The sequence below is a fragment of the Halichoerus grypus genome, chromosome 8 (genome assembly GCF_964656455.1).
Source record: "Halichoerus grypus chromosome 8, mHalGry1.hap1.1, whole genome shotgun sequence".
In the NCBI taxonomy this organism is placed as follows: Eukaryota; Metazoa; Chordata; class Mammalia; order Carnivora; family Phocidae; genus Halichoerus; species Halichoerus grypus.
In genome coordinates this window covers 103,719,407-103,863,585 of record NC_135719.1, presented here as the reverse complement: position 1 = coordinate 103,863,585, position 144,179 = coordinate 103,719,407, and positions in this window count along the sequence as shown.

Below are 144,179 nucleotides of genomic sequence, written 5' to 3'. Positions count from 1 at the left end.
AAAGGAAGAGAGAGAAGCCAATACCTGGTTACTACTCTGGGCAAGTGGGGTTTATTCCCACTGGGGGCATTCTGAGAAATTGCACGGGCCCACCTCAGAACTGTCCCAGAGGGGAGCAGGGAGGCTGAGATGGTTATCTACCACTTCCTGTCCCCTGTTGGTTGGGGATTTGAGGATCTATTTCATGTATTTCCAGGCTGAGCCTGCTTGATGTCCCCTCTGGAGAAAGCCTGCAGGTGGAGAGGTGGAGACACACAGGTGTATAAAGTGGGAAGCTGTCAGCTTGTTGCAAACCACTAACTTCAGTAACTTAAGTAGGACAAGGGGATCTGGGGTTAGGCATTAACAATATTCATCCCACCATAATTTGGTTTCAGGAACATGCTGTGGATATCTGCCCACCCAAGGTATACTGAATGGTTCAGTAGCTTGGCTGTATTTTAATTAGGGGAGCAGGCTGCCTGGATTCACCTTGGTTTGCTGGCGTAGCCATTTTGAAACTGATTCAAGCAGGTCAGTCTTTTGTGTTTGGGTTACTGATGGAAAAGAAGATGTATGTTCTGAGCAGTGCTCTTTATCTCTTCTCCTGAAATTGTTTCAGAGAATGGCAGTGACTTCCTAATTATTAGTGTCAGTTCTTAATCTCTTTTACCTCCTTGGGGCTGCTGGCACTGTTGCCCATGCCATCTCTTTCTCTTCCTCTTCTCCTCCTCTTCCTCCTCCTTCAAGAACTTTACTGTGTGGTTTCTGGGTAAAGGATGACGGTTGAAGTGAGATGGGATTTCAGCCAGAACACAGGCTTCTAGGGGGATCTTGTAATCTATCTTTTTTTTTTTTTTTTTTCAAGTTTTTGTTTAAATTCTAGTTAGTTAACATATATGGTAAAATTAGTTTTAGGTGCAGAATTTGGCGATTCATCGCTTACATATAACACCCAGTGCTCATCACAAGTGCCCTCCTTAATCCCCATCACTCATTTAGCCCATCCCCCCACCCACCTCTCTCCATCAACTCTGTTTGTTCTCTGTGGCTAAGAGTCTCTTATAGTTTGTTTCCTTCTCTCTCTTTATTCCCCCTTCCCATATGTTCATCTGTTTTGGTTCTTAAATTCCACATATGAGTGAGATCATACAGTATATTTGTCTTTCTTTGACTGACTTATTTTACTTAGCATAATACACTCTAGCTTCATCTGTGTCATTGCAAATGGGAAGATTTCATTCTTTCTGATGGCTGAGTAATATTCCATTGTATATATACCACATCTTCTTTATCCATTCATCAGTTGATGGACATTTAGGCTCTTTCCATAGTTTGGCTATTGTTGATAATGCTGCTATAAACATTGGGGTGCATGTACCCTTTTGAATCATTATTTTTGTATCCTTTGGGTAAATACCTAAGTGGTGTAATCACTGGGTTGTAGGGTAGTTCTATTTTTAACCTTTTGAGGAACCTCCATACTGTTTTCCAGAGTGGCTGCACCAGTTTGCATTCCCACCAACAGTGTAAGAGGGTTCCTTTTTCTCCACATCCTCGTCAACATCTGTTGTTTCCTGTGTTGTTAATTTTGGCCATGTTGACAGGTGTAAGGTGGTCTCTCATTGTGGCTTTGATTTTTATTTCCCTGATGATGAGTGATATTGAGCATCTTTTCATGTGTCTGTTAGCCATCTGTACGTCTTCTTGGGAAAAATGTCTGTTCATGTCTTCTGCCTATTTCTTAGCTGGATTATTCATTTTTTGGGTGTTGAATTTGATAAGTTCTTTATAGATTTTGGATAGTAACTCTTTATCAGATATGCCATTTGCAAATATCTTCTTCCATTCCTTAGGTTGTCTTTTAGTTTTGTTGATTGTTTCCTTCACTGTGCAGAAGACTTTTATCTTGATGAAGTCTCAATAATTCATTTTTGCTTTTGTTTCTCTTGCCACTGGATACATGTCTAGTAAGAAGTTGCTCCAGCCGAGGTTAAAGAGGTTGCTGCCTTTGTTCTCCTCTAGGATTTTGATGGTTTCCTGTCTCACATTTAGGTCTTTTAACCATTTTGAGTGTATTTTTGTGTATGGTATAAGAAAGTAGTCCAGTTTCATTCTTTTGCATATTGCTGTCCAATTTTCCCAACACCATTTGTTGAAGAGACTGTCTTTTCTCCATTGGATATTTTTTCCGGTTTTGTTGAAGATTAGTTGACCATATGGTTGTGGGTCCATTTCTGGGTTTTCTATTCTGTTCCATTGATCTATGTGTCTGTTTTTGTGCCAGTACCATACTGTCTTGATGACTATAGCTGTGTAATATAGTTTGAAGTCTGGAATTGTGATGCCTCCAGCTTTGCTTTTCTTTTTCAACATTGCTTTGGCTATTTGGGGTCTTTTGTGGTTCCATACAAACTTTAGGATTGTTTGTTCTAGCTCTGTCAGAAATGCTGGTTTTATTTTGATAGGCATTGCATTAAATGTGTAGATTGCTTTGGGTAGTATAGACATTGAAAAAATATTTTTATTCTAATCCATGAGCATGGAACGTTTTTCCATTTCTTTCTGTCTTCTTCAATTTCTTTTGTAAGTGTTCTATAGTTTTCAGAGTACAGATCTTTTACCTCTTTGGTTAGGTTTACTCCTAGGTATCTTATGGTTTTTGGTACAGTTGTAAATGGGGTCTATTCCTTGATTTCTTTTTCTGCTGCTTCATTATTGGTGTATAGAAATCCAACAGATATCTGTATGTTGATTTTTTATCCTGTGACTTTGTTGAATTCGTGTATCAGTTCTAGTAATTTTTCTGGTGGAGTCTTTTGGGTTTTCTACATAGACTATCATGTTGTCTGTGAATAGTGAAAGTTTGACTTCTTCTTTGACAAGTTGGATGCCTTATTTTTCTTTTTGTTGTCTGATTGCTGAGGCTAGGACTTCCAGTACTATGTGAAATAACAATTGTGAGAGTGGACATCCTTGTCTTTTTTCCTGACTCTAGAGGAAAAGCTCTCAGTTTTTGCCCATTGAGGATGATATTAGCTGTGGGTCTTTCATATATGACCTTTATGATGTTGAGGTATATTCCCATTATCCCTACCTTGTTGAGAGTTTTTATCAGGAATGGATGCTGTAGGGATACTTGGGTAGCTCAGTTGGTTAAGTGTCTGCCTTTGGCTCAGGTCATGATTCCAGGGTCCTGGGATTGAGTCTCCCATTGGGCTCCTTGCTCAGCAGGGAGCCTGCTTCTCCCTCTGCCTGCTGCTCCCCCCGCTTGTGCTCTCTCTCTCTGACAAATAAATAAATAAATAAATAAAATCCTTAAAAATATTTAAAAAAAAGAATGGATGCTGTATTTTGTCAAATGCTTTTTCTGCATCTATTGAGAGGATCTTACGGTTCTTATCCTTTCTTTTACAATATGGTGTAATTCTTTTAATGTACTATTAGATTTGATTTGCTAGTATCTTGTTGAGAATTTTTGCATCCATGTTTATCAGGGATAGGATCTTGTAATCTATCTTGAGTTCATAGTACATATGGCAAACTTGGGACAACTTTAGACAGAAAGAAGGGTTATTTTATTAACATCTGACTCTTTTCCCTGAGAAAACACATTACAGATAATGCAGCTTGGATTGCTTTCTGCAAAGTATGGTTGGTGATGTTCATGGGACCAGGATGGAATTTTACCTGCTTCTGCAGCTAATCAGAGCCTGACCTCAGAAGCAGTGTAACCTCATTTGGCAGCAGAGAGCAGACACTAGCTGAATGAAGCAGACTTCCATGGCTATTTTGGAAAGATCATAGGTATACAGCAGGAATGGCTACATCCAAAAGAGTGGAAGCTTTTATATAGAAACTTAGTAAGGGATTGGAGTATCAAATCAGATGCTATAAAAATCTTATTAGAGGAAATCTGAATTTGCACAAAATTGTATTTCCCACGAAAAGAAACTTTTAAAAGGAAACTTGAACTTTATAGTTCAACAGGCTATTTGCTACCAGAAGTTCTGTAGAATTTTAGCAGCAACATTAATTTTAGCTGATTATCTTTTCTTTTTCACACTGAGCTTTGATATTTAGTCTGTCTGCTTTCTGAAAAAGGAATACAGAGCACCATGAAAAATAAAAAGCATTTTAGGTCTATATTATATTAGATGGGCTGCTTAGTGGAACAGACCACACACCCAGATGCCTACTGAAGTTTCTGGTTTATTTAGCCAAGAGTTCATAAAATTCATGGAAGCTTCATGGGCATGCTGAGTAGAGCAGATGCTATCTATTCTGGGCAGCTTTCCTGGGACTCTAAAGTCCCAATGTAAGAGATAATGGTTGGTTGGCCTGGGGTGGTAGCAGCAGGGGAGGAGAGAAAAATAGTTTGGGGATATAATTTGGAACCAGAATAAGTAGAACTTGTCGATAGATTAGATGTGAAGATAGAGGGAAAGAAATCAAGGATGGCTTTTGGTTTTTGACTTGGGCAACAGAGACAGGGCAGATTAGGAGAGGAGTGTCCCTATTCCTGCCTGATCAGTGTTGTATCTAGACATTCAAGCACTTCCATGATATATTCTCAACCTGTTTTTGAGGCTGAATGCCTAGTCCCAGACAAACAGGATTTTTTCCTATTTGTTGAACATGCTTTCAGCATACTTCAGGGTCTTTATTTATACAGTTTCCTCAGCTTAGAATGCTTTTTTCTTCTCCTCCTCACTAAAATCCTACCTGTCCGTCAAATGATGTATCATATGCCAGATACCTTTGTAAACAGTAAAGGGTTCTACAAATCTTAACCACTATTGTAGGTAATCCAGTTCATAGACAATTTTCTTTATTAAGCCATCTTTTATTATACTCAGTTGGAAACTTTCTCCCTGCTTTGAAGTACTGAGCACTTTGTTAGGATCATGCATCTGATAGTTATTTTAGAGGAATTGCTATTTGTATACATAGTCTTACTCTGTTATTATAAGTTCCTTGAAGATGTGACTTCATGTCTTTAAAAAAAGTAAAAAAAAAGTGTATACAATATAAATGTGTGCCTTAACAAATTATTTTAAAATGAACACCTGTGTAACTCCCACACAGGTCAAGAAATAGATGAATGGGGTTGATAATATAATCAAGTGGCTTTGTACAAATAATTTGAATCAGTATATTTCCTCAAACCTTTAAATTTTTATCTAAATTTTTTAGGTTTTATTTTTTATTTAAATTCCTTTATTTAAATTTTATTGCTTTATTTAAATCCATTTACTTAAATTCTTCATGTTTTATATCCTAAAGGTGTTCCTTGTATACTGAACTTGTGTTCTTCAAAATTTCTCTACTGAATAATTTTTATCACACAATTTAATTTTATAAATTGGATTATAGTTAAATCAAAGTTAAATTCTTCTTCTGACCAAGATAGAGTTATAGGAATTAGATGCACCTACTAACCAAAACAAATCAAACTCCAAACAAATTAAGTAGAAGAAAAGGACATTATAACAGTTATTATAACTGTACTTCATATGTTCAAGAACTTAGAGGTAAGATTGAGCTTGTTAAGTAGAGACATGGAAGATATTTAAAAAATACCTAAATTGGACTTAAAGAGATAAAAACTTGATAAGACTTACAGCAGAATAAACACTGTAGAAGAAAAGTTTAGTGAACTTGAAGACAAAGTAATGTAAACTATCCAAAGTGAAATCCATCCATAAAAAAGTCTAAAAAAAAAAAGAGAGTATTAGTGAACTAGTGGTTCAACTTCAATTGGCCAAATATATATGTAACTGAAGTTCTTGCAAAACAAATATTTGAAGAACTAATGAAAAAATGTCAAATTTATGAAGGCCATAAACCCACAGGTCTAAGAAGCTCAATAAACTCCAAATACAAAGAAAACTATATCACAGCATATCAAAACAGATGTTTTAAAACCGGTGATAAAAAGAAAATCATAAAAGCAGCCAGAGGGGAAAAACTGCATTTCATAAAAATAAAGATAAGAGTGGCAGCTGATTCCCTGTAGGAAACTGCACAAGCCAGAGGACAGAGGAGCAACATCTTCAAATTGTGGAAAGACAAGCAATAAGAACAAACAAACAAACAAACAAAAACAAAGTAAAACAGAAACGATTCAAATTAGAAATCCATAATAACAAAAGATCTTTTTTTAGTTTAGTTTTTTAATTTTTTATTTTTTTTAAATTTTATTATGTTATGTTAGTCACCATACAATACATCATTGGTTTTTGATGTGGTGATCCACGATCCATTGTTTTCGTATAACACCCAGTGCTCCATGCAGTACGTGCCCTCCTTAATACCCATCACCGGGCTAACCAATCCCCCCTCCCCCTCCCCTTTAAAACCCTGTTTGTTTCTCAGAGTCCATAGTCTCTCATGGTTCATCTCTCCCTCCAATTCCCCCCCCACCCATTTTCCTCTTCCTTCTCCTAATGTCCTCCATGCTATTCCTTATGTTCCACAAATAAGTGAAACCATATGATAATTGACTTTCTCTGCTTGACTTATTTCACTTAGCATAATCTCCTCCAGTCCCATCCATGTTGATGTAAAAGTTGGGTATTCATCCTTTCTGATGGCTGAGTAATACACCATTGTATATATGGACCACATCTTCTTTATCCATTCATCTGTTGAAGGGCATCTCGGCTCTTTCCACAGTTTGGCTATTGCGGACATTGTTGTTATGAACATTGGGGTGCATATGGCCCCTCTTTTCACTACATCTGTGTCTTTGGGATAAATACCCAGGAGTGCAATTGCTGGGTCATAAGGTAGCTCTATTTTTAAATTTTTGAGGAACCTCCACACTGTTTTCCAAAGTGGCTGTACCAACTTGCATTCCCACCAACAGTGTAAGAGGGTTCCCCTTTCTCCACAACCTCTCCAACATTTGTTGTTTCTTTCCCTTTCCATTTTTGCCATTCTAACTGGTGTAAGGTGGTATCTCAATGTGGTTTTGATTTGAATTTCCCTGATGGCTAATGATGATGAACATTTTTTCATGTGTCTGTTAGCCATTTGTATGTCTTCTTTGGAGAAGTGTCTTTTCATATCTTCTGCACACTTTTTGACTTGATTATTTGCTTTTTGGATGTTGAGTTTGAGACGTTCTTTATAGATCTTGGATACCAGCCCTTTATCTGTAGTGTCATTTGCAAATATCTTCTCCCATTCTGTGGGTTGCCTCTTTGTTTTGTTGACTGTTTCCTTTGCTGTGCAGAAGCTTTTTATCTTGATGAAGTCCCAAAAGTTCATTTTTGCTTTTGTTTCACTAGCTTTTGGAGATGTATCTTGAAAGAAGTTGCTGTGGGCAATGTCAAAGAGGTTACTGCATATGTTCTCCTCTAGGATTTTGATGGATTCCTGTCTCACATTGAGGTCTTTCATCCACTTTGAGTTTATCTTTGTGTATGGTGTTAGAGAATGGTCGAGTTTCATTCTTCTGCATGTGGCTGTCCAATTTTCCCAGCACCATTTATTGAAGAGACTGTCTTTTTTCCATTGCATGTTTTTTCCTGCTTTGTCAAAGATTATTTGACCATAGAGTTGAGGGTCCATTTCTGGAGTCTCTATTCTGTTCCATTGGTCTATATGTCTGCTTTTGTGCCAGTACCATGCTGTCTTGGTGATCACTGCTTTGTAATATAGCTTGAAATCGGGCAACGTGATGCCCCCAGCTTTGTTTTTCTTTTTCAACATTTCCTTGGCGATTCAGGGTCTTTTCTGATTCCATATAAATTTTAGGATTGTTTGTTCCAGCACTTTGAAAAATGTCATTGGAATTTTGATCAGGATGGCGTTGAAGGTATAGATTGTTCTGGGTAGCATAGACATTTTAACAATGTTTATTCTTCCGATCCATGAGCATGGAATATTTTTCCACCTTTTTGTGTCTTCTTCAATTTCTTTCATGAGTGTTCTGTAGTTCCTAGAGTATAGATCCTTTACCTCTTTGGTTAGGTTTATTCCGAGGTATCTTATGGTTTTTGGTGCTATTGTAAATGGAATCGTTTCTCTAATTTCTCTTTCTACAGTTGCATTGTTAGTGTATAAGAAAGCAACTGATTTCTGTACATTGGTTTTGTATCCTGCCACATTACTGAATTGCTGTATGAGTTCTAGTAATTTGGGGGTGGAGTCTTTTGGATTTTCCACATAAAGTATCATGTCATCTGCAAAATGAGAGAGTTTGACTTCTTCTTTGCCAATTTGAATACCTTTTATTTCTTTTTGTTGTCAGATTGCTGTTGCTAGGATTTCTAGTACTATGTTGAACAATAGTGGTGAGAGTGGGCATCCTTGACGTGTTCCTGATCTTAAGGGAAAGGCTCTCAGCTTTTCCCCATTGAGGATGATATTCGCTGTGGGTTTTTTTCATAGATGGATTTTAGGAACTTGAGGAATGTTCCCTCTATCCCTATACTCTGAAGAGTTTTAATCAGGAAAGGATGCTGTATTTTGTCAAATGCTTTTTCTGCATCAATTGAGAGGACCATATGGTTCTTCTCTCTCCTCTTATTAATGTGTTCTATCACATTGATTGATTTGCAAATGTTGAACCACCCTTGCATCCCGGGGATAAATCCCACTTGGTCATGGTGGATGATCCTTTTAATGTATTGTTGGATCCTATTACCTAGGATTTTGTTGAGGATTTTGGAATCCATATTCATCAGGGATATCAGTCTGAAATTCTCCTTTTTGATGGGGTCTTTGCCTGGTTTGGGGATTAAGGTACTGCTGGCCTCATAGAATGAGTTTGGAAGTTTTCCTTCTGTTTCTATTTTTTGAAACAGCTTCAGGAGAATAGGTATTATTTCTTCTTTGAATGTTTGGTAGAATTCCCCAGGGAATCCATCAGGCCCTGGACTCTTGTTTTTTGGGAGGTTTTTGATCACTGCCTCAATCTCGTTACGGGTTATTGGCCTATTCAGGTTGTCAATTTCTTCCTGTTTCAGTCTTGGCAGCTTATAGGTTTCCAGGAAGGCCTCCACTTCATCCAGATTCCTCAGTTTATTGGCATATAGTTGTTGATAATAATTTCTAATAATTGTTTCTATTTCCTTGGTGTTAGTCATGATCTCTCCCCTTTCATTCATAATTTTATTAATTTGGGTCCTTTCTCTTTTCTTTTGGATAAGTCTGGCCAGTGGTTTATCGATCTTATTAATTCTTTCAAAGAACCAGCTTCTAGTTTCGTTGATCTGATCTACTGTGTTTCTGGTTTCTAATTCATTGATCTCTGCTCTAATCTTAATTATTTCTCTTCTAATGTGTGGCCTAGGCATCATTTGTTGCTTTTTCTCTAGTTCTTTAAGGTGTAGAGTTAGTTGGTGAATTTGGGATTTTTCTATTTTTTTGAGTGAGGCTTGGATGGCTATGTATTTCCCCCTTAGGACCGCCTTTGCAGTATCCCATAGGTTTTGGACCGATGTGTTTTTGTTCTCATTGATTTCCATGAATTGTTTAAGTTCTTCTTTGATTTTCTGGTTGACCCAAACATTCTTGAGCAGAGTGGTCTTTAGCTTCCAAGTGTTTGAATTTCTGCCAAATTTTTTCTTGTGATTGAGTTCCAGTTTTAGAGCATTGTGGTCTGAGAATATGCAGAGAATAATCTCAATCTTTTGGTATCGGTTGAGACCTGATTTGTGACCCAGTATGTGGTCTATTCTGGAGAAAGTTCCATGTGCGCTTGAGGAGAATGAGTATTCTGTTGTTTTAGGGTGGAATGTTCTGTAAATATCTATGAGCTCCATCTGGTCCAATGTATCATTCAAAGCTCTTGTTTCTTTGTTGATTTTCTGCTTAGATGATGTGTCCATTGCTGAGAATGGAGTATTGAGGTCTCCTACAATTAATGTATTGTTATCAATATGACTCTTTATTTTGGTTAACAGTTGGCTTGTGTAGATGGCTGCTCCCATGTTAGGGGCATAGATATTTACAATTGTTAGGTCTTCTTGTTGGATAGACCCTTTAAGAATGATATAGTGTCCTTCTGTGTCTCTAATTACAGACTTTAGTTTAAAATCTAATTTGTCTGATATAAGAATTGCTACCCCAGCTTTCCTTTGAGGTCCGCTGGCATGGAAGATGGATCTCCATCCCTTCACTTTCAATCTGGATGTATCTTTAGGTTCAAAATGAGTCTCTTGTAGACAGCATATGGATGGGTCCTGTCTTTTTATCCAATCTGCAACCCTGTGCCGTTTTATGGGAGCATTTAGGCCATTCACGTTGAGAGTGATTATTGAAAGATATGAATTAATTGTCATCATGTTGCGTGTGAAGACATTGTTTTTATAGATTGTCCCTGTAAATTTCTGTTGTATATCACTCTTGGGGTCTTTCTCCTTTTATAGAACTCCCCTTAATATTTCTTGCAGGGCCGGCTTAGTGGTCACATATTCTTTCAGTTTCTGCCGGTTGTGGAAGCTCTGCATCTCTCCATCCATTCTAAATGAAAGCCTTGCTGGATAAAGTATTCTTGGCTGCATGTTCTTCTCATTTAGTACACTGAATATGTCTTGCCAGGCCTTTCTGGCTTGCCAGGTCTTTGTGGATAGGTCTGATGTTATTCTGATGTTCCTCCCTCTGTACGTAAGGAATCTCTTCCCCCTAACTGCCCTTAAGATGGTTTCCTTGGTTCTAAGATTTGCAAGTTTTACTATTACATGCCGGGGTGTTGGCCTGTTTTCCTTGATCTTGGGAGGGGTCCCCTCTGCCTCTAGGATGCGAATGTTTGTTTCATTCCCCAGATTAGGGAAGTTCTCAGCTACGATTTGCTCAAATACATCTTCTAGTCCTCTCTCTCTCTCCACTCCCTCTGGGATTCCAATTATTCTGACATTGGAAAGTTTCATGGTGTCACTTATTTCTCTGATTCTATTTTCATGGATTCTGAGTTGTTTTTCCCTGGCCTCCTCTTTTCCCTTTTTATCTATTATATTGTCTTCCAGGCCGCTTATTCGCTCTTCTGACTCAGTTTCCCTAGCTGTTAGATTATCTAGATTGGATTGGATCTCATTGATAGCATTTTTAAGTTCTGCCAATTCACATTTTATTTCTGCCCTTAGAGACTCTATGTTGCCATTAATTGATTTCTCCATTCTCGCCATTGTCTTCACAATTGCTAGCCTGAATTCCATCTCCGACATCTTGGTTATATCTGCATCCATTTGTAAATCTGCAGCATAAGTCATAATCTCTGAGTCTTTTCTATTTTGGGGGCTCCTCCTCCTAGTCATTCTGTTGATGGGTGTTTGAGGGAATGTATAGAGTCCAAATTATTGACCAGAACCCAAGCAAGATGCACCTGTTTTCTTGGGACCTTAGGGTTCCTGGCCTCTTGTTTTCCCAGCCTGTCTTCTGCGGGAGGGGCCTGCCGCACTGTTACTCCGGCAACCCTGTTCGGGCGGAGTTGCCCTGCCCCCCTGTGGTGGGGGATGGGCTCAGCGGGAATAAGTTTTTGGGGCTTTTGTTCTCTGGCGCCTTTCCCTGGCAGCTTTCCACATCTCTTCCGTGAGTCAGAGCAGAAGAGACGGTTTCCAACCCTCTGCCTCAGAGCAGAGAGACCGCAGTCTGTTCTTCAGTGAGCTCTCCAGGCCACACTGTCTCCGTTTCTGTCCGTGCTGCTATAAACTGCAGTGCCCTGGGTTGTGCGCCCCTCTGTAGCGCCCCCGGTCCTGCCTCCAGGTCGGGGCACGTCTCTGCCCTTTGTGCTTCTAAAACCGCCAGCCGCTCCCAGTTCTTGTGCTGGCGGCCCCACCGTTCCGGGTTTCCACCCCAGGGGCTGCCCTAGAGTCCTTCCCCGCTGCTACCGGTCTGCGAGTCTGTGCCCGTCCGCAGTGCGCGAGGCTGTCACTCACCGGTGGTGTAGGATCCCCACGGCCTGGCACCTCCCGCTGCCCACGGCTCCCCGCTTTGTACCTCAAAACCAACCGCCTGCGATATTCTGTTTGTAGAGATCCAGATCTTCTTACATCTCAGGCTGGTTTCGTGGGTGCTCAGAGTGGTCTGGTAGATATCCAGCTCAATTCCGGGGACCAGTTGAAATAGGGTCCCCTACTCCTCTGCCATCTTTCCCCCCCCAGTTTCAGCAAAATATCTTTTAAAAGATGAAGATGAAATAAAGATTTTTTCAGACATACAAAAGTGAAAGAAGGAATTATTCGCCAGTGGACCCGCCCTATGAGAGACATTAAAGGAAGTTCTTCAGACAGAAGGAAAATGATTCCAGATGGAAACCAGGATCTACATAAAGATATGAAGAACACCAGAAATTATTAACTATGTGAATAGAAATAAAAGACATTTACAAATATTTAATTCTCTTTGAAAGATAATTGACTGTTTAAAGCAAAACATAATGATGTATTCTGGGAATTATAATGTAAATGTGTGATATCAATAACAAAAAGCTTTCCTCATCTGCTGGTTTCTGCATTTGCCCATGGAATTTAGAGAAATACAACATGACTATTTTGACCTTTTGGAAATACTTTTGAATAACTGAACACTACACAACATTTTATGAAACTGAAAAATGCCATTTATTTATGACATGATCTGCTGTAAGCAGTAACGGATAACAGGTAAGAATTTTGTCATCATGAAATACGTTATATTTGAAAACAGCAAGAAATGGAAATAGCATGGGTTTTAGAATTAGCTTTGGAATGGGAGTCTCAAACGCCACCGTTGATTGTGCGGTTTTTGTCAGTAGTTTACAAAGTTATGTTCTGAGCCAAAGACTTGTTGACACATTATATAATTATATATTTATTTCTCTAAAATAGAGGTTTCGTTGAGGGCAAGCAGGGGCTTGCAGGCTTGGTTTTGTTCATTGGTATTCTCTAACTTTGAAAGCGTATCTGGCATGTAGTAGGGGCTCAAATATTTGGTGAGTGAATGAATAAATGTGGGTGAATATATAATGACAGCAGAATTTTATTCTAAGCAGTACTTAAACTACTTTTGTGTCAGAAATCTCGTTTTAAAAGATTTATTTATTTGTTTTTAGAGAGAGAGGGAGAGAGAGAGAGAGAGACTGCAAGCAGGGGGGAGGGGAAGAAGGAGAGGGAAAGAGAGAATCTGGAGCAGACTCCCCACTGAGTAGGGAGCCCCACATGGGGCTTGATCTCATGACTCTGACTTCACGACCTGAGCTGAAACCAAGAATCAGAGGCTTAACTGACTGAGACACCCAGGCGCCCCTGTGTCAGAAATCTTTTTTCTTAAAAAAAGATTTATTTATTTATTTATTTGAGAGAGAGAGAGAGAGAAAGAGAGCATGCAAGTGAGGGGAGGGGCAGAGGGAGAGGGAGAGCAAGAATCTCAAGCAGACTCCCTGCTGAGCTTGGGCTGGAGGCAGGGCTCCATCTCATAACCATGAGATCATGACCTGATCAGAAATCACGCGTCAGAAGCTTAACTGACTGAACCACTGTCAGAAAAGTAAAGAAATGATGAAAGGTATGATGGATCCTCTTCCTAGGAAAATTCTCTCTCTCTCTCTCACCCACACACACACCCACACACACACACACACGCACGCACACACACACAATGTTGCCTACAACAGGAAGAGATTGATGGACTCCTAAGCTTGACCATGGACTCCAAGGCTAATAATCTCTACTGCAAAGGTAATTAAGGGCCTTTGGTTTGTTAAGGAAGTAGTTCTCAAGTAGAGGTAATCATCAGAATCATGATTAGACATTTCACACTGTGCATGGCACTTGATAAATACTCAATGATTCTAATTATTATTATTACCTGTGGAGCTTCTGAACTAAAATGTCCAGGTTGCACCTTGTCTAGATTCAGAATCCACAGGGCAGTGTTCCAGGCATGTGTTTATTTTTTACAAAGATCTACAGATGATTATGATATGTGACTCTGAGACACTGGTCCAGGTGAACAGTGAATGGGGTCATTTGGCCATTGTTCTCAAAGGCCCTGTTGAAGGAGGGAAAATAATTATTGTACTTATTTAAATTTAAACTTGAATATATAACTGAGAGTCACTGTTAATGCTTTTGGAGTAATAGATGTGACTTTAATGACAATTAAGGTAAATTGTTTGATAAACAATTAGATAAAAATGCTGAATTTCAATGGAGAAAGTGGAGAGGAAGAAAAAGTAGAGGACCAAAATGCCATGTGAATAAAAGACAAGCCCCCTAAGAGCAAAAGAGCAATAGCAGTGATGCTAAGTGACTTAACATTATAGTGATTTTATTTTTTAAGACTGATCTCTACTATTAGTGTGACCATTGATGAGTCATCTTGCATGTTTTTGGACCTTTAATTTTGAGGAGACAATAGATAGGCATGTTGATGAGATGCTCTAAAAGTTTAGTAAATAGACTGATATATTGGTTGCTTAGAAAGCTAGGGCCCATAAGGAAATGTGTAGACATTTAAATTATTTAAGATGAGAAATAGTCTGGGGTGCCTGGGTGGCTCAGTCGTTAAGTGTCTGCCTTCGGCTCAGGTCATTGTCCGAGGGTCCTGGGATCGAGCCCCACATCAGGCTCCCTGCTTGGCGGGAGGCCTGCTTCTCCCTCTCCTACTCCCCCTGCTTCTGTTCCCTCTCTTGCTATGTCTCTATCTGTCAAATAAATAAATAAAATCTTAAAAAAAAAAAAAAGATGAGAAATAGTCTGTTACCTATCTTCTAAGTCTATAACAAAATCGCCATAAGAGAAATTTAGGGTAGTCACAGGAAGAAATTTCTGATAGTTTTAAAACACTTGATTAATATTTAAGAGTAGATTAGGTAAGGTTCACTTACTCTACCAGTAAAATAAAACTTGTGTCCTCCACTGTCAAAGGTTTCAATTTCGCTTTAGACAGATTAAAATTCCCCTATGAGGTTCTAAGGTGGGTAGGTGAAGCTATTTGGCTGACTGCTTATTTTTTCAGGTAGAGTGAGAAGGGTTTTGGCCTATAATCTTCCCATGACAGAGCTGGTGACAGGGCCAGCCTTCCATGATCAGAGTTGTTGTGTGTGAGCACTTATCTTCCTAGTGAGGCTATCTTAGCTATAAGTTTAAGTGCTCATGTTATACTGGCCGTATAATATGATTGTAGGGAGGGCAGATCACCCTAATGTTTTATTTAGAGGGTCATGCTTTGAATAAACCACTTAGAAAAATAATTTAAGTGGATATACCCTCCTCGACTCAGTTTAAGAAAGTCTTCTGTTTCTAATTTAAATAATTAATGTGTTCTATTTTTATTAGTTAGGGAAAAATACAATGTAAACTGTGAGACAGTAGTGAGTGAATTTTATTTTTTGCAGAATCAGTTCAGTATGGTGGTTTCTCAATTGGGTTCCCTAGAAGCAGAACTTGAGATGGGGCCTTAGTAAATCAAATGACTTATTGGGGAGAGGGGAAAGGTGTTCTCTATAGAAAGGGAGGGAGAAAAGTAGGATAAGGCAGGGGAAAAAAGATAAGCAGGAATATGGTGATCTCAGGTATGTACCATTTCACTCTGAATCCACAGGGAAACCTGGAATGTAAATTGTGCTATAGTGTTGATCCCATCTTGAGGCACATTCTATCCAGTCATTGGCCAAGATCTACCTCCTGGCAGTGGGGCGTGAGGCCTCCTGGGTGAGGCATTCCCATTTGAAAGAGGGCTATTCTCCCAGAAGGAAGCAGAGTTGTTATCACTCAATACTCCAGGGCAGTGGGGAGGAGTACCAATAGCATCCACTCAGCTATACCCCTTGCATGGCTCAAGTCATTTTGCTTCTCATACTAAGTTTGCTACATTCAGTCACAATTTAAGATTTTGGGTGTTCACAATTTCTGGGATAACTTACAAGAGAAAGGTTAGTGGGATGAATAGACCTCCACTGCTTGTAAAGGGCATTTTGGTCTAAAGGGCAGTTTGTCCCAATGTCATGACTGATACTCATAATTTTCCTCCCCTTTCATCCTTACCAAACTCCCCTTCTCTTTGGTGAACACTTCTGCAGGTCTAAGTGGCTTGCTTGGTGAATTAACCCAGACCCCATTCCTTGAGAGTCTAAACCCTTGACTCCATGTCCTTATCAGTCCATGGTTGCTGTGATCTGTCCATTTACAGTTCCTTTTTTTTTTTTTTAAGATTTTATTTATTTATTTGAGATAGAGAGTGGGAGAGCATGAGCGGGGGCAGTGAGAGGGACAAGCAGACTCCTCACTGAGTAGGGAGCCCTGTGCAGGCTTGATCCCGGACTCCGGGATCATGACCTGAGCCGAAGGCAGATGCTTACCCAGGTGCCCCTCCATTTACAGTTCTGATTGGGCATGGGAACAGCCGGATATGTCCACTAGACTACTTTAGTGACTAACACATTTTTTTCAAACCCTTATTATGTTGTTGCAGCAGCCCTGCCTCCTGATGAGGACTCCTGCAATTTCTCTGCAAATGTAACTCTTTTGCTTGCTGCTGGTCTACTCTGAGCAACACAAAGTGATCAGGCAGCAGCTGTAGCTTTCAGTTTAGTGGGACTCTCTCTTTTTCCCCTGGTGGAAGGGTTTTAACACTCTAAAAACCAGGACCTCTTGACTCCCAAAGCCTAAAGTGGGGGTAGAGAAGCAAACATTCCTGCAGTGGGTCCCTAGGAATGTTTATGAGCAGTCTCTCCTCTATTCTATTACTAGGTTACTGAACCTACATATTCCAGCTTCTGAAGCATGACACCATTGGTTTAAGGTATGCTGTGTCTTGAAGAATAATGCTCTATCTCTCCAGGGTGTTATCTCCAAGCTGGCACATCAGCCTAAAGGTTGAACTTAACTACAAAGTTGCTGAGGTGATACGGGTAGATGACCGTGGGATCTACAGGGCGCTATTGTATCTCAGAGCATTCAGAAGTTGCCAGCCCAATGGGGTGATGAAACAGCCTTTTGAAGGCAGAGCTGATGTGCGAGCTTATTGGTATCCCAAGGCATTTTATGGGTCATTGAAGAGCCGCTGAGGCACTGTGAGCAGTAAAGGCAAACCCATCCCTGGGGTTTGTATCATTTCCAGCCTGAAACATGGCCACCTCCAGGATGGAAGGGGTCTGATGTAATCAGTTTGCCACCAAGTGACTTGGTAAGAAGGATGGTACCATCTTAGGGGCTCACTGTTTGTTTCTATGGCTGGTAGGTCAGATATTTCTCAGCAGCAGTAGCTAGATCAGCTTTGGTCAGAGGGATCCCAAACTGTGGGTCCAGGGGTGGCCTCCAAAGTAATTACTGGGTGCATGAGAACCTTGTGTACATGCTAGGGTGGCTGAAGACAGAATCTGGCTGACATCCATAGGCTGAGTCATCCTGTCTACTTGGTTGTTTGGTACATTTTCTGAAGTGTGTTCTCTGGTGGGCATTAATGTGTGATTCAGAGATCCTCACGTTTGTGCCCACTCCTATGGGTCCATTGACTCACCTCTCCCCAGGACCTCCTTGTCCCCTCTTCCACTCTTGCTGAGTCCAGGCCCCTGACCAACCACCTGTGTGTCTATGTATATTCTTACCTCAGGCCCCTTTTCTCTCCACACAAAATAGGCGGCTGGGTGTTGTACGCACTGGGAGAACTTCCCCTTCCCCGTCTTTCGGGTCTACCTGAGTGGGGCTGCAGTGTGGTGCAGTCCCTGCTTGCTTGCACTCACCTACCGAGCTGAACTACCTGTGACTCAAGACTGGAAATTTCCATCCTCCATCAGCTGGTCATTGGGGAACCCCCAAGAGGTGAGGGCAAGACATCAGAGCAAGCAGTGGTAGGCGACACGGGGTTCTGGGACACTTGCTAGTAGTGCAGCCTCTTTGTGACCTATGGGTCAGCTTGAGCCTGATCGTAGATGTACCACTTCCTTTTATTATGCATTGTTGCTGTGCCCACTGGACCATATGTTAAGTTGAATAAAGATTTGAAGGAAGTGATGGAGGAAGCCACATGGATATCCAGGAGAGAATAATTGTGCTGTGAAAAAGCAACGGAGAGACTCTTTATACTGATATGGGAAAGATCCACAAGACAGTTAAGTAAGCGCTTGTGAGTAAGCAAGGAGTAAATAGAAACTGTTTAAAACTGCTAAATGAGGAACTAGGCATAATTTACCATTTAGGTATGTGGTAAAAACCACCAAAGGAACTAAAAGCAGAAACTGATAAAAGTGAGTTTATCTGAGAAGAGGGATCGATAGGTCAGAAAAGGGCCAGGAACTGCTACTTTTCATTTTGTAACTTTCTGTACTGTTTTGGTTTTAGGTTGATACCCGCCCCCAGCCCCCCACCTTTTTCTTTTTACTGTCAGCATGCAGCAAGAAGAAAGAGTAACAGGGACTGAGGGAGAGAGCAGCAGGAGATGAGATAGTTTTGGAGAATGTTCCAGGTCAGGAGACTGCTAGGCTTTTCTGATGCTCATGTTGCACTTACTGGGCTTGACCCTTGATTTCAGATTGGCTATTCTTCCAGATGTCCCATCATGGCAGTTAGGATCCATGGTGGCCCCTCGTGTCTCCTTCCCAATCCAGCCCCCACACAGTAGCGTGGATGTTAGCAGATGTATGGCTCAGTGCACACGCTTCCATCGAAGTGCTCTGTTGGGAGAAAATATGATCATGCCTTTACGGATGCTTTTATGGTACCTGGGGAAGTGCAGAAGTGTTGCACACTATAGTATACTGCAGGAATGTGAAAGGGGCACCCCAGTTATTCACATATAAAGCATTGTCCACATGAAGGTATTTGAACCTGTTTCTGCCCAGGATGCCTTTTCCTGCAGCCTTGCTAGGCTGGCTCCCTCTGGTCCTTTAGGCCTCGGCCTTCCATGACACTAAGCAAACGTATGCTGGCTATTTCCCTTCCTCCTGCTTGCTAGGCTCTCTCAGCTCCTTACCGCGTTCATTGCATCTCTAGTCACACTTTTTATTTCTTAGTTTTTTGTCCACGTCCCCCAGTAGAATCTAAGCTTCACTTCACATTTTTCATTTACTGAATATCTGTTGAACGTCGAATGGGAACTTGAACAAATGACTTATTTTTCTGGTCTTTCCTTTACTTCTCAGTGAAATGCAAGAATTTAAAAGCATCGGAAACATTTGTATTGAATGATTAACTGCTGAAGTTTTTCTGCATTACCTGTATATATATTTGATACAATTCATTCATGACAGCCAATGCTTTAAGAGATCCACAAGAAATGTGTTCTAAAAAGATTTGAAACAGTGAAACTCAAGCAATTTAAAGAGTTGGTAGAAGGAACGAATTTCACGCGTGGTTGAAAATGTATACATGTACGCATTAGGATTAGATCTGGCTGAGAGGGACAGTAAACCCCAAATAACAACAGCTTGAACAAGATGGAAATTTATTTAATTTTCACATGCACGTCCGAAGGTAAGTGCTTCAGGGCCTTTGCTGCATGATTTCAGACATCCAGGCTTCTTAAGTCTTATTTCTCTGCTATGTATTTGGCCTCTCTTCTGAAGGCCGTCTCATGCTCCAAGACAGAGCTCCTGTTCCAGCCATCACGTTTGTCCTCTGCCAGCAGGAAGGAGAAAGGGAAAGTGGAAGGTCATGCTTCATTCCTTTAAGGACCCTTCCTGGAAGTTGCATCTAACATTTTATCGTGCAGAATTTAAGTGGTCTTGATACACCTATCTTCAATGGTGGCTGGGAAATGAGGTCTTTATTCTGGGCTGCCAGGTACTCAACTAAAAATGAGGGTCATTATTACTATAAAAGAAGTGTAGAATGGTTTTTGAAGGACAACTAATTGTATGTGCCTTATGGATGCCTACAGTTATCTTTTTAGTAGTGTCCTTTGCTTTTTAGCCAACAAGTTTTGGGTACATTGGAAATTCTTTCTGGCTACTGTGCTACATACAGAGTGAATTCTGTAAGAAGGCTGAAATTTCCATATGTACCTTGTGGTGTTGCTTTCCTATAAGCCCTGTGATTTTATTTTACAGCTTGTTTCACATTGTGTTTGACAATACACATTGTAGATGTAATATCCATCGAAGTACAGTTGAACCATTTTTAGCCTTGGCATTTAACATTCTACAAAAGATTGTTTTTCTGCGTATTTGCAAGGTTAGGAATGCTAATCAGGGGAGGCTTATACTTCCTCCTCAACAATTGTTTTGTTTTTATTATAAAAATCATATTACGACTTCACTTTCTATAGCAAACTACAGTTGCTATGTTACCTCAAACTCACTCTTCTTGTGCTATTAAAATAAGAATGAAAATAACTTACCTTAATTGTATTTCTCTACAAATTGCTTTATTGTAGCAAGTTAACTATGGCTTCTAACAGTACACTTCACTATCATTGGAAAAATTTAAACACTCTGAAGTAATTACAGTGTGCCTTTGTAAGGAGTAATGAATGATGTCTTGGTTACTGAGAACAGCTTTCACTTCTTATAATGGTAATCTAAGATAGCCAGTAATTTCCAACTTGTGGTACATGACTCCCAAAGAGCTGTGACCTAGGGATTCTAAAATGAGTGGAGTTTGTAAAAGCATATTTATGGGGCACTTGGGTGGTACAGTAGATGAAGCCCTGACTCTTGGTTTCAGCTCAAGTTGTGATCCCAGGGTTATGATCTCAGGGTCATGAGATCGAGCCCCACATTGGGCTCAGCGCTCAGCGTGGAGTCTGTTTAAGTTTCTCTCCCCCCCCACCCGCCCTTCATTCTGCGTGCGCTGTCTCTCTCTCTCTCAAATAAGTAAATTAAAAAAAAAAAAAGCATATTTACCAGGATAGCGTTTTCCAAATATCTATGTTGGTACCCTAATTTTAAAATACGAACAATGAAAAATAAAGCACAAAAAAATATTTCATTGGTTGGTAAGGATACTTGGGAGGTAGTATCTTTTTTCCTATTACTGATTCTCATGGGGAAGCTTGAGCTTTCAGATTTGTAAAGGAGGAATGACCTAAGGGTTTAAAAAGGGACTAAACTAGTCTTTGGTTATCTTGGTGTTGATTAAAAAATTACTCATCCCTGTTAGAGTTTTTCTGTACTATCCAAAAACCAAATGCTTTTTTTCAAGTTTTAGTCTTACCTATGTCTTCTAGAGTGGTGTTCTTCGTGGTTGCCTACTTATATGTCATCAGCTTTTGGAATTGACTGTGGTAACGGTGTAAGTTATGTACTGTCTATGGAAGAGGCTCCCCTGTATAAAGAGCTTTTCCTTAGGACGGGGCTTCTAAAACATGCCTTTCCTGCCATCTTCATGACTTTCCTGTCACCTGTACTATTATTTACTAACCATTTTTCTTTAAATACACTCCCTTTTTAAAAACTTTAAATTCATTTTAAAAAGAAACATTATATTATTACTACAAGTAAAAGCCAGTTTCAAGTGTCACAAATAGGAGATAATTATAATAATAAATAAAATGCAAAAAAATACTCTTCACCCTGCACTGTCATTAAATAAAAAACAAGGACAAACAATAACATCAAGTTAAAAAATGGAATTGATTTACAAAACATATATCTAAAAGTAAGTTCCTTGAGGAGAAGAATGGAATTTTTTGAGCAGTCAATAGTAAGGGAATAGTAGATTTAACGTCATCTCATTTCAAACAAAGTTGAAGTTTAGTTTGTAATTTTTGATTTTGGTGTCACTTATCACTGAGATTTTCACTCACAGGTGTATATGGTTAGAAAGAACCAAGCATAATTTTTGCATTTTCTGATAAAATTATGTATGCTGATATGTACAGGAGCTCATGTTTGAAAATGTAGGGAAATATGGTTCTGTGAGGATCCATGTTAGAGAGCTAGACCATCATCATCAGTAATGCTTCTGAGCAGTTACAAAAGTCAGTTACTAAAGATTTGAAACATTCATGCCAATGCCAGGGCATAGTGCCCTGTTCATTCTACGTAAGACAGGTGATTGCCAGTCATAACAACCATCGTCTCTTCCTAAGCCACAAGATCCTTGGGTGTGTTGTACTAGTTACATTTTTTTCCTAAGGTGCATTAACATAAACACCTAATTATAAAAAAATGTTTCCTGGTGTAACTCATAACACAACAGATGCCCACCTCATCGTATCACCCACAAGGGAAGAGGTCCATGTACATTTGACTCAGGTAGCGATCTGCTAGAGAGTTGTTAAGGAACTGTTAAAAAAATTTCATTTCACCAAGGTCTTTACTTCCATGTTTTTTTGCATGAGAAATTTCAGAGAATGGTATGTGTTTTAGAACATTTCAGAAAAAAATGCTGGACCCTTTCCCTAATATATTTCTTCTAAACCTCATTTATCCTAAATGCAGAGTCAGATATCAGATCATTGATATTTGATAAGACAGTGGAAGTAATTCCTAGAAGTATCTGGGAGACTCTGTCATTGGATATTAATTTTTATACAAATTAACCACTGGTAACCTACAATTAAGAACCTACCAGATTTCCTAGGGTGTTATCAGTCTTCTGAGGGCTCAAAAAAAGCTTCAAACCTCTCCATTTTACAGCTCATAGTAGCTCTTAGTATAAAAACAGGAGTTTTGAAACTCTAAAGTTTAGAAATGAGAAACCCTTCCTGAACTCTCTTAAGATCTTGTAAGAAATCACTTGGCTTTGTCATTTCTATCAATAAATGACTTTTCAGTGAGCATGTTTAAAATACAGAATCAAAATCTAAAAGCTAGAAGGCACTGGCTTAATAGATTTCATGTTTGGAAGTATTTTTGTCTGGAAAGAGTCTCATTTTTTTTTTTTTTAACCAGCAAAATATATATTGGAACCAGTCTCCAAAGATTTCTTTGAGGTCCATAATTCGTATAATGTTAAGACTTGGAGATGTAAGCTATTTCCACTGCCAATTCCTCCAATGGATGAGGGGACAGAAATGATTAAAGATACTTGTCTTATATTTACCAGTTAGGGATTTAAAAATGCTTTCTCAGATGAATTCAACAATCACTTATAGGGGGTGATACTTACTAGTATCACCTGGGCTTTGCCCTAGAGCTGTTCACTGCCATGAGGGAGGCAAGCATTTACATAATGCAAACCAAATTATGGTGAGTGATCTATAGCTATTTAAAATGGGAAATGTGGGAAAGAGGAGGCAGTGATTAATTCTTGGTGAGGGGACAGCTTTAGAGAAGTAATATTTAAGTGGAACTTTTAAAAATAAAGAGTTTGCCTGATGGAAAATGAAAGTCATTTTAGGTAGAAGGACCTGCTCAAGCAAAAACATGGTGACTTGATCTGAGATGGATGAATCACCTGTGGGGTTGGAGGTGGGTGGTGTTAGGAGTGAGGGGAAGAGGAATCCTGTGTGTCTTGGAATCACTTGGGAAGGCCTTTGAATTCCACCCTGGGGAGTTTGGATAGTATTTTGTAGAAAGAAATTGAATGGTGGAATGATACTATTTAAAAAATAGTCTCTGGGAGAAACTTGGAAGGTAGTGGAATTGGAAGCAGAAAAAAATACTGAGGAGCTTCTGCAGTTTTCTGAGTGAGAGCTGATAATGAGCTAGTGTGGGGAAATGAAGAGGAGATAGACATGAGAGACAGACTGAATACGGGTCAGTAGGACTTAGCTATTGATGGACACGTAAAGAAGTAATTGTAGTTTGGTGCTATTAGTCTTATAATAAAAGCACATACAGTGTACTGTAAAAGGTCAGAGAAGGCTTCACAGATCTGAGGAGTTTCAAGAAAAGTAGAGGTTCAGAGTTCCTGGGTGGCTCATTTGGTTGGGTGTCTGACTTGATTTTGGCTTGGGTCATGATCCCAGGGTTGTGGGATCGAGCCCTACATTGGGCTCCATGCTCAGCATGGAGTTGGCTTGAGATTCTCTCTCTCCCTCTCTCTTTGCCCCTCCCCCCGCTTGCATTCTCTCTCTCAATAAAGAAATAAAGAAATAAAGAAAATCTTAAAAAGAAAGAGAAAACTAGAGGTTCATCAGGTATAAAGACCTTACAAGCAGAAGAAACAGAATGACATGATATGGTTGATCTGGCAACCACATGTCAGGGGTTCTCAATTGGGTTCCACATTAGAATTACTTGGGAGGCTTTTATTTTTTTTATTACTTTTTTTCTAATATTTAGTTTTATTTTATTTTATTTTTTTATTTAACATATAATGTATTATTTGTTTCAAGGGTACAGGTCTGTGATTCATTGGTTTTACACAATTCACAGTGCTCACCATGGCACATACCCTCCCCAGTGTCCATCACCCAACTACCCCATCCCTCCCACCCTCCTCCAGCAACCCTCAGTTTGTTTCCTGAGATTAAGAGTCTCTTATGGTTTGTCTCCCTCTCTGGTTTCTTCTTGTTTCATTTTCCCTTCCTTTCCCCTATGGTCCTCTGTCTTGTTTCTCAAATTCTTCATATCAGTGAGATCATATGATAACTGTCTTTCTCTGATTGACTTATTTCGCTTAGCATAATACCCTCTAGTTCCATCCACATTGTTGCAAATGGCACGATTTCATTTTTTTTTGATGGCTGCGTAATATTCCATTGTATTTATATATACCACATCTTCCTTATCCGTTCTTCTGTTGATGGATATCTAGGCTCTTTCCATAGTTTCGCTATTGTGGACATTGCTGCTATAAACATTGGGGTGCATGTGCCCCTTTGGATCACTACATTTGTATCTTTGGGGTAAATACCTAGTAGAGCAATTGCTGGGTCGTAGGGTAGCTCTATTTTCAACTTTTTGAGGAACCTCCATACTCTTTTCTAGAGTGGCTGCACCAGCTTGCATTCCCACCAACAGTGTAAGATTGTTCCTCTTTCTCTGCATCCTTGCCAACATCTGCTGTTTCCTGACTTGTTCATTTTAGCCATTCTTACTGGTGTGAGGTGTTATCTCATTGAGGTTTTGATTTGTATTTCCCTGATGCCTAGTGATGTTGGGGACTTTTTCATAGTCTGTTGGCCATTTGGATGTCTTTGCAGAAATGTCTGTTCATGTCTTTTGCCCATTTTTTGACTGGATTATTTGTTTTTTGGGTGTTGAGTTTGAGAAGTTCTTTATAGATTTTGGATACTAGCCCTTTATCTGATATGTTATTTGCAAATATCTTCTCCCATTCTGTCGGTTGTCTTTTGGTTTCGTTGACTGTTTGCTTTGCTGTGCAAAACCTTTTTATCTTGATGAAGTCCCAATAGTTCCGTTTTGCTTTTGTTTCCCTTGCCTTTGGAGATGTTTCTAAGAAGTTGTTGCGGCTGAGGTCGAAGAGGTTGCTGCCTGCGTTCTCCTCAAGGATTTTGATGGATTCCTGTCTCACATTGAGGTCTTTCATCCATTTGGAGTCTATTTTTGTGTGTGGTGTAAGGAAATGGTCCAGTTTCATTCTTCTGCATGTGGCTGTTCAATTTTCCATAACACCATTTGAAGAGACATTTTTCCATTGGACATTCTTTCCCGCTTTGTTGAAGATTAGCTGACCGTAGAGTTGAGCATCAATTTCTGGGCTCTCTATTCTGTTCCACTGATCTATGTGTCTGTTTTTGTGCCAGTACCATACTGTCTTGATGATGACAGCTTTGTAATAGAATTTAAAGTCTGGCATTGTGATGCCACCAGCTTTGCTTTTCTTTTTCAATATTCCTCTGGCTATTTGGGGTCTTTTCCTTTTTTAAAAAATTTTTTATTGTTATGTTAATCACCATACATTACATCATTAGTTTTTGATGTAGTGTTCCATGATTCATTGTTTGTGCATAACACCCAGTGCTCCATGCAGAACGTGCCGTCTTTAATACCCATCACCAGGCTAACCCATCCTCCCACCCCCCTCCCCTCTAGAACCCTGTTTGTTTTTCAGAGTCTATCGTCTCTCATGGTTTGTCTCCCCCTCTGATTTTCCCCCCTTCATTCTTCCCCTCCTGCTATCTTCTTTTTTTTTTTTTTTCTTAACATATATTGCATTATTTGTTTCAGAGGTACAGATCTGAGATTCAACAGTCTTGCACAATTCACAGCACTCACCATAGCACATACCCTCCCCAATGTCTATCACCCAGCCACCCCATACCTCTCCCCCACCACTCCAGCAACCCTCAGTTTGTTTCCTGAGATTAAGAATTCCTCATATCAATGAGGTCGTATGATACATGTCTTTCCCTGTTTGACTTATTTCGCTCAGCATAACACCCTCCAGTTCTATCCACGTCGTTGCAAATGGCAAGATCTCATTCCTTTTGATGGCTGCATAATATTCCATTGTATATATATACCACATCTTCTTTATCCATTCATCTGTTGATGGACATCTTGGCTCTTTCCACAGTTTGGCTATTGTGGACATTGCTGCTATAAACATCAGGGTGCACATACCCCTTCAGATCCCTACATTTGTATCCTTGGTGTAAATACCCAGTAGTGCAATTGCTGGATCGTATGGTAGCTCTATTTTCAACTTTTTGAGGAACCTCCATACTGTTTTCCAGAGTGGTTGCACCACCTTGCATTCCCACCAGCAGTGTAGGAAGGTTCCCCTTTCTCCGCATCCCTGCCAACATCTGTCGTTTCCTGACTTGTTAATTTTAGCCATTCTGACTGGTGTGAGGTGGTATCTCATTGAGGTTTTGATTTGGATTTCCCTGATGCTGAGCGATGTTGAGCACTTTTTCATATGTCTGTTGGCCATTTGGATGTCTTCTTTGGAAAAATGTCTGTTCATGTCTTATGCCCATTTCTTTCTTTCTTTTTTTTTTTTAAAGATTTTATTTATTTATTTGAGAGAGAGAGTACATGAGAGGGGGGAGGGTCGGGAGGGTCAGAGGGAGAAGCAGACTCCCTGCCGAGCAGGGAGCCTGATGCGGGACTTGATCCAGGGACTCCAGGATCATGACCTGAGCCGAAGGCAGTCGCTTAACCAACTGAGCCACCCAGGCGCCCGTCTTATGCCCATTTCTTGATTGGATTCTTTGTTCTTTGGGTGTTGAGTTTGATAAGTTCTTTATAGATTTTGGATACTAGCCCTTTATCTGATATGTCATTTGCAAATATCTTCTCCCATTCTGTCGGTTGTCTTTTGGTTTTGTTGACTGTTTCTTTTGCTGTGCAAAAGCTTTTTATCTTGATGAAGTCCCAATAGTTCATTTTTGCTCTTGCTTCCCTTGCCTTTGGCGATGTTTCTAGGAAGAAGTTGCTGCAACTGAGGTCGAAGAGGTTGCTGCCTGTGTTCTCCTTTAGGATTTTGATGGACTCCTGTCTCACGTTTAGGTCTTTCATCCATTTTGAGTCTATTTTTGTGTGTGGTGTAAGGAAATGGTCCATTTTCATTTTTCTGCATGTGGCTGTCCAATTTTGCCAACACCATTTGTTGAAGAGACTGTCTTTTTTCCATTGGACATTCTTTCCTGCGTTGTCAAAGATTAGTTGACCATAGAGTTGAGGGTCCATTTCTGGGCTCTCTGTTCTTTTTTTTTTTTTTTTTTTTTAATATTTTATTTATTTATTTGAGAGAGACTGAGATAGTGAGAGAGAGCTCGAGCAGGAAGGGGGGGAGAAGCAGGCTTCCCGCGGAGCAGGGAGCCCGATGCGGGGCTCGATCCCAGGACCCCGGGATCATGACCTGAGCCGAAAGCAGAGGCTTAACCATCTGTCTGGGCTCTCTGTTCTGTTCCATTGATCTATCTGTCTGTTTTTGTGCCAGTACCATACTGTCTTGATGATGACAACTTTGTAATAGAGCTGGAAGTCTGGAATTGTGATGCCCCCAGCTTTGCTTTTCTTTTTCAACATTCCTCTGGCTATTCGGGGTCTTTTCTGGTTCCATACAAATTTTAGGATTATTTGTTCCATTTCCTTGAAAAAAGTGGATGGTATTTTGATGGGGATTGCATTGACTGTGTAGATTGCTCTAGGTAGCATTGACATCTTCACAATATTTGTTCTTCCAGTCCATGAGCATGGAACATTTTTCCATTTCTTTGTGTCTTCCTCAGTTTCTTTCATGAGTATTTTATAGTTTTCTGAGTACAGATTCTTTGCCTCTTTGGTTAGATTTATTCCTAGGTATCTTACGGTTTTGGGTGCAATTGTAAATGGGATTGACTCCTTAATTTCTCTTTCTTCTGTCTTGTTGTTGGTGTATAGGAATGCCACTGATTTCTGTGCATTGATTTTATATCCTGCCACTTTACTGAATTCCTGTATGAGTTCTAGCAGTTTTGGGGTGGAGTCTTCTGGGTTTTCCACATAAAGTATCATATTATCTGCAAAGAATGAGAGTTTGATTTCTTTGCTGATTTGGATGCCTTTTATTTCTTTTTGTTGTCTGACTGCTGTGGCTAGGACTTCTAATACTATGTTGAATAGCAGTGGTGATAGTGGACATCCCTGCCACGTTCCTGACCTTAGGGGGAAAGCTCTCAGTTTTTCCCCATTGAGAATGATATTTGCTGTGGGGTTTTCATAGATGGCTTTTATGATATTGAGGTATGTACCCTCTATCCCTATACTCTGAAGAGTTTTGATCAAGAAAGGATGCTGTACTTTGTCAAATGCTTTTTCTGCATCTATTGAGAGGATCATATGATTCTTATTCTTTCTTTTGTTAATGTATTGTATCACGTTGATTGATTTGCAGATGTTGAACCAACCTTGCAGCCCAGGGATAAATCCCACTTGGTTGTGGTGAATAATCCTTTTAATGTACTGTTGGATCCTATTGGCTAGTATTTTGGTGAGAATTTTTGCATCCGTGTTCATCGAGGATATTGGTCTGTAATTCTCCTTTTTGATGGGGTCTTTGTCTGGTTTGGGGATCAAGGTAATGGTGGCCTCATAAAACGAGTTTGGAAGTTTTCCTTCCATTTCTATTTTTTGGAACAGTTTCAGAAGAATAGATATTAATTCTTCTTGAAATGTTTGGTAGAGTTCCCCTGGGAAGCCATCTGGCCCTGGGCTTTTGTTTCTTGGGAGATTTTTGATGACTGCTTCAATTTCCTTAGTGGTTATAAGTCTGTTCAGGTTTTCTATTTCTTCCTGGTTCAGTTTTGGTAGTTGATACATCTCTAGGAATGCATCCATTTCTTCCAGGTTATCTAATTTGCTGGCATAGAGTTGCTCATAATATGTTCTTATAATTGTTTGTATTTCTTTGGTGTTGGTTGTGATCTTTCCTCTTTCATTCATGATTTTGTTGATTTGGGTCCTTTCTCTGTTCTTTTTGATAAGTCTGGCCAGGGGTTTATCAATCTTGTTAATTCTTTCAAAGAACCAGCTCCTAGTTTCATTGATCTGTTCTACTGTTCTTTTGGTTTCTATTTCATTGATTTCTGCTCTGATCTTTATTATTTCTCTTCTCCTGCTGGGTTTAGGCTTTATTTGCTGTTTTTCCTCTAGCTCCTTTAGGTGTAGGGTTAGGTTGTGTATTTGAGACCTTTCTTGTTTCTTGAGAAAGGCTTGTATTGCTATATACTTTCCTCTTAGGACTGCCTTTGCTGCATCCCAAAGATTTTGAACAGTTGTGTTTTCATTCTTCATTAGTTTCCATGAATTTTTTAAATTCTTTAATTTCCTGGTTGACCCATTCATTCTTTAGTGAAGAATGCTCTTTAGCCTCCATGTATTTGAGTTCTTTCCAACTTTCCTCTTGTGATTGAGTTCAAGTTTCAAAGCACTGTGGTCTGAAAATAGGCAGGGAATGATCCCAATTTTTTGGTACCAGTTGAGACCTGATTTGTGACCTAGGATGTGATCTATTCTGGAGAATATTCCATGGGCACTAGAGAAGAATGTGTATTCTGTTGCTTTAGGATGAAATCCTCTGAATATATCTGTGAAGTCCATCTGGTCCAGTATGTCATTTAAAATCTTTATTTCCTTGTTGATCTTTTGCTTAGATAATCTGTCCATTTCAGTGAGGGGGCTGTTAAAGTCCACTTGGGAGGCTTTTAAAAATCTATGAATACTTAAGGGCCACCCCCAGAGAGTCAGATTTATTTAGTCTGTTATTAAGCTTAATCATATATGTTATATTTTAATATAATATGTATATATTTTAACATGCAGCTGGCATTACTGTCCACTGGCATAAGCAGTTTGTTGTGGTTGGAGTGTAGTGTGTGTAGAAGAGTGGAGGTAGATGAAGTCAGAGGTTGGCTTTTAGATTCCATACTAAGGTGTCATTGTTTTCTAAACTGGGACTCTTGTAAGAATAAAGGAGGCAGTTAGTAATTTTAATTAATCTGGGACAGTAAGCATATACCGGGACTGTCGCAGGGAAATGTGGATGTAAGGATGTTTAAGTAGGAATAATTTATGATTAAATGTCATGTTTTTGAACTATTTTGGCTGCAACCATGTAAGGAAGGGATTGGAAAGAGGAAGACTGCAATCAGGGAGACTGGTTGGGAAAGGAGTATAATCATCCAGATGAGTGAGCTGGCAGCACTAATGAAAGACTGGGCCATGGCATGAGGGCAAGGAAGACTTTATTCAAAGCTACTGTGATAGGGGTAGAGAGAGCAGAACCCACTCTGAACTCCACTTCCCCAAAACAAAGTGTCGGAGGATTCCTAAGAGCTGGGGTGGGAGGGAGAACTCAGGTCATTTGTGTTTACTGACTGTCTTTACCCAAAGAAAAAGCAAGATCCCCTGTATCTTTGTGCCAGGTGGTAATTCTGTAACTTGGAGCAAGGAGCTAGCTGAAGTTAGGCTCCTCCCCTCCTGCAGATAGTGGGAGGTAGGGGTACTCTTTTTGATGATTACATTTCAAAGAGAGTGTTCCCAGGTCCTGGAGAAAGACCATCCTAGATTGTAAAACTGGCAAGAAGTTTTTAGAGATTTACATTCATCTCAAAGGGGCACAGAAAGAGTGTACGATACTGTTTTCTGAAGGAAATGTTCTAAGAAAGGGGGATCATGACCTTGAGTCAGGAAGAAACCTGATGTCAAGCTATATTATAAAGCTGTGATCACCAAGACAGCATGGTATTGGCACAAAAACAGACATTTAGACCAATGGAACAGATTAGAGACTCCAGAAATGGACCCTCCACTCTGTGGTCAACCAATCTGTGACAAATCAGGAAAATATATCCAATGGAGAAAAGACAGTCCCTTTAATAAGTGGTGCTGGGAAAATTGGACAGCTACATATAGAAAATAAAACTGGACCATTCTCTTACACCATACACAAAGATAAACTCTAAATGGATGAAAGACCTCAATGTGAGACAGGAATCCATCAAAATCCTAGAGGAGAACATAGGCAGTAACCTCTTTGACATCAGCCACAGCAACTTCTTTCAAAACACATCTCCAGAGGCAAGGGAAACAAAAGCAAAAATTAGCATTTGGTACTTCATCAAGATAAAAAGCTTCTGCACAGCAAAGGAAACGGTCAACAAAACTAAGAGGCAACCCACAGAATGGGAGAAGATATTTGCAAATGACATTACAGATAAAGGGCTGGTATCCAAGATCTATAAAGAACTTCTCAAACTCAACACCCAAAAAACAAATAATCCAGTCAAAAAATGGGCAGAAGACATGAACAGACACTTCTCCAAAAAAGAGTTACAAATGGCTAACAGACACATGAAAAAATGTTCAACATCACTAGCCATCAGGGAAATACAAATCAAAAGCATATTGAGATACCACCTTACACCAGTCAGAATGGCAAAAATTAACAAAACAGGAAACAACAAATGTTGGTGAGGATGTGGAGAAAGGGGAACCGTCTTACACTGTTTGTGGGAATGCAAGCTGGTACAGCCGTTCTGAAAAACAGTATGGAGTTTCCTCAAGATGTTAAAAGTAGAGCTACCCTACGACCCAGCAGTTGCACTACTAGGTATTTACCCCAAAGATACAGGCATAGTGAAGAGAAGGGGCACATGCACCCTAATGTTCATAGCAGCAATGTCCACAATAGCCAAACTGTAGAGGGAGCTGAGATGCCCTTCAACAGACAAATGGATAAAGAAGATGTGGTCCATATATACAATGGAATATTATTCAGCCATCAGAAAAGATGAATACCCACCATTTGCATCAACATGGATGGAACTGGAGGGGATTATGCTAAGTGAAATAAGTCAGGCAGAGAAAGACAATTATCATATGGTTTCACTCATATGTGGAACATAAGGAATAGCATGGGGGACCATCGGGGAATGGAGGGAAAACTGAATGGGAAGAAATCAGAGAGGGAGATGAACCATGAGTTCGGGGAAACAAACTGAAGGTTTCAGAGGGGAGGAGTGTAGGGGGATGGGATAACCGGGTAATGGGTATTAAGGAGGACAGGGGTTGTGATGAGCACTGGGTGTTATATGCAATTAATGAATCATTGAACACTATGTCAAAAACTCATGATGTACTATACAGTGGCTAACTGAACATAAAAGAAAAAAAAAAAAGGGAAGAAACCTGCCTAAGGGTTAGTCCAACAGAGCGGAATGTTATGGCGGTCCTGGCAGTAGAGGGGAAGGGAAGAGTTGATGATGATTCTTTGGTTTCTGGTTTTGGTCCTCTGTGGATGTTGATGCCATTTACTACTATAGATAACAGAGGAAGAATAGAAGTTGGTAGAAAAGATAAATTAAGCTTTGGAGAAACTGAGTTTGGGGTGCTTGTGGGATAACCAAGTTGAATTGGATGTTTGGGTCTTTGACCCAGGAAAAGTGTGGATTGGAAGGTAGGTTTGAGAGTGGTGGACATATAGGACCAATGGCAGCTTTTGTCTTAGCTCAAAACTCGCACTGTACTTCCCTACCCCCCCAGGTGAGGGAGGATCTATGTGGATTAAATGGAATTTTTGTGAGACAGTAAGATGCACCTAGTAAGTGCCCAGCATGCTTGGTTAGTTCAATTATCATGGTTAGCAAGAAGTTAACATAAGTCAGAATAGGAGAATCAAATGGTCAACTGGTGAGAGTTACTGTAAAACTTTGTTATTGTATTCTAGTGGTTGTGACCTCTTAGCGACAAGAGGTTATTTACCAGAAATTCAATTAGCAAACAAACAAAAACAAACAAAAAGCAAAGACTTAGAGTTCTCCAGAGTTCATTTTCTGGATTTTTGCAACACAATGTTGCAGTCAGTAGAGGATTCAGAATCTCCCTGAAAGGGCAAGAGAAAAGAAAAACCTCAAGTGAAACCCAAACCCAAAGTAGTTTGTTTTTGGACTTAATAGTGAAAGATGGAAAATCACACCAGTCAGTCTGTTCCTTTTGACCCAATTCCTACCTATGTCTCCTAGGGCTTTAAGGTCTGTTTCTGTGTGTGTGTGTGTGTGTTTAAGTAGGTTCCACGCCCAGTGTGGGGCTTGAATTCATGACCAAGAGATCAAGAGTGAAATGCTCTACCAGCTGAGTCAGCCATGTGCCCCAAGGTCTGTTTCTTTGATGGAAAAAATTTAATGATGCAAATGGGAAAAAGGATGCAAGCCCTGATGACATCCTCCCCTGTGTGTTCACAGAGCTACACTCGCAGGTGGGGAACCTGGAGCTGTGACTTCATGATAGGAATTTCTTTGAAAGATGGGGACCATGGATATTTTTGCACTTCTTGTGTTAGGATTGGACAAGAGTAGTAGAGAGCTGACTTTAGTTGTGACAGCCCACTGGTCTCCTTTGTCCAGTAGTAGCTGTTTCTGATATTTAAATGGTGAGGGATGGAAATGTGTGAACGGTCAAACTCTAACCTGCCCTTGATTGACTTCAGGGGCTGATGACGACAAGGACGTGAGTTCTTACTACTTGGAATTTGGCATTGGAGTTTGTTTACAGCTAATGAAACTTTCCTGTTATTAAGACTCACGTTTAGATCGGTGTTCCAAGAATTCTCCAAAGGCTGTTCACATGCATTTTGAAGAGCCCTTTCAACATCAGATGGCTCTATCAACTGAATGAGAAAGGGAACATGATTCAAAGGGAAAAAAAAAACCATAGGCTTTTTCTGAGGTAAACCACGGAGAGAGCTCTAGGTTGGAAAATTGCTTTCACTTAAGCTCATTATGGGACAAAGACTATAGGGTTCTTATCTTCTCTGTATGTACTGGGGTCCTTGAAAAAGGTGGTTTTTTTCCTGGCCCTGAAAAATTCTTAATGTCTTTTGGATTTTCAGTGTATTTTAGTGGCTGTGCCCTTTCTGAAACAAGTGGTTGACAAGGTTTGTTTTCTTAGAATCAGTGAACAAACAAACAAAAGCAAAGAGGCTGAGTTCTCCTGGGGCCATTTTCTGAACTTTGCAAGCCAATGGCAGATCAGCCGGGAATAGTGTATTTCCTGGAAAAGTCAGAAACAGGAAAAACCCCAAATAAAATCCCCCGGAAAGAAAAAACTTTGCCCTGTGGAAGATGCTGCCCAATTTCACTAGGAGAGGAGTAACAGCTGGTGCTTAGCTGAGGGGGAAAGCAGGCTGAGCTGGATCTCTGCTGAGGGGGGTCTGTTGGAAGGAAGCCCTCAGATATCAACATGGTGTATTATCCTTTGCAGACAAAACAATACATTTTAAATGAATAGTAATCAGTGTGAAGATTCCATATTGTAAGTTGACACATGCAAGCACAAACCTAACAGTTCAGTTGGCCATGCTCCCTGTCTCAGGTGATGATGGGAACCAGCAGAATACAGACAGGGGGAGGGAGAGGAGGCTGGGAGGGGAGGTAGGGAAGGGGAGAGAGGCGGTGAAGAGATGGTGTTGCTGTCTGATCCCCACTAGGCGCTCTCCAGGCAGCTGTGGTAGGTGAAGAAACTAATAGTCAAATATCAGCCCTTTTTGGAAGGTAGAGTCTATTTTAAAACAACTGACTCAAGGGGGATGGCTTTGATGTTGAGCTAGAGTGCCTGAGCCTGACTTGGAGCTTCAATAGTTGTTTTCTTTTAAAAGAAAATGATGCAGTTTATGTTTACCATCACGCTAAGTAGAAGTCCTGTTAACTGAGGTCTAAGTAAAATTGTTCAAAAAAGGAAAGCCATAAAAAAAAAAAAAAAGAAAGGAAAAAGGAAAGCCATTTCCAGGCCGTCTTTCACTTTGCTCCACAGCTGACCCCCACTGATTTTGAGTTCAGTATCATTTTGTTATTAGACTCCAAAATCTGACCTCAAGGGACCCTTTAATGTGTGGATTTTCTAGGTACACCTTACCTCGAGTGGCTGGGTCAATCTCCTAAGAGCCAGTTCTTTGTTCCTTGAGTTTCTAAATACCAGAAATCTGTATACCTCTTTAAGGAAGGTTGACAATGTAATTTGGAAGTTCACCGCAAATGATCAGTTATACAGAATGGATTTCTAAGGGAGGGTTTTTTTTTTTTTTCTTTCTGTTCTTGACTCATTCTATATTTTCTAATTTGTGTCTTAAGGAATACGAGCATGTATGGGATAGTAATAGATGCTCCATAGAAGAGAGTTCTATAGACAAATCGGTTTGAGACTGTCTGGCTAAACAAAGCCACCTGGTTGTGTGTGTGTGCGCACATGAGCTTAAACCGCAGGACAGGTCAGAGCGTTGTCTTGTCAATATGTGTTGGACTCTTGAGGGAGAGAGGGATGCAGTACTTTCCAATTTGATTTGACCATGGAGCTGCTGAGGAACTCAGTTTGGAAAATTGTATTTTGGATAGATGGATCTTTTTTTCTTATGGTTTTTACAGAAAAATTACTATAATACAACTTCCCATGACCTTAGGTTGTTTGTATTTGTAATATTGCCAATGTTTTGAATAGAAGGAAAGAATCTGTAAAAATGCTAGAGATTTTTTTTTTCCAGGTGGCTCCAAGGACAGGAAAGAAGTACACTACTTTTCTAACACTTTGTGTAAATGTTATGCTTCATATTGCCATTATATAGGTTGGTTTATACTTTACCATTTCTAGCCTAAGTTCTTAAATTCTAACTTTCCTCTTATCCTCAGTGGCAATGATAACAATTGCACTGTTAAAAATTCAACCAAGATGTATTTTTTCATTAAAAATGATTTATTTTTCATTGCAGAAAATATGGAAAAAGCATAAAAAAGAAAATAAAAGAAATAAAACTTACCTGATATAACCACTGTTGACATTCTGCATAAGTCAGAGCTGCTAACAGTGGTTTTATTTCCATTTTTTTGAGTTAGAGTTTCTACATAAAAAAATGGGTGATTTTTCACAAACACACATATTTCTGTCTGAAATATTTCTAGCTTCTTCTGAAATCTGGAACATTGGCATCATGTGACCTGCATTCTGGCACGTCAGGGCTCGGGGCTGAGTAGGCACTGCTCTCCTTAGGAAAGAAAACGCTGCTTGGTTTATCTGCCTGTACCCTGAGATATTTGGGTTTGAAACTCCAGTTATAAGGTCTTCTCATCTTTTCCTGCTTGGATAATGTTTAATTTTAGAAAGGGAGTTATCCTTTTGTATTCAAGTATAAGCTTTTTCCTCTTAAAATTTTATTAACATTTTCCCATGCCATCAGATGTTCTTTATCATTGCTTTTGTCTGCATGATATTCAATTACATGGATAGGCCATACTTTTTTTTAAGATTTTATTTATTTATTTGCGAGAGAGAGAGAGAGAGAGAAGAGAGAACCAGCAGAGGGAGGGGGAGGGGCAGAGGGAGAAGCAGACTCCCTGTTGAGCAGGGAGCTGGACTCGGGGCTTGATCCCAGGACCCTGGGATCATGACCCGAGCCAAAGGCAGATGCTTAACTGACTGAGCCACTCAGGCGCCTGGGATATGCCATACTTTATATAACCAACCCCCTACTCTACTGGGCTTTTATGTAATTCCTGGTTTATTTTATTAAATATACAACACGGGGAATAAACACCCTGTTAGCAAAATCTGTGCACATGTTCATGATTGTTTCTTTAGGATAAAGTCATACACTTGGAATTGTTGAGTCAAAAAATATAAGTATTTTAAACACTTTTGGGACTCATCACTTAAATATGCTCAACTAGCCTTCCACTTATTTGGCAATGAAGTGATCTCTTCAGATCTCTAAGAGATTAATATTTGTTTCCAGGGGTGTGACTCTGAGCAGTGTTTCCCACACTTTAGCACAGACCCTTTTATCTTGTACCTACCAATAGCTCATGACAAAGTAATATTCTGTGGAGGGGAACCTGAGAAATTCAAGTTGAATTGGCAGTTGCGAGGAAGTGCTAAAAGGTGGAGGGCCTGGTAACACAAGCCGTATTTCCATCACAGTTCTGTTTAGCTGTCAACTAGGCTTCATGCTTAACTCTCATATATTAGGAATCCCTATTCAAAGAATAGTCTTTTAGAAAAGGCTCCAAATTTTGCAGGGCAGGGGCTATTTTTATCCACTCTCATAAGTATCAGCATCCTCTGTCCTTTCTTTCTTTCCCAACTCCCTCTTCCCCTCAGTGCTGCCCTGATCACCTCTGACTGTTTTTCTGCTGATATAGGAAGAAAAAAGTAGCCATTTCATTTCTTTTTAGAATGAATGGAAACAAACTGACAAATAAATGGACTCCCTGCAGAAATTTGAGCAAAACAGCATGTTTTTGCAGTATGGAGCCAGCAGCAGTGTGGTCTGGAGAGCTGGGGATGAAGTTGGAGAGGGAGATGGAAGGTTATCTGAGAAGCCTCCGAAGGGGTGTGATCTCTGGCCTTGTGAAGAGATGCAGGGGGACGAGCCTGAAGAAGAGAGGAAGGACTTAGGGCGTGCCAAAGTGGCTCAGGTGGAAGACAAGGGGAGTCTGAGTGGTGAGGTCTTGAACTTGAGCTGCGGTGGTAGAGATGGAGAAGGATGTGTGGTAAACTTGGAGAGGGAGGAGAGAGCCCTGAGGACGACTTTTCAAGGAACTTGGTCATCAGCAGGATATGAATTTATGTCTATGTATAACTTTCTAGACCTTTTATATCCAAATACATTTTATATAAAGAGTCAAAAAATTTGAAATAAACATATTTAGGGTTAAGAAGGTCTTAAAATTTTTTCAAAGTTAAAATAGCATCATTTTTAAAATTGAGGTATAATTGACATACATTATATTAGTTTCAGGTGTACAATGTAATGATTCAATGTATATATTGCAAAACGATCACTACAATAAATCTAGTTAACATCTGTCACCATACATGCCTACAGGATGTTTTTTCTTGTAATGAGAACTTCTAAGATCTACTCTCTTAGCAACTCAAACATGCAATACAGTGTTAATAACTAGAGTTTCCACCCTGCACATTACATCCCTAGGACTTATTTATTTTGTAACTGAAAATTTGTACCTTTCGACCTCCTTGACCCATTTTACGCCTCCCCCCCCCCCGGCAACCACCAATCTAAAACAGCTTCATTGTTAATTAAAAATTTAGCCAATATGGAAAAGACGTGAATGAAAATACTTAAAAAATCACCTTTAGTCTCAGCATGTCAGTTATTTTCAACATTTTGTGTATATTCTTTCAGGACTTCTGAGCTAATTTCTTATTAAACTATGAATGAGTCCAGGAGTCAATGCTTTGGCGGTTATGCCCTGTGATCTCATTTGCGGCAAATATAGTTTCCTTTATGTGACAACTCCCCTCCTCCCAAAAAAAACTATTAATGAGTCCTTATTTAATTTTCACTTTTATTTACTTTATTCATACAATTAGAAATTTCATTGCATTCTCACTCTTTTCTCTTGAGCTTAAAAGTTCTTTCCACACCCGGAAGAAGATGACTGGTGGACTCTTGCTTTTGAATGTTATGTCAGTGGTGCTAACTGGGGCCTCTCTGCTTTTAACCAGGCTGGCTGCTAACCTATTCACTAAAAACAAATGCATTAAGTCTCTTTCTTCATGTTTTAGTCTTTTTTTTTTTTCTTTTAAAGATTTTATTTATTTGAGAGAGAGAGAGCACGCGCGTGACCGAGTGTGCCGGGGGAGGGAGAGGGAGAGAGAGAATCTCAAGCAGACTCCTCTAGGAGCCTGATGGGGGGTGGAGGAGCAGAGGGAGAGGGACAAGGCAGACTCCCCACTGAGTGCAGAGCTGACCACGTGGGGCTTGAGCCCAGGACCCTGAGATCATGACCTGAGCCTAAATCAAGAATTGGCTGCTTAACTGACTGAGACACCCAAGTGTTCTGTTTTAGTCTTGCCACTATGAACCTAAAGAAGTGAGTTGGTGTTTCTTAAGGGGAGGGAAGAGGAGGGAGAAGAGGAGAGTGGGGAAGGAAGAGGGTGGAGGGTTCCCTAGGAAACCAACCTTGACATGGAGATTTGCAAGCAGATCTGTTTATTGAGGAGTGAGCCTGGGGATAGCCCCAGTGAGAGAGTAAAGAAAAAACTCTTGGGCAGAAGGAGAAGTTGAAGTAGCATGGCGATGAAAGCCTAAGGAGAAGTAACCTGGGATCTAGGCAGCTCCCTTTAGCAGTGGGCGGTTCCTGAAGACTCAGCTGTGAGTGGTCAGAATGCCTGCCACCTGGGACAAAATGAGCATTTTTGTTCCAGGAGGGGAGATCTGGTGGTGCACCAGAGTACCCATCGAATTCCACGTCCCATGCCACTTGCATCCATTTGCTTCATATAATAAATTTTCTCCTTCTGAGCTCAGCTCTTTTAAGATTCGCTGTGGTTCTTTTTTCCTGGGGAAACTTACAAGTGAAAGGTCAGTGATGTAAACAACAACCTCTATTGCTGCCGTCGGTCTCAGGGCTGCTACTGGTACCATCATCTCTCTCTAGGTTCCTCTCCTTCTCAGTGCTTTTGCTGGTGTAGGTGGCTGACCTGGCGGGGTGACCTAGACCTTCATCCCAAGGGGGTCTGAGCCCCTGGTCACTATGCCCTTCTAAGGTCATGGTGGCTGTACTTGTTCATTTACTGTCAAAAATGAACAAGAGAGGACCCAGACACCCCTGTGGACCACCTGGGTGCTGACTAATTCTTCCCTGTCCCTGTTGTCCTCCAGCACCCATACCTCATCCTTCTCATCTGGTGATTGACAGGGGTCCATCACCCCTGTTGGGATGACAGCTTCCTTTCCTTGCCTGCTGGTCTCTTGGCAGAAGGAACCTAAAACTGAGTGGCAGCTATAGCTTACAGGTTAATGTAACTTTTGATGTGTCCTCTGGTGGAAATATTCTCCCTCAAACCTGTGGGACCCAGAGTTCCAGGCATGGGAAGCACAAATTTCACAAACGGTTCCTGGAAATTATGGTGAGAGGGGTCACTCCTACTTCTTTCCTTTGAGTCCCATACTCTTATTTTCTACTTGATGGGGAAACAGCATCATATAATTGGGGTTGATTTAGGGTAATAGTGCTTCCTTGAGGATGGCACCCCATGTTCTCCAGGTATCATCTCATGGCTGGCACCTCAGCTGTGTTTTCAATGACCATTCCATTGTTCTGTCATGCCAGCAGCTTCTAAGACACGGCAGTGTGCGATACTGTAAAGTAGGCTCTTTGGCCCAATGCGACAGAATGTGGGATCCCATGTCAGTGGCTCAACCATTCTGTGCATCCCTTACATATGCTCAAACGGGGGTGCTGGTTAAGGTCCTGCAGGTGGCAGTGGGAAGCCCATACTTAGAATAAGTATTAGTTCCAGTCATGATGGTTCCCTGCTCCTTCTAGCATGGGTGGTTCCAATGTCATAGACTACTCATTTTTTGCTCATCTGATAAAATTAACATGCTACCACTGATATAGTGGACTAATGTGACGTTTTGAATGTCATACCTAAATGGTAAAGGTTCTTTGAGTCTATCATGACTGAGAGTGGGAATTAGCTTAGCTCTGAGGCAAGATGGTAAAGGTATATTATTGTCCATCCCACGTAAATACAAAATGTTTCTGATCCTTCTCAGTAGGGATGGAAAAAAATTTGCATTGGCCTCGTCTCTGTATATAAGGTACTTGAGGTCTTGTTGATCTGCTCTAATAATGATACCATGTCTGACACAACAAGCTGCAACTAGGGCCACAGTTGAGTTTGGTTGAGTTTACAGTAGTCCCCTGTCATCCTCCATGATTCATTCAGTTCTTGTAAAGGCCAATTAATGAACAAATGGGCATATGATAAAAGTGATGACCCCTGCCCCCTTTAGGGCTTTAAGGTGCACTAGATCTTCACCATTCCTTCCACACTATTCTACTTACTTTCATTTTACTATCTTAACCAATTTGGGGAGTGCAGCTCAGAAGGTCCCTCTTGGCCTCCCACATTATGACAGCTCTTACCGCAGAGGGTACTCCTCCCCCAAACAAAAAACAATGTACTGGAGAGTCTGTCAACTATTATGTTTATGTTTTGGGGGGACCAGAGAAATGACCACTGGGTAGGTCCCTGGATCCAATGACTTCATTGTGAGGTGGACTTGGAATAAAACTATTTATGATCTGACCCCCTTCCATTGCTATTCTAATGGTGGGGCCATTATGATGTTTCTGGTCTCTAAGTGTCAATGTCAACTTGGAGCTCGTGTCCAGCAGTCTTCAAAATGTCTTGGTATTTCCTTTTAGCCAATGTATGGTTACCTGAGTAAATGATCATTGGTCCATTTGGCAATGGACTGGGGTAATTATCACCATAGACATTTACGTTGGTGGCTCAGGGCCTTTCCTCCTGGGGACCCAGTCTATCTTTCAGTCAATGGGTTCTGGGTTTGAAAAACAGGCTCATGTCCAGAAATTAGACAAGGGATCATAAATTTTGAATAGGGAAGTTTCCCTCATCCTCTAGATTATCTGTTCTTGATTTAGAAAAAAATTCATAGATGAGAAATACCCTCATTGTCCATTAGCTGCCTTGTGCCTGTGGACACTGTGTTCTATCAACCATTATTTTCTGTATCTTATTAGTTTACCCACTTCTCTGAGTCCTTTGATCTCTTTCCTATCATCTAGCAATTCTGGAAGTTCTGTGTCACTTAGTTTGGGCCATCAATTTTTCCAGGATCCAAGAGCTAGATCAGCAGCAGTCTTGTCCCATTTCCTAGGTCCCTTGCAAGGGTGTTAAATCCTATATCCGATTTACAGGTTTATGTTTCATCCCCCAATCTCTCCCATTCAAGCTCCCTCTGGATCTGGCCGCATACATATGCTCCTGGATCCTGCTGGTAAATGTTGACTAGTTCCTGTAGCTTCTTCAGGGTATGGTGATTTTCCTTCTAATAGGCCCAGTATTTTCTGGCTAGGTTATATTTTGACTTGTTCTTAGTTACTGGTCTTAGTTACTGATGAGGAAGGGAGGTACTGCAGGTAGATTAGGGAGCATGGGGCTCATGCTGTCCTGCGAGGTAGAGGTCTCTGCATTAATTGCAAACAAGGGGGAAATTCTAGTCTCCAACATAGGGGAATGGGACACTTCTGTAGGGGGGTTTGGGTTTTAAGGTTTTAAAGTGCATTAGCATAGATGTCTACATCCCAATTTTTAGGAATCTTCCCAGCCAGAACTCTGATCTTGACAAGTAGACTTGACAAGCAAGATAGGGTTGAAGTCTTGCTTGACCTCTTCTCTCCTTGTAATTAGGTACTGAGACTAATTCTTAGCTTTTTATAGATCTTTTGGCTGCAGGAGATGAAAATATTTTTATATGCTATCACCTAGGACCTTTGATTTTCATAATTCACTTTGAGTTAGTGATTAATTACCCTCAGCTTTTCGTTGTCTTTCTCCAGTACATTGATAGTACCCAGCAATAACCATCTGATTCCATTGCCCTTAAAATTACTACTTCTCAAATGAAATTATACACCTATCAGTGCATTTCCTTCCACCAGTATTCCATCCTCCATCCTCATTCACTACCAGTGAAGATTTTAACAATTGCACTCCTACCGAATGCCAGGGGCAGAGATGGAATCTTTATTGGCAGCCAGTCCACAGGTGGACAAGCTTCAAAGTCCTATTTTAGATTCTGCTTTCTCAGTTGCTCCTGGCACCAAGTGTCTTTGGTCAGGTTTCCTGGGAAACATTCTGAGAAAGAGATTTAGATGCAGAAAGTTCATTGGGAAGTGGTCTTAGGAACACTACTCGAGAGGAAGTGAAGGAAGCAAGTTTGGGCGGAGAGAGAAGACAAGCCACATCGTCACAGCAAAGGCCTTGGCCAGTCTCATAGGGGACATCTGGTACAGAATGGCCCTTCAGAGTAGTTCCAAATGGAGGCAAGGGAGCCAGGTCATTGCACCCCTGCATCAGCCAATCGTTGGACGTGAGCCATTAAAGGAGAAGGTGTAAGCTTGGAAGGGGTCATTTCCTTGGGTGATGGGCAATGTCCAGGGAGGAACTCAGAACTATGAGCTATCAGCAGCCATCACTCTTGGTGGCTGAGGGAATTCATACCTTGATCTTGACAAGGGAACAGGGCAGCACACCACAATGTCCACCTCAGTGTGGTCTGAGATTGCTACTTCGATGTCTAATAGACATCACAGGCTTAACATAGCTAAAGCACAGTCCTCGTGTTTTTTTCTTTTTGGGCCTGTTTTTCAGAGTTTCTTCTTTATAAATATTTTTATAATGGATCTCTGAGGTCCAGATCATAGCTTTTGGTTTATTTCTTTCCTGCCTTGACCCTCATCTGTATGCCAGCAAGTCATCGCAGCAAAATTCCAAAAATATGTTTTGAGTCCATTCACCTCTCTACATCTTTACTGCTGCTACCCTAGTCAAGCCACTATCATCTCTTCCCTGTTCTACTGCAAGTAAACTGTCCTTGCTGATATTCTCGCCTTCTGCAATTCATTTTTCACATGGCAACCACAGTCATTTCTTAAAGATGCAAATAAGATCACATCACACTTTTACTTATATATTTCAGGACTTAACTTTGCATTTAGAAACAATCTAGCCTCTTTGCCGTGGTTTACAAGGCCCAGTGTTATTTGGCTCCTTCCAATGACAGTCATTATTATGGCCTACCTAATTGTCCTTTCCTCCCCTTCTTACCAACAGAATTTTGATTTTTTGGGGGATGTCAATATCCCCAGCTGATGGGACAAGACTAATCCAAGCCAATTATGACAAGTCCTTCCTTTCCCAGCCTACTTCACTGCTGGATGGGTGAGTAGGGGGTGTTTATGAACTACTTCAGGCCAATAATACCAAATTGAATTTTGTTAGAGGATTTCTGAGAAGGTTTTTTTTTCCCCTTTCCCATTTCTTGTTGAAGGAGATAAAGGAGATGAAGGGCACTGGCCCTTGCCCATTTTTTCTGCCATGAACGTAGACATAATGTCTGGAACCACCACAGCCATCTTGTGACCATGAGGAAAAGACCTAGAGAATCACAGAGGGTGTTGACTTTGTATTTATTGGCCCCTGAACCAGTCTCTTCTTGTTATCACTCAAACACTAAGCTCTTTTCCACCTCACAGCCAGGCCTATGCACTTACTCTCCCCATGCCTGCAATTCTTTTCTCCCATATCTTCACATGGCTGGCTCATCATCATCCCAGTCTCAGTTTGCCAACTCTGTGAGGTCTTCTCTGAGCACCCAATCTGAAGTAGCACTTGTGACTCCTGCCCAGGTGCTCTATCATGGTATATATATATATATATATATATATATATATATATTTTTTTTTTTTTTAATGTTTTATTTATTCATGAGAGTCAGAGAGAGAGAGAGATAGAGAGAGGCAGCGGCAGAGGGAGAAGCAGGCTCCCCGCTGAGCAGGGAGCCTGATGCGGGACTCGATCCCAGGACCCTGGGATCATGACCTGAGCCGAAGGCAGAGGCTTAACCATCTGAGCCACCCAGGCGCCCCCATGGTATATATATTTAAAATATATAAAACACTTCGAATGTGAAAATACCTTGTCGATTAATTGACTACTTTTAAATAATCTGTCTCTCTCCACTAGAATGTAAGTGTCATGAGAGTGGGGATGGTTTCTAGCTCATTCAATGCTGTTATCTCCAACCCTTAGACTAGGGCCTGGCATACAGCAGGCGCTAATGAATGTTTGTTGAGTAAATGCCTCCAAATGTGAGCTGTGTTTGGCCATTCTCTTAACCTTTCTGAGCTTCATAGTTTTTTTTTTTTTTTCATTTTAAATAGAGATCATAAATAGTACCATTTAGATGCACCACACTCTGCCATGAACGTCAAATGAGATATTGTGTGTGGAGGGACGTGGGAGCAGAAGGCACCGGACAGCATGCTGTGAGACTTTTGAGTGATACCTGCCCTTGCTCATCCCTGAGTGTCTGTGCCATAGGCATTGCAAATTTCCCTCTTTTATTAGACTCTTGTATATGCAGAAGAGAGTTATGAGCTTAGGAAGCTGGGAAAGTAAAATCAAAGGACTTGATTGCAATGTTTATTACAGAGACACCTGGGAGCACTCTGGTTGCTGTGTTTGAATGTGGCATTACTTGGTCTGGGGACTACAGAGTGGATGAATTTGAATATAGTGTACCTAGGGTAAAGTCAACATACAGGTAGTTGCTAGCAGAGTGGAATGATAAAGGTGTGATTATCTGAGGAAAGTAACTGGGGATTTAAAAATCAGACTCATCATGATAATAAAGTCAGAAATTGGGCTTTATTGAAAGAAGAAAAAAAAAAACCAGCAAGAGGAATTAGGGAAGGATGTCATTGAGTTGGTAGAAACAAGTATATGGAGATATTTTTGGTGGCTGTTTACAGAGGTCATGATAGGGGAAAATTAAGAAAATCAGGGAGATTATTTCTTGATAATTTAAAAGCAAAAGTAGACCGGGCAACATCTCTCTCACCATTGTTTGCAACAAAATACAAACGCTTAATAAGGAGGACAAAAATTTAATTATTAGCCAAAGATGAGCTGATGGAAATTCTAAGATGGAAGAAGGAAACAGAAAAAAAAAAAGTTCTCTGATAACAGTCCTCACTTATTGGAGAGGTGACATGTTACAGTGGAAGGAACCAGAACTCCATTTGAGTAATGATTAGTTCATTCACTAACATTGGTTATCTTCTACATCTAGATGTTGCTGGGTGCCGAGAGTACAACATGGTCACTACCCTAGAGAATAACTACAGAGGAGGCACCGGGCAAGTCGGCAAACAACTGTAATAGAGTGTGATAATGCCGGGAGCTTTGAAACCACAGAGAATGTGTTGGGATTATGTACTGGAGGAAGTGATGTCTAAGCTGAGACAGCATGGGTGCCATGTTGGTTCATGCCACAGGGCCTTTGTACCACCTGTTTCCTCTGCCTGGAGTGCTATCCCCAACCTCTGCGTCATTGACTCCTTGATATTCAGTTAAAAGATCACTTACTCAGAGAGGTCTTCCTTGACCAGCCAATTTAAAGTAGTCTTACAGATAATTTCTACCCAATCACTCTTTTATTTCATTCACAGCATTTATCATTCTTTGGTATTTTCTGGTATTTTTATTGTTTGTCTCCCTATTAGAATATTTGCTCCATGAGAGCCTGAACCTCGTTGGCCTTGTTCATCACTGTATTCTCAGTGCTTAGGACAGGGCCTTCCTCAGAAGAGGTGCCTAACAAATGTTTGTTGAGTAAATAAATAAGTGATAGTAGCAGTTGGAGGAGAGAAGGAGGGGACCAAAAAGAGAGGAAGAAAGTGTTCTGGTGTGAGTTCTACTTGATTCCTAAGTCCCTACCAGGGTTTGTTGAAGAAATTGGCTCATTTCTCCTCAGGGGACCCTCCTTTGCCTGTGGAAGGGGTTGGCTCTTCTGTACTAATGGACTTACAGTTCTGCTGTCTATTTCAGAAATGCCATCTTAACTCTTTGTTGGCACACTTCCCTGTGTTCCAGCTCTGCAACAGAGGTTTTAGTTTCCAGATTTTCTTGGCCCCTTCAATGGAATTTAGGGAATGAGAGGTCCATCTGTGAGCTCAAGTCACTATATTGAATTTGAAAGTCTGAAGGGCAATTTTTTTTCCATTTTTAAAATTTAAATTCAATTAATTAACATATAATGTATTATTGGTTTCAGAGGTAGAGGTCAGTGATTTATCAGTCTTATATAATACCCAGTGCTCATTACATCACGTGCCCTCCTTAATGTCCATCACCAGTGACCCCATCCCCCCAACTCCCTCCCCTCCAGCAACCCTCAGTTTGTTTCCTATGAGTAAGAGTCTCTTATGGTTGGTTTGTCTCCCTCTCTGGTTTCATCTTGTTTTATTTTTTCCACTCTTCCCCTATGATCCTCTGCCTTGTTTCTTAAATTTCACACATCAGTGAGATCATATGATAATTGTCTGTCTCTGATCGACTTATTTCACTTAGCTTAATACTCTCTAGTTCCATCCACGTCATTGAAAATGGCAAGATTTCAATTGCTTCTTGGCCTTTTGGCTAAGATCAAGTGAAAATGGCAAGATTTTGTTTTTTTGATGGCTGAGTACTATTCCATTGTATATATATGTATATATACACCACATCTTCTTTATCCATTCATCTTTGATGGACATCTGGGCTTTTTCCATAGTTTGGCTATTGTGGACATTGCTGCTATAAACATCGGGGCGCATGTGCCCCTTTGGATCACTACATTTGTATCTTTGGGGTAAATACCCAGTAGTGCAATTGCTGGGTTGTAGGGTAGCTCTATTTTCAACTATTTGAGGAACCTCCATACTATTTTCCAGGGTGGCTGCACCAGCTTGCATTCCCACCAACAGTGTAAGATTGTTCCCCTTTCTCTGCATCCTTGCCAACAACTGCTGTTTCCTGACTTGTTAATTTTAGCCATTCTGACTAAGCCATTGTGGTTTTGATTTGTATTTCCTTGATACCGAGTGGTGTTGAGCATTTTTTCACGTGGCTGTTGGCCATTTGGATGTCTTCTTTGGAGAAATGTCTGTTCATGTCTTCTACTCATTTCTTGATTGGATTATTTGTTCTTTGGGTGTTGAGTTTGATAAGTTCTTTATAGATTTTGGATACTAGCCCTGAAGGGCAATTTTACTCTTAAATTTGAACACAGGTTATTTTTCCCCATGGACTTTCTGGTATGTGTTCGGAAAAGGAAACATACTTCAAACTATCCTGAGAAATGCAGAATTAGGAGGAAAAAATTGCTGTAAAAGCAGTTAAAATTCATCTCACACATGTTGCATCTAACACACCCAAATGTTTGGGATTAAGCTGATTAGCACTGCCTTCTGTGATGGTGGGTAATCAAGTCCAAAATGTGTGTTGCCACCACGGAGCTGGCCTGATGGGGACTTAGTATTAAGCTCTCTTTCAGACCTCATGGTCCCTGAGGAGTTCAAAATACTAGGAACTGTAGTAAAATTAGGCAAGGAAGAAGCTGTTCATGAATGATCTCTTGGAGCAGCTGCATGCTGGTGGACTCACCAGGCTCTAGAATTGGATTTTCAGGTTCAGAAAAGTAATTCTATTGCTTCTTTGTTGGGAGGTAGCCAAGCTTTCATGGTTATGATTTATCCACCTGAATTTTCTGCCTAGGGTATTCCCTTCTGGAAAGAAGGTTTGCTTAGGAGACCACATGCTTCATAGACAGAGGAATAGAGCATAATGTAACTTCAATTTTAGAATAAATTTATATGGAAGAATGAATAAAAGTCCAAGAAAAGCTAAGTCTACTTTGAAAAGAGGAGGAGAATTGGAGAGGGATTCACCCGATTAGAAATTAAAGCATATTGCAAAGCCAGAATAATAAAAACAGTAAGATTCTGGTGCACAAACAGAGAAGCAGACCTAATGGAATAGGACAGAGAATTTCAAGAAGCTCCAGGTGTATACAGAGGCTAGGTTTTTGATGAAGATGCCACTACAGATAAGTGGCAGAAGGAAAGTGTGAAGAGGTTTAAAGTTCTTCCTTCCTTTCTTCTGTCCACTTTCTATTTGAATTACTTTACTTCGCTCTTTTCATTCTGCCCTCTGATGCAGTAAGAAGTGTGGTCCCCTGTTCTGGAGGAGCCTCACCCCGCTTTCTTACCTTAGGAGGCCAGTGGAAATGAAGGAAAGGAGATAGTATTCAGATGACTGGGACCTAGTTCTGATCTAATCCAGAGTTACAGGAGACTAGAGAAGGATTTATGGGTAAAATCCTAATTAGAATAATCCAAATGTAACTGAGCCTCTTTGGGGGAGCCCATGCCCTGGCTCATATCCTTTTTGAGGCATTTCAACAACAGAAACAATCCTAACCCAATACTCAGAACAAACACCAGGCATTGAGATGTTTTTACTGAAGGCTTTAGCGGGAGACAGGGAAGAGGATTTTCCTGGCTTTGAAATTCCTTATTAACATCTCTGTTCTCAGCTTTGCCTTGTTTCACCTCTCTTCTGATTCCCACTCCATCTCCAGAATCTTTCCATTCCTGTAACGACTTCCACTCCTCCTCTTTGCTTGCACACTTCTCTCAGAAAATCCAAAGAAAGCTCCCTCCTGGGATGGCAGAAGGGAATTGCCCATAGCTAGTAATTTATTTTCCCTTTGCCTCGAATTTACTCTGCGGGTATTCCATCCTTTCTTGCTTTAGGAAAATTATAGGTGGCTATCCCAGATTTATGGCTAGCACTTTTGGGGGGCACAGCTACAATTAATTTTGGTTATAAAGACTGGTGTGTGTCCCTTCCTAGATGTTGCAGTGTGCCTCCCATCTTGGGCTTTTATCTTATCCTGCACATTCCTCACGGACGATTTCTGGTGTTAATGACCTTCAGTAGTGGGTCTTCTGTTACTTTTGTGGAGAAGGGGCTTATTCAAAACCCGGGTAGGAAGAGAGACTAGAATAATGACTTTTTCTTGCTTCACGAACTTTTAAATATTCATTTTATATTTGTTTGATGGAAATGGTAGGAGGTCTCCCTTTTGTGTGCTTAAGATAGAAAACAAAATTTCAGCAGAGGACAGAAAAAAACTTTATTTGGGAAGTATGGGAATGGGTAGGAGCGTGTTTTTGATTCCAAGTCTTATTACCTGGCAAAAACAATGCTATATCTCTTAAGGACATCAAGTGGGTATTCTATACAGGAAGTCTCCACTCTTGTCCTGTCCTTTCTTATCTGACTGTCACTGACTCGGGAGTCATTGTCAATACACTAGTGCTTGAAAATAATCTGTGGGTGGAGAACTGGGGGGTGAGAAGGGGAAGAAGGAGCGGCAGAGGGGAAGTGACCAACTGTTCTCCTAGTTCTCAGGAAGGAATTTTCTAGTTAATGTTAGTTAATCCTCCAACCCCCATTATTTTACCTGGTAATTCAGCCTGAAATCCTACCAGTCAGAACTCATTTGGGTAAATAAACACCTGTTAAAAAACATGTAGTGTTTGTGGAAAGCCTACATAATGTTCTCACAGGTGGAATTAATCTTTCTCCTCTATACGTCTGTGTTGATTACTTCTTACTGTGTAACAAACCACACCGAATTTAGTGGTTTGAGAGCACCAGTCATTTTATTTGCTCATGATTCTGTGGGCCAGCAATTTGGGCTGGTACCAGATGGTTGGTTCTCCTGCTGGTCTGTCTTTTGGTCACCTGGGTCTCTGTGGTTATCTAGGGGTTTCAGTTGGAATGGCTCATCTCTGCTATATGGGGACATACCTTCCAGCAGGCTAGCCTGACCTTCCTTACAAGGTAACACTGCCTTCTAAGAGAGCTAGAGCTGAATCTTCAAGGCCTCTTGACACAATAGCTCAGATATCACACCATGTCATTTCTGTTGCATTCTATTGGTCAACATGAGTCACAGGTCAGCCAAAATCCAAGGAGTGAAATCATAGACTCCACCTCTTGATGAGAGGATCTACAAGGTCTCATTCCCAAGGAGGCATGCCTATAGGAAGGGGAAAAATTGTTGTGGCCATCTATGCAGAGAATCTACCACAGCTTCTATGGCATACAGACTTTGTCTCTAGGCTTCCAGAAAGCAGGAATTCTTACTTAATCATCTGGCACTACAGGGACTAGGGCCTTTAGTCATTGGTTGAACTGAATTCACATGTAGAGGGAAGCCAAAAGCTAAGTGTCTGGACATAAGGCCCAGTCAGGGGACTTGAGGATAGATTCAAAGGCTAGAAGCCTTAACCTTATTGGGACATCTGCTGAGACAACTGCCTCTGGACATCCGTGGAAAGCAGTGAGGATCAGTGGGGAGTAAGGGTCAGGGCTGAAGCTAGGTACCAGGAAATGGGTAGCAGTGGAGTTCAGTGGAGAAGCCTGAGAAGGGGTGTCAGGATCTGGGATAAGTTGATGTAGCGCCATCTGGGTGTGCCTGTGGAGCTCAGGAGCTCAGGACTGTGGATCCCAGGGGTCTTTCAGCTGTGGCTTGAAGAGGAGTGGTAGATAAAAGCCTGGTTGCATTTACAATTCCCCAGAATAGGGTAGGGTTCTGCTAACTATTGCAGCAGGATCGAGGTCCTTGAAAGAGCCCCTGAAGCTCTGCTACTCACCTGCTTTGTTATTCCCTTCACTCCTCGCCTCTACAGTTCTGGCTCAGACAGTTAAAATCCCACCTCCTCTGTAAAATCTCCCTTGACCTCACTTCTGCCCACAGTGACTGCACACTCCTCTCTCTCTTAAAGCATCCAATGTCTATTCAACTTGTAACACTTCTCTTTCTGCCATGTATTATTAATTTTCTTTCAGATATTTTTTCTAAATGTAAATGACTAGCTTTTTGAGAATAGAGATTGTATCTTATATTTTCCTCTGTTGTTTCCTTAAAACCATGACCTCCACATAGTAAAGGCTCGATAAGCATTTCTTGTTTGGTGTATAAATTAGTTTTTGTTGCATAATAACTCTTCAAAATTATTGGTCTAGAAACCCATGTTTGTTAGCTCACAATACAGTGGATTGACACAGGGATTGAGCTCAGCCAGTTCTTTTGCAGTCAGCTGTTGGATGAGCTGGTGGCTGGGAGTTCTGAGATGGCTCCCCTCATGTGTCTTTCAGTTGTCAGATTATCAGCCGGTCTAACTAACTGCACTTCTCTGCCACATGGTTCCTAATCCTCCAGAAGGCTTGCTTGGGTTTACTCACATGCCAGACTCAGGATTCAAAGCATAGCAAGCAAGAAGGAAAGCCCTAAGGAGCAGTGGTTTTTGTCTCTGCTGTGTCATGTTTGCTAATGTCCTGTTTGTCATGGTGAGTCACATGGCCAAGCCCAGATTTGTAGAGTGGAGAAGAGTCTGCCTCTTAATGGGACTACCTGTACAGTCACATTGCAAAGCAACATAACTGAGATGGATAGAATTCCTGGCCACTATTACAATCAACCCATAGCCTGCCTTTTGGATGTCAGTTATCCACATTTCCCTTAAATGCAAAATATTGCCAACTCAGGACCCCAGAAGTCTCATCCTAATTATGGCACCAAGCTTGAAGTCTAGGATTCTGTGATCTGTGTGAGGTCCAGATAGGCTTCTTGTGTGGGGAGCTTCTTGATCTAAGGATCTATGAACTGAAAAGACAAGGTTATATAGCCCCTTGTGAGATAGGGCCAGGATAACCACATTAAAAATGTCAGTTCAAAAAGGCAAAAAACAGGAATCACAGAGAACTTGTTAGTGCACGGCTGAAATCCAGCCGAACACATGTGCCATACATGATTCTGTTTGGGATCAGGGGCTGGTCCTTGATCAGGGCTGAGTTCTGCTCCCTGAGAGTGGCTCCCTCGTCCACTATATAGTCTATTCTATAAGAAATGGCTGACATTTGCAGGTGAGTAACTTTTCCACCCTGCTTCTTTCTTCTTGAAATCTGGAGGCCTGGAGACTTCTCTTCATTTTTAAGTGTCTCAGTCTATTTTAGTCCAAGCTGGAATTACTTTTATCAGATAAAAACTATCTGTGGGTTTTATGAAGAATCTGATTCAGATCTACTCCATTCAATAGGTGTCTCACTTACCATTCTGAGCTAGGCCTCTTTCTTCTTTTTTTTTTCAAATGTGAGAAAACACTTTATTTTGCAAGGTTTTCATTCTCCTTTCATCAACCAAGAGGTCTCCTCAGCTCTTCTGAGGCTTTTTGAAAATGGGAGGCCTTCAGTCAGAATTCCTCAAGCACTGCTGGGATTCAGTAGGTCATAGGCCTCTTTCTTCTAAGGGAGCCTTGCCTGGCTGCAGTGGGACAATAACTTTACTGAAAGCACTTGGCATAACAGAGAGCCCATCAGCCACTGCTTACAGTCTTCCAGAGATATTAACAAATGAGCTTGCAAGGTCTCCTTAATTGATCTTTGTCCTGAGGTTGTTTCTGACTTTAAGAATCTTTGAGGGACTGGAAATGAGAAGCTAATGTATTGTCCAATCCAGCAGGTTTTGGCTTCTTTCTGTAGCTCTGAATTCTGCTTGCAAATGCTCTTCCTTTAGTTCCGCCCTTTTCCCCCATATCTTATCATAATCAGATAAAATAAGTCAATTGGCCCTTTAAAAAAAATATTTATTTATTTTAGAGAGGTGGGGGGGTGCAGAGGGAGAGGAAGAGAATCCCAAGCAGACTCTGTGCTGAGCGCGGAGCCTGACTCGGGGCTCGATCTCACGACCCTAAGATCAGGGTCTGAGCTGAAACCAAGAGTCAGAGGCTCAACTGACTGAGCCACCCAGGTGCCCCTGCCCCCAATTGACACTTTTGATGTTCTGCCTGGAAATCATCTTGCTAAGGTCTACACTTTCATTATGCTTATTTTCTATCTTCTAAGTTATCATACATGATAATTTTGCCAGTTGTTTCTTTATTAAATAACATGGGGTGCCATTTTTCCAGCCTGTGATAGCAGGTTCTTCATTGCTTTCTTAGCCTCTGCTAACGGTTTGCTTGCCATTTTTTAGAGTTGCCTAAACTTTTTTTTTTTTTTGGTTGCTTTTCCAGATTCTGCCTGTTACCTGGCTGAAAAGGCAATGCTACATATTTAGATTTTGTTGTATTAGCACTCTAATTCTGGGATCAATTTCTCTCTCAGTTGGCTTTTGTTTTGTGACAAATCACCCACAAATTTCGGGGCTTAAAACAAGAAACGATCATTTCTCACAATCTGTGGGTAAGTTGGATGGTTCTTCTGGTTTGGGCTGGCCAGGCTAGGCTGGGAGGTCCAGCATGGCCTCGCTCACTCACATGTCTGGCAGTTGCCTAGATGTCCGTGGGGTGAAGGGAGCTGACTTGGCTAAGTGTCTTTCATCATCCACAGACTGGCCTGAGCTTCTTATATTGTGGTGGTTGCAGTTTCCTAAAAGTAGCCAGGAAAGAAAGCTCGTTTTGATTCTCTGCTTGTATCATGTTTGTGATTATCCTGTTGGCCAAAGCAAGTCAAAGGGCCAAGCCACATCAGTGTGGAATGTGGATACCCAAGGGCATAGATAGGAAGGGGAATTATTGCAGCCATTTTTGCAAACAATCTATTGTATTTGGTATGGACAGTATCCCTTTTAGGATTTTAATTTTTGTTCATGTGTGTTCCATTCCACAGAAGGAAGTTCCCAAGAAACAGCATATGACGTTTTATATTTATATTTTCCAGTACTGCCCAAATCAATGTGTGCATACAGTATTCATGAACAATAGAAATTTCTTATCTGCACAGGTGATGAGATAAACACTGTGAGATTAAACAAATATTTCTTTTCCAAAATTTCATAAAGATCTTATTTGTGAGGAATTGCACATATTTAAAACTGTATTTATTTTTAAAATTCAAGTATAGTTAACATATAGTGTTATTAGTTTCAGGTATACAATATAGTGATTCAACCATTGTAAACATTACTCAGTGCTCATCATAAGTATAGTCTTAATGCCCTTCTTTCACTCATCCTCCCACCTCCCTTTTTGTAACCACCAGTTGGTTCTCTATATTTAAGTCTGTTTTTTTTTTGTCTCTTTTCTCTTTGTTCATTTGTTTCTTGAATTCCACATGAGTGAAATCATATGGTATTTGTCTTTCTCTGACTGACTTATTTCAGTTAGCATTATACACTGTAGTTCCATCCATATTGTTATAAATGTCAAGATTTCATTCTCTGTTATGGCTGAGTAATATTCCATTGTGTGTATATCTATATCTCTCTATCTCACATCTTCTTTATCCATTCCTCTATTAATGGACACTTGGGCTGCTTCCATATCCTGGCTATGCTATGCTGCAATAATCATAGGGGTGCATATATCTTTTTGAATTAGTGTTTTCATTTTCTTTGCATAAATAACCAGTAGTGGAATTACTGGATCTTATGGTAATTCTATTTTTAATTTTTTGAGGAATCTCTGTACTGTTTTCTATAGGGGCTACACTAGCTTGCATTCCCACCAACTGTGCACAGGATTCCTTTTTCTCCACATCCTCACCAACACTTGTTGTTCTTGTGTTTTTGATTTTGGCCATTTTGACAGATATGAAGTGATATCTCACTGTAGTTTTGATTTGCATTTCTCTGATGATTAGAGATGATGTTGAGCATCTTTTCATTGTCTGTGGGCCATGTGTATGTCTTCTTTGGAAAAATGTCTATTCATGTCTTCTGCTCATTTTTAATGGGATTATTTGTTTTTTTGGTGTTGAGTTGTAGAAGTTCTTTATGTATAAGTTCTTTATATATTTTGGATATTAACCAATTATCTGATATATCATTTGCAAATATCTTCTTCCACTTGGTGAGTTATCTTTTTGTTTTGTTGTTGGTTTCCTTCATTGGAATTGTACACAATTCTTTGAAAGCATTCCAGTGATATTTAGTTAACATGAACACTTATTTTTTTGGTTTAATACCAAGAAATTTAAAAGATGCTTTCACATCTACTGCTTTGTGGTATTAACAATTATAGCTCTGACTACTTAAAAAACCAAAAGAACTTGAGGTCTTCCAAGTTTTATATTGATAGTGCCCCATTAAGAATCTGCAAAGAAGAAACTTGTAATGGTGATATCTAAATAAATTAAAAAAAGCAGCAGCACAAGGTGGTTGAAGAGAAATGGAAAGCAATAAGAAAGCAATTATGCAAAAAATATAGTCTGGTAAGGAGAAAGTAAATCAGAAGAGTTACTTAAAAAAATCAGCCTTGGGCAATGTGATGGATAATTTTATGTGTCAATTTGATTGGGTCACAGGTACTCAGACATTGGTCAAGCATGATTTTGGGTGTGTCTGCGAGAGTGTTTCTGGATGAGATTAAATTTGAATCAGTAAACACAGTAAAGTTTAGTGCCCGCCTTATGTGAGTGGGCCTCATCCAATCAAAGGCCTGAATAGAACAAAAAAGCTGATGCTCCCAAGGGCAAGAGGCAACTCCTCCTGCTTGTTTGAGCTGGGACATTAGTTCTTTCCTGCCTTTGGTCTCTAATTGAAACCTTGGCTGTTTCTGTGTCTCAAGCCTGCCAGCATTCAGACTGGAATACACCACTGGGTCTCCGGGGTCTCCAGCTTGCTGACTGCTTATCTTGGGACTTGTCAGCCTCCATAATCAAGTGAGTCAACCCCTTATAATAAATTTCTTTCACACACACACACACACACACACACACACTCTCTTTCTTGGTTCTGTTTCTCTGGAGAACCCTAATACAGGCTAGAAGGTTAACTGCAAAGAAAACACAAAATAGAAAGAGATTTCAGTTTATGATGAAGATGTATTTTAATGGAGAAATTGGCACATGCTAGAGAGAAAGTGTCTCTACCACCTTGTCCAAGGCTCTTCTCCAGAATTATTGAGAGGAAGACAAGAATAAAAGTGTAGTAGCCACCATTGGGTTCAGTGTTTTCTATGCCAGTCAGTTATACAGGTGGATAGAGTAGAAGAACACACACCAGGTTGATTGGAAGAGGCTTGACAGGACCCAGACCAACAGGGGGAAGGCAGGCAATAATGCAGCAGGCAGCCGTGGAGCCTAGCAGGAGGACGGTAGGGAGGTGGCTGCAGGGAAGAGAATACATTATATTCAGGATCAGCTTCTGCAGAAATGGGAGTTGGCAGAAAAGCCCTAAATATTTCAAACACAATATTAACTACTCTGGAAGGCAGGCTAACTCTTGGGTTTGAAGAAATTAGTAGATAAAGCAAGAGTAGAATTAGGAGTTCTCTTTTAAAGGTGCCTTAGGGGTGGATATTAGCTCAAAAATAGTAGCTTAAATGTTTCAGTGTCACTAATGTACAAATTAGAAAGTGCCTTGAAAAATAGGAAATAATTACAAAACCCATTAGAGTTTTACAGTGGTTGTGGGAAAAATAGTAGAAATAACCTTTCCAGATTTAATGAGGGAGTCCATTTAAAGGCAAGTTTTGATACAGTGAGCATGCATTTATGGCAGAGGGATATTTTGCTTAATTATCCTGTTCATGGAGAGTATTTGTGCCTCATATATAAGATGAATATAGGTGGGCTATATGGATTACTTCCTTTTATAAGATGTTCAAATAAAGAAAGTTGGAGGACAATGATAATGAGAATTTTAAAAGAATTTATGAAGCAGAATGGAGTTTGGAATTCTTATAATTAAAAATTGTATAAGACATTCATAAATATTATAGAAGACTTGGAAATTAGGGGAAAAAAAAATCACTGACAGTCCCAAAGCCTCAACTACAATCACTATTACTGTTTTGGTGTGTTTTCTTTCTTGTATTTAAATGTATTTTAAGCACAGTGTTAGTTGAAGTCAGTGTACATTTTTCAACTGGCTCTTGTCATTCAACATTTTATTATAAACATGTGACAAAAACTGTAATTTAAAAATGTTTAGCATGCTTTTTTCTTTTTGCTTTAATGGGTACCAACTTTTGTCCCTAACTTCCCCAGACACACAAAAGTCTGAGGTTGCTACTGAATAAATGCCAAGCTCCAAGCCAGAAGTCAGATGCTTGCTGGCTGCTTGCTCCATGTCTGTTTCACTGGTCTCCTTTGCTAACAGAATCCTGATTTTATCTCAGTATTTTCATCCCCTACATGGTTTGGGAGAGTGGCCCAATCTGTGGCTTAAGAGTCAACATTGGTCTGGCTGATAAGATGTGAGGATGGAGAAGCTTTCCCTGCTCTTAAGAAGACACCAGAAGAGATGTTCTTTTACACCATGTCCAGGGTTGTGCCTGTGGATGGGAGAACCAAGTTATGAAAAGAACCTAGGATAATATTGATGAGCACTAAATCAACTAACTCTGAAACCTCTGGGCTTCTTTACTTTTTTGAGCACATTTGAGTTGGGTTTTTTATATTCAAGGATAAGGGATGCTAACTGAAAGACCAAGGTCATATTTTGTTTTGACATTCAAAATAGGATCATGCAATGAGGTCAAGAATGTTACAAGACAGACTTGAGAGATTTAATAAGTCTCTAGTTCCCCTCCTTCTCTCTGTCTTCCCCCACGCCCCCCTCCCCCACCCCACCAGCATATTCACCACTGATTCTGGAAGATGTAACTCGCAGTGTTCTCTTATTATGTAGTGGAGATACCCCTGTCAATCCCCAACACTTAACTGGGAAATAGAGAAAAAGGTATATCTGAGGGATGGTAAAGGAAAATCCCAACCTTTCTGGGCTCAGGGGAGTGTGGGATAGTGGGAGGGTGAGGAGGGGAGAAAAGGGGGCTAAAGTCTAAAGAGAGAGAGAGCAGGGGAGGTGGGGTGGGGGAAGAGATAGAAATAGAGAGGGAGAAAGGGAGTGTGAGAACAGAGCATTCGGATATGAATTTCCTGAACTCCTTTTCCTAATCTAAACTCAGAGCAGTAGTACATTCTTCTGGCTAATTCTGAACAGAAAGAAAGGGATTATTGCCTCATTTCTCATTGACCACAGTTAGAGAGAAAAGTAATACAAGATGTTCCAGAAAAGGGTAGGGAGCTGAGATTAGTTTTTTGGGTGAGTATTTCCTGTGCAGCACAGCTGCTACACCAGGAGCCAGGGGGCTTGCTCCAGCCCCACTCAAAGCAGAGGCAGGGATGGATGGAGGCCAGTGGTCTGGGTGGGGACCTGGCTGAGGCTCAGAGTTCTTTGGGAATGACTTCTAAAATGAGGCCGGGTTATCCAGAGAGCCTAACTCACCGGAACAAGAGACCAGACCACATGTTACAGCAGCTGTGGATCTCATCTGTGAATGCAAATGGGGCACTCTGTAGATCAGAGGATGCCAGCCAGAAAATAGTTAAGATCCAGCAAAGGCTAGGGGTCCTGTTCTCTACCCTCAATACACCATATACCCTTGTTCATTCTCTTATGAAGGGAAACAGGCTTGCTGAGTGGATAAGCAATTTTATCCAAGGAAGTCTGAATAAAACCCGAAGGGAATATCATTATTATTATTAAATAATTAGATTGGACAAAATCTCAAATTGAGCAGAACTGAAAAAAGTTATCTTTTCCCCCCATTTAGGATGACCAAATTCATTACACACAATAAGGATGTTGCATTTTCTTTGTATTTCAAAACTAAAGTGTGAGTTAAATTATATATTTTTGTGTTTCAGCATAGTCTTTATAATAACAGCTTATAACAGAGGTCAATTGTTCATTGATTTACAGTTTATGATTTAGTTTAATGACTCCCAAGCATTGTACATTTAGCTTAATATAAATAACACTGTGACAAACATCTTTGAGCATAGAGAGTCCTCTGCATTTTGGATTATTTCTTGAATTAGATTTCTGCATTGGGTTTGCTAATTCCCACAAAATGATCATTTTATTTTAATGCCAAATTATTCTCCAAAAAAGCAATTCTTTTTTTTTTAAGGGAATGAGAAAGAGAGAGCCAGCACGTGTGCATGTGCAAGCGGGGGTGGGAGTGGGGTGGGGGAGGGGCAGAGGGAGAGGAAGAGAGAATCCCAAGCAGGCTCCTCACCCAGAGCAGAACCTGATGAGGGGCTCAATCACATGACCCTGAGATCATGACCTGAGCTGAAATCAAGAGTCGGATACTTAACCAACTGAACACCCCCAGGTGCCCTCAAAAAAAAACAATTCTGATTTTCATGGTCACTAGCACCAGAATATCAGTTACAGTTTCACTCTGGCATTTAATATTGTTAAATATCTTTTTCTACGACAGTAAGTGAAAAACATTTGTCTTGTTTTCAATTTGTATTTCTTTGGTTATTAGGTCAATGGGGTAATTTTTAAAAAAATTCATTTTCAGCCATAATTATTTAATGGTTATAATTTATTTCCTTATATACAGTATCAAAAATTTCTTACCTTTGGAAAGCCAAAATGAAAAAAATGCATTCACTATGAAGTCAGCAGTTTAGTAGATTCACACTCAGTACTCTGGGCTGGTTGGGGGACATTAAGAAGAATGGCAAATGGACAGAGCTGTTCCGAAGCTCATGGCGCAGCTGTTTTAGCAGTGCTCACTTGGTGCTGAGCCCCATCCACAAACTGTAGGACATTTCTACCTTGTGCTGTACTCATAGCCTGGCACCGTATTCTCATGTCCAAGTTTCTGGCTACAACCTAGATGAAGGACATTTCATAAAACAAACAAACAGTATAGTCTCCCAGTCTTGAAAATCATCCAACAGCCAATATTGTAAAGTTTCATGGCTTTGATCTCTTTTCCTTTGCTTGTTTGCCCTCCATGAATGTGTCCCAGCAGGTGTGGGCTGCTTATCTGACCTGCTCGGTGGGTGTGCAGCTTCCTGCTCTTCTCATCACACTGCCCCACACTGTGTGTGAGGTTGCTCTGCCATCTTCCAGAGTCTAACCACCCTGATTTGGAAGTCAGCATCTGAGGATACTACAGAAGGGTCAGAAGGATGACGGAGACCTCTCCCTAACCCCATCATCCTTCTCAACTTTCCACAAATAGTGTAACGTGACCTGTCCCCACTTATGTTGGTGATCCTTGGTTCACTCTCATTGGACATTTTGGAGAAAAGGAAAATTGCTGTCAGTGCTTGCCATCTGAAGAGCCCACCTCCAGCTGCTCCTGGAATAGACCTGCCTTGGGGAGGGGCATCCGTTTCTCCAGGTAGTCGGTCCTAAAGGCTGAGATCAGAGGTCAAAGTTTCTGTCTAGTCAAGCTGAGCTACACATATGAATATGGAAGTTCATCTGATTTTTTAAATTGAGGTATAACTGACAATAATGTTTTATTAGTTTTAGGTATACAATATAATGATTCGACATTTGTATGTATTGTGAAATGATCAGCACAATAAATCCAGTTACCATTGTACTTATGAAATTTTTTTCTTGTGATGAGAAATTTTAAGATCTACTCTCTTAGCAGCTTCCAAATATGCAGTACAGTATTATTAACTATAGTCTCCATGGTGTATATTATATCCCCATGACTTATTTATTTTATGACTGGAAGTTTGTACCTTTTGACCCTTCACTCCTTCACCCATTTTGGCCCCCCCCCACACACCTTGCCTCACCTCTGGGCAACCACCAATTTGTTCTTTGTATCTATGAGCTTGGTTTTGTTGTGTTGTTTTATTTTTTTTTATTTTTTATTTTTTTAGGATTCCACATATAAGTGAGATTATATGGTATTTGCCTTTCTCTGACTTATTTCACTTAGAAAAGTACATCTGATTTTTAAAAATATTATAAACAATCTTACAATATTAAGGAAGAATTCGACAATAGAGGAAAAAGAACTTTTATCTCACCAAACAAAGCTATTTTATTTTATTTTTTTTCAAGAGAGAGCACACAAGAAAAGTAGGGAGAGGCAGAGGGAGAAGCAGACTCCCTGCTGAGCAGGGAGCCCAACACAGGGATTGATCCCAGGACCCTGAGATCATGACCTGAGCCAAAGGAAGACACTTAACTGACTGAGCCACCAAGGTGCCCCACAAAGCTATTTTAATTAGTGTATCCAAGTCTTTTTTTTGGCCAACTTTTGCCAAGTTGAATTATAAGGTATGCACAACCTTGCAGTTTGCATTTTTGCTTACATGTCTCTAGAAACAAGCTTCCAGGTTGTTACATAGTGTCACGTAGATGTTGACTTCACAAAATAAGAATGGTGACTCCATGTGCCTTGCCAGTGATTGGCCTGGAGGTGCTCAGGTGACCCAGCTGTGGCCAATATAGTGTGAGAGGGATCTTCTGGGTATCCTTCTAGGGAAGATGAGATGTAGAGGAAGAACCAGTCCTTCTGCTGGACACTGTTGTGTTTGAAAGTGTCATTACCACGAGCCCAAGTACAAAACCGGCAAACACACTCAAGATGGCAGGTATTCATTCAGCATTGCTCTGTGGAAGATTTGTTGCTGTGAGTAAAATGAGCACCCCATAGTCCCTGCTTTCCAGAATGCTATGATTGACTGGGGAAGACAGAGTCTCAATAATTATAATATAAAGCCAATGTGATGCTTCTTCTAGTGCTTAATTATTGACCTGTGCACGTAAATAAAATCTCCAATGCTTTACCAGTTAGCAGTTCTAGGTTTGAGCCACTTCTCCATGACCTGATCTGGTTACCACAATGAGGAGGTTGGACCATGTGGGCTCTAAAGCTCTTCTAATTATTAATAAAATTATATTTTATATCTTTCCCAGACTGAGTAATAATAACCTGGTATGTGAACAATTGAACGAATGACTCTCTAGAGGGTTTTTTTTTTTGTTTGCATTTTGAGAATGTCAAAAAATCATATGAATGTAAAACAATACGATGAGAGAAAAAACATAAAGTGCATAGATGTTGGGTAGGCAGGAGAAAGGTGGAAATGAATAGCAGTGAATTAGATATACTTCACAAATTAGTACAACAAAAACAAGCCAATTCTATTTTGGATTGTAAAAATAAAATAGAAAAATTACAGAATGGGAAAATTATATATCCAGGAATAGATATGAATGGGAGGGTGGCCTGACCACCAACTTTAGGCCCCTGAGAGGCACAGAGCTAATTGATCATCTTCTTCTTTGTCTTGTGTCTGTTCCCTGCCTTCCGTTTAGCAGGTCACTGGCACTGATTGGATGGTGAGTCAGAACAAATAAAAGGAAACCTCTTTTCATTCTGTGTTCTCAGCACATAGATTTATTGCCCCTGTATTTTGGCAACAAACATAGAACCCAGACTGAAAATGACAAGTTTACAAGCAAAGCAGGATCTGCAGTTTGACACATACTCCAGAATAATGAAATTTCCTTCTTGGAAACCAGCTGTTACCCTGGAGGTTAAAACCTAGAACTCTCCCTGTGCACCCTATTCGGCTGGCTAGATCCACACTTTAGATGTATAAACATGGCTAATATTGATGTTGACATGCCAGGAGTTTCAGATCTTTTGATGTATTCATTGTTGCAAGATGACCACAATTTGCCCGACCTTGCTTGGAAAACATGGCATTCCTCTAATTACTTATTGATAATTTATTAGAAGAAACGAAATGACTCAGACACTCACTATAAAAGTAGACACAGAAGGAAGATAATTTAAACTTATGTTGGAAGACAGTCTCCCATCTGTGGCACTTCTCAAGTCAGATACTACTCTGTGCTAAAGTGTATTTCTTCAGTGGAAAGTTTGGAAGTTGATGACTGACTTTTGGGAGCTTTTTTAAATGATGAACCCTAACCACAACCCTGATGCTGGTCTCTGGAAAATTGGAGGCTTTTTCCCTCTGCAGAGGTGTGAGAATGTTTAAGTCTCTCAGGTCACATCTTATGGACCAGTTATATTGGAGCTTCTGCTATGATGGGGTTATGGGCAAGTCTGAGCACTCATCTGGATTGGAAACATGAAGACAGACTGAATTTAAGTCATTGGGTGTGATTAGAAGTGACCAAAATGACAACATTCGAAGTACCCATGCAGAAAGTATCTCAATGTGTTGCAACTGCTGTATATTTTCAAACTGCCTTGAAAAAGTTATTTTTTCATTTAAAGAAAGAAAATGCAAAGTATGTGAAATAAAACAAACAAACAAAAAAGCCAAAAAGTGGCTACTCAGAAAAATAATGCTTCAAGTCCTCCCAAAAAATAGCCCTCTAAATTGTGGCTACTTTTTGTGACACAGTATTTTGTTTGGTCCTTGTGTTCACTAAAAACCAAAATAACGCAAACCCTCTAATTATAAAAACAATTCATGCCTGTATAAAATTTGTGTGACACAAATACATAATGAAAGAAAGAAAAAGCTTCACAATCGTACCCTCAGAGATAATCACTATTATTATTCTGCTGTGTATTCCTTCATGACTTATTATGTATTCCTTTAACACATTGTTTTTCAACATATATGTTTATTTACTTTGTTTTATCTTTTTTTCAACCTTTATTTCTGTTTCACTCTTCTTTTTAATGGCTGAAACTATTTCATTGTAGGTGGTCTGCAAATTTTGTAACGCATGAAAATGCATGTGAAGGGGGGAGGAAAAGATAGCAGAGGAGTAGGAGACCCTGTTCCAACCAGTCCCCAGAATTGAGCTGGATATCCACCAGACCACTCTGAACACCCATGAAATCAGCCTGAGATGTAAGAAGATATATCTGGATCTTTACAAACAGAATATCACAGGTGGTTGGTTTTGAGGTATGAAGCAGGGAGCCCTGATTCCCCGGGCAGATATCCGAAGATAAACAGAATGGGGGGGATCCTACACCAACGGTGAGTGGTAGCCTCCCACGCTGGGGATGGGGCACAGACTCACAGACCAGTAGCAATGGGCAAAGGACTTTAGGGCAGCCCTCCAGACTGAAACCCAGAGTGGTGGGGCCGCATGTCCGAACTGGGGGCGGCTGGCAGTTTTAGAAGCACAAAGGGCAGAGACCTGCCCTGACCTGGAGGTGAGGACTGGAAGCGCTGCTGAGGGGTGCACAACCCACGATGCTGCAGTTTATAGCAGCACAGACAGAAACGGAGATAGTGTGGCCTGGAGTGCTCACTGAAGAACAGACTGTGATCTCTCTGCTCTGAGGCAGAGGGTTGGAAATGATCTCTTCTGCTCTGACTCTTGGAAGAGACACAGAAAGCCACCAGGGAAAGCTGCCAGAGAACAAAAGCCCCTGAAAACCGGTTTTCACTGAGCACCCTCCCCCACAGGGGGCAGGGCAACTCTGCCTAAACAGGGTTGCCTGAGTAACAGTGCAGCAGGCCCCTCCCCCAGAAGACAGGCTGCGAGAACAAGAGACCAACAACCCTAAGGTCCCAAGAAAACAGCTGCATCTTGCTTGGGTTGTGGTCAATAATTTGGACTCTGTACATTTCCTCAACCTCCCATCAACAGAATGACTAGGAGGAGGAACCCCCAAAATAGGAAAGACTCAGAGACTGTGACTTCTGCCACAGATTTACAAATGGATACAGATATAACCAAGATGTTGGAAATGGAATTCAGGGTAGCAGTTGTGAAGACAATAGCTAGAATGGAGAAATCAGTTAATGGCAACATAGAGTCTCTAAGGGCAGAAATAAAAGGTGAATTGGCAGAACTTAAAAATGCTATCAATGAGATCCAGTCTAATCTAGATAATCTAACAGCTAGGGTAAGCAAGGCAGAAGAATGAATTAGTGATCTAGAAGACCAATTGATAGAAAAGAAGGAAAAAGAGGAAGCCAGGGAGAAAAACTCAAAATCCATGAAAATAGAATCAGAGAAATAAGTGACACCATGAAACTTTCCAATGTCAGAATTACTGGGATCCCTGAGGGGGTGGAGAGGGAGAGAGGACTAGAAGATATAATTGAGCAAATTGTAGCTGAGAACTTCCCTAATCTGGGGAATGAAACAAACATTCCTGTCCTAGAGGCAGAGAGGATCCCTCCCAAGATCAAGGAAAACAGGCCAACACCCCGGCATGTAATAGTAAAACTTGCAAATCTTAGAACCAAGGAAACCATCTTAAGGGCAGTTAGGGGGAAGAGATTCCTTACGTACAGAGGGAGGAACATCAGAATAACGTCAGACCTATCCACAGAGACCTGGCAAGCCAAAAAGGCCTGGCAAGACATATTCAGGGTACTAAATGAGAAGAACATGCAGCCAAGAATACTTTATCCAGCAAGGCTTTCATTTAGAATGGATGGAGAGATGCAGAGCTTCCAAGACTGGCAGAAACTGAAAGAATATGTGACCACTAAGCTGGCCCTGCAAGAAATATTAAGGGGGGTTCTATAAAAGGAGAAAGACCCCAAGACTGATATAGAACAGAAATTTACAGAGACAATTTTTAGAAACAAGGACTTCACAGGCAACATGAAGACAATAAATTAATATCTTTCAATAATCACTCTCAATGTGAACAGCCTAAATGCTTCCATAAAATGGCACAGGGTTGCAGATTGGATAAAAAGACAGGACCCATCCATATGCTGTCTACAAGAGACTCATTTTGAACCTAAAGATACATCCAGACTGAAAGTGAAGGGATGGAAATCCATCTTCCATGCCAACAGACCTCAAAAGGAAGCTGGGGTAGCAATTCTTATATCAGACAAATTAGATTTTAAACTAAAGACTGTAGTTAGAGACACAGAAGGACACTATATCATTCTTAAAGGGTCTATCCAACAAGAAGATCTAACAATTGTAAATATCTATGCCCCTAACACGGGAGCAGCCATCTATATAAGCCAACTGTTAACCAAAATAAAGAGTCATATTGATAACAATACATTAATTGTAGGAGACCTCAATACTCCATTCTCAGCAATGGACACATCATCTAAGCAGAAAATCAACAAAGAAATAAGAGCTTTGAATGACACACTGGGCCAGATGGACCCTATAGATATATACAGAACATTCCATCCTCAAACAACAGAACTCATTCTTCTTGAGTGCACATGGAACTTTCTCCAGAATAGACCACATACTGGGTCACAAATCAGGTCTCAACTGATACAAAAAGATTGAGATTATTCCCTGCATATTCTCAGACCACAATGCTCTAAAACTGGAACTCAATCACAAGAAAAAATTTGGCAGAAATTCAAACACTTGGAAGCTAAAGACCACTCTGCTCAAGAATGTTTGGGTCAACCAGGAAATCAAAGAAGAACTTAAACAATTCATGGAAGCCAATGAGAATGAAAACACATCAGTCCAAAACCTATGGGATACTGCAAAGGCGGTCCTAAGGGGGAAATACATAGCCATCCAAGCCTCACTCAAAAAAATAGAAAAATCCCGAATTCACCATCTAACTCTACACCTTAAAGAACTAGAGAAAAAGTAACAAACGATGCCTAAGCCACGCATTAGAAGAGAAATAATTAAGATTAGAGCAGAGATCAATGAATTAGAAACCAGAAACACAGTAGATCAGATCAACGAAACTAGAAGCTGGTTCTTTGAAAGAATTAATAAGATCGATAAACCACTGGCCAGACTTATCCAAAAGAAAAGAGAAAGGACCCAAATTAATAAAATTATGAATGAAAGGGGAGAGATCGCGACTAACACCAAGGAAATAGAAATAATTATTAGAAATTATTATCAACAACTATATGCCAATAAACTGAGCAACCTGGAAGAAATCGTTGCCTTCCTGGAAACCTATAAACTGCCAAGACTGAAACAGGAGGAAATTGACAACCTGAATAGGCCAATAACCAGTAACGAGATTGAAGCAGTGATCAAAAACCTCCCAAAAAACCAGAGTCCAGGGCCTGATGGATTCCCTGGGGGATTCTACCAAACATTCAAAGAAGAAACAATACCTATTCTCCTGAAGCTGTTTCAAAAAATAGAAACAGAAGGAAAGCTTCCAGACTCATTCTATAAAGCCAGCATTACCTTAATCCCCAAACCAGGCAAAGACCCCATCAAAAAGGAGAATTTCAGACCGATATCCCTGATGAATATGGATTCCAAAATCCTCAACAAAATCCTAGCTAATAGGATCCAACAGTACATTAAAAGGATCATCCACCATGACCAAGTGGGATTTATCCCTGGGATGCAAGGGTGGTTCAACATTTGCAAATCAATCAATGTGATAGAACACATTAATAAGAGGAGAGAGAAGAACCATATGGTCCTCTCAATTGATGCAGAAAAGGCATTTGACAAAATACAGCATCCTTTCCTGATTAAAACTCTTCAGAGCATAGGGATAGAGGGAACATTCCTCAAGTTCCTAAAATCCATCTATGAAAAACCCACAGCGAATATCATCTATGAAAAACCCACAGTGAAAAGCTGAGAGCCTTTCCCTTAAGATCAGAAACACGTCAAGGATGCCCATTCTCACCACTATTGTTCAACATAGTACTACAAGTCCCAACAACAGCAATCAGACAACAAAAAGAAATAAAAGGTATTCAAATGTCAAAGGAGAAGTCAAACTCTCTCTCTTCACAGATGACATATTTTATGTGGAAAATCCAAAAGACTCCACCCCCAAATTACTAGAACTCATACAGCAATTCAGTAATGTGGCAGGATACAAAACCAATGTACAGAAATCAGTTGCTTTCTTATACACTAACAATGCAACTGTAGAAAAATTAGAGAAACGATTCCATTTACAATAGCACCAAAAACCATAAGATACCTTGGAATAAACCTAACCAAAGAGGTAAAGGATCTATACTCTAGGAACTACAGAACACTCATGACAGAAATTGAAGAAGACACAAAAAGATGGAAAAACATTCCATGCTCATGGATCTGAAGAATAAACATTGTTAAAATGTCTATGCTACTCAGAACAATCTATACCTTCAACGCCATCCCGATCAAAATTCCAATGACATATTTCAAAGTGCTGGAACAAACAATCCTAAAATTTGTATGGAATCAGAAAAGACCCCGAATCGCCAAGGAAATGTTGAAAAAGAAAAACAAAGCTGGGGGCATCACGTTGCCTGATTTCAAGCTATATTACAAAGCTGTGATCACCAAGACAGCATGGTACTGGCACAAAAACAGACATATAGACCAATGGAACAGAATAGAGAGCCCAGATATGGACCCTCAAGTCTATGGTCAAATAATCTTCAACAAAGCTGGAAAAAATATGTAATGGAAAAAAGAGAGTGTCTTCAATAAATGGTGCTGGGAAAATTGGGCAGCTATATACAGAAAAATGAAACTTGACCATTCTCTAACACCATACACAAAGATAAACTCAAAATGGATGAAAGACCTTAATGTGAGACAGGAATCCATCAAAATCCTAGAGGAGAACATAGTTAGTAACCTCTTCAACATTGGCCACTGCAACTTCTTTCAAGATACATCTCCAAAGGCTAGTGAAACAAAAGCAAAAATGAACTTTTGGGACTTTATCAAGATAAAAAGCTTCTGCACAGCAAAGGAAACAGTCAACAAAACAAAGAGGCAACCCACAGAATGGGAGAAGATATTTGCAAATGACACTACAGATAAAGGGCTGGTATCCAAGATCTATAAAGAACGTCTCAAACTCAACATCCAAAAAGCAAATAATCAAGTCAAAAAGTGTGCAGAAGATATGAAAAGACACTTCTCCAAAGAAGACATACAAATGGCTAACAGACACATGAAAAAATGTTCATCATCATTAGCCATCAGGGAAATTCAAATCAAAACCACATTGAGATACCACCTTACACCAGTTAGAATGGCAAAAATGGAAAGGGAAAGAAACAACAAATGTTGGAGAGGTTGTGGAGAAAGGGGAACCCTCTTACACTGTTGGTGGGAATGCAAGTTGGTACAGCCACTTTGGAAAACAGTTTGGAAGTGCCTCAAAAAATTAAAAATAGAGCTACCCTATGACCCAGCAATGGCACTCCTGGGTATTTACCTCAAAGACACAGATGTAGTGAAAAGAAGGGCCATATGCACTCCAGTGTTCATAGCAGCAATGTCTGCAATAAACTGTGGAAAGAGCCAAGATGCTTTTCAACAGATGAATGGATAAAGAAGATGTGGTCCATATATACAATGGAATATTACTCCGCCATCAGAAAGGATGAATATCCAACTTTTACATCAAGAAGGTTGGACTGGAGGAGATTATACTAAGTGAAATAAGTGGAGCAGAGAAAGTCAATTATCATATGGTTTCACTTATTTGTGGAACATACGGAATAGCATAGAGGACATTAAGATAAGGAAGGGAAAAATGAAGGGGGAGAAATCGGAGGGGGAGACGAACCATGAGAGACTATGGACTCCGAGAAACAAACTGAGGGTTTTAGAGAGGAGAGGGGTGGGGGGATGGGTTAGCCCAGTGATGGGTATTAAGGAGGGCACGTACTGCTTAGAGCATTGGGTGCTATATGAAAACAATGAATCATGGATCACTACATCAAAAACTAATGATGTATTGTATGGTGACTAACATAACATAATATAATAAAATAAAATTAAAAAAGAAAATGCATGTGTGTGTGTGTGTGTGTGTGTGTGTTAGGATAAAACAGATGAGAGAATTTATGGAAATAATGAAGGTAAATTCATACTTCTTGAAAGAGTAGTCTACAAGCAATATCTATTTTCTCACTGCCCTTTGTGTTCCATTCCGGGTTTTTGTTGGCATTGCCTGCCAAGTCAACGACTGTTGGCAGCACCAATAAAAAGTTTTTCTATGTTCCTAATGCCCTCCACCTAAGTTGCTTGAGCCTTCCTTCTTGTAGCATTCTCATCTCTTGGTTTCTGTGACACGATCATCCTCTCCTGATTCTCTTCTTTCCTAACTAGGCTCTCTGCTCTAGACAACCTCTACTGGAGTTCCTCAGGGCTGAATCCTGGACCCTTCTCATGTCTATACTCTCTCCCTTGGTTGATCTGATCCTTCCCATGATTTTAAGTACTATCTCCATACTGATGATTCTAAGTTTTTATCTGTAGTTGGACATTTCTTTTGGGTTCAGGACTCCTATCTAACTGCCTTCTTTTTTTTTTTTTAAAGATTTTATTTATTTATTTGACAGAGACACAGCGAGAGAGGGAACACAAGCAGGGGGAGTGGGAGAGGGAGAAGTAGGCTTCCCGCTGAGCAGGGAGCCCGATGAGGGGCTCGATCCCAGGACCCTGGGATCATGACCTGAGCTGAAGGCAGACGCTTAACGACTGAGCCACCCAGGCGCCCCCTAACTGCCTTCTTGACATCTCCCATTTGATGGTTCACATGCATCTTAAACTTTGCATCACCACGGAGCTCTTGAGTTTCCTCTCCAAACTTGTCCCTATTCAGTCTTCTCCATCCTGGCAACTGGTTCCCCTATCCACCTAGTCACTAGAGAAGAAACCTGGTGGTCAGTTTTGACTCCTCCCTCAAAAAAATGTCTCGGAACCCTCTAGTTCTCTCTTCTTGTGCCAACCCCACGTTGGTGTCAGCCACCATTCTCTCTCTCCTGGACTATTGCTATCACACTCTTTTCGTCCTTTATATTCCACTCTTGACTCTATTCTATTCTAACTGTAGCAGTCAGAGTTAAAGCATGAATCAAGTCATTGTGCTGCCAACAATCCATCAGAAGCTTCTCAGTGTTACGAAGAATACAGTCAAGCTCCTTACCATGACATACAGCTGCTGGGGTCATATATTCTTTACACTTGAATTGTGGTGTTAGCGTCATAAATTTACATTGTGAAAACACACTGCTTTAGCCCAAACTGTGATATCAAGAGGTAACCTATTTCCATGTCAGCTTTCTGTGCTCACGTATATGTGTATCATAATGGCTCGTGTTTTTGGCTTGTGCATTTTTAAGAAGTTTGCACTGGGGAGAGGTGCATTTTCTAGTCATCTTCAAGAGGACATCTTGATCCTGTACTTCACAATCACCAACCTAAAGTCATTATCACACTGGAAAAGTGTGAAAAGCATGTGCACTCCAAAGGTAATAATGTTCTTGAAGCTTTCTTTACAGAATCATTTCTCAAATGTGTACAAATCCCTTTGTGCTGGCATGGAGAGTTCTTTTAGCATCTCTACTCAGGTTTCAGAGGAAAACTCATTAATTAGGACTTTTTCAGACAAATTCCCTTGCTGACAGGGAAAACTGCTGACACATTGCTGAGATGATTCTAAAGTTCAAACCTTGTGTGTGAATGTGTGTGTGTGTGTGGGAGAGGGGAGGAGAGAGACAGAGAGATAGAGAGATAGAGATATATATATAGAGAGATCCCTTTGAAGCCAAAATTTTCATTCCCAAGTTTATAATGTTTCACTTTTGTTGATTTTATGTCTGTGTCTCCAACCAGATTGAAAAAATTTTGAGGACAGGATAATATCATGGTGTATTATTTTTTCTCCTTCCCTCTCTCCCTCCCTCCCTGATCTACTTTACCCGCTGTCCTCCATGAGATCCACCTTGAGATAAGGAGAACTCAAGGGACTTGGATGGGGAACCCTTCTTGACAAAGGACCACATGTTGAAATGGGGGAATGCTGAAATGTGCGGATGGTATTCATTTTCATGAGGCACTGTTATGTAACAATCACATACAACAAGAAAGAATCATAAAGTTGATGTATGATTCCTATGGACATATGACTTATTTTATAGGTTATTGCCATTCTGTAATGTTATTTGTGACACTGATGAAATGCACTTTATTATAGCTTACATATTCTAGATAAGTAACATATTATTCATTCTTATATTAGTGAGAGATAGGGCAGTATTCCACTCACCTTCAAAAGATGAAACAGATTGATAGTAGTGAGGTAATTTTTGTGTAAGAAGGACTTCTTATTTAAGGATCACAACCATGAGTCTCCTCAGTTGAAGGACCATACGGTTACCCAAATCCTCACGCCAGCTTTCCTTTTGTTCTGGAACATGGACAAGAAGCTGTTACTATGATAGTGTGGAAACAGAAGAGAATTCTAACTTTGTCATTGACTTCTCATGCACTTAACATTTTCATAACAATTTCTCCAAAGTCCACAGAAAAAATGCTGAAATGTGAATACTCTGAATGAGTCATGTTGTACTCAAGGGAATGAAGTTATCTTATTTTTGTGGGCTATTGAACCCAAGCATTTGATTTATTTCCTGTCATCTGTTTTATAGACTGTATATTGGAGTGAGTAAGGGGTGAGTGAATTTTCATAACACTCCAGACTTGGAAAGAACATTACGGATTGTCTCCAATACTAGAATTCCCAGGATACTATTCCTGACAGTTGAACTTGAGTTGTATTTTGCACATTTTCAGCAATGAATTGACTCATCACTTTGGTCTATTCAGTTTTCAAAAAGTTTGAATTGTTAGAAAGTTCTTTTCCTTCTTTTTCTCCTTCTCTTTCTCTGTTTCTTTCTTCTTCTGTTGTAAATGAAAATCCGACTTACACTTTCACCCTCTGTTCCTCCAAAGCTATATGGAATGATCCAGATTTTTCTTCCACACATTAGCCCTTTCTGTGATTGACACCAGCTCTCTTGCTAGCCCCAGGGAGCCTGGTGTCCGGGATAATCACTCCAGTTTCATCAATCATTCCTCAATGACAGATTTCTTGGACCTTCACTCTCTTGGGAACCCTCCTCCGAATGAGCTTTGGTTTATAAGTGTCACTCTCAACTCTTGGAATCCAACTGCAAGGTAGTGCTGTAGACAGTGGGCTATGCCTTCCAAGTCCTAAGCACTATCTTCTACTAACTAGTAATTTGAACTATTAGACACTCTACTTCCACCAAATTTACATATGCATCACTCACATCATATTATGGATTCATATTGTGCTGGCACCTGAAACCCATTGGTCTTTTTCTTAAAAATAACTCTATCCTTACAACAGGTATAGACTATTGTTATTGTAGGGACTTTCAAAAAATACAGGTAAGGAATCAGAAGTCACCTAAGTAAGTCCTTCATACTTTAAAAATGTATGTATTTAAGTACACGCACACACACAAATTTGTATGTTTTCTAAAAGTGAATACTAGACATATCACTTTATAATCTCCTCTTTCAACTTTTTTATGTCTTAAAAAATCTTAACATGCTAGTAAATATGAAATTACTTGATTATATTTAATACCTTTATAGTATTCCATTGTGCAGATAAACCGTGGTTTATTGAACCATTTCCCTACTGATGGTTATTTAAGTTGTTAATTTTTTTCCATAATAATGCTGTGATGAATACTCTTATATACATATTTGCATATTTATTTGATAGATTCTTGGCTGGAGAATTGCAAAATCTGAATATGAACCACTCCAGAAAATGTTGCCCAATCTGTGCATCCTCTAGCAGCACCCAGATCCGGCTCCTTCTGATTGATCCTGATGATAATGAGGGTGGTTGGGAGCCAAGTGTACTATAGGAACTTGGAAATATGGAAATGGGGAGAATATGCTGGACAAATGCTCAGGTAAGTTGTTGTTGTTGGTGGTGGGGTGTGTGTGTGTGTGTGTGTGTGTGTGTGTGTGTATGTGTGTGTGTGTGTATGTCTGGCAGATTTCCATGCACATGGAAATAGGCAAACACCCAACTAAGTGTGTGCAACTGAGGGAAGGTTATGTACCAGGGTTTAGGGGAGGATGGAGAAGGAGGACAGAACTGGTGATGCCATGTGAGCTACACGGATGGAAATCACTTTGAGGGGATTCTTTTAGGTGCGGGCAAGAATCCTGCAGGATCTGGTTCGTGCACCTGGAGTCCTCGGTCAGTTTTGCACTACAGGGAAAAAGAGCATTTCTGATGCTGACATCTCTGCTCACTTCCCTGTGTTGTTCCCGTGGCTCCAACACCACAACTACTGGCCATCCAATTGCCACTCCTCGCTAGGCCATTTCCTGGCCTGCCTAGCTGGATTTCCTGCTGAAACCTAGTGTCCTATTTTCACATTCCCGCCTCCTGGAGTTCTGCAGGTAACCTTACCTTCTTCGTGTGCTTTTGTATTTTTTAAAATGCAATGTTCTTTTTAAAATGTCCTTTTTAAAATTAGATTTATGTCTCTGGGAACAAGAACTATCTTTCTCTTGTCATTTTCCAGAAATTAACATGGTGTCTGTATCACAGATTTCCTGGGATATTCCTAATGATTTGAGAAACAAATAATTAAATATGACTTACTAAAATTTTTTTTTTGTAAATATTTTTGTGTCAATCGATTAAAAAAAAAAGGAAAAACCCTTTTTCAAGTTTTCCAACTGGCAGTTGTTTGTCAGGCTAAGGAAAACACAATCAGAGCTTGTCCTTCTTTAGTTTGGCAGCCCTCAGTAGCATCCCATCACTCTCAGGGCCAAGTGCACACTGCTCGGTGCCCTCTTCAGTCCCATGTCCCAGTGAACCCAGCTTTATTCCTTATGCACAGTTAGTCCACACCCTCTTTATCTCTGATACGCACCTTGTCAGTTTTCCCTCTGCACCTCTGCTCCTTTCCTCTGTCTGGATGCTCTGCTTCTCTTTCTCTACCTGTGAATTATTACTTGACCTTCAAGATTGGGTTTCAAGCATCACCTCCTCCAGGAAGTCTTTCCTGACTTTTCCCTTACTCCACAGCCAAATGGACCAAATGGACCAAATGGACCAGGGCCTCTGGTGAGATGGAAATGAGCACACACTCCTCTGGTTTGCCATGGCTGTGTGGTCTCCCTCTCTCCACCATAATAATAAAACCATGGTAAGAAAAGCCACCAGTAGGTACAGTGAATATTCATTAGAAGAAGAGCCACGCATGGTTTTGCTAGCTCCATCCAGAGGTAAGGTCTGGGAAGGAATTTTGGAGGGGCTTAAGCCGTGGACAAATGAAATCCTGAGGTAAGGAGTTTGGTTTGATGTGTAAAAATACCCTGCCAGATTTAGCCGTGGTCAGTGTAGCCAATAAACTGAATGTGTCTGCCCACGTTGCCTCACCTACCCTGTCTGATGCCCCTGTGCCTGGTGGGGAAGCTGGAGGGAGAGGGGCAGTGGGTCAGCAACACGAGGCTGACAGTGAGGTGCACCAGACCCTCCCAGAGGACTGGGGATCGTGGAGGGCCAGCTGAGAACAGAATGGAACCACCTCACATGGATTCCAACTGTCTCTGTTCCTACATATGTCACTATCACTGCCCCTACAGGCATCTTTCCCAGGACTTCTTCCTTGAGTTCTGCCAGTTTGCTGGACCCCATGCCGATTTACTCTCTGTTTATTCTCTACATCTGGACATTCAGATCTTCACACCTTTCTCACCCTTTTGAGCTTGCCAGTGAAAAGCTCAGAATTCCATTTTTTTTAGTAAATACCCAGTAGTGGAGTTATTGGATCATAGGGTAATTCTATTTTTAATGTTTTGAGGGCCCTCCCTACTGCTTTCCACAGTGGCTGCACCGGTTTGCATTCCCACCAACAGTGCACTGAATAATGTATAGAATTGTTGAATCACTCCATTGTACACCTGTCACTCACAGAACACTGTATGGTAATTATACTGGAATTACGAAAAATCAAAAAAATTAAAAAAAAAAGGCTCAAAATGCCCCTCAGTCTAGGACTAGAGTCCTACATTTGCAACACCAGAAAAGTTAATTAAAAATCGTTCCCAAACGAAGGAGTTTGTTTTCTTGTTAACCTATGCAGCCACTTCAGAAGCAACTATAGTAATTTATTTCTGAAAGCAAACTTTTTTTCCCTGGGCCCACTAAGTGTGGAGAGAAATGGAAGAGGACTTGGAGAAAGAAACTTGGTCTCTGAGTCAGAAGACATGGGTTTAAAAATGCCCATATAGGATGCCTGGATGGCTCAGTTGTTAAGTGTCTGCCTTTGGCTCAGGTCATGATCCCAGGGTCCTGGGATCGAGCCCCTCATTGGGCTCCGTGTTCCATAGGAGGCCTGCTTCTCCCTCTCCCATTCCCCCTGCTTGTGTTCCCTCTCTTGCTGTGTCTCTCTGTCAAGTAAATAAATAACATCTTTAAAAAAATTGCCCATTTAACTGGTTGCCCCTGGGACCTGAGGCATGCCCCTGAATTGTTCTAAGCTCCAGTTTCCTTATGCTGGTTATAAAATAAGGGTATTAATAACGGTTGTTATGAGGACTAAAGAAAAGAATGCATGTTAAGGTGACCAGGACAGGGACTGGCTCAGAGCAGGTGCTGAAAAATATAGTCTTTTTTTCTTTAAAGATACTTCTAATTTCTTAAAAAAATTTTTTTTATTGGGGGCACCTGGGTGGCTCAGTCGTTAAGCGTCTGCCTTCGGCTCAGGTCATGATCCCAGGGTCCTGGGATCGAGCCCCGCATCGGGCTCCCCGCTCGGCGGGAAGCCTGCTTCTCCCTCTCCCACTCCCCCTGTTTGTGTTCTCTCTCTCGCTGTTTCTCTCTGTCAAATAAATAAATAAAATCTTTAAAAAAAAAAAAATTTTTTTTTATTGTGTTCAATTAGCCAGCACATAGTACATAATTAGTTTTTGATGTAGTGTTCAACGATTCATTAGTCGTGCATAACAATGGAATATTACTCAGCCATCACAAAGGATGAATACCCACCATTTGCATTTGCATCGACATGGATGGAACTGGAGATACTTCTAATCTCTATGATATTAGTCACTGTTGTGGCAATGGTCTTATTTATCTTTCTCCTCCTTTGGGTCTCATAGTCTCACACCCCAGCCAACACTTTGCATTATCCAACTTTCTAAATTTTGGCAGCTCACTGTTGTAAAGCTACATTTCATTGTTGCTTAAGTTTTTATTTCTCTGATTATTCATGGATTTGAGTGCCTATTCATGTGGTTGCTAGTCATCTGGGGTTTCCTTTAATGTAAATTGCATTTTGTAATCTTTTGCCTGTTTTTCCCTTGAGATTGCTGTCTTCTTATTTTGGATTTAGGAGTTATTAATCCAGAACTGGTAAGGCTTCATAAATATCTTCTCCCACTCTGCCAGTGCTCTGTTAATCTTGTCCACGATATCTGCTGTTGAAATGAAAAGCTTGATTTTGAGGAAGCCTAATTAGTCAATATTTTGCCTATTGGTTTTTCTTTTTGTAGTTTGTTGAAGAAGTCCTTTCCCATCCTTAAGTCATGACGTTATTCTATATTTTCTTCTACTAGCCTTTTAAAAAAATTTATTTATTTATTTATTTATTTATTTATTTATTTGAGAGAGAGAGAGCGCGCGTGAGCACAAGTGGGGGGAGGGGCAGAGGCAGAGGGAAAAGCAGGCTCCCCGCTGAGCAGGGAGCCTGATGTGGGGCTGATCCCAGGACCCTGAGATCATGGCCTGAGCTGAAGGCAGACGCTTAACTGACTGAGCCACCCAGGTGCCCCTTCTACTAGCCTCTATAGTATTTAGTTAATTGTTATGGAATGAATGTTTGTGCTCTCCTCTCCCCCATTTATAAATTGAAATCCTAATCCCCAATGTGATCATATTTGGAGGTGGAGCCTCTGGGAGGTAATTAGGCCATGAGGCTGGAGTCCTGATGAATGGGATGGGTGCCATTATAAGAAGAGACCGGAGAGAGCTTGCTCTCTATTCTTTACCCCTGGAGGATACAACAAAAAGATGGCCATCTGCAAACCAGGGGGCAAGTCCTTACCAAACCCTGGATCCACCACCGTCTTGGTCTTGGACTTCCCAGCCTCCAGAAATGTGAGAAGTAAATGTTTGTTGTTTAAGTCACCAAGTCTGTGGCATTCTGTTGTAGCAGCTTGAACTAAGACAATAATCCATCACGGTAGACTTCATGTCGGGCTTTGTATATAGTACTGGGCAGGGATCCAGTTTTATTTTCCTCCTTATTATCTTTGTTTTTCTAGAACTTAATTGGTACTCAGTAGTGTTCAGTAAAATGCTGAATGAAGAAGTGGGGTTTTTCTCAGGGAAAAGAAGTGTGTGTTGTGAGGTGTGAGTGTGTAGTGTGTGGGGTATGTGTGCACACATGTGTGAGTGAGTGTGTGTGTGTGTAAATCTTGTGAAGGATATTTCCCTTCTATTGAGGAAAACCATGATTAGAACTGATGGGCAGAATCCCTCCTCGCACAGATCAAATGTTGACCTATGGTCTGTGTGGGGGAGGGTGGAGAGAAATAGGAGGATAGATTTAAGAAAACACTGCTATATTGATTGCAATTTACTCAAATTTTCTCTTTTCAATTTAGTTTTATTTGAATCAGGATGTCATAGAGTTGAGGGTGATTTTAAAAATACCTAACAGCTGGTACTGCACAGGCACTGACCAATCAGAATGAATGCTTTTAATATGTCATACTGGGGTATTCTGGCTGAATATTAACCATGGAAACAGTAGCTGGTGGATATTATTAAATGATAACATATATAAAAGTGCTTTGTGAGCTAAAGATTTACACAAATTCTAGGCAATACTATTATTAGCTCTACTTGGCCCCTTAGAAATGCAATTAAAAAAATCCTTATTTTTCTATGTAATATAGATTCTGATTGCTACATGTCTGTGAACCAGTGGTTTAAAGAAGTCAGTTGATTAAAAAAAATTCTCTTTGACTTTCCTGAAAAATTCTCTGCCTCTCAGAGTGACCTGACATCAGGGTCAACCGGTGCCAGAGAATGTCACCTGTTTTTTGACCTTCTTGAAGTTTTAGTTTTGGAAAGTTTGAGGGCACTTTTGTGGCTTTCCAGTGTGATTTAGAAATGTTTTTCCTATTTGCAGCTAGATTTAGGGAAACTGATTCCAGTAGATGGAGCTCTTTCTCAATGTTTGTTCCGTTTTCACCAAGGTGGGGACGTGCTTTTCACCTTTCTTTTCTGCAGTGGCTTAGTCTTAACTTAGTACAGATACTTACAACAGCGTCTGAAATCAGCATGAAATGTAGGTTATGTGTTTCTGCAAGTGAGCTTTGTCCTAAGATGTTTACTGCAACAGCCATGGTTAATTTCTTTCTGAGATCTGATCAAACACTCTAGTTTGCCCCACCTTTGATTATCTTCATCAAAGACCTCAAATACCCACCTTTTTACTGTGAAGCTGTGTCCAGTTCCAAGATCAAATACTACATCTTTTGATCTGAATTCTAGTCATGCATATCAATGACTTGGCTTTTGTGTTGTATGGTCTTTGTTGCTGCATGTCTTCTGTATATTAACGATTTTGAATGTGGGCCTTAAAAGCTACAGACATATTTAATAATAAATATGCAGATAGCAAGAGAGTTCTTTCTGGTCTGGATAATCCATTTAGTGCCATATTTACAGGTCTCTCTATCAACTTGGAATTACGCATGGGAAACAGAATTAAAAAGAAGTGTCTAGAGATCGTCACTTTAGAGGCAATAGGCTGAATTGTAAAATGGACATCCATGAAATAATGAGCCAATTCCAGAGCTTAGCAGGATTTTAAGTTTTTGGAAAAAGTTAGCAATGTATTTACTTTAGGTAATATCATCTGATCTCTATATTATGGAGTATAGATAGCTTGGACTAATTCATTAGTAAACATTAAAAAAATTCAAAGCCTTCATATGGAAATCTGTAGAAAAGCTATGATACTGTTCCTTCAGTGAGGCTTCGGAGGTTTTGTGCAAGAATAAAATAAAAATGTAGCTGGAGTGTTCAGTAGCTGTGCCCATTGGTGTGAGAGCAGAAAACACAACACATTCTTTTTTCATTTGTCTTGTCTTCTTCCTCCCCTTTTCTGTTGTTTGCCTTATGGGCAATACGGAAAGCACATCTAAAGTATGTGGTATTTTTCTATTATTAGCCTTGAAGCATGAGGAGTAGACAGGAGCAATGCAATAGTGGGGTGTAGTGGACCAGGTACATCAGGTTGTTTTCTAAGATGGCAAAGAGATGTTTAATGAGATTGGGGATAAGGAGGAGTAGCTCCTGCTATGATTCACTGAAGTTTCTAGGTATTAGGCAGGAAGACTGGAGACTACCCCCATTTCATTGCTACTGTCCACTCTTCATGCTTCAAGGCTAATAGTATGAAATATGAATAAACTTAATTAAACAAATAGTTACTAGGCTCTCAGTAAACAACATTAGTAGCAAGACACAGGCATCTGAATAGACATGGATTTTGCTTTTAGGAAGAATACACACAAATGAAGAATTATAATTGTGACATGTTGTGATAAGTCATAAGGAAGCCACGTATATACATATACATACATGTGTATATGTGTGTATGTATATATATATATATATATAGTGGAAATCATTCATTTTTCTAACTCTTGGTTTTCTCACGTGCTTTCCCCCAAGCATGTGAGAAAACATCTGCTATATTCTAATCAATACATCAGAGACTTTTCACATGTTTTTCAAATAATTTAATCTCCACAATAAACTATGAGGAAGATATTGTTATCTATAGTTTACAGATGAGGATTGGAACAGTTAGAGAAGCAATGTCCTGTTGACCACATTTTATTACCTGGAATATTCTTTTCCAGTTTCCCATACTGGGACCTAGAGAGTCAGAGACTAGAGGCTTGAGTTAATATACTCAAAATATAGCAGGAACTGCCCCAAATTTTGGGTCTCTAATGCCCATGAAATTATTTAATGTAAAATTATCCTTTTCTTTCAGTAAATTTTTCAGAAGGTCTTCAATAAACATATTGGAAGATCAGTGATCTCCCATTTCCTCTTGGGTACTGCAAGGATGCCATTGCACTGGGGTGGCAGGGAGGACTGCAAAAATCTCTCAGGAAAAAGTTTCTCCTCCTTTTCTGCTTAGCCTGAAACTGCCGCATGCGGGGACAGTGCTGTGTGCGGGAGTCCCAGCTGAGGGGCCTGCCGGGTGATTCACTGGATTTGTTCTCAGTGCCAACCACTCAGTGGCCAGTGCCGGTGGCCCTCCTCCATCATGGCTCCTTTGGAAACCTCTGTGGGTGATAACAGCAGCTCCTCCTCCCATCCCCCATCTCTTTCAACGTCACATTGGTGGCTTGTCAGGCAGCCTTCGTATTTTAGTGGAGGGCATATTTCACCGGTGGAGGACAGTTCACAACATCTTCAGTGTTGAGTTCCTCAGGGGGCAGATCTGTGAAGGAAGATGAGCTCACCGGGGAGGGGACCCTGGGTAACAGATCCACCCTGAGGTTTCCTTCCAGCAGTTTTGAACGTCTGAGGCAAAGCATAGACTCCTTGGTTCAGAGTGAGCTCATATGCTCCCTGTGGGCTGCTTTATGAAGTGCTTATGATTTCCTCCAGGCAATGTCTGAATGGTGATTTCTCTTCATATGTCTCCTCAGCAGGTCATAAAACCTGGAAATAGCTCTAGAAAAATCTCATTTCTCCAAACTGGGTCCATAGAACTAAGCTTCAGCAGAGTCACTGGGTTGGGTGGGTGGAAGTGGTCACTTTCTGATTCCTGGTGTGACTTCTGAGGTGGCTGCTCTCACTGCCTTAGGGAACAAGAATGGAAAATAGCCTTCCTCCGGCGCAACTCTGGTTTTTCTTCCTGTCTCTTCTCTCCCTCACTCACCAGCTCGATGGCTTCTTCTTAGGGATTTACTTGTAGTGCCTTTGTTCAGTCTTCCTCCTCGTCATTCTTGGGGAGGGTCTTCATTTTCTGTCTCCGTTTAGCTGAGGAAGTTCATTTTCACGTCGCTGTTTTCTTACATAGTATGACTAGAACCCACTGAGTGGATAGTAGGTAATTATTTAACCATTTCATGTTGAGAACTATCTAATTATAGGGGCGCCTGGGTGGTGCAGTCGGTTGAGCATGGGACTCTTGGTTTCTGCTCAGGTGGTGATTCATGGTCCTGAGATTGAGCCCCATGTTGGGCTCCCTGCTTAGCATGAGTTTGCTTAGGTTTTTCTCTCCCTCTCCCTCTGCCCCGCCACCTCCCCCAAATGAATAAATAAATCTTAAAAAAAAAAAAAAAAGAACTATTTAACTATATAACTATTTCATGTTTGGAAGCCCCACAAAGTGAAAATTGGCAGTTTCACACAGTGTTAGCTGTAATCCCTATGTAATTAGACTTTGCGTATCCCAAATGAACAGGTAGTTTTGTGTGGTGTTGCGAAGAATGGCATTTGCCCTGAGGTAATACTACTGCTCAACTTCTATAGGCCATTAAAGCCTGGGACTCTTCATGAGGCAGAGAGTCCTCACGCATACAATCTTTCAACGAGCCTCATGAGCCTAAGGCTCTGTGGCTCCAGAACTTGCTATCCAAATTTAATTTTAAATTAATATTCAAATCAAAGAGGTATGTGCATCTGTCATGAAGCAGGAGACAGACCGTAAGAGAGGAAGTGTTGTTTATTTGAATTCTGTTTGAGAAAAGGTGACTCCAGTGGGTTCAACTGTATTCACACACTTGGTCAATCTTACAATTAAGTGCCCTCATTGGTTAGGTAGAAAAAATTAGTACCCTCAGGGAGCGTTGGGAAGAACCCAATGCAGACCTCTCCTCTGTTGGTGCCAGTTTTTAAAGCCTTGTGTTTTATTAACAATTAATGGGATTTTAGCATTCTGCTGCTTAATATATCCTGGATTGTTTTAAAATAAAAATAGTGTTTAAGTTACCCACTTAGGACAATTGATACTTCACGTGTTACATTTATTGTTGAGGTCTGTGTTATGACCTCGAGGGCATTATGTTAGTGAGATAAATCAGACAGAGACAAATACTGTATGGTTTCACTTCTATGTAGAATAAAGAAAAAGATCTGAGCTCATAGATACAGAGAACAGATTGGTGGTTGCTGGAGGAGGGGGGGCGTGAGGGGTGGACAAAATGGGTGCAGGGGGTCAAAAGGTACAATCTTCCAGTTACAATAAAAGGCATGGGGGTGTCATGTAGAGCATGGTGACTATAGTTGATAATACTGTGTTGCATATTTGAAGGTCGCTAAGAGAGTAGATCTTAAAAGTTCTCATCACAAGAAAAAATTTTTTTCATAACTATGTATGGTAATGGATGTTAACTAGACTTATATGGTGATCATTTCACAGTGTTTACAAATACTGAATCATTACATTGTATATCTGAAACTAGTATAATGTTATATGTCAGTTCTACCTCTATTAAAAAAATGGACAGGGCTGAGCAGAGAGGCAGAGCTAGGTGGCATTTTTCCTCTCTTTGCACTTGACTTGCTGTGTTCATGCACATAATTTGCAGGGAGCACTGGCCCCGTACACGACACAACACAGCCACAAATACAGTTAGCTTCACTTGCAAGATCCTAGAGTAGTGCATTTGGGGATTAGTTTCTACTTGTTACCTTTCCTAGAGCCAAAATCAGGGACAATTAATAAATGTTTCCTGGTGACTGTTGAGACACAGATCGTACCTCACACTGAATATGTTTTGTAAAAAAAAAATGAGTGCTTTTCATGCATTCAGTCTTCACTTATGAGCAAGTGACCAAGTGTCTATGGGTTCATGTTCCCTAAGAGTGGTAAAAATCCTCTGTCATCTGATGCAAGTCAAAGATGAGGATGAGCATAAGAGTAGGAAATTTTTAAAATGCATTACATCCATTTCCACAATTAAATCATTAATGGACCTCAGAAGTCTTTAATAAAATAAACATTCCATCATTGTTAAAAGTCAGTGAAAATAAAAGATTAATGGGACCTTTGAGTTCTGCTGCATAATATATCTTGGAATGTTTTAAAATAAAATATAGTGCTTAAGTTCCCACCTATGATAATCTACACTCCACGTGTTCATGTTCATCTTGGGGTTTTGCACATTCCTTGGCACACCAGGCACACAAACACAATTTGAGGGTGTAACTCTGGGCCAGTCCCAGGCTGCAGGTTTTGGTCTAATCCTCTGGATGAGTATTCTTCATGGTTTCTAAGACCCACTCAGCTCAACTTCTTACCTACCGTTGGACTATATGAAAACAGTACTTCTCCGGTTCCTGAATCATCTACTCTGGTCCTTCTCAAAACTTACTCACTGACTTGCTCTCATTGCTGCTGCCTTTTGTTAGTTATTTGTCTTCCTGGTTAGGTCCTTGCCTCTGTGTACCCTCCTGGGATTAGGATGGCTTCCCAAGCTTGGTCTTTCCACTTCTCTCCTTGACCTGTCTCAGTCTTTCCTTGGTATACCATTCCTTGGCCACCTAAGCAGTCCATCCCTTCTCCCAGGATACTCGATAAAAACATACCCTCCTCCCGGTAATGGCTCCTCCAGATTGGCTAATGCCCCATGACGAGGGCCCAGGGTGGGTCCTGTTCTCTCAACAAGGAAGTGGACACAGAGGACAAGAATGTGTAGTTGGGTAATGCTTTTTCGCCATTGTTTCTTTCATTATGTCCTGGAGCATTGAACTAGACCAACTTTTCTATCATTTTTCCAATTAGAATACTGTTCTCAACCAAACGTCAGTCTGCAATAGTTTTAAATTACCATGCATGATTCACAGTGATTTAATATGCACAAAATTCCTGCCATCTTAATATGATCTGAAATAGGAAGTTGATTGGGAGTCATTTCATGAGTGGAGAAGAACAATTTAAAATTGTTAGAACATTTCACATATCTGAGCACTTAGTTTGGAATGGTTTGGTGCTTGCTTAATATAGAAGAATCTGAAATTGCTGGGCAATGAAATTTCAATCAGGGGCTCTGTATCTGAGGGGAACTCTCCAACAGATAGGCAGTGAGTTTCCTCACCACTCTCTCCCTTTGGGAAAACTCTGGCCTTCCCTTTCACCTTGTCTAGGTGTTTTTGCACGTTTCCAGCTAACATTTAACTAGGCTTAGACATGCAAAAAACTCCGACGTGCTCCAGTCTCCCTATTTCATACCTCAATTCCCTCTGTATTTTCAGTTCTTCTGAAACAGAAAAGGTCATAGCCTACAACAGTTGATGAAAACAAACTCCATTTCCCAAACTACCGAATAATTATTTATTTCTCTGGAAATGTAAGCCTTCTCTTGGTAGTATGTCAAGGATCAGTAGTATGAGATTGTTTACCTGATACCTGGGAATCCAAGTGTGGGCAAGTAGGGGAGATTGTCTTCAGCTTGCAAGTCACTAAACATTTTGATATCAGTTTATTTTAAGTTTATCTCATTGAATTGAAGATTTCCACTTAGCTCTAAGCTGTGTGAAAAGTAGATTCCATTAGACTTGAAAACTAAGGGGCTTGCTTGTTTCTCAGTAGCCTTTGAGAAAGAAATCCTGATTGAAAAACAAAGTTACCCCGTTGGCAGCTTATCTCTCTCTGGTATGTTAAGATATACATAAGTCCCTGGTGGAGGTCTTACTTACTATCTTTGGTAAAATGGTAAAATAGGTATGGATACTTTTAAGGTGCCTCTGTCCCCTCTTCTTTTTCTTCCTTTCCAATTTTGATGATCCCTTTCAAACAGTTTCCACTACACCAACATAGTGTCTTTGTTCTTCAAATGACACATTTCCCATCTTCTCTGTCCTTTGAAATGTCATTTCAGTCTTTCTTTTTAAACACAGGGTGGTCTTCTTTCATCTCTGTCGAAATATTTGGTTCAACACTCACCTTCTGGGGATTTTGATTCCTGTTAATGCATTGATAGTAGTAATGGGTTCATTGATAGCCTGTTCCAGGCCACATGCTTATTTCACTTTTTAAAAAATAAAAGGCGTACAGTGGGATGATTTAATATACCTATACATTATGAAATAATTAGCACAATCAAGGTAATTAATGCATTCATCACCTCACACAGTTATCATTTTTTTGTGTAGTGAAAATACTTAAGATAGCCTGTCTTAGCAAACTTCAAGTATGCAATACAGTATTACTAACCGGAGTCACCATGCTGTACATTAGATTGCTAGAACTTACTGATCTCATAACTGAAGGTTTGGACCTGTTGCCTAACATCTCCTTCCATGCACCGACCCCCATCCCCAGCCCCTGGTAACCTCTATTCTACTTTCAGGTTTGAGTTCAACTTTTTTAGATTTCACATATCAGTGAGATCATGCAGTATTTGTCTTTCTGTGTCTGGTTTATTTCACTTAGCATGATGCCCTCCAGCTTCTTCCATGTTGATACAGCCATTAGGAGAAACAGTGTGGAGGTTCCTCAAAAAATTAATATGACTCAGCAATCCTACTTATGGGTATGTATCTAAAGGAAATGACATCAGTATCCCAAAGAGATATTAAGATACCTGTACTCCCACGTTCATTGTAGCCTTATTCACAATAGCCAAGATATGGACACAATCTCAGTGTCCATTGACAGATGAATGCATAATGAAAATGTGACATATATATATAATATCGAATATATATATATGGAATATTATTCAGCCACAAAAAAGGAAATCCTGTTGTTTGCCACATGTTATTTTTAACAGCCGTTTAGAGATAAGGGATTAATGCCCAGGAGTTATTCTGACATAGTGAATATTTCAGCCTCAGAGTAGTTAGAAGGATATTTTTGAGTCGATAGTCTTTTCTTGTCCCTTCCAAGGCCTTTGAGAATACTTTTATCTTTTACCATTGACCTCAAATAAATCCTGCAGGGACAACTGATGTTTCTCCTATGTTTACTGAAGGACAAATCTCAGAGTACATTTTACTTGTAAGAAATGCATAATAGGGCAGGCATGCATTGTTTATTAACTTGGTTCAAAGGCAATTTAAGAAAGCTCAAGTCTGGTTAAATGATACAGAAATTATGTTTCTGGAGAAAAGATCTCAGTTCATTAATTTTTAAAATCTTTGCCCCTCCCCCATCTTTTAATATGCAATGCTTTTTGTTATTCTATTATTTATTTATTTTTCCAAAAAGCTGCTTTGAAGTCTCTGAATTTTCCTCTTGGGTACATTTCATTCCTATTTCAGTCCCTCAACACTATTATTCAAATGTTCAGCATTTAGAAGCGCTCAATATCTTTCCTGGGATTATAACTTTTATTCCCGATTATCTGATAAATGCAAATCAAATATTTATCATGTGATTGTGATTAAAATATATAACCCCCAAAGATATTTATATTAAAGCAACCCTTCCTAAAAGATATTCTTGTGTTTTTTAACTGTTATTGGACAATAATGAAATATTCTCTCTCTCTCTCTTCCCCCCTTTATATATATATATATATACACACTATAGAGAGATTTTATATATATATATTTATATTTTTTAGTGATTTCCCATTAAATCTCAGGAAGCTATCTATGTACATCAAGATTTTCTCATTTTAGTGTTAAAGAGATTTTTAAAGGATTTGAGGCAAAGTAACCTGCCTGGATCTCACTGTGAATTAGGAAGGGTGATGTGTCCCTGACGATACTTCTCATTTTGAACCACATGCAGAGACTACATTTAATGGTCCTCGAAATGAGCTCGCATGGGCGCAAGCAGTGGCTACACAGTTAAAGTGAAGTGAAATGTTTGTATTATTCAAGTTAAAAGACATTCCATCAATGGGAAAGAATTTCAGGGATGTATCTGTTCGGATTAGTTATAGCATGTTTATCTGGTATTCGAGAAGCTGCTCTGGGAGGATGGGGAGACCCAGAGGTTCAGATGTTTCGAGGGTGTGATACCAGGAGGTGTCTTGGCTTTATGTGGGAGAGGAAAGCTTCTGGGGGCTCTTTGAGGAAGCAAAGGTGAGTGCATTCAAGTTCAGGTGAAGCTGTGGAGAAAACCAAGGATGAGAATGGATGTTAAAAGGAAGGGATTTAGGGGCAATTGTGGTGCGTGGTTGCTTGAAAGAAGGGAAGAGAAGTGTGCTTGGAGTCAAGGAGGAGTTTGAGGCTCTGAAGCACAGGGAGGGCCCTATTTCTGTGCTAGGCATTCCGCATCAGGCCTCCACTTAATCTCACAGCATCCCTATGAGGCCCGTGTTACTGCCCCAATTTACATGTGGGGACACTGGGATATGAAGGAGGAGAGGTTATAAGCTGCTCAACGTCACACAGTGAGGATATTTCAGAGCTAGCATTCTGGCCCGGGTTTTAAAGGCCCTGCTCTGTAGCCCATGGTTTTAAATCCATGATTCTGCTGATTCATAGTGCAAAGGTATGGGAGAGGTTTCTTTTCTTTAATTTGATCACTTCTCCAAAGGATGCATTTCTCCCTTACCAACTTATCCCTTGGGACGTTCACACATAGTGGCCAGGTCTCCTTATCTAGAGGCTGTTCATGGGGCTCTTTCCTGATTTCTTTTCATTATAATGCAGGTTTTAGCCCTCCTGATTCGTGTTGCTCCTCATCTAGATTTGAGGGAGAGGAGTCACCAGGCTGTCGGCAGCCCCAGCTGGGCAGACCCTCTGGGAGGCTTCCAGAGAGAGAAGGCGTCAGCAGCAAGAGCTGCTGTTTTCCCAGAGGTACAGGGAAGGTTGAGCGAGAAGACCCAGCATGTGCCATCCTGTGACCAGCGGTGACTTCTCCTGCAGCTGCTGCTTCCTGCTCGGGGTGGGAGCCATGAAAAGCCAGCTTGCACCTGCAGCCCTTGACAGGGGGAGGCTCTCTGCGAGGCGAGGGTAGCCAGGGCAGCATCTGCCAAGCTGTCCAGATCCAGCAGGGTGCAGAGAGCTGCGGGCTCTCCACTGCTGCCGGTGTCCTGCTGTTAGAGCTCCCCAGAGAGGGAAGGATGGGGAGAGAGCAGCTGATGTCCTAACCAACTCTGGCATTGTAGTTTCTCTGCTTGGGAGACCGTTTGGAAGAGGTCACTAGGGGATGGACGCATTTAGGCTGGACGTGCGCTCCCAGGTGAGATGGTTATGGTGCTGCAGCTGCTACCATGTATGTGATCGTGGGCAGCTGCTCTCTCCAAGTGCTAACTCGGTGAACTCTGGTCTTCGTGACTATAGGGCTCGGGGGGGGGGGGGCGGTGCAGAGGGCTCAGAGACTGACCCTTCCTGTATGCATAGTGTCCAGTCATTGTCAGGCACATGCAGGAGTCAGGGAGACTAGTAAATATTTGCTGAATGAATGAAACAGTAGTGAATGGCAAACACTATTCATTGCGATTTATTAGGGAGTGTTTTTTTTTTTTTTATTATGGTATGTTAGTCACCATACATTACATCATTAGTTTTTGATGTACTGTTCCATGATTCATTGTTTGCATATAACACCCAGTGCTCCATGCAGAACGTGCCCTCGAGTGAGAGACAGAGAGAGAGAAAGACAGAGAGAGTGAGCAAGTGAGTGGACAAGCCCGGGGAGGGAGAAGCAGACTCCCCGCTGAGCAGGGAGCCCAACATGGGACTCAATCCCAGGTCCCTGGGATCATGACCTGAGCCAAAGGCAGGCACTCAACTGATTGAGCCACCCAGGTGCCCCATTTAGGAAGTGTTCTTGAAAAAAAAAATCTGGAAAGAGAATGGTGGGGAAATTGGACAAGGAAAAGAAGGAAACCAAGTTTACAAAAGTAAACAAGGTCCCACAGAGGCTGACTTTGCCTCAGTCCCCCAGAAGAGCTCTCCAGATAGCATGGGTCATACCTCAGAGCTGCCCAGATCAGGCGTGAGGTCACTGGGGTATTTATACCCTGTATCATCCGGCATGGATTGAGAGCCGCCTCCAGGGCATCAGTCCCCATGTTCTCCTGCTCTCGTGGTGTGGGTGTGTGACGGTAGTACTATTCCCACAGCCCGAGGGCTATCTGCTGATAGAGAGACACATGTGCTGGTTACTGGGAGTGAGTATACTAGGGCTTGGTGTACAAGAAAGCCTCCATACTTCAAGTGTGGCTCATGGATTAGCAGCACCAGCAAAAGCACCACCCAGGAGCGTGTTCAAAATGCAGAGCTGGAGCCCTACCCTGGACATATGAAATTATAGGATACAATATAACAAGGTCCCCCAGGCAGTTTGTAAAAGCCCAATAAAATGTGAGAAGGGCTGTGACAAAGGGGTCTGAGACACTGGGTGTAGCGCTGACGTTGTCTGTTACAGGGCAAGACAGCAAGTCTCTAAATTTTGAGAAACTCCCTACCACTTTTTTCCTAAGGGGAGAAAATGTGCTCAACATGTGGGTCCTTCCAGGGGTACCAGTTGCAGAAAAGGGGTTGAGGACTTAAAAACAGACAAATAAGTAAACAAGTAAGCAAACAACAGTAACAACACAATTCGTATCCTTGAATTGCAGTCACCAGGAAATCAGTGTTTGGGTCTTTAGGAAACAGAGTGCTAATATAGCAACTTTTGTGTAGACTGTGAACTCTACAAAGGTGAACCCATTCAATCTTTACAATAACCTCGAGGCGGGTGCTTTTATAATTACTTCCATTTTACGGATAAGAAAATAAAAATACCAAGAAGTAACTTGGTCTTGTTACCTAGCATGTGGTGGTACTTGGAATCAAATTTAGGTCTTCTGGCCCTAAAGTCTGGTTCTTGGCCTCTATTCTATACCATCCCTTGGAGGAGAGTGGGGGCTGACAAGGACTTCTAGAATCCTTAAAGTCATATACACTAGTAACCTTGACTGCCTATGCACAAAGTCAGCCTTGAATTTTCCTGTATATTCCCTTCAAATGGCTTAATTTCAGGAGGTATTGCTGGACCTTTAAATATTCTCAAAGTTTCTAAGAGGCCAACTCATTCAAGGCTAAGGCGGCATAATGTAGTTGCTGTCGCAGACTCTGTGTTAGACCTGGAGGTCAGGTTCACGTTTCATCGGGTCAGATGCTTGCAGTGGCTGATGTAGGCACCAGTGACCTGGCTCCAAGCCTTGGAAGCTCCCAGAGGCAGAGAGGTGGCCTCCTTCCTCCTCCCCCCTCTTTCCAGAACTCAGACACAGCTCCCCCACCTTGACCCCCAGACGCATAGCCTGCTGTGCAGATATTCTTCAAAACACCGTGGGTAAGCGTCCCTGAGTATGTTGGCATGAGCAATTTCCACATGAGCCAAACTGGCTTACAGCTGGCCTGTGTGGCTGTGAGCCTAACACGGAAAGTAAAGGTAAGGGGAATGAGGCCCTGCAGTGAGGGTGTCACCATGGTTTAATTAAGGGTAGCTAGAGGAGGAATTTCTTCAAAAACATGCCATGAGTGTCTAAGGGATTTTTGAAGTGGCAGTTCATTTGCAGCATAAGGAAGAATGATTTCATTCCATTGAGCAAACAGGCAGGGAGATAAAGAACATTGGTGACTTTTAATTTCACTTTTAGAAGATTATGGAAAGCAGTATGGTAATGATTCCTGAGAGGCAGCAGGAACCAGTAGACTCATTGTTAATGCCAGAAACTTTTGCTTATATTTAAATCTTATTATTTGTCTCTCTTCTTCCATTGATGAGTTGTGCAGTCTTGATCCATTGCCTCCAGTTCCACCATGAGGATGATGGAATGATTTCATTTCTTGGGGATCTGGTGATTCACGGAGGTTCATCTAGGGAAGAAACTAGAGAGTGTTCCTTCATCAACATTTTCTGAGCCCTTGCCAAGATGGTGGGATGTGGCCATTGGTCTTGAGGCACTCCCAACTCAGGCTTGTCAGCCTGTTTGAGGAAAGAGAGCAAACTTTTTTTTTTTTCAAGAAACATACCAACCTGGCCCAGAGGTTTCTTTACTGACAAACACTGGGAAAGTGGACAGGAGATTGTAACAAATACCCTCTTTCACACATAAGAGATTCCATCATTGGGCCATTCTTCCTTTTTTTTTTTAAACATTTTTTAAAAAGATTTTATTTATTTATTTGAAAGAGAGTGAGAGAACACAAGCTGGGGGAGCAGCAGAGACAGAGGGAGAAGCAGGCTCCCCGCTGAGCAGAGAGCCTGATGTGGGACTTGATCCCAGGACCCTGGGATCATGACCTGAGCCGAAGGCAGACGCTTAACCAACTGAGCCATCCACATTTCCCTGGGCCATTCTTCCTTATCCAAGAATCCTAACAGACTCCTAGAGCCCACATCCACTCCCAGTACAGTTTTCTAGAGGTGAAGTCATCACCAGTACATCAGTGATGTGTCTTGAATTTCTCCCCACAGCAAAATAATTAGATATGTCAGAATTCAAAGATGTATCTTGATGGTCATGTCTACACCTCAAACAGCTTGGTACTGTGATTGGTTATTTTCTTTTTTATTATTTTTATTTTTTTCATCATAAGTGTATTCTTTAATCCCCATTATCCCTTTCACCCATCCTCCCACTCATCTCCCCTCTGGTAACCATCAGTGTTCTCTATAGTTGAGAGTCTGTTTCTTAGTTTTTTTTTTTTTCCCTCTCTCTCTCTTTCTCTCTTCCTTTGAGAGCAAACTAACTTTAATAGTTTATTTAAGAAAATACTTTCTTTCAATTAGGTTTTTGCTGCTTGGCTGAAGTGTCCACACTGTTGCTGGAAATCTCTGTTTTCTTTTCTCATGGTGCTGCACGGTGTACATCTCCTTTAGATGCCATGAAAACTCCTGTGGTGCTTCTAACCCCTCTCTTTGAATGGGGAGGGGAGTTTCTACTGTCCACTTGTCTTTCTGTGAGTTGGACTGCTCTCAGTCCTTTTTTCCTGTCTCCTGGACGGGAAGGGAAGAGTAAGGGCTTTGATTTTACAGCTCTTTTCTTTCCCAAGGACATGCTGAGAAGGGTATTGCTCCTAGTTTTCCTCAATTCCCATGCTGCTTGTTGGAGAATACTGCTGTGACTTCATGTATGCTTGGGTGCTTGGCTTTGTAGGCATTTTCTTGTAATGAATGATGCCCCTCACCATCCCCCCTCCCACTCCCATTCATTGGTAAGAGTGAGTGGACCTGTCCTACAAATTCCTGAGGCCTTTTGGCTGTGGCCTCTCCATCTCTTCTTTCCTGTATCACTCAAAGTCCAACCTGGAAAACAGAAACCATTCTAAATATTTAAAATAAAGTGAATTTAATGCTAGGAAATGATTATTATGGGTTGGGGAGGAGATGGGTAATCAAGTAGAGGATAGTAGGTATTCTAGAGATGAGAAACAATAAGAAGCTGTACTACCCCTACCTAGAGGGACAGAAGGTAGTGTTATTAGAGCCCGTGGGTTAAGGTCACCCACAGCTGTATGTAGCTATATGTACAGCATGAGCTGGGGTCAAGGAGGAAGCATAGCATCTGCTGGAGATGCTACCTAAGATAGACAGAGTGGGAGAAATACTCTGGCTTCTCCATTCTTCCTGCCTTCCAGTCTCTTATTAGTGCTCCTGTTGGGCAAATCCAGTTGGAAACCTGTTGATGAGAGAACATGGGAAACAGCCTGCAGGGGCTGATCCATCCGCATGAGAACAGAGCAGAGGAGGGCTGGGAAGAATTTAGGAGCAAGGGGCCCCAGGGCTGGAACCCCCTATGGTAAATACCAACATGGGTCTTATCATAGGGTCTCTCCAAAGTCACTAAGCAGTTCTAGCCCTCTGGATTAGGTGCATGCTTGGTTTTATGTGTTTGGGAACTCAACATAAATGTCTGTGTGAGATCTTCCTGGTTGCTTATTTTGAGGAGTTTCAGAGTTTGTCACCCCAGCACCGTCCCCCCCACCCCCGCCCCATCACCTTTCATCACCTTCATGTTCTAGTTCCTATAATCTGTTTTCCAATGCCACTTGCACACCTTCCTGCTAATTCTGGCCACACATTTCCTACTAACTAGCTCAGATCTGATCTGCTGATCTGCAGAGGGTTCAATTTCATCCCAAGTAATTTGGCCCTGATTTCTCTCTGTACTCCCATATCCCCTCCTTGGTCATTAAGAATCATTTTCTTTGATAAGGTAATTAAAATGCTGAGCATAATTTATCAGCTAACATGGCTATATAAGGATTTCATATTAATGAAGACATAGTGGTAAGGCTGTGATTCCAATTCTTGTTAAATACAAACTCACCCACTGCATTGACACTGACTGGCAGTAAACTACCATTCATTAAACTCACCAAGCTTATATTATTCTCTGTAGAGACAGCTGGAAAATTATCCTTGGGTGCCACAACACTAATTTTAATTTTAAAGAAATGAGCCATGAACTGCTGAAAATAATAATTCTCAATGATGACACCTGAGAGGCTGTTGTGGGTATCAACCAATATATTAATTTTATCTCTGGTTTCCAAGCTGCAGAAATCCTCTTGCTAGTTATATAAGAATTGTGTTAAGGCATGGCCCATACAGCTCTAAATACAAAAAAGTTGTTTTTTTTTTTTTTTAAATGGCTCTCCATTCTATTGAACAGGTTTCTGCTCATCCTTCACAGAGTCTTTCCATTTGGAATGGTAGGAGTTGACTAGATCTCTGTCTTCCCGATAAGCATGTCACAATAACAGTGTGAATATTCTTGTTTTAGGAGAACCATATTTTAAAAAGATGCCATTCCTATTTAGAAAACTGTGGGTTTTTAAAAGTTTTTTGGTTGACTTGAGCAGTTATGTTCTTTGAGACTGAAAGAAACTGTTTTGCAACCAAAGCGAAAATTCTACAATATACCATTACTAAGTGATATCCATGGCGAGTCTCTGAAATAGTTTGAGATACAAAAGCTTAAAAGAAAATCACCTCTGAATTCCAAAGGAAGATGAGTCAGCATTACATTTTAACTCATCATCACCATGACCATCAAAATCTGTTTGCCTCTGTTTATAAATTTTGTCAGAATTTGCCCTTTTTCAGCCTCACTTAATATGTTCGAGAGGTTTCTCCAAATATCTTCATAGTGATAAACCTTTGTTCCAATTCCTATAGCTCCTTGTTCAAGGGTACTGTGAACTACAGTGCTGGATCTTATTAGGGAGTCTGTGTAAGCCCTGAGCAGTGAGAGTCTGGCCCTGAATTGTTGCAGTTTTGGTGTGCACTATTTGGCTGCTTCAGAGTCAGAGACGTTGAAAATCTAATAACCTAATTCCCTGGTGCTGAAGGAGAAGAGGCTGCAGTTGCTTATTCTCCTAATTATTTAAATTTCTTTCCTTTCACGTCTTGGAAGCACTCTCCATGGGGCTAACAGTCGAACCACCAAGGAGAAGATTTATTTCTCTTCACAAAGATCAGGTGGTTTGCTGAGAAGCAAGTGGCCACTGGAGGTTTGGATGAGTTTGGTAAGAAGCTCTCCTTTGAAATCAGTGCTTTGCTCTTCCTGCCTCCCCACAAGGTTGCACCGCTTTTCTTGAGGAGATGAGATTTTGCATGCAAAGTGTGATTTGCTTCAGAAATTATGACTTTGCAGCTGTAGATAGTCTTATAAGAGTTCCTTTGATTGCCCTTTAGTCAGCCCTGCAAATAGTTCTAGAAACATCATTAGTTTGCCCATATCAGAAGGCCAACATCTAAGCCAATGCCCAGGATAACCATTCTTAAAAATTTCTCCCAGAACACGATTTCTATATATCTGTTTGAAAACCCACCTTTGCAAAGAAAGGAACCAGACAAAAAAAGGAAATGTATTATTAGCATACTCAGTTCCAATCTCTCAACTCTGTTTCTTCTAGATTCTATAGGTCAGTTTTAGAAAATTATTTTATGTTTCTTGAGGACATAGGGAATCTAACAATTATTGATATTGCCTATAGCACTCAGGACAGGTCTGGAAACAGAGTGGATGCTTGAAATATGTTGATGAACTAGTTGGATGTGATTTTGTTGCGATGATGCAGATTAGTGAGACCTGCCTCATTCTTGGAGATCAGGATTCTGCTGGTGAGGGTGCTGCATTTTGTAAGCAAGAAAAGACCCAACACAAGTTAGCTTGAAGAATAATGAGGCTTTCATTAGCTTGTGAACCTGAAAAGGCCAGAGTCAGTGCAGGGCTCTAGCTCTGAGGTTCTCTCAGCTCTGTTTCCAGTTGGTTTTTTAAGAGGCTGCCAGCTTCAGTGGGAGCAACGAAGGAAAGAGAAAGCACTGCTTCCCATAATCTAAATAGAGTCCTGAGTTCACCCAAGTCTTCACCCCTGGAGATTCACCCCTGGAGATTCCTTCCTTCCTTCCTTCCTTCCTTCCTTCCTTCCTTCTTTCTTTCTTTCTTCCTTTCCTTTCCTTTCCTTTTTTTCTTTCCTTCCTTCCTTCCTTCTTTCTTTCTCTTTCCTTTCCTTTCCTTTCCTTTCTTTCTTTCCTTCCTTCCTTCCTTCCTTCCCTGTATCAGCTTTACTGTGATATAATTCACATATAAAATTGTAAGATATTTAAAGTATACATTGTAGTGATTTGATATCTATATACATTGTGCTTAGTTTCTTTCTTAAAATGGTGCTAATAAAAATGCTGAATTCACAGATTGTTGTGACAATTAAATGAGGATATCCATGCCAAACATGTAGCATTTTCTCATGGTAAACACTCAGTGAGTGATAGCAATTATGGGCATGATGATCATTAGGTGTTGTGTTGCTTGAAGCAGGTGTATCTGTTGTTCCTGTAAAGGGTCATAAATTTCCTGTGGCACCTAGTCAACTCTGCCATTACAGGGCAAAAGCAGCCACAGACAATACGTAAGCAAGTGGCGTGGCTGTGTCCCAATAACACTTTCACAGAAACAGGTGGTGGGTTGGAGATGGCCCAGGAGTCATAATTTGCCAGCCTCTGGCTTGGAGCAACAAGGGCTATAAGTGTGACATAACGTAGTTATGGAGGGAGGCTCTTATTCTTGATAGTGGTGGCTTATTGAAAACTTCCATTATTTTTGAGAACTAATAAAATTCTGGGAAGAGAGAGGATGGGTCAGGCCTCTAGTCTTGGCAGAACTTTAGGCTGTAAAACATAGGCCTCATCATTACTAACACAAATTTATTGCTTACACCGTGCCAGCCAATGGGGATAGAAAGCTCCATAGGACTCTGTTCACTGGGAAGAGCTTCTCATTTCCCCTTGCTATGCTTCTTATCCCAGGTGTGGCTTCTGATGGTGGCCATGTAACTGGGATTCCTGGGGAAGGTAGTTGTAGGACCAAAGTTTTCTTGTGGGAAATCATTTTATGGGGATAAATATTTTTCCTCTGAAGCACTTATTTAACCACGTGGAAGCTACTCCGGGTCTATGCCTAGAAAGGAGTTCTTTAAGGGCCTTCCAGCATGTAGTTATAGTTTCATTTTTCAGTGCAGTGGAGCAAGGCTGTGAAAGTGTACTCTGCATTTAGAGGGGAAAAATGTGACACCTCACTGTCCCATTTATCAGGGGCCTGGCACTTTTGTGGGCAGCAAGGAGACTTATAAAGAAGACAAATAAAACCACTGGGAACAATAGTGATTCACTCCCTGAGAACTCCTTGCCCAGCTGTATTCTCTCATTTCCTGGAGTGTAAAATCCCTGCAAAACAAGAAAACCAAACTGAAACACCAAAGTGAGACAGGGAGAGAGGGAAAGAGACTTGAGGGATGGAAATAGGGGCAGAGACGCGGAAGGAGACAGCTAGGAGGCCGCCCCATTGCCCCAGCCCTGTTCCTACGCGGGCGGAGACAGGGTAGGAGGAAGAGGCACTGAGCAAAGTGACGCCGAAAAAAATGAAATGAAAAAGAAAGAAAGAAAGAAAGAAAGAAAGAAACGAAGAAAAAAACCCCGAAGAGGCTGCGCGTCTTCAGGGGTGGGATAGAACAGGGCATAGTTCACTGTGACACCTGAAACTAATTTTCATCATGGACGGCCTCATCCTGCTGGGCTGCCCTTTATTTTGTTACCTGTTGTCTCAGAGGGAGATGCACAGTAACCGGCCATAGGATAGCATCTCTAATGTGCCCACCCGCCCAGCTATCCTGTTTAAAAAGCTAGCTCATTGGTAAAATAACGGTCCCCCTAGGGCCCTAAAGTTCATAAAATGATATATATTGGCTATTTACAGCTAATTCTTCTCTCTGCTCAGTAGGTATCATTTCTTAAGGAAAATGCATAGGATTGAAGCTTAAAATACCTTTTCCCTTTCTGGCAACAGGTGAGAAGCATGGCTCTATGTGCTGCTCATAAATCATGGGCTTTCAACAGAAACCTCGATTGAGGGAGGGGGGATTGTTTTGTTGGGTTCAAAATTTTTTTCTTTTCCTGTAATTTCATTTATGGAAGAAAATTTTTGTGCTGTTTGGCTGTAGCCAATAGAAATTTATTGTTTTCCCCCCTTAGAGATCTTAAAATTTAATATGGCTAGCTTTTTGGTTTTCGCATATGGAAAGGGCAGAGGATATGGGGGGTGAGAAGAGAGAATTTTCTGCAAGCTACCTCTATCTGAAGAGTAGAGGAACCCGAGATAAGCATTGCAGTGTTCCTCAGGTATCCTTTTAGAGTTCCCAAAAGCTTTTGCTGAAAATTTTTGTATGGGTAATTTTGAAGATCAGAAAGTTTTGTTTTCCTGTGGAGTAGATCAGCCTTAATGGTAGCACAGGTTCATAGGCCATAGGACTTGAAAGACATTCACCTAAACCTAAAAGAAGCTAGACTTTAGTCAATAAAGTTCTTCAATAAAAATTGATGGTGGTATTTCCTTGGGCTACAGACATCACTTTTATTAGAGCTATGTCCCACATTTGATTCTAAACTGTGGCTGAGGTCTGCTTTTCAGAGTGGAATGAATCACATAAGCACTACTGAATAACTCACTTGGGTCTGTGGGCTGCAGTTCCTGTGGCCTGTGCCCTGGGATGTGTTAAGCCCATTTGTATGAAGTAGCAAGAGGATCCAGAGGGTAAGGGTGGAAACAAGTTTTCATGGGCACTGTTTGTGAACAGAAGCCAAATCTAGATGCTTGTCTGGGGTTAGAATGATCATTCCCATCTGCAACTGTTATGATCCCTGGGTAACAGGCATAGTTGAAAGGGAGTGGCAGGGGAAGCACGAGGAGCATTCTCCTATTTGGAGAGATGGCATAAAAGCTCTTGGAGATGAGAAAATAAACAAAAGCAGGTTTGAATGTCTTCTGCTATAGCAACTCAGAATATTTCAAATTTCCGCTGTGAGCCATGTTGTCTCATTAGACTGCCTCAGAATATCCATTCAGGATATTCACTTCATCAACAGTGAAATGAAGATCAGATCTTCCTTCTGCCTTCCATTATCCCTGTGGACTGCTGGGGAGATGTCTATCTCCTCTTGGAAATGAAATATATACTACCTGCTTAATAATTAACCTCGAGTGTCATATAAACTGTGGGAATTAACTCCTTGGCTCTGGAAATCAGAGTTTATTCAAAGGACATCCTGAACTGAGCAATAAACTGTTCATTGATTCTGAATCAACAAGAAAATACAAACAGGAGCCTAATTACAAAAGCAGTTGGCAAAACAAATGAATTGTTTTTGAGCTCTGTACTGGTCTGCATAGCATCTACCCACCCCCCTTCTTCTGAAGGACACTCATGTGTAAGTGACATTCATGACTGCTGATAAAGATCCTTGTCATATAATCAAAGCACTATCCCTAAGATATTTCCTTCCTTGATTTGCATATTCTAATTACTTAAGAAAATGATTCAAGCGGGAGATATGATTTTATACTTGATTAAAAGTTATGGATGTTTATTTATAATGGGAAGAGTTTCCTACCTTTAACAGTTTTGTGTTCATAGCCACTTCAGACATTTATTTATAAATAAAATAGTTGTATGGGGTCTAATATTCATCCTAATCTCTAGTTAATATGGAAATCATGCTGGAGTTCTTTATTCTTGGGACCTACTCATCTTCAGACAGCTACTTGTACTATTACAAAGAAAACGACCCCAGTAGGGCTCCTGGGAGTCCTTTTTTGATGTGTGTATGATATCAGCAACGCAGAACACACTCCAATTATAGCCTCAAAGAGTCTATGGGTTGCCATCGTCTCTTCCACTGGCCCACCATCACCCCGTGGCTGGAAGGTTATGCATTTTTTACAGTATGGAAGATATTTTTGCTCTTCTCTTTTAAACAGAAGTCTCTTCTGTCCAGACGCCTATTTTAGTTCAGCAACTAAATAGTTGCAAGAGCTCTTGAACCTGGTCTTTTGGCGCTTCTGACCCAGCAGGTGCTATGATCACAGATATATACTAGTAGAATGTGATAAAAATGCTAGCAAGTATAAATCTGGTAATCTTGGATTCGTATCTCTTCTTCCCACTTGGCATAGAAGGATTTCTTGGTGGGGGGAGGGGAATCTTGATCTGATGTCTTGATCCTTGAGATGAGTCTGAATTAAAGATTAATAGAGATTCATGGGACTTTGACTTATCCTTGTTATCCTCTTTAAGTGGCAAAATGACATAATAAGAAACATAAACCTCCCATGAATGTGGCATTTGCTGGAAGAAACTATTGGTGTTAAAAATCAAACAAATACACCATCTTCCCCCATACAGACCGGTGTACGTCCCAGTCATTTTAGCTCACATTTATTCTCCTCTGATGTGACAGTGTCCCCTTGCTGTGGTGGGTAAAATTTCTCTATTTCTGAATTTAAAAAGCTTTGTTAAGATTCTAATAATTCCCAGACTTCTAAGAAGCTCTAGGCTTCTTGAGGGCAAATACATTTATAAATTCACTTTGTTTACCTCTCTGTGTAGTGCAAAGAGGGAGAAACTGAAAATAATCTTAGAGAAAAATGAATCTTATTATATAATGTGTGACTGGTTTAAAGTTATAAACAAAATTTGAGGGGCGCCTGGGTGGCTCAGATGGTTGAGCGTCTGCCTTCTGCTCAGGTCATGATCCCAGGGTCCTGGGATCAAGTCCCGCATCAGGCTCCCTGCTGTGTGGGGAGCCTGCTTCTCCCTCTGCCTCTCTCTCTCTCTGACTCTCATGAATAAATAAATAAAACATTAAAAAAAAATAAAGTTATAAACAAAATTTGACCTTTGAGAGGTAGTTAGAATATTTTCTGCTCTGAAGTCCTTACTGATAGTTCATGTCCCTTTCTCTTTCCAAACAGTCAGAAGTGGGTTCTCTCTTTTCCACACTCCTGTCAGCAACTTTTCAGTGGTGCTAACATCCGTAGCCTGTCAGGTATTACTATTACTTGTGTTTGTCCTTCATATTGAATCATAAACTTACTGAGGGAGTTTTGTCTTGTTCATCTTTGTATTTGCTCCAACAAATCAAAAACAGTGACTTAAACATAGTAAGTGCACAATAAATATCGAATAAATTAATGGTTTCTCTTTGTCCTTTTGAGAATTTTGAAACAGTTCTTCAACAATTCATCTTAAGATGAATGCTTATTCAAAGGTGTTTGTTTACTATACTACGTGCCTGGTAGTGTCCACGTTGCTGGGGATGCAGCAGTGAATAAGACACAAAGATTTTCCCTTGTGACTAAATAAGGAAGAGGAAGTAAATATATATCTTATTTGAGATGGGTGATCAGAGTTAAGGAGAAAAATAAATCAAAGGAGGGAAACAGGGGTTGTAGGAGGGCTTTTAGGGAAAGCCTTCCTGGTGGGGTGACAATCAAGGAGAGACTGGAGGTTGGTGATGGAGATGCCAACGGGGAGAAAAGTCTCCTAGGCTGAGGGAACAGCAAGTGTAGTCTGAGGTGGGAGTGGGCCTGGAATGTTCAAGAAAGAACAGTGGACCAGTGTATATCTATAGCCTGGGGACTGAGGGCAGAAGGAGTGGAGCTGAGGGCAGAAAGTAGCGAGGAGTGACATCTGTGCCTTGTAGGCACTTATAAGAATTCGAGCTTTTGCTCTGAGATGGAAGGCCTACTGGAGACTGTTGAATGTTGGAGTGGCATGATTTGACGGATAAAATTAAGGAAAATTTGTCCGTGATGAAAGTTGTGTTTTCATTATCAGAAATTTCACTCTCAGGTGGAAGGCAGTTAAATGGGTTTAGCAACCTTTGAAGTGAAAGTATGAAAATTAATTAAGGGAAACCTCACTGAAATGGAGTCAGAGGGTTTGGCAGGGGGGGTTCTCATGCCCTACTACTTGTGGTCAATTACAAATGCAATAGGAAGAGAGGTACTGTCCACATGGGACTATGGATACTACTTTATTTTTATTTAATTTTTTTAAAGATCTTATTTATTTATTTGACAGAGAGAGAGAGAGAGACACAGCAAGAGAGGGAACACAAGCAGGGGGAGTGGGAGAGGGAGAAGCAGGCTTCCCGCGGAGCAGGGAGCCCGATGCAGGGCTTGATCCCAGAACCCAGAACCCAGAACCCTGAGGCAGGGCTCGATCCCAGAACCCAAGGCGGGGCTCAATTCTAGAACCCCAGGATCATGACCTGAGCCGAAGGCAGACGCTTCAGGACTGAGCCGCCCTGGCGCCCCTGGATACTACTTTAATATCCAAGCAGGAGGAAGGAAGTCTTCCTCCTCCCCCTGGCAACAGCCCAGCCAATTCAGCCAATGAAAAGCCACTATACTTCAAACTTCCAGTTGACTCCAAAGGACTTTTTGTTTACAACAACCTTTCCAACTTTCCACTTCCTTCCTGCAATTCTCTGCTATTCTGGGATAAATCCATCTTTTGCTGGTGAAATAACTGGCAGTTTTATTTTTAAGGTTAACAAATGCATGCCTTAATTATGCCCAGCATTCTAAATACATTTAAAGCAGATGCTGGAACCACTGTGGGCATCGGGTTGTGATTCTGAGGTGAATATGAACACTTAAAGCCTATATTTTGTGACCTACATTTTAGTGCCTCTTATATTTCTTAGTTAAAGCTTTATCGGTGCACTATTCTGAATGTTTTTATTGCTCCCTTACTTATCTGCCAAAGATTTTCTGCTACTTGATGTACACAAGAGGCACCATAATAGTTGGCAGTGAATCCTCACTAGGCCAGAAGGCACTGTAGACCAGTGGTCACGAACACTTTGGATCTTGTCTCTCTGTCAGTAAAATATTTTTGAACATACACCCACAATCTGTGTATATTTATCATTTATATACATGTACTTCAATGGCCATATTTGTTTATTATACAACATATACCTAAAGTGATTAAAAATGGTGACAAATACAAACATCTTAAAATGATATTTTGTTAGTTGATAATTACAGAGTATTTTTGCTCTCATTAAAATATTATCATAATTTTTAAATGAGAGCAATGTACTTGCATGTGCTTTATTACTTTGTAGACTATTAGTTTAAAATTTTGCAATGAAGCAATTAGCAGGTATGTTTCAAATTCAATTTATTTCGAGACTTGGTTTTCAATTATTGTCATAGTTGAAAAATACTCCTCAAAAATATCCAAGTGGAAGAAATCCATCATGGACTTCACTTACTTAATCATGTAAGTTAATTTTCAACCCCAAATTCATCTTGCAATGGTTTTTGTTGAAATATGGTTAGCAAATTTCCATCTTCTGTGATCTTAATCAGATGTTTTTGCAAAACTAATTTGAAGGTAATGCATTTTAATGTTTTGAACAAAGGTGTTCAGAACCCACTGAAACTCTCCATTTGGAAGATTTAAAAACAGTTGTCAGACAGGAGAGTGTTTATAGCGATATACTTAGTGTTTTCTTCAACAGGATCATATAATGATGGAAAGATTTCCAAACGTTCATTTTTCACAATGTTCTTTCCATACATGAATTCCTTTTGTAAAGCAGTTGCTTTCTCTCTTGGTGTTGAAACATCTAACTCACCTAGGAACGGAGTTAGTATGGAGCAGAAAAAGAGCTGGTACTGGAAGTAGGAGAAGGGTGAGCGTTGCCATTGCTGTTTTCTTATATTTCTACTTGCAGCATTATTAGCATGTTGGGTTTTTTGTCGAAATATTTTAAAGCCATCAGAGCATTCATTTGAATCAGAGGATTCGTTTGATGAAAACTAGGTACTACCATCTGTGAATCCGCTTAATTGGGCATATGTAAACCGCAACATAGAGCAAGATGTCAACCACCAAAGCAGCAGCAAGGGCGGGGCTGTCTGTCAGCTCCTCCCACTCCCCTTTCGGACAGACTTCAGACCCACACATCTCCTGGGTGGGTGAGATCTGACTACCTGGCAACGGGACATCTGTGCTGAGTGAGAGTGCCAGAGCTGATCCATAGATCAGATATTGGTAGACTTTGATTTCTTTCTCTTTCTAAGGATTAAAATACATTAAAAAATAGAAATCTTAATATTTTGTTCAGCATTCCTGAAGATGGTGTTGCACATCGCTGGGGGTTTGTGCACCCCACTTTAGCGACTACTGTATTAGATGCTAGCATTTTCAGCTGGGGGTCTTGAAAATCCTGATGAGCCATAAAGTGTTAAAAAGTCTTGCTGCTCCATCGTTTGTAAGATCCCATCAACAAAAGATCAACCAAAAAAAAAAAATAATAATAATAATGGTTTGGGGGACAGAGATAATTAATTACATCACAGTAGTAATTGAAAGCAAAGTTAATTAAACTTCCTTTAGGCTGGTCATTGCTTATGTTCAAATGCAAATGAGTGTCTACAGCTGTCCCCAAAGTATCCTGTTACTGATGCTTCTAATAGCTAGCTGTGATCGGGATGGCTTTCAGTACAGCTTCTTCCTTTTATAAATTCCATTTTCCAGCTAGCTTCTATCTTGCCTCTCCTTTTACTTCTCCCAGATTGGGTATGCCATTGCTGGGGGTTCATTTATTCCTTCCTTGCTTTTGATAGCAAGTTATCAGTGTGATCTCAGGAAGGAAAGTTGTTGGAGCCCAATGTACTACCCATCTTGAATTAAAGAAATATTTTTAGTGACATCTATTTTTGTTTTTCCTTTTTTTTAAAAAGTTATTTTCCCAAAATGGGCTCTGGGAAAACAAAGCTTTTCTTGTTTGTTTGCTAGCTTAATGGTGTGAATGCACCTCTCAGAGTTTAAAATTCCCAGGGCTGCTGCAGAGCAAAATTTTTCTTTTCTTTTTTTTTTTTTTTAAGATTTTATTTATTTGACAGAGAGAGACACAGTGAGAGAGGGAACACAAGCAGGGGCAGAGGGAGAGGGAGAAGCAGACTCCCCGCTGAGCAGGGAGCCCGATGCGGGGCTCGATCCCAGGACTCTGGGATCATGACCTGAGCCGAAGGCAGACGCTTAACGACTGAGCCACCCAGGCGCCCTGAGCAAAATTTTTCTTAAGCTTTTCTTTTTTCCCTTTCCTGCAAAATATCTTGAGGGAAGAGTAAACTGTTAAGAGGAATTGCAAAAGGCATGTAGCTGTGGTGTTGAGGGGTGTTGCCACAGCTCAATAATGTTGGCAATCCAGGGACATGAAAAGACAGTAGAAGGAAAAGGGTTTAGTTTTATGAGCATGCAGAGAGATGTGTGTCGGCAGAAAATTGTCCCTGGACATTTCCTTCCTACCTCCTTCCCTCCCTCCCCTACCTTCCTCTCTCCCTCCCTACTTACCTTCCTACCTTCCATCCTTCCTTCCTTCCTTTCCTCACTCCTCTCTCCCTTCCTGTTTTCTTTCTATAGATCATATGAACATTGACAGCAAATTCTGTTGGGAACAGAAAGAGAGATAAACTACTTACTCCAGATATGTGGAGTTTAAAGGAACCCAAGCATCCAAGAGATTTCAGAGCCTGAGTGAGGTAAGAAGGGTGATCTCATGAGAGAGTAGCTCAGTGTGGAGTACTGGGGCCAGAGAAGGTTTAGCTCGGCATCCATACAGGTGGGGGACTGATGGCCTGACATGGGGTGTTGAGCCTGATGGGGGGCTTCTGCGTGTAAGGAGTCAGGGTAGGATATCAGTGCTCCAGGCAGGTTAAGGAAGGCATGGACAGAGTGTGACACCCTTTTGCAAAACTCAGTTTTCTACCTTTATGCCTCGTAAGGCATGGGAAACATTTCTCCACCTCTGTAAGCCAAGGGAAGCATTGCTAAATCAATAAAAGGTTGACCCGCTGTACCTTCACTTTAGACTGTCACAAAAAGGGATGTGAAGGTTTAGGAGGGAAGCACTGGACACATAAAGCATATTCCTGGGAAAGAAATAGGAAACTCGTGTTTCAACAAGTTTGGATAAAAACATTTATAGAGTCAGGACTCCCAGTAATTCTGTGTTCATACTTACAAAGCATGAACAAAAATAAAAAAATCTCTTGAATATCACCTTCAGAATGGGAAGCAAGAAGCTGCTTTTTTCTCCCCCTACTCAGCATGACTTTGGTATGACAGAGAGGAAAGGCTTTGGAATCAAATTTTGTGTTTATATTTCACGAAGGGCATCATATATTTCATGAAGGGCATTATTGTGGAGCTGTGGAAAGAGAAGACATTCTGGCTTGTGAAACTGAGTAGATCTGATATAGAGAGTGTCTGGTCCTTCTTAGGAACACCGTGTCTGGTCTTCCCAACCTGATTTACATACACCATGATTTGGAAATGGTACAGTTAGAGAGGGCAAGAGGCCTGTGTCCCTCTCGAATGCCAACCTCTTTCCATACTATAGCTTTATTCATGCACCTGCTCTTTAAAGGGGGATCTATTTTGAGCTAAGATACAGAGAGGTTGTAATTTTTTTTCTTCATGTTCTTTCACTGCAGTAGAAAAAATTTTGCATTCTCCGTGCTTTTTGGCCATTTCACTAATGGCAGTCCTTGAGACTCTTATTTTTCTGATCTAGAATTCACTTAAAAAAATGTATCTCTTTTTTTTCTTCAAACATTTAATTTTTTATTTTTTTAAATTTAATTCTATTATGTTATGTCAATCACTGTATCTGACTCTTAATACATTCAAGATAAGTGAGCTACAGTAAGTGGTGTGCTGGTAAGTGTTTAACAACCAGCTTTCAAAAAAAGAGGAAAAAACCCCCCGATTTCTAGCTCTTGCCCATCACTGTGGTGTCAATACTCCCATCATGCCCAATTTCAAGCTATCGATGTGACACAACCAGCTCACAGAATTCAGCAATCAGTCATTACAAGCTAGTAAACACCAGCTCCAGCACACTCCTGAAACCCTAATCTGGAAATGGTTCCTGTTTAAACTGAGCTAATTTCAGAAAAGACCCAATCATGTAGGAACTACAACCTATGTGATTGGTCTTTTGAAGTTGTGATATAAAGTGGTAACAACTCTCACCATTTTTTAAAATCCATTTCTTAGTAAGAAGTAAAAGGAGAACTAGAACTTAACTATTCTTAGATATCTTTAAGCTTGATGTGGTGATATTATTGTTTTTTTTTTTTTTTGTCCCTTGGATGAAATGAAAACAGGGATAAAAGGAGAGCTATTTAGTCTTTCTGATTAGATTTAAAAATAAAATGAAAGCTGAATGAGCCTCTGATTAACTTTTCTGGAGAATTATGAACATAATAGATTTAACCCTATCCAAAATTGAACATGTCAGGTCTGCCTGTTGGCTAAGAATATTCCAGAATGAGTGCTGAAAGTTTCTTCCAGTTCTTTTTTGGTGTTTGGTTTTATTGAAAGAGAGGACCATATTTTATTTTCTTATAAAATTCTGAGATTACTTTTACTCCTCACTGTTTGTTTCTATGTCTTATTCAATACACCTTAACCTATCAGTCCACCGTTTGTACTATTTTTATTATTGCTTTTCTTAAGTGAGTTACATGAGAGAGAGAGTTATTCATAGCATAACGAGCATAAATTCCAAAATGAAGGCAAATTAATAGTCAAGTAACTTCCTTTACTTAGATGTACTCTGGGCTTTATTTTTTATTTTTAAAAAATATTTTATTTATTTATTTGAAAGAGAGAGAAAGAGCACAAGCAGGAGGAGCAGCAGAGGGATAAGCAGATTCCCCATCAAGCAGGGAGCCCGATGCAGGACTCGATCCCAGGACCCTGGGATCATGACCTGAGCCGAAGGCAGACCCTTAACCGACTGAGCCACCCAGGCGTCCCTACTCTGGGCTTTATACTGATTATTGACCTTGGGTTATCTAGGAGCTTTAAGTGGTTCTGAATCAGCTCATCTGCCCCAATTTTTAAGATAAAAAAATAAACATTTTCTGAAGTGATACATGAAGAGATATGCTTTTTAAAATCATGTGTGGAAGTTTCTGTCTTTGTTCTCCTAGCATTATGTATTTATTTGGAGCAGGTAAGTATCATATTTTCTTATATAGGTTAAAGTTCAAAGTTATAGTATAATATATAGTATAAAATCTACAAATTTATTCTCCTGTACTACTTTTTAATCTACTCTTTCATTTTCTTGCTGTTTCCCTTGGTCCTTTCCTCTTTCTGCCTTGGTTGTTATAGTGCTAGCAGGCTCCAAGCACTCTGAATGTAAGCTTCTCTTCTTATTCATCTTTGATCCACAGCATTTGAAACTGTGCTTGGCATATGGTAGGTTTTTAATTCACTGAAATCCATTTTTAACTTTTTCAGGTAATTCCCTGCTTATGAGTCAATTTTCCTTGGGTCTTAGCCATTTTCCCCTGAGTCCTTTGGATGGGGAATGAGATGCAAAATAAAGAGCATATATGGAGTAGGTGAGAAATAGTGGATTTTGATTTGAGATGGATCGTCAATAGCGAGCGTAAGAAGAATAAAAAGAACATTCTTTTTGGTGGGTTAAAACCTAATTATTGAAAAAATTGCATTCTGCACTAGACTGATCAACTGTCCTGGTTTGTTTGGGACAAAAAGGTCCTGGGATGTGGGGCTTTCAGTGCTTAAACTGAGAAAGTAGGGCAAACATGGATGAGTTGTTCATCCTAGAACTGAACTCTGATAGTAGGATGGAAAAATACTCTACAGTAGTGGTTCTCAACCTTGAGTACCCTTGGGAATCACCTAGGGAAGACTTAAAAAGTGGTGACACAGCCCCAGAATTCTGACTCAGTCAAGATGCTGCCTGGCATCTGGATTTTAAGAGCTCTCTGGATGATCCTAATGTGTAGCCAGAGTAGAGAACCACTCATGTCAGGCAACGCTTGGTGTAGGACAAAGTTGTTCTCATGGCTTTGGCAATGTACAAATTATCTTGACTTGGTGACCTAGACTGGGTGAAACAGTTTGGTTTGGGTTTGGAGATTGGTGAGAATGGTGACTTGGACCATGTGAAGGCTTGCTTTGGTTTTTGCTGCTGTTTACTCCTGAAGTAACATAAAAGCAATCAAAAGTTATACTCCAGATTGGGAAACAGGAGAGTGGATATAATTTACCGACTCCTCACATGCCCCTCTTCGAAGGCATCTTGACATGGGTCTTGTGGCCCTGGTGACTGGGAAATTCTCCTGATTAGAATTCAGAGCTCTGGATTAGCAGCTTGGGTGCCATGAGGGTGGATGAATAGCCACCTCAACCCTAAAAATCTACCTACCGTATCAGGATATCCACTGCTCACTCTCAGTAACAAACTCCTGCATTCTTTTTTCTTACTGAATCATTGTCTTTACCAGGCTTGGTCACGGTCCTAGAAGAACAGAAAAATACAGCTGTGGATTCCATTTGTACATTTTTCTTACAGTACACACCAGTGTGTTTTACATCTTCAAAAATGGAAGTGTTGTTTATTTTATTTTATTTTTTTTTTTTTAAAGATTTTATTTATTTATTTGAGAGAGAGAGAATGAGAGAGAGCACATGAGAGAGGGGAGGGTCAGAGGGAGAAGCAGACTCCCTGCCGAGCAGGGAGCCCGATGCGGGACTCGATCCAGGGACTCCAGGATCATGACCTGAGCCGAAGGCAGTCGCTTAATCAACTGAGCCACCCAGGCGCCCCGGAAGTGTTGTTTAAATTTACCAAACCCAGCCAATGAAGATGAGGTTAGAATCTGCTTTCCCTGAGGCCCTGGGAAATTCTACCCAGCTCTTTCTTGATAAAAGCTTGATATAAAATTTAGCCACTCTGCACTATGTTTATAAAGGGGCCAATCCCTTCCTAATGAGAGATGGATGGAGATAACAAACTCATTATCCATAGGCTACCAGAGAGTCATTATGTGGAAATGACTTTTGTTCACTTTTGATCTGGGTAGTATGGGGATATATAAGTCTAGTAATAAAAGGCCTTAGCTCTTGCGGGTAAGCCCTGAGGTGCTCAGTCCCCTAACGGCTTACTCTTTTAAATTCAATTAGAATTATCCCTTTATCATTTAGGCAGCAACATTGCATTCTGGTCAAGCTCTGTGAATTTTCCTAGAGGTGGGGGGCACAAAAGCCTGTGCAAACTCTGCCCTCTTTCAATTTATTGAAGAATAATGGAACAGCGAAAGAGTTCAAAGGAGGTAGCGGTGTTTTGCAACACTTTAAATTGTCCTGCTTGGAGGGTCTCGTCCTGAAAAGTGGCAGGGAAGAGGGGACACAATCATGGCTGTGCAGTGTGCCTTCTTTCCAGCGGTTTGACTTTACCCTGTGTGGCTTTGCAGCTTTGGCATCGGTAAGTGGGGCTGTTAGAACACAGCCGTGTGGATGCTGCTTTACTGTAAACATAATCATCTTGGCTTCAAAACATCATTAAAGTTTGAACCTGAAAGCTACTTATGCTTTGTCTATATTTTATGTCTTTTTAAGGACCTAGTCTTTTCAGTCTGCCATCTTTTTTTTTTTTTCCATTGGAAACACAGATTTTCCAAATTGTAGGATTTCACTGAAAATCAACCTGCTGTTTGTGAACTTTGACTTCCTGAGAGGTTGGCCCCCTTTCCCTAGAATCTGTCCAGCAAAAGCAGCTGCATTTTTCCACAGCAAAACTCCTTAGTACAGGCCCAAGCTGTCTCCCTCTGCATATCATTTGCTTTTACACAAGCCAGTTGGGGCTCTGCCTCTGATGTGAAAGGTGATCTATCAGAAAAGTCCTGGGAAATGATCTGACTGGCTTCAGTTCTTCTAGAGAGAGGTGCAGAGTCCTTTCCTCTCTTAAAATTATCAAACCCCTCAAAAAGTGATGCACAAGGAGAGCATTTTGTTTAGTAATCTTCAAAAGTGATGGAGGAAAATGTCTTACACAGGAAGAAAAATCTCTTACACGGTGAATGTGACATAGGTTCAAACTGAGGAATGATTATAAACTGTGCCAGTCTTCAAGTTATTAAAATCCTGCCCTCTTCAGTGAGTGGGTTTTCAGGAGCTCTTCTTTAAATAGGGTCACAGAAAGCAGCCACCATCCTAATAATGAACTCTGTCTTTCTGATGAGATGGCAGGTAGCAGGTAATGGGCTCTGTGATTTCTGTATCTGGTACATAGGAGGAAGGATGTTTTCTCATATGATGAAAATGTTTATTGTATTGTCACAGTAGAAATGTCAAGACCTAAAGGACTAGCCTATAGGCTTAAAAATGAATTTCCATTGCAATCTTGAATCATTATATAGTATAATGAAAACGTTCTGATGACTGGAAGTAAGTGGTAAATGGTGTGAAGTTTGGAAACTAGTTAAAAGGACCTTGGCTTTGCCCATCATTTTGCATAGTCCTTGATTGTTAGGCAAATTGGAAATGGAGAAATATGTGATTAGTGATGTAGAACATTTGCTAAGACTTTTTAAACAAAGATTATTATGTATTTGAACACTTATTATTTGTACACTTCTTATTTGTTAAGAATTATTTTAACATTTAAGCATAATTTTGTTATTAAGAAACGTATAGGCCGATAGGACAGATGGATTATATCTCCGCATAAGGATAATTAAATTCGGTATGTGCAAAGCACCATGGGGTGGGTAGAGTCTGAGTAGCTGTGGCTGTTCAGTGGAGAGAGGACTCATTTCTGGCTGTGTGGATCTGGAAACTTCATGCAGAAGGGGGCATTTGAACTGGGCCTTGAATAGGTGGAGGTGGCAGAAAGCCAGGCCAGACAAACGTGGCAGCATTTATAAAGTACAAGATGCAAGAGAGTGATGGGTATTTTGAGTAATGGCTAGTAGCTAAAGTCAACAAAATTGTAAAGTTTCTATGAGGCAGACGTGGAAGGTGAGGTGGGCCAGATGGTGAGGAACCTTGACTTCAACATGTGAGAATTCATTCTTAATTCAGTCGTCATCATCAGGATTTCCAACTGGTGTGGATCATGACAAAAGTGCCCTTCAGAAGGGCACGTCTCTCCTTGCTCTTCGTTCTGAGTATGATTGGTTGGGAGGAGAGTCAAAGGTAATCCGTAAAGTATATTGAGCTACTAACTGATTTATTCTCAAAAAAATTACATTAGATTTGATGAGCATTGAACTCTGAAACAATGTCATTCTCATTCACAGGGGGAGGGTGAAAGGGTTTCAAGATCTTGGATAAGCTCAGTGACTCTCACTGACTTGTGTACACGGAGAACAAGGAGGATGAGCATTGCCTTAGTAAATGCCTCCTCTAAAGATCTGAGAGATTTCTTTCGGACATTCCAGGTGACCTTGATATTTAGAATGATCTGAAGTTTAAAATCTAGGATAATGGATAAGGAAGGAATGTATGGATAGTGGATAAGGAAGTAGAATATAGGCCCACTAATCTCTAAACCTGAATGAATAAAATAAAAAAATATTTCCTATACTGTTAAATACTTTTTTCTTTAATCAGTCATTTAACTGTGGTTCTGAGGTAGGCATGCAGGAGTGGGAAAATCATGTTGGTTTTTCTTGTGTGAAGAAGGATATTAATGGCGAAATCTCTTTGTGTGGGGAGGGACCTATAATAGAGGGTACGGTACCTCATTCTTTTCTGGAAAGACTGAAATGATAGTGTCATGGGCTGTGTGTTTTATTTACCCATCTGTCAGTTAATAACCACTGGTGTGATTTCAGGATTTCCCTAAGTTCTTCAGAACATGTTGACATATTAACTTATTTTGTTATTGCACGTCTTCTAATTTTCACATAGATTTTTTGCTGAGATGTTAAGCGCAGCACACATGTCCTATTCTTGCCATTTAATGCACACTTAAAGATTTTATTAATTTATTTGAGAGAGAGAGAGAGAGAAGGAGGAGGTGCAGAGGGAGAGGGACAAGCAGACTCCCCGCTGAGCATGGAGCCTGACACGGGGCTTGATCCCAAGATCCTGAGATCATGACTTGAGCTGAAATCAAGAGCCAGATGCTTAACTGACTGAGCCACGGAGTTGCTCCCATTTAATGCACATTTAAAGGGCATTTTGATCAGGGTGCCTGGGTGGCTCAGTCGGTTAAGCGTCTGCCTTTGGCTCAGGTCATGATCCCGGGGGTCCTGGGATCGAGCCCCGCGTCGGGCTCCTCGCTCTGTGGGGAGCCTGCTTCTCCCTCTCCTCCCCATTTGTGCTCTCTCTCATTATCTCTGTCTCTCTCTCTCAAATAAATAAATAAAATCTAAAAAAAAAAAAAAATTAAAAAAAAAAAAAAAAAAGGGCATTTTGATCAAAGAGTCCAAAGGATCAAAAGCCTCTTGTGGGAAGAAATGAACATTTATTAGCTATCTTAACTATTAAATGCCAGATAGTCCATTGAGCACTTTTCATCCTAAACATTGTCCTGGAGTTTAATTTTCCTACAAAACTAAAGGAGATATTATTCACCCCCCCCTTTGTTGGATAAAGAAACTGAGGCTCAGCCTGTGGAAGTGATTTGCCCAAGCTCTAAATAAGAACAGCAGGGTTTAAATCTGGGCAGATCTGAGAGCCAGCTTCTTTCTTTCACCATGCTGTCTTTTGAAGTTTTGAAATCCATGAAAACTATAGCTTTTCTGACCACAGACAATCTGCTAAGAATCTTAGAAGTGAATTGACAGGTTGCTCTTTGGTTCTCAAATGTGGTAATTATTTTATTCCATCTCTCTTTCTCCATCATCTGTGCCTCCTGTGGGCTGCCCATGGACATTTTTCTCTCCCGTGGTTCTGAAGGTAGGAAAACAGGGAGTAATGCATATCACCACAGGCCGGGAGTAGACTCACCTGGGTGGAGTTGTGTAGACTGGAAGTTCCTTAGCAGCAGAAGGATGTTTTAGGAAAATCTTTTGACCACAGTGCCAATTGTTTTTCACTTGGGAGTTCCTCAAGAGGAAGCATCTTTTGATGATAAACAGCCATTTATCATTTAATATTTAGTCTCCTTCCCCACTGTGGGTATTATGTTTGCTTGGCTTTAGCTACAGACCTTTCATGTGTAGCTCTAAGTATGTGTATGTCAGAGCTGATTCTATGGTGGGTCAGACATTGACAGACGCAGGCTAACAGAGAATGGAGGACAGAGGTGATGTTACAGCCTGTCTCTCACCTTCCTGTTATAACCAGATTGTCAGAGGTATTCATATGTACTGTTTCCACTTCCAGATCCAGTTGCCCCCACCACTCCGTTTAAACTGTTCTTACAAGGTTGTCTTGTGAAAAGTCCAATGGACAATTCTTATTTCTTACTGGACTTTTTAAGAGCTTTCCACATATTTACCATTCACTCCTTCTTCCTAGAAAACACTCTTCTTGGCTTCCCTGTCCTGTCATTCTTGGGTATTTTTGTCCCCTAACTTCCCTGGCCACTTATCAGCCATCCTGGGGTCTTTTTTCTCTACTTAATTTTTACATGATAAAGACTCTCAAGACTTAGCCATCTGTTCTTTCCACTTGACATTTGGGCACTGGGTGATTTCATCTGTTCCTGTGGCTTTAGATTTTTCTGCCAATGAATCTTAAAGTTAGACTTTGGGCTGCCACCTCTCTCCAAGTCCAGGTCCATGTTTCTGTCTAAATGATGGTCCTTCTTGGATATGCTGTAGGTACCTCAAAATGAACATGTTCAAAATAGAGCTCATGTTCTTGTACCCCAAACTTGCTCTTTCATGATATCCCCAGCTTATCAAATGGCTTTACCATTTACCTGGTTGCTCATGTCAGAAACCTAGTTGGCATCCCTCTCCCTCATTACTCACATCCAACTGAGTCATTGATATCAGATCCCACTGAATCTACATCCCAGATATTTCTTACATCTCTTTCCACCATCCTAATTTTGAACCAGCACCATCTTTCTCCTGGGCTGCTGCTGAAGCCTCCTACATGGTCTCCAAACATTCACTCTATATAACCTCAAATACGTTTTCCTTTTGACAGCCAGATTTATCTTCTCAACATGCAATCTGATCATATCACACCTCTCTCTAACATTATCTCCAAGCTGCCATTTGCTGTTATTACAAAAGCTCATATTCTTGATTGGGCTTGATTTCTGTTTACCTCTTTGATCTCATTTTTTCTATTCTCTCCCTTATGCATTATGCTCTCAGCTTGTGGGCTTTCTTTTATTTATTTTTTTGTCCCCCTGAGGTTCTCAAGTGTTCCTGGACCACTCTTCTCCCCACCTCTCCCTTCTTCTAGCCCCCAAGCTTGATCAACTTTTATTCAGCCTTCCAATCTCAGATTAGATGTCCCTTTCTTCATGAATATTCCTTTGACTGCTCCTTCCTCACTGTTAGGCCCACATGATTATATACTCTTGCAGTACTTTATACATTTCCTTTATCACACTTTATAAACATTTGGATAATTATTTGCTTAATATCTATAGTCCTGCCAAGATGACAAGAGCAGAGACGTATTATTTCTTTTCACTGCTGTATCCCTAATGCCTTGCACAGTGTTTGGAAAAGAGTAGGCACTCATTATATATTAGTTAAATGAATGGGTGAATGAATATTCCTAGGGTGCCCGTAGAGCTATAGTTTCTAACATAGTAGCCACCAGCATATGTGGCCATTGAGCCCTTGACATGTGACTAGCCCAAATTGAGATGTACTGTAAATGTAAAATACAAACTGGATTTCAAAGACTTCGTATGAAAACAATGTAAAATACCTCATTAGTATTTTTTCTATTTGCTGCGTATTTAAATGATAATACGTTGGGCATATTGGGTTAAATAAGATGTAATATTAAAATTAATTTAATCTGTTTCTTTTTGCCTCTTAAAATGTGGCTTCTAGAAAATTTAAATTACATGTGTGGCTTGCATTCTATTTCTGTCAGTGTTGTTATAGAGTATAACTTTGAACTGAAATTGAACATCAAAGCTTTTAAACTCCCTTATATTAAAATGTTAAAAGCCTCCATTTTAAAACTTTTTGCATTGTTCATACTGCAACCTCATTCTTTGCCTTTCCAGTGTGCTTGGCTACTAGGCTTGTGGGGTCATCAATCTCCCTGTCTTGCACCTCCCCACTCAGTTGCTAATTTCTTTGCGGTCACAAGGGTGCCTGAGAAAGATCTGTAATTGGCAGTCCCCTTAACAGTGACCGTGGGGAAAATTTGCCCTTGGTGCATTGATAGTGCCCACTTGTCAAGGGATCTCTCTATTCACAAGTCTAAAAACTACGTAATTGGTATGTGAGTGAGAAAAAAGAGTGGTGTTTGTCCTTGAAAACACCTCTTCCTCTGAGTTTGACTTAGCCATGTAGGAATGGTTTTGTCATCTGATAATGATCACTCCCCCTCCTCCTCTTCCTCCCTGTTGCTTAGATTTTAAAAGGAGTTATTTAGAAATATCTCTTTCATTTTCACTTTAAAAATGTGAAAAAAAAATCTTTGTCGGGATGCTTTTAAATATATTAAACCCATCATATAGTTTTTGCCTTTGCTGCATTTATGCTAATAATCTATTCTGATTATTTGCCTTTTTTTTTTTCATAATAAAGCAGTCCAGTGAATTGACTTAATTTGAACATTGCAGGGAAAAAGCAGTTTTTCAGTTATTAGCTCGGTGTTATTTAATATATTTGAACACTACATATATTAGCCGGGGTTCTCCAGAGAAACAGAACCAATATATGTAGATATATAGATATATATGAGGACATTTATTATAAGAATTGGCTCACGTGATTCTGGAGGCTGAGAACCTTCTGTTTGCAAGCTGGGGAAAACTGGTGTTATAATTCAATCTGATTCCAGAGGCCTCAGAACCAAGGGAGCCGATGGTCTAAGTCCTATTCTGAATCTGAAGACCTGAGAACCATGGATGTTCCATCTCAAGCGAAGAGAGCAAATTTTCCCCTCCTCTTCCATTTTGTTCTATTTAGGCCCTCAACAGATTGGATGATGCCCACCCACTTCTATGAGGGTGATCTTTACCTATTCAAATGTTAATCTCTTCCAGAAACACCCTCACGGATACACCCAGAAATAATGTTTCACCAGCTATCTGGGCGTCCCTTAGCCCAGCCGAGTTGACACATTTAATTAGCCACCACACTATAGATGCTTTATACCATTTACAAAATCAGAAAGAAATTCTTTGGCTTCTGTCTTCAAGGAATTTATACTTGGACTCATTAGCCTCTCAGTGCTGGACATCACGTGCAGTCCTGCACTGGCTCTGCCTGGGGTGGGAGGCATTGCATGAGAGAAGTAAACCCTCCTACAATTATCTGCGTTTCACCTGGCTTTATGTTCATGTCCAGGAATTCCCGATTAGGTTCACCGTTAATGTTTGCATTTTAACTCTGACCATGTTCAGAAAAAGTCATCCTAACTCCCTACTAATTGCCCAGTTTTTTCACTCTTCATGAGATCACCATCCAGGGCATAATGAAGCTGTCTCCTTTCCATGACTATTGTCAGCCTGAGGCCATCAGAGTGGACTATGGTTAGTGTGGCTTCTGAACTCCAAATGATGTAGAAGAGCCTCCTGTACAGGTCCCCTGGGTCTCTGTGTCATATGTCTATGAAAAATGTTTGAGTTTTTTTTTTTTTTTTAACTTTGTGCGTTTTGTTTTGGCTGGGTGGGCTGTCTCCCCAAGGATTCTTATTGTCCGTGTCCTCTGAGCAGAGCACGAATGAGGCACAGGTCAGTGCTTCAGCTTATTGGTTTTTCTTGTTATGTCCCAGACTCACTGGCCCGTCTGGGTTGTCACAGTGTGAAGCTCCAACCAAACAGCGCTCTTGCAAGCCCCATGCAACACATCCCACTTGTTACCGGGATGTCCAGAAAATAAATGACACATGGGTATTTAGGGCTTAGCAGCACCCGTACAGGATTCATGGGCCATCCTGTTCCACATGCCAGGCTAGAGAAGGAACCCTATAGTGACTTTTTTGTGGGTTGAAGTGTCAGTAGGTAAGTAGCACCCAACTCTTTTTTTTTTTATTTTTTTTTATTTTTTATTTTATTTTTAATTTTTTTATTGTTATGTTAATCCCCATACATTACATCATTAGTTTTAGATATAGTGTTCCATGATTCATTGTTTGTGCATAACACCCAGTGCTCCATGCAGAACGTGCCCTCCTCAATACCCATCACCAGGCTAACCCATCCTCCCAACCCCCTCCCCTCTAGAACCCTCAGTTTGTTTTTCAGAGTCCATTGTCTCTCATGGTTCTTCTCCCCCTCCGATTTCCCCCCCTTCATTCTTCCCCTCCTGCTACATTCTTCTTCTTCTTTTTTTCTTTCTTAACATATATTGCATTATTTGTTTCAGAGGTACAGATCTGAGATTCAACAGTCTTGCACAATTCACAGCGCTTACCAGAACACATACCCTCCCCAGTGTCCATCACCCAGTCACCCCATCCCTCCCACCCCACCCCCCGCTCCAGCAACCCTCAGTTTGTTTCCTGAGATTAAGAATTCCTCATATCAGTGAGGTCATATGATACATGTCTTTCTCTGTTTGACTTATTTCGCTCAGCATAATACCCTCCAGTTCCATCCACGTCGTTGCAAATGGCAAGATCTTATTCCTTTTGATGGCTGCATAATATTCCATTGTATATATATACCACATCTTCTTTATCCATTCATCTGTTGATGGACATCTTGGCTCTTTCCACAGTTTGGCTATTGTGGACATTGCTGCTATAAACATCGGGGTGCACGTAGCCTTTTGTGTCCCTACTTTTGTATCTTTGGGGTAAATACCCAGTAAGCACCCAACTCTTGAGGAAATAAGAATGACTTCAGAGAAAAGAATTTCTTTTAATAAAAGTAAAAGTTTTTGTCTTGCTATGAATTTCTCAAATACTTCAAAGACACAATGTTCCAAGTCATATACATGCACACACACACATATATATTTTAAAGCTTTGAAGTGTAGTGTATTTCTTCTTCAGAGATCTATGTGGTGTTAAGCGAGTTTGGGGGGAATGTATTACCATCTAGATATCATTAGTGATGGAGAATTTATTAAAAAAATATATGGAGGTGTATGTAATGAATAATTAAAAGTGAAGGCATAGAAAATCAATATAGGTATATTTAACAAGTGAATGAGGAGAGATTTTATCTATCCGAATGTATTCTCTGAGAATTATTTAATAGAGAATGTGTCAAGAATTTCTAGTTGCAGAGATTTTTCCTATATATTTATTTAGCCAGCTTCAGAAGATGAGAGAGAGAGAGAGAGAATTTATTCCAGGTTGTGGCCAAGTTGATCTGGTTGGCTATAGCCCTGCAGATCCCATTGTTTGGTCAGATGATCTCTTTGGATTTCATGAGCTGGTCTACTTAACCTGGCTTGATTTTTTTTTTCTTTTGTAACCAAGAGACCTCTGAGTCATACACAGTCTTGAAGGCTATTTTTCAGAAGACAGTAGGGATTTGACAACACATGCCTTTCAGATTGCTTATAAGTCAATATGAAAGGCTTGCTAATTTAGATTTCTTTGGGAATAATTTCCAGTTATAGGTACTCATGTGTCTCACTTTAACATAACCCATTATAACAAATATCCTCTTGTGTATGTTTTGGTAGTGTTTAGTATACAGATCCAACTAGTGTAGACTGAAAATCTCTTTTCTATAAAGTCTAATTTTATGACTGGCCTTAGACATTAAATTAAATTTAAACATTAAGTCATTAAGCCATTAAATCACTAAATCATTAAATCATATGGATTCCATCTTTTCTTTTAAAATGAGCGTTTTTATTTCCTGAAGCTTTCGGTTGCAGCTGGTGCAGTAGGGTGAAGAATGCTCTAGCATTGCTGTAGATGAGGGTAGCTGGTGGAGAAGGATACCCAAGTAAAGCCTTAGAGAAGAAGAGAGCCCCAGAAGAGGTTGTGCTTCTGGTTCCCAAAGCCTTGGACTGACCATCTTGGTGGCCTAACAGGTAAGATTGGTCCCACTGTCCTGACAGGGTGTCCCAGGGTAGATGAATGATGACCTGCAGTAGCTAGTAGAGAGTTAATATCTGGTTTGTTTCTTGATTTTATTTCTTCTGAAAGTAAATGGCTCTGATTCTAAATTTAAAAAGATGTCTTTATTTCAATTGAAGCAAACACGATCTGTTTGACTGAGATCAAGATGAGCAATATATAATTTATAACATCTGAAGCAAATTTCTTCCTGCCCCTTCCTGAGGGTGGAGGACAGTTGCTATTTAAAGATACATTTTTCATGAACATTTTTTTTTTTTTACCAGAACATGAATTATAAACATACCTCTGTCATATGTCACCAACGCATTGAATCAGTGTCAAAAGACTTTTCTCAGTGTTAAATACTTCTGTACTGGTTTTCCATTTACACCTACAGTTTATTTGCTGAAAGTTATTTTCTAAGTGTAAGTGGTAGCACCCTTAGATGAAATTCAGCCTGTCTAAGATCATGCTCATTAAGGCTTCTCCCTGACTGGATTTGCCCAGCCTTGAAATATAATAGGGCACAGGCTCATCCACTATATGACTCTGTGGATCATCCTATCTGGAAGGGTTCTTTAAATCAGATAATAAAACATTTGTCGAGATTGACTGAATTAATGTGATCTATAAACAGTCTACCATAGACATTTATATATGACACAGTATAAGGTTAGGTAGTGTTTTTGAAACAAATTTCCAGCTCCTTCTTCATAAAGAGGAGGTGATAATTCTGAACCATAGATTTAAAAATACAGTTTCTTCTATGTTGTTCAGATCCTTTTCTTTGTGCTCCAGTGCTATGCCCTGGGCTGTCCGCCTCTCCATCTACCTCTTGCTTCAGGACCCTTATCACTATGTCCTGGGCTTTCCTTAAACAGTAGTGAACCACTTATTAATCAGGTGATTCCTCTAGAAGATTTTATTTCCATTAAACAGGCAATAGAAAAAACAACTACTTGTTAATGACAGTGCCTCAGTGAGACTCAGTATGTTGTGAGTGGATTCTTTCTGAGGTCTTTGTTTTCTTTGTGGAAAATAAGAGTTTTCTGTGCTGAGGGACTGAGAGAGACAATTAAAAATCTTCATTGGTGAGAAGAGTCATTTTCTTTCTTGAGTCTGGGCCAGAAACAGATTTGTCCCATTTTGCATTCTGATATGTTTTATAAAGCCCAGAAAGCCTTCCTCAGACAACACCTCAAAATCATTGCTTAATTACTTCATGCTCCATATTGGGTGGACTTTAAAAATCAACCTTTTTACTCCCTATGGAAAAAAGCAGTACTCAGCATTTTTTCTATGTAGTATACAATGACATTTGGTTTACACTGGTTATTTTCAGGTATTTAAAGGAAGTTAAGCTTTTTATTTCTTACTCAGGAGCCAAATATGCCTTTTGATAGAGTTTTGCCTTATTTATCCATAATTTTGGGGGGTGGGAGAGCACCTCAGGAAGCTTCCAGAAGGCTTGACTGAAGTGTAACAGTCATGACAGTGGTCGAGGTGGTTTCATAGCACATACAAACATGTAAATTGATGCAGCCATTATGGAAAAACAATATAGAGTTTTGTCAGAAAGTTAAAAATACCACAACCATATGATCTAGCAATCCCACTCTGGGTATATATCCAAAGGAAATTCAGTCGATATTTTGAAGAGATATCTGTACTCTCATGTTCATTGCAGTGTTATTCATAATACCTAGGATATGAAAACAACCTAAATGTCCAATGATAGATGAGTGAATAAAGAAATTTTTTAAAAAGATTTTAATTATTTATATGAGAGAGAGAGAGAGAGCACAAGCAGGGGGAGGGGCAGAGGGAGATGGGGAAGCAGACTCCCCGCTGAGCGCAGAGCCCAATGCAGGGCTCAATCCCAGGACCCTAAGATCATGACCTGAGCTGATGGCAGAGACTTAATCAACTGAGCCAGAGGCGTCCCTACCACAATTTCTTTATATATATATATATTTATATATATATAAATACACACACACACACACACAATGGACTATTATTCAGTTATTAAAAATAGAAGGAAATCTGGTCATTTGTGACAAGATGGATGAACTCAGAGGACATTATGCTAAGTGAAAAAAGCCAAACACAGCAAGACAAATACTTGATATATGCTCTCACTTATATGTAGAATCTGAAAATGTTGAGCTCATAGAAGCGGAGAGTAGAATGGTGGTTGCCAGGAGTTGGAGTGTAGGGGTTGGTCAAATGCTACAAATTTACACTTATGAGATAAATAAATTCAGGTGATCTAATGTACAGCATGGTGACTATAGTCAACAATATTGTATTCTATACTTGAAATCTACTAACAGAATAGATCTTAAGTGTTCTTACCACATAGAAAAAAAGGTAATTACATGAGGTGATGGATGTGTTCATCAACTTGATTGTGGTAATGATTTCATAATATATACATAAATCATCCCATTGTACACCTCAAACAAATACAATTTTTATTTGTCCATAAAACCTGGATAAGGCTGGAGAAACCCCCAAATACACTGATTGCACTGCAGGTTCAGGTGTTTCAAAGTTAGCAACATGCTGGCAGCATTCTTAACTATATGATGTGTGCAGACAGTGATGTGGGATAAATTATCCTTTCTGAGGCCAGTGGCATGTGGTGATGCCCTTAGGGCACTGGAAAGGCATGTAAAAGTAAGCCTGAGTGGCTTTCTGCATCTTTTTGAATTTGTTTAAGCAATAAAATAGCCTGTCTGAGATGTCTTGTAGACTGAAGAGTATGACAGATGGAGGATTGAGGGAAATGGGAAAATTCAGAGGACTGTGATGAACCTAAATTAGATGATAATAGGTGACCACTTTGGACAGTGTCATTGTATGAGAGCAGATGATCAAGGACTTTGTGGGTAGGTTGATGGGGAGTTCGATGGACAGTCTATTAGAGTGATCTTGGAGAGTGTCCCAAAGTGTACTAAGTTGGGATTCTGTTAGTTGAGAAATGGATTTTTAAAATATTCATTGTTTAAGAAAAAGATGGCACCAATGGGGAGAATAGAAAGTAATGAAGGTAAATAAGAAATATTGAGATGTAACTGAGGATAATACCATGGAGGGCCATTACTATGTTTCCTATAGAATGGTTCTGGAAAAGTGTAAAGATTAAATACCATTGGACTGACCTCATATAGAGGCTGGTTCTTCAGTACTTGAGTGTATTTGTCTTGTTTTTTAGTCTGAGGTAACCTGGTGACCTGCCCTTTCCTTATAACACTTATATAGGTTCTCTTACCTGGAACTCAATATTAATCAATTAATACTGATTATTAGTATATTGGTTATTTTGAGTCTCCTGTTGAGAGTTACTCTTGTGTACATTGTGGGAGAGGGGAGTAGTTAAACGAGATAATCTGTTAGGATTCATGTAGAAAATACTAGAACTTCCATTCACATTTATTATGTATTACATATGTGAGAAAGAAATTAAGCTTTCCTAATATTTAATATGCAGACTGGCACTGGCTCCTTTCCTTAGTGTATATATCACCTGTCATATGTCACAAGTGAATGAGATGGGTGGCGTTGGGGTTCCACGGTTCAGTGCCCTCACTCTCATGCCCTCTCTAGCATGTTGTGGTATTTTGTAGTTCAGAAGCCCCTGGTTAAGTGGATCTATGGATTAAATGGATTAATTAGATGCAAATAAGAACTCTCACAAAGTGAGCAAGTGGCTTAAAAAGATTCTAAGCAAAGAATTTTGGATTGGAGATAAACTAGTGATACCAGGGAACTACCAAGAAACTGCAGTTGACGCTCCTAGTCTTAATTTTAACTCTTTATCTGTCATATCAAGAAACAATCACAGTTTGAAACCACAGTTTAAAAAATAGGCCATTGTTAATGATCAATCTCATCCAAAGTACATATTATGCCAAATAATAGTATTAAAGGACAGTAGTACATGTATATATTTATAAATAAATAAATATACACATATTGGAAGTGAATACTCAAAATTTTTTTCCCAAGGGGATGGATACATGATCAAAGTTTAGACACTGCTGCTCTTGATGATTTCTGTAGCATGAATACTACAAGCATGCTTTTCAATCTTCTAATATCTATCTACAGTTGTGAAGATACTTAGATCTACAACTTTCAGTTCTGCTAGAGAAAGTTCCATGTATGTTCTGAAGCCTTGACTACAATGAAGCTAACTTGATTTTGCTCCTTTGAGCTTCTAGGCACTGGATCACTTCCATTTTACTTCTCTCCCAGCTTGTACTGTTCTGGTCTTCCCCACAGCCCCTCTCTTTAATGCTGTCATTAGGAAGACTACATTTTTCAGTCTAAAAAGCATGACAAGGCATGTAATCGTGGAACGTGGAAAACCAGACATGTCTTGAAATCTGGGATGTATGATGGCTAATAGTGTTTGGTATAATGAATGCTAGGCAAATAAAAGCTCCAGGTTATTCTGTTGATTGTCTGAGACAAGACTCTTCTCAAGTACTAGGTTATGTGGAAGGATGGTCTCCCTGTGTTGCCTCTTTAAACACGGCATGCACTTAAACTTCAGTGCGGTAACCACCCAGTTTTCCAGACTTGTGTTCAGTTGGAATATGACTCACAATATGTAAATGAGGCAGTAATCGTGTCTGCACTTTAAAAGGTGCTGGATCTGAGATCAAGACAAATTTGGCATGTTTTACATCCTATGTTCTTAATTATTTGATTAGAGTTGATTACTCTTCAGTTCCACTAGGAAATGTAATTGGATAGGCATCTGTAATTTGGTTTTGTGTGTTTGTTTTAGTGCATGTGTTTTTATGTGGATGTTTGTGTGTTTTCCTCCCAAGACTCACTGTGTAAGCAGACACTAAAAAGGAAGATAACTTCCATCCTACCATGACGGCTCTGGGTGTGGATGTAAGTAGTTTCTCTAACTCGGATTCCTGCCCTTTCTCAGCTGATTTATTGTAGTCCTTTCAATAGTTTTTGGTTGTTTATTTTACAACAGGTCTTCCACATCTGCTTTTTAGATTATACTTAGCTTTTAGGATGTCTTAGAAAGGATATTATTTTAAAAAACATTTTCTCCAGAGATTGTTTTATACAGTGGAAATTTTTTGTTAAGCAAATTTTGTATAAGTTAATCAATTCTATAGTAGAAAAATACAATGAATTATACTAGACAGGTAATAAGCTTGAGGCACAGAATCCATCATTCAAAGAGAAGTGTCAATTTTAATTTCATGAGGACTTTCTGACTTATAACCAGCAGGTTGTCCTTTTCACTTTATTTGTTTTGAATGATGTTATGGATTCACTAAATAGGTTTCCTTTTCTTCTTCTTCTTCTTCTTCTTTTTTTTTTTTTTTTTTTACAAATGGAAACTAATTGAATTAATAAATGTCAATTGTAGTAGGTTCAGATTGACCAGACACAGATCACATTTGGATAAATCCAACAAGGTTTATTTATCTAGAAGTTCTAGAAAGAGGGCATAGCAACATCATTCAGGTCACCTACAAAGGACCTCCCCAGCAGGCACACTATTGTGGATGAGAAGTTCAAACAACTATTGGTTACATGAAAACTTCTGGAAGCTCAGTGCTTTCTTCCATGCCCAGACTTTTATACCTGAGGATGGAGCAATTCTGCTGAGTACTTTGGTTGTGAACTGGGACCACTCATCTGAGCCAAGTAAATCTCACCTGCACTCATGTTAAAAAATATACAGAAGGAAAAAATTATATATACAGAAGGTCTCCTGTGTGTGGTTCAGTAAAGCACACTTAGGCTTGAACACAATGCTCATTTATTATCCTCGAGCTCCCTAGGCCCTCACAGCCTGAACTTCTGGTTTTCCTGAACTGAGAGCTGCAAACCAAGCTTGGGTCAGTTACCCAGACATTCCAGACTCAGGCTAACGGCTCTTGAGACAAGTGGTAGGGTTATCATGCACATGTCCATCATGAACCAAGAGGAGAATTCAAACTACCTATAGTCACTTCACTAAGAGATACCCAGCATCTACATTTTGGGGGGTATTTTTCCAAGCATTTCCCAAACAAAATCATACTAAGATACAGTTTAGTAATTTGTTTTTACCCTAGCAAAGTACTATAGATACCTTTTCATGTTAATAAATATTGAGCTATAATTACATAATTATTTAAATTGCTATGAAATATTCTATTATATAGTTTTGTACTACCGCTTAGCCTATCAGCTATTGATCAACATTATGTTATTTTTATCTTTTTTTATTATAAAAATGCTGTTATACCTTTAGCTAGCTATGTTGTCAAATTAATTTCTTTCTCCTCTCCTATCAAATTCTCTTACACATTTTATGTGAACAAACAACTCAAGACGTAATGACATTGTTAGATGCTTCATGAAGGATAAATTGTAACTCTAGATAGTCTGTTAAGCAACTAATTTCTAGAAATTGGCTACTGGTAGAGAGTAGTCTAAAATAAAACTAATTTAACCAAGAAAAATGATGTTTAGAGCAGGGAGGATTCTTTTTGTCTTTTAGGTCAAGTGCAGATTAAGTACAGATCAAGTACAGAAATATTTACCTCCTTCAGGTGTGTGGTTCTATGAATATCAATAAGTGCACATAGTCAGGTAACTTCCATATTGAACCTTTCCCTCACCCCAAAATGTTCCCTCATGTGTCTTTGTAACCACGCCTCTCTTGCAACCCCAGCTCCTGGCAACCACTAACTAATTTTCTTGTAATATGGTTTTGTTTTTTTCTGAAATGTCATGTAAAGGGGATCATCCAGCATGTAACTTTCTTAGTCTGGCTTCTTTTCATAGTTCAGTGCATTGGAGATTTATCCACATCATGGTATGTTTCAGTAGCTTGTTCTTTTTTACTTTACTCACCAGTTGATAGATGTTGGGTTGTTTCCAGTTTTTTTTGGTGATCATGAATAAAGCTGTTAAAAACATTGACATATAAGTTTTCATATGGACATATATTTTTATTTTCTTTGCGTAAAAACTTAGGAGTAGGATTGCTGGATTGCATGCTAATGGTATTTTTAACTTTATAAGACACTGCCAAACTTTTCCACAGTGACTGTACCATTCTGCACGACTGCCAGCAATGTATGAGTGTTCCAGGTGCTCTGCATCCTCACCAGCCCTTAGCATTGTCAGTCTTTTTCTTCCTTTCTTTTAAAATTTTAGATATTGTAGTAGGTATGTAGTTGTATTTCATTGTGGCTTAAATTTGTATTTCCCTAATGACTTAAAGATGTTGAGCATCTTTTTATGCACTTTTTTTGCCCTCCAGATATCTTTCCTGATGGACTGTTTGTTCAAATTTTTTCCCATTTTTAGAAATGAGATTTTTTTTATTATTGAGTTTTGAGAGTTATTTGAGCTATATCATTTCAAACACCACTCTTTGAAAAGGCTGTTAGAGAGAAGCACTTTGGGAATGGTGTAGTAAGACCTCCAAAAATCTCTTCCATAGAAGCAGCAAGAGCACTGGCAGCAGTTGTGAAAGTCAACATTTTTAGAACTCTGAAAATGAACCAAAGGCTTGCAACAATATGAGGGCCATTTATTTAGGAAAAATGGCTGGATCTCTGTAAGAACAGCAAGCTCTGAGGCATTTTGACTTGTTCTATTCCCATCCCCTTTCCAAGCTCTGCAGTAGCCTTGAAAACCAGCAGCATTACAAGCATGGTAGTTAGGGAAATGCAGCCTAGTGCACTGAAGAGGAAGAATAAAAGCCCATCTCCAGAGAATTGTCAGTATTTGACTTGTCTGGCAGCTCCTTGTAAAAGACCCCTTCATAGAAGTTGTCTCTATTTGATTTAACTTTGAGCTCATTTAGTGGAAAAAATCCTTTCTCTAGGATGTTTGTCAAAAACAAAATAATCAGCAGCAATTGTTTAACGCCCAGCTGCCTGAGATAATAATGCCAGTTGGGGTAAACAAGAGGCTGGACAAAAAAGTTAATAGTAAAATATGGGGAGTGAGATGTATAGGGGGGTTTGGGAAAGCTCTGACGTATTCCTGGGGTTATGGAAGGCTATGCATATGTGCAGGGCTGTGCGGTGCCCAGAAAAGATGTGGGAATATCCTAATTTCTCACCCCTGGCTGACCTTGACCCTCTGCACAAGCAGGAAGTAAAGGCTGAGGTAGATTTCAGACTGCCAGAATGTTGAAGTCATGCCCCAACACACACTCAGGCCCCTCTGCAAAGGCTGGGAGACTTATTGGTTCAAAGCATTCAATGAAATTTCTATTCAATCCTTAGCTGACCACTAAGCTAACTGAGCAGAGACTTCAGTAGCTGCACGTGACAAAGAATACAGGCTTTACAGAATTTATAGTCCAGGGAAATCACTAAACAGATATCAGCAGCAATAACAATAACAAGCAGAAAACACAAAACTCCCTGTGTGTGTGTGTGTGTGTGTGTGTGTGTGTGTGTGTGTGTGTGTTGTGGGGTGGAGGATCTTATTTTCAGAGTTGCCACATTATATTATTTAAAATGTCCAGTTCTCAACAAAAAATTATGAGACACACAAGAAACAGATACTATGGCCTATTCACAGGAAAAAAGGAGCCATTGGAAACTGTTTCTGAGGAAGACTTCAACAACACTATTTATAAACCAACTAGACCTAAAATAGACATCTACACAACACTCCACCCCAAAATAGCAGAATACAAATTCTTCTCAAGTGCACGGGAACATTTCCACATCGACCATATGTTAGGCCATAAAATATGTCTTAATAAGACCCAGAAGTTTTCCCTGGTGAAGTCTATGAATGTTAAAGAAGAATTAATACAAATTCTTCACAATCTCTTCCAAAAAAATAAATAGAAGAGGATCACTTCCCAACTCATGCTATAAAGTCAGTGTTACCTTGTGACCAAAATCAAAGACATAAAAAAAAGAAAACAGATCAATATTCCTTATCAATAAAATGTAAAAATCAACAAAATACCAGCAAACCAAATTCAATAACATATAAAAAGGATACTGTACCATGACCAACTGGGACTTATCCCAGGATTGCAAAGTTGTTTAATGTATGAAAATGAATCAAAGGAAACAATAGTGTGAAGAGGCAACCTGTGAAATGAGGAAAATATTTGCAAACTATGTATCTCATGAGGAGTTAATTTCCAAAATATATAAGAAACTCCTACAAGTCAGTAGCAAAACAAAAACAAAAACAAAAAACCACAAATAAGCTCAAAGGCAAAGGACTTGAATAGACACTTCTCCAAAGATACACATATGGTCAACAGGTATATGAAAAGGTGCTCAACATTACTAATCATCAGGGAAATGGAAATCAGAACTATGAGATACCACTTCGCACATGTTAGGATGGCTATTATGAAAAAAAAAAAAAACAAAAAACAAAACCCAAAGAGAACAAGTGTTGGAAGGTTGTGGTGAAATTGAAACCCTTATACACCGTTGATGGGAATGTAAAATGGTGGAGCCTCTGTGGAAAATGGCAGGAAGGTCTCTAAAAAACTAAAAAAGTGTAAAATATATAATGAAACGTTGTTCAGCCTTAAAAAATGAAATATCATCATTTACAACAACATGAATGGACCCAGAAAACATTATGCTAAGTGAAATCAATTCAGTCACAAAAGACTGCAAGTACATACACTTATATGAGGTTTTCAAAATATTCAAACTTACAGAATCAGAAGATAGAATAGTAGTTTCCAGGCAATGGGGGCAGAGGGAAACTAGAAGTTGTTTACTGGGAATAAAGTTATAGTTACAAGATGAGTAAGTTCTAGAGATATACTATACAATGTAGTGCCTCTAGTTAACAATGTGGTATTGTGCACTTAAAAATTTATTAAGGGAGTAGATGTCATGTTAAGTTTGTTACCACAAACAATAATAGCAACCTCCCAAAACAAAAACAATGAACCCCAGAAAACAAAAAACAAAGGGACAGAAGGGTGGGTAAGTTTATTACCTTGATTGTGGTGATGGTGTCATAGGTACATGCATATATCCAACCTCAACAAATTGTATACATTAAATACATTCAGTTTTTGTATGTCAATTGTACCTCAATAAAACTGTAAAAAGGGAAAATCAACTAATGTCATATATTAGTAGAATAAAGGACAAAAAAACCCAGTATAGCATCTTGGTAGATACAGAAAATTTGACAAAATCCAACACTTGTTCATGATGAAAACACTCAATAAACTAGGAATAGAAGGAAATTTCCTTAGTCTTTTAGAGGGATCTATGAAAAACCCACAGATAACATCATAGTCAATGGTGAAAAACTAAAAGCTTTCCCCCTAAGATCAGGAATGAGTCGAGGATGTCCACTCTCACCATGTGTATTCCATGTTGTACTGGAGGTTCTAGCCAGGTCAGTTATGCAAGTAAAAGAAATAAAAGACTTGCAGATTGGAAGGGAAGAAGTAAAACCATCTCTAATTGCAGATGACATAGATGACATAATCTTATGTATAGAAAATTCCAAGGAATACACACACACACACACACACACACATACACAATTTAGCACTAATAGTGAGTTCAGCAAGATTGCAGGATATAAGAACAATATACACAAATGAATTGTTTTTCTATGTATTCACGAGCAACAAACAACCCAAAAATGAAATTGAGAAAGCAATTCCATTTACAGTAGCATCAAAAAGAATAAAATGATTAGTAATAAATTAGACAAAATAAGTATTAAATCTGTATACATAAAACCATAAAACATCATTAAAAGAAATTAAAGAAAACCTAAATAAATAGGATGACATCCTATGTTCATTGATTGGAAAAGTATTATAAAGATAGAAATATTTATTTATTTATTTATTTATTTATTTATTTATAAACCCAGCTGCCTTTATAGCAGAAATTGATAGGCTGATCTGAAAAGTCATATGGAAATACAAGCAACCTGGAACAGCCAAACTAATCTTGAAAAAGAAGAAGAAATTTGGAGGACTCAGAGCCCAGGAATGAACCCTTACTTTTATGGTGAATTGATTTTTGACAAGTATGTCAAGACAATTCAGTGAGTAAAGAATAGTCATTTGAATATATGATGCTGGGACAACTGGGTATTCACAAGCACGATATTGAGGTTAGACCCCTAACTAACAGCCATTGACAAAAATTAACTCAAAATGAATCATAAAGCTAAACGTAAGAGATAAAAATATAAAACTCTTAGAAGAAAACATGGAGGAAATCTTTGTGACCATAAGTTAGATAATGATTACTTAGATATGACAAAGGACAAAAGAAAAAAACAAATTGGATTTCATCAAAATTAAAAGCTTTGACACCATTAAGAAAATCAAAAGACAACCCATAGAATTGATAAAATATTTGGACATCTTAAAACTTACTAGGGACTTATATTAAGAATATATAAAGAACTCTTAAAACCCCCAAATAAAAAAAGACAAAGAATGCTATTAAAATATGACCAAAGATTTGAATAGACATTTTCCCAAGGGTTATACAGAAAATGGCTCAACTTCATTATGCATCTGCATATGAGGCATATGAAAAGATGCTCAACTTCATTATGCATCTGCATATGAGGCATATGCAGATCAAAACCACAATGAGATATGACTTTACATTCACTAGGATGGCTATTAAAAAAAGAAAGAAAGAAAAATAAGTGTTGGTGATGATGTAGAGAAATTGGAACCTTTATTGCTGGCAGGACTGCAAAATGGTACACCAAGTTTAGAAATTAGTTTTATAGTTTCTCAAAATGTTAAACAGAGATTACCATATGATGCAGCAATTCAACTGCTGGCCAGATACCTAAAAGAAATAAAAACGTAACCATATAAAAACTTGCACACACATAGTCATAGCAGCAGCATTATTTACAATATCCAAAAGTGGAAACTACCCAAATGTTCAACTGATGAATGGATAAACAAAATATGCTATATTCATACAATGAAATATTATTCAATGATAAAAGGAATAAAGTACTGAAACATCCTATAATGTGGGTGAACTTTGAAAACATGCTAAGTGAAAGAAGTCAGTCCCGGAAGACCACATACTGTATATTCCCATTTGTCTGAGATGTCCAGAATAGGCAAATTTATGTAGACAGATATTAGATTAGTAGTTTCTAGAGGCTGGGGTAGGGGGAATGGAAAATGAGTGTTAATGAGCATAGACTTTCTTTTTGGAGTGATGAAAATGTTCCAAAATTAGATAATAATCCCTGCACAACTCTGAATATATTAAAAAGACTGAATTGCACACGTTAGAAAGGTGAGTCTAAAAAAAAAAGAAGGGTGTGTTTTATTATATGTGAATTATATCTCAATAAAGCTGTTATCAACAAGACTATTAGAATTGAAAGAATTTAAAAAATACCTCCAGAAAAGAAAACTTGCCCTTTAAATGTACAGAAAAACAAACATTTCGCTTCTGAGAATGAATTACAAGACAACATACTACCTTGGTTTTTGGTTGGCTTTTAATATGGAACATTGTGGGAGTTATACACAACAAACACTGGTCCCCAGAGAATCTTTGCCAGTGCGTAAGCTGTGACCTAAGATATGGACTAGACAAAGAAATTGAAACCAGAAATCCTGTTTTGGACTAAAAACACTTGACAAATGATTATAGAAAATCGTAGAGCCTTAAGGCCCACATAAGAGAGTAATGGAATTTACTTTACCTCTTTCATCTTTCCACAAGAAGATAAAAAAGTGTGCTGGGAAAGGTGACTCCCACTGGACTGTTTCATGAAAGCTCATGAAAGGACCTGTTAAATCTTTCAGAGAATATATCTTCTTGAACATTTTCTGCAGTAGAGGAATAGTTGAGATGATGAGAAAACAAAGAAACAATGAAGTCAGGTGGGAGGTGAGGTTGTTTAGACCCCTGAAAAGAAGCATCAGTCAGATTGCCTTAGTATCGTCACCAGGGACTCGCTACCAAGCTCCAAACCAGCCACAGTAACCCAGTTTCTGGCCCTGCTTACAGGTGCTGCTTGCCACCAGAAGTGAAGGCCAGATGCCAGAAGCTGCAAGCTCCAAGCAAGCCCCCCTGACCCGGTTTTCCACCAGTCTGATGCAGTTCTGATGCCGTGCTAACCCTCCAGATGACCTTGGGATCATTACCATCTAATTGTAATAAAAAAAACAATAACACACCAACCAACCCACTGACAGATTGGACAGCGCCCATTCAAGGGAAGAAAAGAGGTGACACTTTGATTCTTCGAGCCTCCTGCCCCTTCCTGGCAAAACCCTGATATCAGCTTGCTTACCAGCCCCTTAATTACCCTAACCCCATAAAACCCTGACCGTGAGACCTAATGGGGAGAAATGTGCCTTTACAGCATAAGCTCCCCTTGTCCATTCTCTGACCACTAAATAAATTACCTACTTGCCATCAAATACCTATTAGTTACTTGACAAATGGTGTTGAGTAGAAAAAAACTGCCACAGGGTAACAGTAGAGAAATCACAAGCTGAAAAATTACTGTTCCTCCATTGGGACAATGACAAGGCCCACTATGAGATTGGCTGATGAAATCTCTAAACAGAGGTAGAGTCTCAGTTCTTGACATTTGTCATGGGTTAGATAGGAATTGCCCTGTATTGTTTAGATCTAGAACCATCGGGTAGATCATACTTCCTGGAATAAGGCTTTGAATGTTAGAGTTGTGTATGATGTTTCATTCCTGGATCCTTCTAAATTTGGGGCCCTTTCTTCTGTGTCTAACTGTGTTTTGTCCATTATTCCATGTACAAGATAGCTGTAGACTGAGAGGAAAACAGATAGAAAAGACAAAAAGCCCCAAAAGAGTTGATGGTTAGTCTTTTTTAGTTTTGTGCCCTATTTGTCCAGGTAGAATAAAAGGGCTTTTTGGGCAGTGATAATCGTGCAGAATAATAATGACTAACATTTCTTGAGGTACTCATATTTTCCGTGAATTGTCCCATGTAATCCTTATGACAGTCCTATGATTTGGGTAGCATCATGATTCCATTTCATAGATGGGAAGTGGAGGCATGGAGGGGTTAACCAACTAGCCCAAGGTCATGTAGCCAGTAAGTGCAACACCTAGGATATGAATGGAGACAGGTTGATTCCAGGGGCACATTCTTTACTATTAATCAGTATATGTTTTATATGACATTTTCTCTATAGTGTTGTTTAGTATCCACACCTCACACAGATCATAATTATTTGATAGCTTACAAAATGAAATAAAATCATAAGCCATAGTAAACAAGGTCATAAGGAACAGTATAGCATCAAGCCCATAGTGAGCTCTCAAGTTGTTGGGTTTTCTCGGAGGAGTGGGGCTTGAGCCAGGTTTAAAAACATGTTCTCAATATCCCTGTACAAAAGAATTAGTTGGTGGTGTTGGTGAGAAATGCGGATCTTTAGGCTCCTTCTCCTAAAGATTGTAATTCAGATCTGGGGGTAGTAACTTGGGAATTCACCTTTTAAAAACAACCCAGGTCTGTTGTTTTGGCACATAATGGCTAGTGGCCCATACTTTGAGAGATAGTGTCTTAAAGACTATGGGATTTGATGAGTAAAAAGGAAGAAAAAACAGGGCATTCAGGCAGTGATACAGTTATAATGTGGTCCATGTAGGTGAATAGCAGACCGATTTGCCCCAAGTAGTCAGTTCTGATGGTTGTTGTTTCATCTTATAAAGGAGGGGCGGACACACACACACACACACACAGCCAAACAACAGCACAGTGGTGGATGTATTTGCTTGCTATGGGGAGGCTACAAAAAAGGGGTACAAATAAAACCAAGGCGAACTTTGAAGGATGGCTGGGGTTTGAACACAGAGAGACACGGGTATAGGGTAGTCCAGACTCAGGGAACTATGTGATGAAAAACATTATGATGGAAAAATGCAGAAAAAGTTTTGGCATGACAGTGAGTGTGGATTGGGCATGAAGTATGTGAGAAGCGATAACGGGGATGCTGACTGGAAGGATGTGTGTAGACTAAGTGGTGGAAGGCCTTAAATGTAAAGGCGGGAATTTGGACTTAATTTTACCAGCAATGGGAGCCATGGGAAGTTTTGGTTAGGGGTGGTGAATTAAGTCAGTCAGTAGTAGTGAGTAAACTGCATTTGCCTGATTAGAGGAATCATCCTGGAATACTTAGGAAAATATAAGTTCTCAAGCCCCTCTGGGGTAGATTCTTATTCAGTAGGTCTTGGGCAAGGCCTGGAAACCATTATTTACAAAACAAAACAAACAAAATAAAACAACAAACAAGCAAACAAACAAAAAACCCTCATGATTCTCATGCTCAAGAGTGTGTGGGCAACATTGAAATAAGGAAAGCTTGAAGGCAGGGAGGGAAGTTGGGAGCCCGTTGCTGTAGTTTAGATGAGAAGAAGTGTGCAGACTTGGGGGTGCCCATAATGATTCTCCCAGAGCAGAGAGACTCAGTAGCTACTGCAGAGGTAGAATTAGGAGGGCTGAGTGCCTGGATATGAGAGAGAAGGAAGAAACAATGACTAAAAAGATGTTTTGCCTGAATTTCTGGAAGATGTTGGTGCCATTAGCTTCATTAGGGAAATGGTCTTGAAGCTTGAATATAGAAGTACCAGTTTTGAGATGCCATTAGGAGACTTCTTCACGCAGTTGGAACATGGGTCTGCATCTTTGGACGGGTTTTGGGAGTGGACGTGTAGATTTGGGAGTCATCAGGTAAGAGATAATAATTGAGGACATGTGATCGATCCAAAGGGATGAGACTCAGCTACAAAACGTCGGAGAAACCAGGAGAAAGAGAGGACCAGTGTGAGAGCAGGAAAGGTTGTAAGTGAGTGCAGTGTCAGGAAATCGAGCAAGAGCAAGTTTTAAGGGGGAGAATGGTCAACAGTGTTAAATGCTGAAGGTGAACACTTCTGTTTCGCGATGTTAGCCTTGTAATTTCGCTGTGACTTAATTCTTAGAGTTGTGATAGACGTGCAAAATTTTAACATGAAAGCAGCTGGATCAGTCTGATTGGCAGGTAACTTTACAGAGGCGCCAGAATTGTAACTCCTCCTCTTTCTTACAGTCTCTTGAGGATGAAAATTGTATATGCACCTTTAATTGCCTAATTAATTCAGGGTGGTTTATTTGTGTGATATACTTCATTCTTTCAATTGGCCAGTCATTTTTATATATGTAGTTTTCAATGGTTTCTTGTAATACTTCAAATTTATGTAATTTTAAAAGCTTGTCCTATGAATTGCTATGCCATTTTATATCTTGCTGTTGTCATAGCAACTGGTTATAATCACCTCCTTTTCACCTGAATCTCTCAGTCTGGTCACTGAAAATTGCATGCAAATGTGAGCTTTCCACATCTTACAGGAAGGATAGGATGAATGGAAGACTTCTGATTTGCTTCTTCTCTGATAAGAGGGTTAAAATTCAGAGGATGCAAGACCAGCTTCCGTTTTACAGGAGCTTGGAGAACAGAAAAATCTTGATTGGAAGCGACAAATAGTGGCGGTGGAAAGGGAGGAGGAGATAGGCCTGGGGCCTGAGGATGAAAGTAAGAGGGTGACAGGACCGTCCCAGACTGAGGAGTGATCCGGGGCTTTAATGTGGCAGGAGTGTGTGGGCTCCCAGGCTTACCTGCCCAGAGCCCTGAAAGTGTCCATCACTAACTCTGCCTCAGCTTGTGAAAGCGGCCAGCACAGAGTTGGAGCCAAAGGAGTCCTCTTTCTGTCCTGGAGGTAGGAAACCATGACGGGCTGGGAGAAGCTCTGCCCTCATCCCCTGCAGGGCTGCAGAAGGGAGAGGGGAGTTTCTGGCCCAAGCTGAAACTTGTAATACATTTTCCTATCAGACCATTTCTGAAAGTTGTAGGTGCAACGGCAATATTGTATTCAGCTACATTCTGAGTTTACTAGGCTTTTGTAGACCAGTCTGACAGGTATTGTACAAAGATTTAAGGGATGGCCTTTGGAACTTTGTGGATTTGAGTTTCTTCTTATTTTTTTTTTTAAAGATTTTATTTATTTGACGGAGAGAGACACAGTGAGAGAGGGAACACAAGCAGGGGGAGTGGGAGAGGGAGAAGCAGGCTTCCTGCTGAGCAGGGAGCCCGATGCGGGGCTCGATCCCAGGACCCTGGGACCATGACCTGAGCCGAAGGCAGACGCTTAACGACTGAGCCACCCAGGTGCCCCATGAGTTTCAATTCCTGTAGGACCACTTGCTCTTTGTGGGACCTTGGGCAAGTTACTTAACCTCTCAATGCCTCCATTTTCTTACGTCTAAAATGCATATAATTATATGTTCCTCATAGTGTTTTAATGATTTGCTGAGATCATATATACAAAACACTAAGCATCGTGTCTAGCATATAATAAATGGTTAAAATGGTCGTTAATGTGGTAAAATGTATTCTAAATTCCAACAAATGACTGATGAGGACTTCTGTTGTAAGATGCATCCACATGAGGTGGTGAAAGGCCAGCTTGAGACCTGTCTTTGTGCTGGACTGGCTTACCCTTTGACAACAATTTAAGTGGGCATTTTTTATTATTCAACATGTATTTAGTGTACTAAATAGGGAATACTAAATAGGGAAATACTAAATAGGGAAATACTAAAATACTAAATAGGGAAAAACTGACTTTTAGCAGAAGCGGACTTCTACTTAGCAAAAATTTTATACCTTGTTCTTTCTGTTCAAAATAAGAGGATTATTTGCACTGAGCATTACACAACATTTAAATTTATTTAAAATGGTCTTATTTTGCAGTGTTCCAACATTTATAAGTGGAGAGCATTATTCATATTCACCAGGACAGAGATGACTTCCATAGGTTAATTAGAAAATCTTCATAAAAATATGTGCAGCCAGTCAAAATGATTTTTCATTACACATCTGTCTGGGCTATGTGGACAAAAGTGTATGCCTTTATTTTGTCTCTAAGTCATCTGGTCCTTAACAGTTAAATAATTAACTGCTAACTCCATCTGATTTTCAACTCTGTCTGCCCTCATGATTTACATAGTTTGTTTAGTTAAAGCTCAATTTCTAGAGGTGAAAAGGGTCAATAGCTCAGATTTTGAGTCCCCTTTCCCCTCCTTGTCTCCTTTTGAGATTGTATCTGGGTATTTGGGGAGAGGAAAAGGAGGTATGACCATGTGTGGTGGGGGTGTCTATGAGCTCCCATTGTCTCTGGGGTGATGACCACCATTATCACCCTGCTTGCTGTCTGCCCCACATGACTCACAGTTTGCTTTTTCCCTCTGCTGGGTAGAGGGAGTTCCACACTAGTTTTTCTGGTGTGAAGGACAGACCCTAGGGTGACCCCAATAATTCCACTGTGCACATCTTTATGTAGTCCCCTTTTGCTGGGGTGAGACCTATAAATTGCTTCAAATCAACTGAATGTAGCAAAGGTGATGGAATGTCACATCCATGGCTAAGTTACATTATATGGCAAAGGTGAAAGGATTTTACAGATATAATCAAAGTCTCAAATCAGTTGATTTTGAGTAAATCAAAAGGAAGATTATCCTGGGTAGGCCTGATTTAATCAGGTGAAGATCCTTAAAAGGACCGGCTCTCCAGAGGTCAGGGATCCAAGCAGTAGAAACTCTCCTTGTGGATTTGATGAAGTAAGCAGCTATGTTGAGAATGCCCAGGTGGCACGGAACTGTGGGTGGTCTCTGGGCCTTAAGGTGGCCTCAACCGGACAGCCAATAAAAAATTTAGGGCTCTCTATTCTGTGGCTATAATGACATGAATTCTGCCAACAATTTAAGTGAGGTTGGAAGCTGATTCTCTGAGCCTTCAAATGAGAATGCCGTCTGCCAACACCTTGATTGTAGCCTTGTGTGACCCTGAGCGGGGGCCCCAGCTAAGCTATGCCTGGACTCCTGATCACAGAAGCTGTGCCATAAAAAAACATGTGTTGCTTTGAGCCGCTAAATTTGTGGTAATTTGTTACGCAGTGATAGAAAACTAATACACCTGGAAGGATCTACCCTCCCACCAGCAGTTTCATGCCTCTGAAGGTAGCTTCTCCTTCCCTAGGACCTAACCTTCTTTGCTCTGGGCCTTGCTTTAGACCACTTTACCCCTGACATGGTGGCCCTTCTGCCAGTCTCCTTGGCTGGTCTTTCAGTTACTTCTGGGTCTCATCTGTGTCACAGGCAAAGCAGGGAGAGCTGCTCAGAAAAGCTAAACGTCAGCGACTGTTTTTATCTGACCAAACCGCACTGCAAAGTGATGTGGCAACTCACCAGGTTGGTTTCAGAGCCGCACAGGGATGAACTTCTTCAGGAGTCCTGAACAGAAAATGGGGTGAACTTTTTTCTTCTGCATTCCGTGCTATCCTTTCTTACTCATCTAATGCATAGAAATCAGGGCAGCCGCTTCTTATTGTCTTGCTCCCTCTTTTCTTCTTCCGCAATCTCCTTGGGGAGCTGATGGTGAAACTCCCCTCCAGCACCCCCAGCATTACATTCTCTTCCTTTGATAGAACAGTGAGCTACAAGCCTTCATTATTACAGAAAGTTGTATTTTCTACCCTATGGGAAAATGCTGTGAGTTAGCCAACTCCAGGCTATATTGGAAACTCCAGGTTTGGTTGCTGATTTTTAAAGGAAAGATAAAAGAATTTATGAACTCTTCATTCATTCATTCATCCATTCATTCACTAAATATTTGCTGGATGTCTGATATGTACCAGGCTCTCTTCAGAGGGAATGCAGCAGTGGACAAAACACAGAAAATACTTTTAGGGATCAGAATGAAAGCCTGATGTTCAAGGTTATTTCTTGTGGCATAATTTTATTTTGCATATTAGAAGCTGGATATTACTTCATTCTTTCTGTTTGCATTCTTTCAGTGAAAAAAATCCTTCTCTGTCCCCAAATGCCCACTAAGGTGATGGCTATGTACTCAAAAAGGCAGAAGAAAAACCATATTGATAATTTTCAAAATATTACCATAATTGAAAATGTTTAAAAATGAATTTTTTTTTTCTGGATTTGGTGTTAGAAAGTGTTTTTCTTTTTTTTTTCTGTAATTCTTCTTCTTCTTCTTTTTTTTTACTTTGCAGGTTTTTTCTGGTAATTTTTCAAACAAGACAATGTATTGGGAGACATAATAAAATGTTTAGAACTTGGATAATAAAATGAGTGATGTGTTTCCGGAAAATTGCACTATGCCATTGAGTGTTTGCTCAAAGTTTCAGCTGATTGAGAGCATTGATCCTAAGTAACTATCAGCTGACATTTGCTGGTATAGCTTATAGTTGTATTGGGGATCATGTACATGTATGCTGCAAAAATACTCAATAGAGGTCAATTGGTGCTGTTGACAAGTGTTTTTTTTTTTTTAATTAATTTTATTAAAAAATTTCACCTAAGGTCATTATTTTGGAAGGAGTAAGGCCAATTTCCATTTCATTATTAACATAGGAGTTATATGTGGAAATTGAGATAGTTGGTACAATATTTTTAATTCACTCCAGTGATGTTTTTATGGATTGAATTTTTGTGTGCTCCCCAAATTCATGTGTTGAAACTCTAATTGTTAATGTGATAGTATTTAGAGAGAGATTTTTGGGAGGTAATGAGGTGATAAGAGTGGAGCCCCCCTCATGGGATTAGTGTACTCATAAGAAGAGACACTAGAGAGCTTGTTCTGACACTCTGTCTGCCAAATGAGGACACAGCAGGATGGTCGACAGCCAGTTGCAAACCAGGAAGGGAGCTCTAGTCAGAACCTCACCATGCTGGCACCTGATCTTGGGCTTCCCAGTCTCTAGAACTAGGAGAAATAAATTTTTTGTTGTTTAAGCTCCCAATCTGTGGTAACTTATTGTAGTAGCCTGAGTTGACTGAGGCATACTCCTCAAAGATGGGCGCTAACTCAGCCATTCTTGAATTTTCCTTCGTGTGCATCATGTGGTGAGGTGCCATCAGAGAAGCTTGTGAGAGAGCTGTGGGTAGAGGTGTTTGGGAGCCCCTGTGGTGATTCCATTGCTCTATTTCCTCTAGTTAGGGGTTAAACTAAGCCATGACATGGTGTCCCTATGTGTTTATGGTTTTATTCCTAGCATCTACTGGATACTGTGATATTTTAAGCAAAATAATAGCCTTTCTAACTAGTCTAGTACAACAGGTTAGAAGATTAAGATATACTTAGTAAGAAAAAGAGATGCCAAAAGAAGAAATTGATGAAGATTCTAGGAAACGAATGTCCTTTCTTTAAACCACAAGATGTATACCGAGTACTTTTTTATTGTAAAGACATTAGTATGGCAGATTCAGGCCAGAGTAACAAGAAAGGAAGGAAGGAAGGAAAGAGGGAAGGACGGAAGGAAGGAGGAAGCAAAGCACAACCCAGTGCCACTCAGAAAATTTGGAACACTCTAATTCAATTATATTGTCCGCCCTTGGTAGAAAGTTCCAATTTTCATATTCCTCACTGGCACAGCAACTATGAACAGAAGGTAATCAAGAAGGCTTATGTGATATGCCAATGTGTATTTCCATCTGGAATAATATGGCAGATAAAAAAGAGACCTAGTTGGTTTTCTAAATATATTATATCAGTATCCCACCACTTGGGTGCTATTAAATAGAAATAAACATCTAGGGCACAGATGGAATGGGGAAAAAATAACTGAATAAATAAAACATAGGCAAGAGGGTTTGGTCTTTTAGGTCTTTATTTTTTTAAACTAAATTTTCAATTGTAACCCAATATTCAAAATCTGTAATTGCAAATAACTAGTCTCTTCCCAATCTGAATCTTCTCTAAGCTCATAGTTTACCAACTACAAGAGTTGTTAGAAGTCCAAACGGTGGTAAGTATGAGAAATAGGTAATAACACCTCAAAGTTATGTGATATAAAGTTCCTTTGTGTTATTTGGTGTCTAGGGAGGTTCATCTGTAGTCTTTATTGTCCATTGTCTAGAGAGGTGTTGGAATCCTGCCTGGGTAGGGGAAACTTTGAGGATCTAGCAATGAGAAGGTGGATCCTGGGCCAAGTTGGATAAACTGATAGTGAGACAATGAGAGCCAAGATGGCTTCTACCAGCAGAAAGAATGGGTTTCCCTATTCCTGATAGTGGGGAGGGTTTGGTTGTTGGTACAGCTCAGGTGGAGAGCAGACTCTACTTCCAATACAGCCTGTGGTTTTCCAGAAGGGGAGGAGTTACAGGCCAAGTTTTCATGGAGGAGAGCCAGCAACAGAAGAAAGAAGAAATGGCTGTTTGAGGAAGAGCCGAGAGAGAATTTCTGGCTATTTTTTAAGACTTGGCATATGCAGTAGAGTCCTGGCAAAGCTGGGAGAAAGAACACAGAAGCATATCTTGCAAAAATGTTAGGGGAAAAAAAAGCATGTGGTCAAGGACAAAGCTAATGGTTTTTGCAGATTGAGGTCACTTGAATTCTCAAGGCTGAGAAGCAGTGTATGCACTAAATGTATGATATGTTGATATAGAGCATTTTCATTATTTAAGTACTCATAATGCTCTAATTCCTTGGCCTATTTTATTATATCTTTTAAATGTGGCATTTATCACCACCATATTATGCATCTATCTGTTTACTGTTGGTCTCCTTCTACTAGGTTCTGAAGGGGCAGGGACGTTCTTGGTTTCATTTATTTATGTGTAGGATGGCACCTGCACAAGTAGATACTGAAATAAATGCATTTTTAATCAACCAATCAATCAATCAATTAATTAATTTAAGAGACAGCAAGAGAGCACAAGCTGGGGGGGGGAGTGGCAGAGGGAGAAGCAGACTCCCCGCTGAGCAGGGAGCAGACTTGGGGCTCAATCCCAGGACCCCGGGATCATGACCTGAGCCGAAGGCAGATGCTTAACCAACTGAACCACCCAGGCGCCCCTGAAATAAATGCATTTATGCATAATTGTGGTTAATGCTGGCCCTGGAAGTCCAAAATTTGCAAGAGTCTGGGAAGGACTGGGGGTGGGGCAGAAAAAATGTGAGTGTTAGGGGTGTGGTTTAAAAAGATGCCCACAGATGATTTGATATTCCTCCCTTCAGAATGTGGAGCCTAATTCTCCTCCCTGGAGTGTGGGCCACACTTAGTGACTCACTTCTAACAAACTGACAAGGCAGCACGGTTGGATATAACTTCTGAGGCTAGGCCATAAAAGCAATCGTGGCTTTTTCCTTGTTCTTTCTCTGGTTCACTCATGCCCTGTTTGCTCATCCTGGGGACAGCCACCTGCCAGGTCCTGAATGCAGTCAAGCAGCTCTGTGGAGAGGCCGCGGCCGGCGAGAGCTCAGGCCCCTACCAGCAAGCACACGAGTGAGCTGAGCAGCCCGTCCTCCAGCTCCACTCATGCATTCTGCCGACCTCAGCCCTCGCTAGTGTCTTATTTTTTCGCAGCTTTGTGAAAGACCCTGAGTCAGAGCCACCCAGCTAAGGTGCTTTTGAATTCCTGGTCCACAAACCTGAGATAATAAATGTTTGTTGCTTTCAGTCGCTACGTTTGGGGGGTAATTTGCTATGCAGCAACAGGTAGCTACATCAGGAGGAATCTGCCACTCAGAAATAGTTCATAAAACTGTTCCCTGGGAGATTAAAGAAATACTACATGACTGGAAATGTATACATCTATTCCTACATATTTTTATTTCTGTTTCCCTTTGGTCTCTTTTTTTTTTTTTTGAGAAGACCATATTTTCACATTTTTACAACATCTTGCGATGCCTACTATCCTGCACATTATCAATGGCTAATAAATGATGATGACAAGTTTTACATTTTTATGATAAAGTTCTCCAGTAGGATAGAGGGCAGTTTCT